Genomic DNA, 121,896 nt, shown 5'->3' on the forward strand with positions numbered 1-121,896 from the left:
ACATGTTACAGCATGGATGAACCTTGAAAATGTTACAGTATGTGATAGAAACCAGCCACAAAGGGTCACTTATCATGTGTTTCCATTTACATGAAATGTCCAGAATAGACAAATCCATATAGATAGAAAGCAGATTAGTGGTTGCTGGGGGCTCGGGTGAGGGGGTGGGGAGTGGCTGCTAATGATTACAGAGTGTCTTTTTGGGGTAATAAAAATGTTCTAAAATTAGTGGTAATAGTTACACAAACTTGTGAATGTACTAAAAATTGCTGAATTTCCTGGAGGATTTTATGGTATGTGAATTATATCTCAATAAAATAAGTAAATAAATACGCTATGGATATGTAAATGATGATGTTGATGAAGACTATTATTAATATTATTATTATTACTGCTCAACTCAGACCCCGGCTTCCATAAAGCCCTTCATCCAATTCTCTGAGCTTCTCCAGACTGAATCTGGATCATGCATTTGTCACCCATACACTGCTGCCTTGTGTGACTTAAGTAATGTTTAATAGTCATTAAATAATAAATGACAAATAATGAATAATGATTATGCCAATAAATATGAGGTTATGACTCGACTTCTCAGCTCCATCAGTAGCTCCTTGACTGCAGGCTTCTCTTGTGTCACTTGCAGAGCATGGGGACACAGTGTTTGTATAAGTAAGGGCACACCTCTCCCCGGCCAGGTTACACCCAGGCGCACATACAGTAGTCCCCCCAATCTGCAGAGGATACATTCCAAGACCTCCAGTGGATGCCTGGAAGCACAGATAGTACCAAACTCTATTCATACTATGCTTTTTCCTATACATACATACCTATGATAAAGTTTAATTTATAAATCAGGCCTGGTAAGAGATTAACAATAACTAATAATAAAATAGAACAATATACTGTAACAATATGCTGATAACCAAGATGGATACTAAATGACTAATGGGCCTGTAGCATTTACAGCGTGGATATGCTGGACAAAGGGACGATTCACGTCCTGGGCAGGAGGGAGTGGGAGGGTGCGAGATTTCATGGCACTTCTCAGAGCGGCACACAACTTAAAACTTACGAATTGTTTATTTCTGGAATTTTCCATTTAAAGTGAAACAGTGGAAAGTGAAATCACGGATAAGGGGGGACTATTGTACTTGATTCAGGACCCCCATGTCCCTGATGAGAACAGTGTGAATTAATGAATGGCAGAAGTGTTACTTGAGGACCAGCAGCAGCACCCACCGCAAAGAGCCCCTCAGGAAGCAGTGTGCGGTCTCAGAGCGTGGTCTTCAGTCCACCTACACGCCAGAGTGCCTGCGGTGCCCATCAGGACTCCTTGATCTTCACGGACTTTGCAATCTTCATAAGTGCTCCAGGCAATTCCCTTGCATCAGATTTGGAAACCCACTAGCAAGAGCATAAATTTGTGAGAGGCAGGGAAGCGGTTTGTTGCCCACGGGATAGCTCTAGGCTCAAAGCGTCCTCACTCAAATTCACTGAAACAATAAAGGGGACTCAGCGACACAATTGAAAGTCCCGAGGGGAGCAGGCTGAGGGGTGGCTTGATTCAGGGCCTTAACAAGACCCTCCCGGACTTGGTTTCTCCATTCTGTCATCCACTGTCTGCCTCATCCCCAGGCCAGAGCTCTCTTCCCCACCCCTATCCCTATCAACTTCCAGGCCTCTCCGATTCTTTGTCCCAGCCTGGGAGGGGACACGGGGGAAGGAGAGAAAGAATTAGTTAGTTTATTCTAGGGTCTCTTTTAGAAGAGCAAGAAAGCTTGTTTCCCAGAAAACATATTTCCTTTGTCATATTGTCCCTTCTTAAACTATGGCCAGGGGGTGGCAATACACTGATTGATTTCAGCCTAAACCACATGCGCCCGGACATACATGCTGCAGGGATGGGAGCATCTTCCCCCAGAGTCTGTGGCTGAGTGGGAGAGGTGAGGATACTGAAATAAAAACTAGGGTGGCTACCAAGAAGACAGCAATGTTGGGGATGCAGGCACAATGCCTGCTATTACACATACTTACGTGAACCTGGGCCTTCTCAAACCCCCAGGACCCAGACTGAATGTCACCTCCTCTGGGAAGTCCTCCCAATCCCTCCCAGAGAGAAAACTCTACCGTGTTTTCAGTCTGGACAAGGAGAAAAAAATCAGTCAAATGATTACACCAGTTGATGTCTAGTTTCTCTCCTAAGTACAGTGAAGAAAAATGAGAGCTCGCCTGTATCTGAGGACCTGACCTGGTGAGGACAGCAGTGAAGGGAGGCTTTCCTGAGCAAGTGGCAGGGCCTCTGCTGTAGCTTTCACCACACGGGCCATCCCGCCCTCTGCCTCAGCTCTCTTCCGTGGGGAAAGGCTGGCCTCCATACCCACAGGTTGTGGTCCAGGGCCTGATTTAACGCTTGTGCAACAAATGTGCGTTGAGTTTAGTTGTCTGTGGTTAGAAGAGCTGGGAAGGAAAGCGGCTGGGTCCCAAAGAAGAGCTTCGCTGTTACGCTAAAAGTGGGCCTGGGGTCCTCCAGGATGCTTTGGGCTGTTTCGGGCGTGTGGGTGGGAGAGTAGAGGCAGAAGAGGGGTCTGCGTTTATTCCAGGGTCAGAAGAAGCGTTGTGGCCTTTACAGTCCAAGCTCCAGGGTGTGTGTACGGGGTGGGGGGGGGGGGGACAGGGGCATGTCTCAGAATGGACGTTGGAGGGACATCCACTCCACTCGGCCAAGGGAGACCTGAGTCACAGCCGCTGTCCCCGGGTCACCCCTTCAGCTTTGCGAGGCTCTTTCTTCTGGGAAATGGCATATAAACCACTTTTCCTGAACAGACTGAACTTGGTGGTGATGGGGTAAAGGGAGGTGTTGAGCGGGGGACGGGGTTCCCAGGAGCGGTTCTGGGGTTTTCTCCTAAGGCAGAGGTGAGGTGGAGGCAGAAGGAGAGATTTGGAGACGGCGTCGAGGCCGCAGCCTGCCGCCTGCCCAGGTGGCAGAGGGGCCGAGACGGGACCGGAGCCAGAGCGGGTGGCGTCCGGCGCCCCTCCCCGCCGCGCGGCCCTCCCACTTCCTCCGAAGGAGCGCGCTGTCAGGGAGCCGGGCGCCCGCGCGCACTGCAGGCTCGAGGCGCCGCGCCGAGGAGGCTGCCGCTCTGGCTCGCCGCCCCCGACGCCGCTCCGCACCGGGCACCCGCCGCCGCGCCGCGCGCCATGGACCTGCCCAGGGGCCTCCTGGTGGCCTGGACGCTCAGCCTGTGGCCAGGTACGTGGCCCTCTTGCTTCCCCTTGCCCTTGGGAGCCCCCGCCCCCCGCCTTGGCCCGCCGGGACCTCGGACCCAGCTGCCAGGAGAGGGACGCGTTGTGCGGCCCAGAGTCGGACCTTGGCTGCTCTTGGGGACGTGGGTTCCCGGGAACTGGCTGCAGTCCAGCGGCTCTGCCAAGTTCAGGAAAAGAGGGAGACGCGCGGAGGCGCCTTGGAGCTGGGACTTCGGTGTGTTTGGGAAAAGTTGAAGAGGTTCGAGTTGAAAAGCGCCGAGGGCGGGTGGCCCCACTGGACAGCCTGGCCACCTCCAAGGGCCACGCCGGGGTTGCCGCACCGCCGGGACGGGGAGAGACGCGCAGAGCGAGCCCCGCTCGGCTGCCCTCCCGCCTGGCGCGGAGAGAGCATCCTGAAGCGTGGAGAGCCAGGCGCAGCGGCCCTAGAAGGCTGGGGCAGACCCCGGAGTCGAAAGCCGCCCGGAGTCCCTCCGGCGGGGGACAGAGGGAACCCCCAGGGCAGTCGGCTCCTTGGCGGTGGCGAGCAGTCCCCGGACCGGCCAAAGGCAGCGGGGTGCAGCTCTGCAGCCCAGGGCCCCCGAAAACGTTACCTGACGCTCGGGGTAGGGACGGGGCATCGCCCCCCAGCCCGCGCTCAATTATGCAATGATTCCGTAATCCGGGGGAAGCCACTGTCGCCGAGACGCGCGCGCCGCCGCCTAATGCACTCCAGGTGCCGGGGCGCGGCGGGGACCTCGGGCTGGCCAGGCACGCGCCCGGGAATGAGAGGGCAGCCCTGGACTCTCCGCACTGGGGCACCTGGACCGGGCTTCCCCACACCCGGCGCCCCGGCCCGACCCTCCACATAGGGGCGGCGGCCAGCAGCGCTGTTCTAAAGGCCCGAGAGCTTTCGGGGACCCTCCTCGGAGCAGCTGAGTGCTCCGGTGGGGACCAGCGGGGGCCACCTAAGGGATTAACCGCCGGGCCTTCTGCGTGGGCTCCAGGCTGGGGCTGGGGCGGGGAGCAGGGGTGAGATGTGGTGGCAGTGGGAGAAGCACCCTTAGTGGAGACCCCGTAGCCTGCGCTCCTCACCCGGGTCCAAAGTACCACGGCAACAAGTGCACCGCGTGTCAGTCTATAAAGGAGCTTCTGAGAGGGTCTGCAGTTGAAAGGGCCTCTGGCTGGTGGGCTTCAGTTCAGATCCTAGAGTCACAGTTTACAACCAACGTTGAGGTATGAAACTGTCGGGGTGAGGGGGTTTGGGGACGGCAGGGGAAGAGCTGCACCAGGCGGGCATACATCTAGAACCCAGCTACAGGAAGAGCCAAAGGCCATTCTAGGTCATTTAGACAGGAGGGGAAACAACTACAGGAACTACCTTTAAATCACAGGAGATCCAGCCAAAGGAAAAGGGAATGCACCCCTGTGTGACTCCAGAGGGGTGGAACCATCCCGTCAGACCCGGAGATGGAGTGGCTGCCTGAGGGGCTAGAGAGAGTCTGGACCTCAGGAAGCTAAGAGCAACGTCTTTGAAATCAGACCCGGCTTCCAGTTCTGGCTCTGCTGCCCACTAGCTGCACAACCTTGGGCAGGTTATGCGATCTCTCCAAGGCGTCTCCTCCTCTGTGGAATGGAGGGAGAAGTTCTGAGTTCATAAAGCTGTCTGGATGATTAAGTGAGGCACCGTAAGAAAAGTCCTTAACACAGAGCTGGGTGCACAGTAGGACTGGAGCAATGATTGTTAATATTGTTGTCACTTAAGCAGAGGTGGGGGGAAGTAGGGGAGTGGGGTGAAGGACAGGGACAGGATTTGTGACTCACAGCTCCCTTTATATGGAGAAAACCATCCCTGAGTTATGTCTGGTCAGTTTGGGTTCTTGAAATATGGGATTCATTAAACATATCAATCAATGTTGGAACAACATCTGTTTGCAAGGAGCTGGGGGTGGGGCTCAAGCACGTGTGCAAACCCGGCCCTGCCTGGAGCTGAGAACAAGGCAAGACTAGGGAAAGCTAAACAGAGGCCCTAGGGAGGGAACAGCACAGAGAAGCTAAGGGCTGCTGTTCAAACAAGAGAAGTGCAGTTCCACTTGGATAACCAAAGGGGGCTTCCTGGAGGAGGAGATATCATTTGAACCGGGCCTTGCAGAAGTGTGTAGAATGAGGACAGAGCTTAAAGTAGGACTGTTCATATGTCAGAGTGTTATTTCCTGAGACTAGTTAAAACTCAGAAAGGCAAATATTTTAAAACCACAAAGGTGACTCCCGTCAGTCTGAACTCTGAAGATTGGAAGGGTCTCAGGGGTCGTTGAGTCTATTCCCTTGGCTCCAGAGCAGGGTTGATGTTGATCTCTCATGTGTGCATCATGTGCATTCAATGTGAGGACTACCAGGAAGTTTTCCTACTGGTGACGGCACAGTTTGGCTGCGCAGGGGACCTGTCACAGGCCAAGCTGGGAGTGAGTCCCCATTGAGGCCATTGTGAGTTCAGAGCCTCCATCTTTCCAGAGCTTCTGCTACAAGCTGGGCAAGATGATGGGGTGGGAAAACTATCAAGAAAGCCAGAAAAAAAGTAGACAAGTCCAAAGTGATAGCTGACATTCAGAGAGAGCAGATCCATGGATCAGGACTTTCCTGTTAAACACATCTGTATAAGGGTTGATGGGGTAATGGCTCTTTAAAAAGCCAGTCTTTACTGAGCACCTGTTATCTGCCATCCCCAGAAAGACACACAAGGAGATCAGACAGCATGGGAGTGAAGGCCCTGGGGTCTCAGCCTGGAATGGGTCTGGGCTCCGCCAGCGAGGACTCTATGCCCTCGGCAAGTTACTAAACTGCTCTGTGCCAGGGCCTGCCCAGTGGCACAGCGGTTAAGTGCACACATTCGGCTTTGGCAGCCCTGGGTTCGTCAGTTCGGATGCTTGATGCGGACATGGTACTGCTCATCAAGCCATGCTGTGGCAGGCGTCCCACATATAAGGTAGAGGAAGATGGGCATGGATGTTAGCTCAGGGCCAATCTTCCTCAGCAAAAAAAAAAAAAAAAACACAACCTGCTCTGTGCCTTAGTTTTCTCACCTGTAAAATGGGGATGATAATAATAGAACCTATAGAGTTACCCAAAGATTAAATGAGCAAATGTCTATAAAGTGCTGGAAAGTTCCAGGCACATATTAAGCACTCAAGGAAGTTATCTTTCTTATCATCACATTATCAGTGCACAAGGTACTGACCATTCAGTAAGGGGTCTAAGGATGCACAGAGATGTAACTTCCAAACTCAAGTCCATGAGAGAAGTCTAGAAGAAGTGCTGGGGCTCTGGAGGCTCAGAGGAGACATAAATGCCAAGGCTCTAAATAAACCTAAACTTTCCTTGCCCCTGCCCCGAAAGGCCTCGCCCAAAGTCTGGATCATAATGGGAACTCAGAGATTTTTTGCTATAGAGGCTGCCTTAAAGTCAATATGGTCTGAGTGTGAGTGTTTTGGGGTGTTGGAGAGGAGAGAAACCAGACGACTCAGCGTGGCACTTGTGTTTCCTGGTGGGTGGGGCTCCTATGCCACAGGAAAACCGTGTGTGGCAGAAGCACGGTTCTAGGCACCACAGATGCACAAAGACTAAGATCCCAGCCCTGCTCTCCAGCTTTGGAAGAGCAGGGAGAGAGACGAAGTTTGTCACCTTGCCTCCCCAACTGCCCATCCTGCTGGGAACTTGTCAGCCAAGTCTCTCAGCTACCATCAGCTGAGGAGCTTCTGGACCCTTCCACACACAGGCCCTGGGGGCCCTAAAGAGATGGGAGTGGAATATCACCTTCTTTCTACTTGTTCACCATGCCGATCTCTACCCAACAGTGGACCCCCGCAGATGGGATGTCTACCTCCTTGCCATTCTCATTGTTCTCAGCCCAACCACGCAGGGCTGTGGGCCCTTGGGGAACTCAGACAGCTGCTCACCTTCGTTTTGCCCTCTGGGAGCCTCTTTCTCTCCCTCCAGGAGAGGGAGCTTCCTCCAGCAGCAGGGAACTTCCCTTTCATGCTCTCCCCTGTCACCTAGGACAAAACTGTGTTCTGAGCTGGTCTGGCTTGGCTCTTGCTGTATAGAAGGGAGTTTGGAGAATTCAAAAAGCCCTCTTTTCTCTCCATAGGCCTGACTTCGGAGATTATTGTCTCACTATAGTTTCAAGATCTTACTTTGTGAGTCAAAGTTGAACATTGTTCTACTGCAATTGCAAAGAGAAAGGATCCATCATAATGCCCCCCGGGCAGCGATGGCCTTTGGCCGACTCAGGGAGCCCAGCTATAAAATAAGCTTTAAACATGCACTAACACAGTTCAAAAATGATCTCTCTGCTATTTTGGTATCTCTGCCTCTACCCCACCACCACCAGACCGTGGGCTCCATCAAGGATTCATAGCCATTTGAAACTATTTTCACCCAAATAATTGGGAGCTCCAAAGACTCCCAGGCACCCTCAGTACTGAGTGCTTGCTTAGAAAGCTACGGTCCAGGTGCGGACCGTCCCCAACCTCCATGATGTAAATCCTAACTGAATTCTTAGTTGAAAGCCCAGAAGTTTGTTACCAGTGAGGGGAAAAGGGGAAGAGAGAGACTGGAGTTGGTCATCTTGTAAACCAAAAATAAATAAGCTCTCCCAAAATTCCATGAATGGTTTGCATACTGTGTACTTATGCTCTGAGTCACAAGGAAATAAAATCCCACCTGGAGGAAAAGGTCAGTGTGGTCAAAACCCCTTGCTGCCTCTGTCCCTCGTTTCATCCTTCACCCTCACGCTTACTGAGCAGCAATAAGCATCATCGCATGCACGGCCTGGAAACCCAGCTGTCCACGTGGGTGGATCCAGGATAAGCCCCTCTGGGCCTCATTGTCCTCGTAAAATGGGGAGAATAACGACCGCACGTGCTGATGTGTGTTAGACGATCTATCAGTGGCTCATTTATATCAAGTGCTTAGAGCAGCGTCTGCCACTCAGTCAGCCCTCCAGTACCAGCAGCAGTATTTACCCTTCCCATCATGGATTATTTGACTGATGTCAGGCACTGTGTCAAGCACTTTCTTACGTCTCGTCTAAGATGTGAGAGATGGCTCGTCTAAGGTCATGCCGATAGAGTAAGAGGCAGAATTGGGATTTGTCTGACCCCAAAGCTGCTGCTCTTAATCCCTGCATGATATCTCTTCGGGAAATGGGCCCAGAGGGCATAGAAAGAGAATAAGATGCCCTTGCTGAAGGAGTTGTCATCAGGGAAAATGAGGTCAGTGCACAAATGGCCATCCTGACAGGGGCACTGGCCCAGGAGCGTCATCGCCCTCCTTCAGACTCAACCAGACAGTGACGCCTCGCTTATGATGCTGGCTCAGTGAGCCGTGGTCCTTACATGGTGCCGCGTAATGTGGGGGCCTCTCTCCCTCACTTGCCTCCCCTGCTCAGGGCCAACAGGAGCTCACCTCCTGTCCCCAAGTGCCCAATACTCTGGGCCACTGTGACTGCCCCAGGGCTTCCTCTCCAGCCCATCCTCAGGGTCCAGGCTGGGCATTCCTCTCCTGCCTTCCCTGCCTCGGCTCCCATTCCCCTAATCAAAACCCGCTCTGAGCTCCAGGCCTAACGAGTTACTTCATGCTGAACAGCACTAATGAGTGATGACAACTTCCTGTGTTCTACCGGAGCAATTCGCATTTTAACTGGGCTGTGCCCTAAGCCAGAGGAGTAAGGGGCTAATGGTGGAACTTCAGGCACCAGGACCACCCAGCAGATGGAATAGTTGAGGCAGGGGGTCCTGCCTGGCATGGTCTAGCCCTTCAGCCCACTACTCCATCAGCAGTCAGAGGCGTCCTGCGCCGACCCTTGTGGACAATGAGCAGCCTCATCCTGTAATGCAGAAGAAGCCAGCCTGTGGCTTGGCTGATGCCGCTCTAAAGCGGGCAGAGGTTTTTCCACGTGGCATGTGGGGTGAGTTAGGCAAGTTGCTACAGTAACGCGCTCTGGGATTCCAAACAGGATGACACAGGGAAGGGGTTCCTGTCTCGGCAGCTGGGGCTGAAGGCTTTCTCGCCCTAGCAGCATCGCCCAGCTGGACCAGACTGCCAGAAATCCTGACCCTGCAGATTTCCAGGGTCTGTTTCTTTGCAGATCAGGAGGACTGGGCCTCAGGAAGAGGAGAGCCCATGGAAAATTCATGAAATAGGCGAGTGAGTACAGCTCCAAACAGTCTGCAAAAAGCACTCCATTGTTCATTCCATCATTCAGGATAGGCCAGGTGAGGCCAGAGGCCCTGCCAAGGGTGGCATGTCCATTAGACAGATGGGGAAATTGAGGCTCTTAAAGGTTGAGTGATTTCCCATGATTTTCCCAAGATCACATGGGAACTCAAGGAGGTCTTCTGGCCAAAGATGAGGTTAGGAACCTAATTTGCTACTCTCATCAGAGGAACTTAAGGAGTAAGCAATGCTTCAGCCAAAGGAATGATGTTCTAATGGTAGATTTTCTACATCTATGTTAGGCAGGTAGGACAAGATCATTGAAATCATTCTCTGTGGACCTCTGGGGGTGTCCCCAATCTCCACCATCCTCCCTTTCAGCCTGGCTCATCCCCATACCCTCAGACCATTGCACCTTCCTCCTCTCAGGAAGAAGGCCACAGAGCATTATCCATCTCCTCTCCTTCTACTGGAATTGCTCTTTCCCTGGAGCTCCCAGCCCCTCATATTCAATGATTGGTGGCAATCATAGAGTGCCATGAATAATTTGCAGACAGAGCTCTTCTCTGAGTTTATCATACACACCACTTACCACACATGCAGGACCACGTGCACATAATCTGCAGGACACAGTGCAAAATGAAAATGCAAGTCTCCTTGTTTAAAAATCATGAAGAATTTCAAGATGGCCACAGCAGAGCATTAAACCAAGTGGGGGCCCTTCTGAGGGTGGGGCCCCAAGCAACCGCACAGGCTGCACAAGCATGAAGGCAGCCTTGTTCACCTGGTTCTCCCCGCTGGTCTGTAATTTGGCAAGGAAGGCACCATGATGCCACTTTACAGATTAAGAAACTGAGTTGCTTGTCCATTTGGCCAACATGTCCTGAGCACCCACGAAACCCCAGGAACCTCCAGGTTCTGGGGATTCCAAATTAGATAAGACACAGGCTCTGCCTCAAGGAACTCGGTGAGAACCGGAGGTGCGGATTACACAGACTACAGGGCTCGTGAACGTGCTGGTCTCCACAGAGGGCAGGGCTGTCCATGGGCCAGTCCTAAAGGCACACAGCCGGGGCTGTGGGATGATTTTTAGGCCATGGAATTCAGAAGACGCTTCTGTCTCCAGTTACAGCCCCAAGACCTCTTTGAGAACCTTTCTGGAGGACCTTCAAACATTTGACACTTGGCTCTGGAGTAGCCACCTTGGTGAGTGCACGAAGCCAAACCTTGCAACGCTGGCCTCCCCGCAGGTATCTGTGCTGCCGTGGTCCCGCCAGGCAAGCACTTCTACAGAAAGCGTCACTCCTCAGGTTCTGTTACCTGCCCATTTCGGCCTCTCCACTTGGTCTATCATGGAATTGCAGACGATCAGCAAATCCATGCCTGGGTGAACAAGAGAACGATGGTGTAAAACAAAACCTCTGCCTAGGCCATACCCCAGAACACATCGTTGCTGCCCACGGTGGAGCCCAGTATTGGAATTTTTTAAGCTCCCCAATAATTCTAATGCACAGCCAGGGCTGAGAGTCACTGTAGTCCTCTAACCCCAATCCCCAATCAAGCAGAAGAGAAAGCACTGTCCAGGGAAGGGAAACGACTTGCTCAGGGTCACACAGCCCCCAGTGGTGAAGCCAAGATCTAACCAGTCCTCCTGAATCTCGATTCTTCCAGCCCGCTTCCCCAGCCTGCAGCTGCACAGGATTCAGAGCCAGGCGGGGCTGGAGAGGCAACTTGGACTCAGAATTTGAGAGGCTGAACGCAAGCCGGAATTTGAGGGTGGGGGGTGGTAGTTGGAAGGTCTTACTCTGCCAGTCTGTGTCCCCACAAAGCCATAAGCTATTGATCCCTGTGTGGTCCCAAGCTGGAGACCTAGGGAAGCCAAAGAGGGACCACAGGGACACTGATTGACTGAGGATCCCAGTCAGAACTGCCCACAGACAGAGGGACCGGCCCAGGGGCTGGGGGAGTAGAGGTGTCCAGCAGGGGTTAGACGAAGCCCATTAGGGTCATTCCGACCCTGCAATCCTGGGCCCCCCCAAAGCTGTCGAGAGTGTTCAGGTGAGGGAAGTGCCTGACTCAGGATGGGGACCTGCAAAGCGAAGCCCAGGCTGGGTGGGGAAGGGATGTTCCATCAGGGAGAGAGAGGAGGCTGCCTGGGAGCGGAAGGGCTCTGGGACCTCCCTGAGGCTCCAGCCCAAACTCAGGTGTCGTTGTCCCTCTTGCCCCCACCCATCCAAACCTCTCTCAATAGCAGCCAAAATGAGGCAAAAACACAAACTGGGTTGTGTAGTGACTCCCCTGCTTGAAACCCTCAGTGACTCTCCATTGCCAGTAGATTGAGTCCAGACTCTTTAATAGCACTAACCAGACCCCGAATGGCTGGTCCCGGCCTGTGCTTGGTTTCACCTCTAGGAGCACCACGTGCACGGGCACCTGCACATCCTACAGCACCCCATGTGACTGAGCATCTCACTTTCTCAAACACTCCAGCTCTCTCTGGCCTTCGTGCATCTTGTTCTCTATATCCCATTCTACCTCCTCCTTTCTCCTGGCTGCCTCCCACTTAGTCTTCAGGTCTCCACTTGGGCACGACTTCTCCCTGAAAGCCTTACCGGACCCCCCCAATCAGACCTCAGAGCCCCACTTGTGTGACCTCAGGATACCCTGCACTTCGCCACCACACAGGGTTACAACTGCCTGAACATCTCGCCCCCTGGACCGAGAGCAGAGACCACATCTTCCGTCAATCTCTGCATCCCCAGCTCTCACACAGTGCCAGACATAGTAGGTGCTCAATTAACATGAGTCAAACGAATGGAAGAACTCTGTCCACGTGGACAGAAAGATATTGAAGGGCAAGATAGTTGTCTTAAATTTATTTGCACCTGCACCCCCAGGAGGTAGTGCGAGCCAGGCCCTGTGCTAGGTGCTCTGGGGATAAAAGATAAGAGATAAGTCCTGTCCTTCCAGGAAGTTATGGTTTAGTAGGAGAGAGACTCTTGGGTAAATAACTATAATATAAGGGAGGAAGTAATAAAGGCTATAAGAGCTCCAGACAAAGGACTCTGGGATTTGACTGCTGAGAAAGAGATGGTTTGCAGGAAGGGGAGAGAGTCTATCTGGGCAAACGGCCAGTGTTTGGTCGACAGGATGCTGGAGTAGGTGCCATGGGAACTGCAAGAACGGAACTGAGGCCATTGAGAGAGGACCAGAGCGCCAACTACGGCATTTGGATCTAGCAGATGGGGAGCCACTGAAGGCTTTTGAGGGAGGGTAGTGGCACATTCTAATCTGTGTTTTAAGAAGCTCCTGGGGGCGAGGTGGATGTGACAGGGCAACAACTGGGAGCCAGAGCAATAGGACGGCTATGCAGCGACCCAGGCGAGAGGACACAAGAGCCTGAGGGAACAGTGGTGAGATGAAAGAGGAGGTGTGAACCGCTGGGAGGCAGAGTGGCACAGGGCCTGGTCACCAGGGAAGGAGAGGGGTCTGGGAGGCCACAGGGCAGCGCCACTGACCTGAGGAGAGAAGACGGGAGGTTCGAGAAGGGTGAAGTTGAGTGGGTTCTGGAGGTGTCGACTTTGCGGGCTCTTGGGCAAGTGGAGGTGGCCCTCAGACAGCTGGAAATGTTGGCTGGGAGCTTGGAATTGAGTCCGACTGGAAATGTTTTGACTAGGAGCCTGTCACATAAACGCCCCTTAGTGGCATGAGGCCTGAGTGAGAGGGAGTGCCCGCGACACAGTGCCTCCGGTCCCTCCATCCCCTTTCCAGGCCCAGAAGCGGTGATTCATGCCCCAAACTTAAAGAGAACCTGGATTCTGATTTTAAAAGCCTTTCAGAGCAGAAAAAACCAAGGAGAGGGCCAGGCCAGACCACAAGCCAAACGTCAGCTGTGGAATGTGCTTGCTGCTGACAGTGAGGCCAGCCAGGGGCAGAGACATTGGCAGGCTCGGCAAGAGGCCCCTCTAAGTGGCCCGAATGTGTCAAAATTGTCGCTGAGATTGTCCCTGCTCCTTTCTCTCTTGTCAGTGTGGATCTGGCTGTGTTTTAGCTCATCTTAGAGCTAGTCCCTGCCCTCATGCCGTGGCCTGTCAGTTCCACTGGTCCCACTCCATCCTTGGTGAGAGAGCTCCGGCTTGCCTTCCATCTGCCCCGCTCTGCTCAGCCCAGAGGACTAGGACCAGGAGGCAGGCAGGGGTCTGGGGGCTGCTGGGGGGGGGGCACCCAGAAAGACTCCTGTGGCTTCTGGCAACAGCCACCTGACTGGGCCCCCTGCGTCTGCCCTGCCCCTTGAGGCTCTTCCACCACCAGCCAGAGGGAGGCTGCTAGAATGTAGGTCAGATCATGTCATGTCCCGCCTCTGCTCCAAGCCCTCCAGGGCTCCCCTTCTGTCTCTGAGGAAGAGCCTTCTGTGATCTGGCTCCCCTGCCTTTCTGACCTCATCCTCTACTCCTCCTCCACTTGCTCCACCCATGCAGTCTCTGGAATGTTCTTCAAACGTACAGGGCGCTGTAGGCTTTGCACTTGCTGTTCCTTCTGCCTGGAATGCTCTTCACCAATGAGACATCTTCCTTCAGGCCGTTACTCCAATATCACCCTCTCACGGAGGCCCTTCCTGGCACCCCTACTTAAATTTCAGCCTCGCCCTGCATGCACTCCCCTACATGAACACCCTTTCCTGCTTTGGTCTCGCGGAGGTGTTTCCCATTATCCAGCATTATTGCCTATTTTATTTATCCGCTTGTTTATTGCCTGTCTCCCCCCAACAGAATGTAATCGTGAGAGCAGGACTCCTGTATGTTGTGCTCACTTAGGTATCCCAGGGTCCAGAGCAGTGGCGGCCAGAGTCGGCGAGTAGTAAACAGTTGTGGAATGAATGAGTGAGCCAGTGAAAATCTCCCCAGTGGGCTGCACCAGCCTGAAATCCCATTAATTAACCCCTGTGGGACGTGCACAGCCTCTCTCCCGTCACCCTTGTTAGGGCGCCACTTCCCTAGGTGGGCATGCGCTCAGTCCTGACACCTCCAAGGCCGTTTGCTATTAGAGGCTTGCTTTCTAGAAGAAGAGGCTGGCGGCAGTGGCAGATGGGCAGGACAAGGAGAGTAGCTGAGGGGGAAGAGGGGCTGTTGAAGGGAGAAGGGTCTTGAAAGGGGCAGATCGATTCAGAGCTGCAGCCCAGGCTGGCCCAGCTGGCCCCATCTCCTCAGCACTGTTTACCATGACCTAGAGAGGACACGGGGAGACTGGGAAAGGCCTTGTTTATGCCCAGTGGAAACCTGGGTATCTAAGGGGACTTCCCAGGAAACAAGGGGGCGGGAGAGCAGGAGATTAAAATGCCTCATTCCCCACAAGAGGGTAGTGATTCAGACATCATCCCTGTACCGCACGACGTGGCCGTGTCATTTAGTACCCAAGAAGGAGCTGGCAGTGCCCAGAGGCGATGGCAGAGGCTGAACGGTGGACCCCAGGTTAAGGCCCAATCCCTGGGAGCCACCAGACCAGAAGCTGCCCTGGTGGCTTAGGAGACAGGATGAAACCCATTGTCCAGGTGGAGAGATTGAGTCTGAGCCCGACGAGGTTCGCATTAGGGGTGTGTTCCACTCACTTGAATACCAGCCCTGACACTTATTAAGTGTGTCACCTTGGGCAAGTCACTTCCTCTCTTTAGAATTGCCATGGAAATTATAATGCCTACTTTGTAGGATTAGTATGAAAAATTAGAAATGATACTGATTAGCAAACAAAATATCCAGCAGGGACGAGGTGTCAGTAAACATTAGGAGTGACAGTAATCCTTGCTCACGTTCGCTGAGGGCTTCTAGGAGTCAGGCTTTGCTCTCAGCACTCATCTCACTCATCCTGTAGGAGGGGTGCTGCTGTCCCCCCACCTTAGACATGAGGACACCAAGGCAGGTGGTTACGTAACTGACCCAGGATCACCAAGGTGGTAAAGGCACAGCCTGGGATTGGAACCCAGGCCAATTCTGAGACGGCAGTTCCCAGCGGTTATGTGACTTGCCCAAGGTCATGCAACTGCGCTAAACAAGAGAGCCGGAGTTCAAATCCAGGTTTGATGGTCCCAAAAGCCCACCTTCTTTCCTGCTTTGCGTCTGCCACCCACATGACTTTGGCCATGTCTGTGTATCACCTTGATGACTTTCACGCAATAATTTTCCTTAAATTGACTTTAAATCAACTCCGTCTTTTTACTTAACCTTGTCCTGAGCAATAAGCACTGTGGAATCTAAGTTTTGATTTGCTTGTCATTTTTTTAATACCCACTAAATAAACACACGAGTAGTCAAGTTTTAATGTTCTCTCTTGTCCCATCTAAACGCTTCTCACCACTCCGCCCTGGGGGACGCCGGGTTATACTGGGCAGCCTCAGGAGGACAGCGCTCCCTAGTCCCCGCTCCCCCAGAGCTGAAGTATGGCAGGGCTAGGTTTGACGGGGGCAGTTTTCATGAGACGGCCCAGATGCCTTTCAGCTGATTTCTCGGTTGCCCGGGCTCTCTCCTTGGGCGTGTGGTCAGAGCCCCCTCCAGGACCACGCCCCTTGGCGTTCACTGGGAGGAGTCTAGAGAATGGCAGATGTCCAGGCAACAGGAGTGGCCACTTTCTCCAGTGCTCAGCCCACCCCAGGGGGAGGCCCAGGAGACCCCTTTCCCGGTGCGTAATACCCCGTCGCTTGTTGTTTCTGCGGTGTTGTTTGGCTTGGCAGCAGCCCCACTCAACTGGTCCCCATGGCTGATGGGGGTGGGCCAGGGAAGAGGGGTCTGGCCAGGGTGCCTCCCTCACGAGGGTAGAGGGAGCTTTTATGTGGAACCAGAGGCCAAAAGCCCCAGATCAAAGCTTTGCTGAGCCTGGGGCTGGCTGGAGGTGGGAAGGTGGGATGGAGAGAGATGTGGTGGGGATGCAAAGAACCACCGGGGAGGGCAGGCCAAATAAGTCTGTTGTCCCCGTGAAAGAGGAAACTCCCGATCCTCTCTCTGATAAATGTCTGTAGGGGATGTAGGTTCAAGCGGAAAGGATATTGCTGCTTTCTCTGGGCCCTTGCAGCTCCAGAAAGGTCTCCTCTCCCAGGAAGCCCTCCTGGACCACTGCCGAAGTGACAGCCCTAGTTCTGTGGGCTTCTCGACCTCATCTTACAGCAGCACCCCCACGCTCCACAAGGCTGCCTTGCCCCTTATGCGGTGGGCACTGTTCGCTTCCTTACCTCTTACTTTCTCCTCCTCTGTGTAGCATCACACCATCCTGCACAACCTCCTACACCCCCCTCCTAGGATTTCAACAGTGCCTCAGGCAATTCACGCCAGCCGGCACTCTCTCTTCAGATCCTGCCTCTGCTCAGCCTGCTGGGCAGTAAAACAACTACAGACTAATGTGCACAGCAGAGTTCACGGCTGATAGAATGTTAGACCTATGCCACCACTTGCTGATTTTTTTAGGAGAGGCTGCCTGAAACCACCATGACTTATCCCAAAGGGACCAATCTGAGCCAACCCTGATGTTACCAATGTGGAAACCCCAGCCTGGGGCTGGATTGCTCCCTCGCTAACTGGACCTTTTAAGCCTGGGGTAATGAAAAAGCCCTGGACTGCGGACGAGGACCTCTGGGTCAAGTTCAGGCTCTAGTACTAAACTTGACTGAGCCGTGGACCCTCTTAAGACTTCCATTCAATCACTGCTAAAATTAATATTTGACTTTCACCTTTCCAAAAGCTTTTTGGAGGCTGTGCTTCTGGGAACATTTCCTGAACCAGAACCTCGACTCTGGTTGTAAAGCCACATGTAACATGAGGAAGAAGAGGGTCTCTATTTTAAAACAACTTCATCTAGAGCCCGGGTGGACCCAATGCATGGTGGGCCCCTCCTCATTCACAGGTCCTGGGCCTCAGGGGCCTCTTGAGAGGACTCAGTAATAAGTATCTGCTTGGGAGGAAACTTGGAACCTGAACATCCCAGACAAGTGGCCACCTTCTGCTTGTATCCTTCCAGTGACAAGGAGCTCACCGCTTCACAAGGCAGGGCTTTATTTCCTAGCAAAAGCAGATGAAATCATGAATCCTTAACTCTTCTACAGACCTGAAAGTGGCAGTAAACATTTCGCATAGTCTTGAAACCATAAGGAACTCCACTCCCCAGTATCCTCCATCCGCACCAAGCCCAGCCAATGGCATCCAGCTGAACTTGGGTTCTGGTGGATCTTTGTTGAGCTCTGTGCAGCCGGAGAACTTTTCAGATCTTTGTGGGCGTGTACACTGCAGGGCGGGCCCTGCAGGCTTGGAAGGGAAGGGCCCCCACAATTCCTTTTTTTAGTTTACATTCAAAGACCAGGGGCAGACAGGCCCAGCAGTTCTCCGGGTTCTCACTGTCCTATTTCCTCTCCTCCAAGGGAAAGCCCTGCCACAAATTGCATATCCTGAGCCTTGTCTTGCTCTTGCTTTACCCCAACACTCCCTGGGCTGGGACTAACCCGGGATGCACAAGGCTTTTGATCCACACACCCATGACAAGCAGGAGACAATCTTAGGATTTGGAAAACCAAAACCAAACTGTCTGAACTCTTTGAGCTGGTTAGTATGTCAGGAAAGGGAGGGACTCAATGTCCAATTCGGCTCCCTTTGAAAGGCCAGTGGCCAGGATCAGAGTGGGCAGGGCTGCCACGTACAGCTTTGCAGGCCGTGCACTGCATAACTCGATCGACTACAATGTAAACAGCACCCCCTGCAGTTGTGTAGTGTAGTGCAGGGACCCGGGAATTGGGGGTAAAGGAAATGGTAACAGTGTACCTAAAGGGGCTTCATTCAATCCTATGTGCGGACCTAGAGAATGAGCATCCAGTCCACTGTGTGCCTTTTACCAATAGGAAGAGGAAGAAACTGACCCAATGTTGTGAACCAGTTAGAAGTCATGCTGGGGTTAGAACCAGGGCTTCTGAAGGCAAACCCAGTGCTCTAACAGCCTTCACTCCGTGAGGCTCTGAGCATCAGGTTCACTTCAACTCCTTGGCAGGTTAGTGTATGATGCTCGTGAATGCCTCTGTGTACTTTTTTCTGTCTTTTTTCACAAATGCATGTTGAGCACCTATTGTGTGCTGGGCATTGTTCTAGATGCTGAGGATAAAGTGGGGAGACAGACAGATATAGTCCCTTCCAGTGTCCTGCTGGTAAATGTTTGGCAACCGGTTCTGACTCTTGGGATGGGGTGGGGAAAGTCCTTACCTGTAGCATTGGCCAATTACTGTGGTGTAAATCCTCCCGCCATGGTCAACGTTAGCCTCCAGTGTGACCTCACTGAAAGGGAAGATGGCACTCATTCGGCTCTTGTGAGCAGGATCCAGCACAGCACTTCCCCGGTGGAACTTAAACCCAATGAGAAAGGAGACAGTGTCCAAGCAAGCAAATAGCTCTTGTAGCCATCTGTAATTATCTTGATTGTAAAGGAAATAAAGAAGATGCTTCGAGGGAGAATAATGGGTTCTCCATAGCACAGTCAGGGAAGATCTCTCCAAGGCCATGACATGGAAACTGGAGGTTGAGAAGGAGCCGGCTGAGCAAAGCTCTTGGAGAAGAGCATTCCAGGCAAAGGGAACAGCACATGCAAAGACGTTGAGGTGGAAAAGGCTTGGTGTGTTTGAGGAGCAGAGAGGAAGGCAGTGTAGCCAGAAGTCGTAAGTGACGAAGATGGTGGCACAGGAACAAGCAGATCCCGCAGGGCCTGGTGGGCCCTGAGGAAGGGTTGAATCTACCGTAAATGCAGTGGGAAGACCCTGGAGGTTGGTAACCCAGAAAATGCCAGCATCTGATTGGCATTTTTGAAAGACTTCTCTGGCTGCTGTGAAGAGCATAGCTTGGAACTGAGCACAGTTAGAATTGAGGGGCCAATTAGACAGCTCTTCAAAAGTCCAGGCACAAAAGCATGAGAATGACTTGGTCTGGGCAGTGTCGGAGGAAACAGAGAAGTGTGTACACATTTGAGGGGACTTGAGGGGTAGAACCTATAGCTTTCGTTGATGGGAAATGAAGGGAAATCCTCAGGAACACTCTCCAAGCTTCTGCCTTGAGCATTGGGGTGGGTGGTAAAGCCAATCCTGAGATGAGGAGCCCTGGAGAAGCCAGTTTGGAGGGGAAGCCCCGGGGCCCCTTTTGGTCCTGTGAAGTGTGAGATGCTGCGAGACCTCCAAGTGAAAGTGCTCTGTGGGCAGCTGGACGTTGATCATGGGGCTCAGAGGGCAGGGCTGGGCTGGGCTGGGCTGTGACCCGGGGTCCTCAGGAGTTTGGGCCTTTTGAGGTGAGCGGAGGAAGGTGGGAGCCCCGGGCCCAGCACACTCAGCAGGTCCTACAGGTGTAAATGTGGGGTCACACCTCGACTCCACTTTTCCATACAGTAGGTGTGTATGTGTGTATTTTAGTTAATCAAGACTTTATTGCACTTTAAATGAACTTACAACTGGGGCTGGCCCCGTGGCCGAGTGGTTAAGTTTGCGCGCTCCGCTGCAGGCGGCCCAGTGTTTCGTTAGTTCGAATCCTGGGCGCGGACATGGCACTGCTCATCAGACCACGCTGAGGCAGCGTCCCACATGCCACAACTAGAAGAACCCACAACGAAGAATACACAACTATGTACCGGGGGGCTTTGGGGAGAAAAAGGAAAAAATAAAATCTTTAAAAAAAAAAAAAAAAAAATGATACAACACAGAGATTCGTAGTATCGATATTGGTGTTTTTATATCCTTCATAGCAGCTCTTGAAAACTTAAGGAAAGTGGTCCATTTTGATCACTTTCCTACCTAGAGAAAAGGATAAATGATGTAAGACAGAAAAATACATTGGGTTTCGTAAACCTGTGAGTCTTACTCCCAAAGGAGGTGATACCTGTGTTCTCGAAGGCGTGAGACGGCTAGCCAAGGCTCGGACCGAAAACAATGTTAATTACAGCAAATTTCAGCTTGCTGTTTCCTGTTTTCGATTTTTAGGCCTGTTTTCCATGAGCTTAACATCTGCTTAACCAACACCTTGGCAAACTTCTGATTTCTTAAAAAAATTAAAAGGGCAGCCCTTGCTCTCGCCAGCAGTTGCTCCTTATCTCCGTCTCCCCCCTCTGGAAGCTTATGCCATGTCCCTATTTCAGCCGGCCTCCCACCTGCTCAGCAGGCATTTGGTCTCCTCCACACACCCCGGTGATGGGGCCCTCCCTGTTCCATAGGCCGCCCAGCCCACTCTGATTGTCTCCGAATTGGAGAATTATTCCTTACACAGGGCTACACATGCTTCCGAGAGTTGAGGGGATGCTGTGTACGTCTCACGTTAGCTGACATTCATTTATCTAGCACAAAGTAAGCCTACTTTGGAAACAGAAGAGTTTTTTGATGAGACAAGGAGACTGAAGCAGGGGAGAGGTAGGCCGGCCAGGGCAGGGGGCTCTGAGGTCTCGGGTACCCAGCGTGTATGAGGGCACGGCAGAGCCCGGCTGGAGAGAGCAGAGGGTGGATTGACAGAGGGCCCTGGCTAAAGGGAAGGCAGCCCCGTGTCCCACCTGCTTGGGTCCTTCTTGGATGAATATCAGGTTAATTTGATAAGCTCTTCCATGCTCATTCATTCATTCGTTCTTTCATGAGTTTGCTCGGTTGACTTTGTGGAGAGCCTGTTGTGTTCCAGACACTGTGCAGGGCGCAGGGGTGAGGAGGGACAGAACCCCTCGGCTCAGTGGAAGTAGCCTCCCTTTGGGCTCCAAAGACCAGGTTAGCATAGGGTCTGCAATGCTTCAACCCAACGAAAGCTTTGCAAACAGAGCTATCCCTGATCCAGCTGGTGATCTTCAGGCGTGAAAAGAGGGTCTTGTCCAGCCCCTCCAAGGAGAGCTCTCGGCTGCCCTGCCTTCCCTCTCAGAGACAGCCTGCCTTGATGGGGCCACACGCAAGGGGTAAAGGATGTGTTGCCTGGGAAGCAGACGGGATGAGACCTCGGCACTAGCAGCTGGGCCATGGGCAGGTCAGTCCTGGAGCCTCCGTTTCCTCTCCTGCTTCATGGGGACAAAAATCGTTAATCACCCGTTAGAATTAAATGAAATACTGTACTGTGGCACCTGGCCTGTCCCTCGCAGTTGGTAGATGCTCCGAGAGTGGCAGCTGAACCCCAGTGGGAGGTTCAGGGTAGGGGTGAAACAAGAGCGCTGCCCAGGCTGGGGTGGAGGGGCTGGATCTCTGCTGCCAACGTGCCCCACCAGCTAGAAGACCTTGGTCAGAGCTGGTGACCTTCCTAAGACTCCGTTTCCCATTAGTGAAGGAGGCCCCAAGCCCACCCTCTGTGTGTGTGTTTGCTTCATGTCTGAGTGCTTCCTGTTTGTAACACGAGGCATCGGGAGCATGCAGGTGCATACACAGGATGCTTCTTGTCCTCTGGACCCTCCAGCCCAGGTAGGAAGGGTGGGTCAGGAGGCAGGACAGTCAGAGAGAGGCGTGGGATGGGATGGAGGCTGGTGGGTAGGTTGGCCGGCGGGCAGGACAGGCACTGGGCCCGCTGACAGGGGTTGCAGAATAGGGGGCAGACAGCAAGAGAAGCATATACTGGAGGAAACCGAGAGCCAAGGCTTGGAGGCGGGAGTGGCAGGGCTCCTTCTGTGTAGACAGTGTGCTGGAGGCTGCCGTGAAGACCTGGTAGGATCGTGAATATGAAAGCTCTTTCCCCGTTAAGCTCTCCTCGACCTCAGAGCTCAAGCAGAACCTAGAACTCAACTCCTGACAACGCCCTGCCCTCCTCCTCATACACATGAGGAAGCTTTCTGTTGTTTTTCACACATTTCACATTCAAGAGGACATAAAGGTACATATTGACCCGGGCTCTTCCTCCTGGGGAAGGTGGACATGTGGCCGCTGGCGTGCTCAGAGCAGCTCGCAGCCAGAAGCACAGCGGGGTGAGCTGGGAACACACTAGTTCCCAGATGAGGTCATTTCCCTGAGAGATGCCTGTAAGAAATGAGCGGTGCGCTCATTCCACGGGGAGGGGTGACGCCTTTCCACGGAAGCCTGCGCACTCATTCCCTCTGCCTCCCCTTCTCTGTCCCGTCTGGGGAGACAGCTGGTCCTTCCGCACCTCCATCCTCCAAACCCTCTCCTTTCTCTGGACTCCATCGGGAGAATCATTCCTGCCCGTTGTTACCTCTCCCCATCCTGTCCTCTCTGGCTAACCGCTGGGCTACCCAAGCACGTGTGCACACGCACACGCACACGCACAGGGTCCCACAGTGAGCCATGTTCTGACCTGCACGAGGCTGGGGAGCCAAGGAGATGAGACTCCACCCGAGACAAAGCTCTGTGTGCTTCTTCAGCAGAGGGGAGGGAAAGGAAGGACAGAGGTTGGCTAGTGATGTTAGTGGCTGGAGGAATACGAAATAGGATGGACTTCGTAGTGTTTTTTCAGAGAAAAAGGCAGTGGGATAATGACCAGTTAGCAGAGAGACATGAAATCACTTTGTAAAGAACTAAGACGCTGATGAGTTGATTAGAGAAGCTGGGAAACGGGGATATTTTGCAAGAGTAAAGAGAAGGGACTTGTCCCTCTCCTGGGGAGACAAAGTTTGGGCTCATTTGCTAAAGCACCAAGGGGGCATCAGGGCCCAGGGTGAGAACTGGCTTGGTATCACCAGACCCCTCCCAGCCGATCACAGCCCCTCTTCTGGCATTCAGGCCCAGCTGAGTGCTGAGCCACGGAGGGTGGGCAGGAGGGTGTTAGAGCCCCCTTTATGAGTGGCTTGAAGCCGAGGGGCACACGTGTTGGCCCCAAGTGCTGGAGAGGAGGGAGGGAATGGCCCCACTCCCTGAAGCCAATCTGATAGGGACTTGCAGGGGCAATGGCCACCTGCCTGGCCTCTTGGGCTGCCCCAATGCCCATCTGCCTCCTCCTCCTCTCTGAAGGGAGATGGATTTGGAAATGAATTCAGAGGAGAAGGGGCACGCAGACTCAGAACATCCCGGCTCTAAAGGATTTTAGGCCACCTGGTCCAGCTTCCTCATTGTCTATAATGGGAGACTGAGGCACAGAGAAGAGAAGCATCTTATTCAAGGTTTGGCCAGTGGCAGAACCCGGGAGAGAACCCAGCCTAGTTCCACTTACCACAGCAGTCCTAACTCTCAGTCGGTGGACATTATATTCTCATGTCCCCTATTCTGAGTCTTAGAACCAGCTGTCCAGAGTCAGGAGTCTATCCTCTGAACTTTGACCTTGGCAGTGGTCCTCCTGCCATTTCTCCCCTCCAAGGGGGTCATCACTGCCATTCCTAGAAGATCTTAGGGAGAGAGGAACCTCTGTCATTCCAAGGCCACATAGTCATATCCTTGAGGAGTCCATGCACACAGCCTGGCGTCCACAATTTTTGAAATGAGAGGGGTCTGAAGAGAATCGTGGTAGCCCCTGCCCACGTGCTTTAAATCTCCTCACTAAGATTTGAGCAGCACAGTCCAGCTCCAGGGCAGGGCTGGGCTTTCTTGGAAAGGTGACCACATTTCCTGGACCCCCACCAAGGCCTCATGCCCTCTGACATCTGGGCGTGCCCAGAAGCTGCAGCCAGGGAAGCAGAGCCCTGGGGCCCGGTCTCCACGGTTCAGGCAAGGGCAAAGGGAGCTGCGCCTGGATGCTGCAGAGCATTAGATGACAATTTTCTTCAATCCTTCCCTTTGGCTTGAGAATGCAAAATAGGATCATTTTTGCCTGGAGAGTTCCCTTCCTAAATGTGTTTGGCTTTGTCCAACATTAAGATGAGCTTGCATTCCTCCACACCGCCTGGCCTCCAATTCTAAATAGTTTGTGGAGACTCAAGACAGATGCTCGCGTGCCGACAACTGGAAACTGGCTGTGTGTTTGCCTAAGAGAACTTCTTGACGTGTGCAGGGCTGGGCCTTGCATGGCAGGGAGCTGAACCCTCTCATTTTACAGATGGGGAAACTGAAGCCCAGAGAGGCGTAGTGACTCTGCATGGACGCATGACCAAGTTAGTGAGGAAGCTGAGATTAGAAGCCAGGTCACCCCGCCCTGGTCCAGCCATCTCTTGGTTTCATTTTGGGCTCTGGTGAGTTGCAAACATGTCTGCTGGCTCACCCACGTGGCTGTAGCCTCTGAAGACCACAAGTCATGTCTTTTCTGACTTGGTGTCCCCACTACCCAGCATGGAACCTGGAGCATCACAGGCCCAAGTAGACTTTTATTGAATTAAAGGACCATCAAGGAGAGTTATACAGAAGGAGTGGTGGTGAGTAGGATGGGCGTGAAGAAAAGCTGGTGACCTCAGACAGAGCCCCACTCCTCTGCTAGCCTTAGTTCTCTCATTTATAACTAGAAGCATCTTAAAGCTGAGCAAGTGGTTCTCAAACTATGTTCCAGGACACCCTGGGGTTCCAAGGAAGTGTGTTAGGACTGCCACTGGGAATGGGGAGCTACTCCTTGTCCCCTACCCCGACCCCTACCTCGACTTCTTGTGTCTGCTTTTCATGTATAGATTTGGTACAAAAAAGGTGGGATTCACTGCAGGAAAAGCAAAGTTTCGAGACTGCTGGACTATTTGATCTCTAAGATCCTTGCTTGCTCTTAAAAATAAAACCCTGTTACGTTACCCTTCCCTGATGCCACGTTTGCTCCACACCACCTTTGGCCCAGTGGTAAACTGCCTTGCCAGCCACACCCCAAACCTGGCATCGCCTTCTTAGATGCCTGTCTGTGAAACAGTGGCCTCGGGGCAGAAGGGAAAGATGGCTGACAGCAGAGCAAGGACCGCCACACGTCTGTTGTCTGTCCAGCCAGGCCTCTAAGGCTCACTTCTGTCCCCCTTTGGAAGGTGTTATTTTGTTTCCCATAGCAGTGGGAGGTCCACTTTACCCTTTCTTTTTGCTCAGGCCAGTCTCAGGGTCTTTTCTGCCACGCCCTCTCCCTATCTGTAATTTGCTTTTCGATGTGAAGATTCTTGGGGCCCAAGTAAAACTGGGAAGAGGGAGATAAAGCAGAGAGTTTGGGTAATATTTCAGCCTCCCTCGCCCCCACCCTGGCTCCCATAGCCAAGGAAAATGAAAGCTCTTGCTTACACAGGTGCGTCTGCAGCCCAGAGCAGAGCCCAAGGATGAGCCAAGGCCTGCGTCCAGGCAGATGGAAGGCTGCTGAGAGCTGTTTGCTCTCGGGGTCCGCAGAGTGGCTTCCTCTCACTATCAGCTCAAATCAGGTGCTTCATGCAGACTTTCAAGGCCCCTAGGACTCTGACTGCATCCTTCTGGCAGGCCTGGTCTCCCGCGGGGTGATCAGGGGTTCACCTGTCAGTTCTCTAACCAGCAGGATCTGAGGGCGCAGCACCCAGGATGGGAGAGTTTTGAAGCGGGGGGGCGGGGGGGGGGGCGGGGAGGAAAAGCCTGGGTGAGACACCACAGTGAGGACTCAAGTGACTGAAGGGGTGGGGGCTGCCGGGGGGAGGAAGGCTCGATGGCGGCAGGCAGCATGGGGCAGGACCAATGAGGCCTCGGAGTGCATCCTTGCCACTTCCTACCTGTGGGACCTTGGCTGGTTATCTGCCTTCTTTGTGCCTCAGTTTCCTCACCTGTTAAATGAGAATAATAATATACTTACTTCAAAAGGCTGTTGTGAGGACTAAATGAATTTAGAACAGTGCTTTCCTATGTACACGTACCCTATAATTTTTATTATTATTATCTAAATGGTAGGGGACTGTCAGTACCTAAGTCAGAGAGCTAGGAGGTAAACTAAGGCAGGAAGAAGCCAACAGGTGCTGGTTCTGAGAACAGGCTCTTAGAAGGTAAGAAATCCATCAGGCAAGTCTGTCTGCACCTTCCTGGCTCAGGGCAAAGATAAAAAGGCATTCCAGGATGTTGCCCTGAATAGTATAGAGCCAGATAAGAAAGCAAGGCAGATGTGGAAACAACTGTCATCCGAAATAGAAAGCAGCAGAAGCTATGAGCAGCCCAGAGGAAGGACCACGGTGTAGCAAAGATGTCATTAGAGCTGCGCCTTGACGTTTGAGAAGGCCCACACTTTGGGCAGCAGAAACAGCATGGACAGAGGTACTGAGGCAGCTCAGAGAACAGGGAATCTTGATTCAGTTCAATTTGACCAAGATGTACTGTGTGCCTTCCATGTACTAGGCACTGCCAAAGGTTAGTTACTGCAGTCAGTCTTGTCAGCCACACTTCAAGGTAGGTATTATTATTTCCATTTTGTAGATGAGTAAACTGAGAGCCAGAAAGGAGAAGTAACTGGCCAGGGTCACCGTTAGTGAATGAATGCTGGAGCCAGGCTTCTAATAAGCCCGCCCTGAACTCACAGGCCAGGCTCTCTCCCCCCAGCGGGCTGTCTCTTCTCCTTCCCTGGCCCCACGGTCACATGAGGAATTCCTGCCTACCACCTTTGGGCCACCTCATCGATTCCTACATGGCGCCCTTCAAGGCCGGGGTCAGGCCTCCAGAAGCTTCCTGACACCCCAGCGCACAGCCATGCCTCCCTTCCCTAACCACCACCACGCTGCTCCCAACACAGCACTTCCACTCCCCGCCGTCTATCCACCGCCCATGCCCCCAGGCTGGTAGGGTCCCTACGCTCCTCTTGCCCTGCTCACACCTCAGCTGGGTTCGGGACCAGCCCCACGCTCAGTGCTGGATCCAGAGTAAACAGACCCCATCTTGCCCTCAGGGAGCGGCTGTCCTGATGGGGAGACAGGAGTAGTCAAATGCTTACAGCTGTCGTGTATAATTACTAACTGTGATGAGAAAAAGAGGCATCATGGTCACCTATTAGTGAGGTAGGAGGGGTGACAATCTCGTTAGCCAGGATCTGCTAGAATCGGGATCAGGGAGCTTCCTAGGGGCGGGGAAGAATGTGACCTTTATGCTGAGATTTGAAGATGAGGAGAAGTTCATCAGAGAGGCTCAGGCAGAGGACACAGCATGTACAAAGGCCCCAAGGCAGGAGGAAGCAAGGTACATCCGGGGAGCAGAAAAGGGCCCTAGTGCCTGGACTGCAGGGAGCCAGAGGAAAACTCGCACAAGATGAGGCTGGGGGGGCTCGGAGGGCCTTGGGGCCGCATGGAGATTTTGGACTTTCTCCCAAGATCCCTGGGAAACTATCTGGCAGCTGGGGGGGATGGGAGGGGGAGAAATGGGAGTTGAGGGGCGGAGGGTGGAGCGGCACAGTGTGGATGCTCAGCAGATGCTCCCTAAGCTAGAGTGAGCACTCCCCAGGGAGCTGTGGAGTTGTGGAGTTGACGGAAGCCCTGGACATGTGGCCTCAGCATTTGGGACTGTGACTGCCCCATCTGGTGGTAGGGCGGGGCCTCCACGGCAGCCTGGAGTGATGTGTTGGAGAACCATGAGCCCCAAGCAATGATCAAGCTCCATGCTATGGCTTTGGTGCCTTGTTGGGACGGACTGAAGCTTTTTTAAAAGACAGATAAGATTCTGAGAAGAGGGCAGCAGCTGATGTAACCTTGGCCCCAGCCCACAGGAGAGCAGCCCGGGAATTGTGGTTTTTCCCCCCCTGTCATCAATATCAAGGACAGATAAGTGGCAAGCTGCCCAACCAGGCTCCCAGTGTCTCTGCAGTCAGCCTGTTGATTCCTGTCAAAAACAACTTTGCTTTGTTTTGTTGGTATTTGGGGTTCATAAATCTCTGAGAGGAGTGTATTCTCCATCCTGAAAGCCACCCGCCATCAGATGAGCCGGCCAGAGATCTCATTGGGAGCCAAGGTCAGCATGTCGGACTTGACATCACTTTTAGAAAATCCATTCTCTGGTTGGTTTGGTTTGCTCAGAAGCAAATGCCGACTGGGGGAAGAAACCAGCACTTTGTAACTTAGTGCCTTGGCCTGAGGGCTTTTGTCCTCTTCCCCGTGGCCAGATGTCACTAATCCTGTGCCAGGGGTGGGGGTGCTGAGGGAGACAGGACTAGTCCTAGACAGAGCCCCAAGGGAGGGAGGGAACCCGGGGCAGCCTGCCTTCTCTCCCATCTGCATCTCTCAGCCGTCCCGAAGACAGAGGCGGCCGGCCCAAGGGCAGGGGGTAAGGGAGACCCCTTCTCTGAAAAAAATATTCCCTCCCTCCATGGGCCCTTCTTCTGAAAGGCTAATCTCCCAGGGGTCACATCCCCCCAGTGCCCCATGCTCTCTGATCCTGGACTTGCTCCAGTCTCCCAGCTGAGTGATTTGGGACAAATTATTTACCCTTTCAGAGGTGCAGTAATATCTGTCTCACAGGGCTGGCGTGAGAGTTAACTATTTAATGTAAAACTAATGGTTAGAGATCTAGAACAGTGCCTGGAATATATCAGTGCTTGGTCAATATGCTTTTCTTCCTCCTTTTCGTCGTCGAGGGAAGACAGCGTCCCAGCCAAATATGAATCTGGTCTCTAACCATTCCATCAAGCAATATCTCTCGACCACTAACTCTGAGCTAGATCTTTATTCGAGGCGCTAAGGATACAGCAGTGAGCACATGGCAGGATCTCGTGGCACTTAGAGAACTTAAGAATATCATAGAATATCAACCACGTAAGAATAAACAGATAAGTATGTAATATATTTGTGAGAAGTGCTCTGAGGAAAAATGGAGAATAAGGGAGATAGAGAGGGACAGGGTGGCCTGGTGATGGCCAAGATGGCACTGAAACAGAGACTCTCATGATCTGAGGGAGTGAGCCATGTGGATAACCAGGGGAAGAGCATTCCAGGCAGAGGGAACAGCCAGGGCAAAGATGCTGAGAGAGAAGGGGCCTGAGACAGCGTGGCTGCAGCAGAGGACAGGAGATGAGGGGCACAGGGGACGGGGTGGGATCACATGGGGCCTTGCAGGTGAGGAGTTTGGCTTTGACGGGGAGGGGGGGTGGGAAACTGATGGAGGGTGTGGAGCTGAGGACTGATGGGATCTGACTCATCTCAGAAGGATCACTCTGGCCACGTTCACTCAAGAGGCCCTGATGGTGGGAGGGCCCTGAAGACACAATTGATGGCCTGGTCTTCACTGGCCCTCACTCCCATGCAGGTCCAGGAGTGGTGGGTAGGTCTGGATTTCCCGACGGCCTTCCTCTTGTTCAGGGCCACCTCCCCTGCACGGGTCAGATGCAGGAAGAGGAGGACCAGGGACCGCTGGGGGGCACCTCCAGGGGGCGCCAGGGAGCCAGAGAAAGTGTTGCCCCACAATCAGGGAATGTGTGTAGCCTGTGCAGGTGTGTGCAGGTGTGTGTCCATGTGTTTTTGTGTGTACACACGCATGCATGCCTGTGTGTACATTTCCATGTGTGTGTGCGTGCATGCATGTTCATGCACACATGTATGACATCAGTGTGTGCGTGTGTGTGTATGTGTGTGTTCATCCCTGAGACAGACTGGAGAGAGGATGTTTCATCTGCAACTCCACTTCTTTGACCCCTCTCTGCCCACCTCCCAGCTCTGCACAGGTGACAGTGGCATCTCTCTGTCTCTCCTCCGTGCCATGCCCTCGCTGGCCAGGGTCCTGTGCTCCTTCATCCCTCTGTGCTCGCCTGACCCTGGCCTCTTCCCCAACCCTAGCTGCTGCTTTCCAGGCTAATGCGTCCGTTTGTGGGCTGGGCTTTGTACATAAGGCACTAACAGATTAATGCGCTCCTCTTCCCCACTCCCACTCAGGGCTATGACACCAAATTCATGTGGCAGATTAGGAATCATGAAGTCAGGACTGGCAGCCAGATGGCCACTTGCTGCCACTGTCCTCTCCTGTACCCAAAGCAGGCACTGCTGATTGATCACACTAGTCTTGCCCACTGAGCCCAGACTTGACCTCAGAATCTTTCTTAACTCAGTGCTCCAGGCAGCACAAATAACCAATTGACATGGGTAGGTGAGATAAAACATATCTAACATCCCTGCTCTAAGGTGTTCCAAAGTTTTACCTCTGGGGGCTCTAATTCTGTGACCCTAATGATAGAACTTTTGTCCCCTGTATCCATCTGCGAAGCAGGAAAGGAAGTGTGGAAGAAACTGCTTGTTCCTGTCCGGTAGGCCTGATTCAGGTAGGGGCCCCGGGCATCACCCCTGAACACTCAGAATGGGGGTCAGTGCCCCGTGGGACGTTCAGGGGTATGAGCCTCAGATTCAGGTCCCTCTCCACAGGCTCCGGGACTTGGCAGGTCAGGTCGCCTCTCTGACCCTCGGCTTTCCCTCCGCTGCTCGCCTCACAGGGCCGTCATGGAGAGCGATTGAAAGCATAAATGGGACCGTTCTTTGACATTTAGAAAGTGCCCTACACATGAAAGAGGCGACCATGGTCTTCTGTCTGTTCTGTTCTGTTCTGCTGATTGCTTTTCACTCATCTGAAGTTCCAGCTCGTGGTAGCATGCCACCCCTTAAATCCCATGGGTCCCAAGTTTGCTGGTCCTGTTCGTAGTGACGTGTGACAAGGCTGGACATGCCTGAAAATGCCTTCTGGAGGGAGGGAGTCACAGAGCAGGCGTCCCAGATCCTAGTTCAGATGCTGCTGCTGACCTGCTGTGTATCCCTGGACTTGCTTCTTAACCTCTCTGGGGCTGAGTCCCCCTCTGCCAAATGTGGATGATACTAGCTCATTCTCCCAGGGTCCTAGGCGGGTAAATGGTGGCGGATGTAAGGAGACCCAGAAACCCAAACTGCATACAGATGTGAATCATTATTTCTTGTGATTTGCCACCGGAATGCCAAAGGGAGAAAGCATGTGGCTTCACACCAAGGCTGTCCACCAGGTGGAATCAGTCCACTGACATGGGAGTTAGCCAAACTGAGGAGACCTTTGGGGCCAGGGCAAAAGGGCTATGGGACTTTCTCTCTGCTTTGCAGCAGCTGCCCCAGCCAAGCAGTGGCCCCTGCTGAAGGCAGGCAGAGCTCGGCCGACTGGTTCAGAAGCAGTGCCGGTGCCGTGGCCACTAGGGCCCCAGGCTTGGAGGGAGGTGGAAAGTCTATTCCCTGACTCTTTAGCAGGCAGAGGTGAGAGAAGAGAGAAGGAGGGGGAGGAGGGAGAGAGGAGAACACAGAAGAGGAGACCAGCAGAAGCTGGAGGAAGGAGTGATGGAGGAGGAAGGGAGCTGTCTTCCCCGAGAGACTGGGAATTCTCTTCCCATTGCGACTGGGTCTCCCTATCAGACTATGGCTCCCCTAGGCAGGAACTTGGCCTCTCCCATCAGACTGTGGGCTCCCCCAAGCAGGGACTATGGCAGCCACATATGGGGGCTCCCCCAGGACAGGGGAACCTATGCCCCCCGCAGCCAAGATCCTCTGAGGCAGGTGACCTGCCAGGGGGCCTGTCACACTGCTGGCGCCTGGACTTCTGCCCACCTGACTCCTCGACTGTCCGCTCCTCCTCTCCCTGCCCCAGGGTTCACGGACACCTTCAACATGGACACCAGGAAGCCTCGAATCATCCCTGGCTCCAGGACGGCCTTCTTCGGCTACACGGTGCAGCAGCACGACATCAGCGGCAAGAAGTGGTGAGTGAGCGCGGCCGCCGCCCCCTGCCCCAGACTCCCCACACTGGCCCCTCCCTCGGCCGCCTGGCTGGCCCTCACCTGTGGATGCCCCCGTTTCCAGTGACTTGACTTCTTGTCCTGGCAGGCCCAAGGCTGCATAGGCTCTGCTCCTGACTATGAAAGCTTGAGCATCCCATTTTGCAGGCCCTCCATCCTCTCACCTGAGAAATGGGAATGAACAAGCCCTCCTTCTCCAGGTTGTGTGACAGCACAGGCAGCAGGCACCCTGGACCAATAGTTCCCCCTCCCATCCCCTTCCAGGGCCTCAGTGTCTCGTCGACTGGGGCAGCGTCTCTGGTCTTGGCTGCTTGCAGAGCTGTTGGGGTGTCTCTGAGGGGACGGACGCGAGCCCACAAGCTAAAACACAGGCAGTGGCGGGGCAAAGGGAAGTGAGAGCCAGACCGAGTGGAGGGAGAGGGCCAGAAGGATCCCAAGGAGCCCTCTGGGGCGGAGGGGATCAAGAGGAGGGACGAATCCACCTCCAATTTTTAAAAGTAACCTTATTAGGTCGTATTTTACAGATGATATAATTCACTCATTTCAAGTGTACAATTCAATGGTTTTTAAAAGTGAATTTACCAAGTTGTGCAGCCATCACTACACATCAGTTCTAGAATATTTTCCTCACCCCAGTGGGATGCCTCGTGCACATTTCCTGGTGACTGCCATTCTCCGCCCTCTGTGGGGTTCTAGCTGACAGGAGGCAAGGCCTGCCCTCCTGAAGTGGAAAGGGTAGGCCTCTGCGGGGCCCTCTTAGGAGCTCTTGCCAAGTCAACGGACCCCAGGAACACCGCGCTGTGTCCTCCGCTGCCCTCTCCCCCATCTGCCTCTGCCCACCCTCCTGATCTCTTCTTCCGCTCCCCTTGCCTGTTTTCTTGTGCCCAACCCTCTAGCCAAATTGCATTATTTCAGTTTTTCCATTCTCCAGACCTGCTTTGCACGTGCTGTACTCTCTCCCCGTGATGTCCTCTCTTACCCTCCCCATTCACCCTACCCCACCATTCGGATCTGGCTAATTCATATACGTATCTTGTGTGTGAAGGAGTATCTTACTAATTATCTTTCTATTGAGCTAGAACTTAGATACAATAAAGTGTAGACATCTTAAGTGTCCAGCTCAGTGACATTTTATGTGTGTGTATGCCTATGTAATCACTTCCCAGAATATGACATAGAACATCCAGCTCCCCAGAAAGCTCCTTTGTGCCCCTCACCCAGTCAGCGCCCCTCCAGGTAACCACTGTTCTGACTCCCGTCGCCATAGATTTGTTTTGCCTGGGTTTGAACTTCATCTCAATGATATCATACAGTAGGTACACATTTGTACCTGACCTGTTTTACTCAACATTATGTCTTTGAGATTTAACATATTGTTGTATGTATCATAGTCCATGCTTTTTCACTGATGTGTAATATTCCACTGTGGCAATATACCACAATTAATTTTTTTATTCTGCTATTGATGGATATTTGGATTCTTTCCATTTTGGGCTATTTCAAATAGAGATGCTATTAACATTTGTATGCGTGTCTTTTGATGGACATAAGTATTCATTTTTATTGAGTATATACTCAGGAGTAGAATTGCTGAGTTAAACAGTAGATATATGTTTAGCTTGAGTAGGATCTGCCGAGCATTTTTTTCCAAAGTGGTTTACCAATTTAAGCTCTTTCTAGTAAGATAAGAGAGTTCCAGTTGCTCCACATCCTTAATAACACTTGGTGTTATCAGTCTTTTTAATTTTAGCCATTCTGGCGATATGTAATGGTATCTCATTATGGGTTTAATTTGCATTTCTGTAATGACTAATGATGTTGAGCAACTTTTTGTAAATTTATTGGACATTTTGGTATCCCATTTGGTCTGATGAGTCTTTTGCCTATTATAAAAATTGTGTTTGTATCTTTTTCTTATTGATTTATAGGACTAAAAATATATTCTGCATACAAATCCTTTGTCAATGAGAAGCATTGCAAAGAACTTCTCCCAGTCTGTGTCTTGCCTTTTCATTCTTCTCATGATGTCTTTTTATGAACAGAAGTTCTTAACTTTAATCAAGTCTAATTTATCTATCTGTTTTATGGTTAGCATTTTTTGTGTGTCCCATTTAAGAAATCTTTGCCTCTCCCAGGATCTTGAAGATATTCTCCTCTGTTTTCTTCTAGAAGTCTCACATTTTTGCTTCCTCATTTAGGCCAATGATTCATATCAAATTAATTTTTGTGTGAGGTGTGAGATAAATCTTTTTTCTTTTTCTGTGTGGATATCCAATTGATCTGGCACCATTTGTTAAAAGACTATTTTCCCCACTGAATTGTAGTGTCATCTTTGTCAAAAATCAGGTGACTATATATTTGTGGGTCTACTTCTAGCCTCTATTCTATTCCATTTGTCTATTTATCTAAGTTTTCACCAGTGAAAAGCTGCCTTGGTTACTGTAGCTTTAAAGTAAGTCTTGAAGTCAGGTGGTGTGAGTTCTCCCTAATTGTTCTTGGACAGATTGTTTTGGCTGTGCAAGGTCCTTTATATTTCCTTATGAATTTTAGAACCAGCTATCAATTTCCCCTAATCACACTTGCTGAAAATTTGATTGGGATTGCATTGAATTTATAGATCAATTTGGAGAGAAATAAAATCTTAATAATACTGAATCTTCCAATCCATGACATGTATATCCCTCCATTTATTTAGTTTTTTTAAAAGTTTTCTCTCAATAGTGCTTTGAAGTTTTTAGTATAAAATTCTTACAGATCTTTTATTACATTAATTCCTAGTATTTGATATTTTATGCTAATTAAAATAGAATGATCTTATTTCATTTTCTAATCTTTTCTGCTAGTGTACAGAAAAATGCAATTGATTTTTGTATATTTACATCATATCCAGCAACTTTGCTAAATTCCTTGACTATTTTTTAATAGTTGTCTTATAGATTCTTTTGACTTTTCTACATATACAAGCAGATGAGCTGAAATAATTACAGTTTTATTTCTTATTTTCCAATCTTCCCAGCTTTTCTTTCTTTTTCTTTCCTGACTGCAGTGGCCAGGAGTTTCAGTACAAGGTTGAATAGAAGTTGTGATATGGAACATGCTTTCCTTTTTTCCCTTATTGGAGAGAAAACTTTCAAAACTTCATAATTAGATAAGATATTAACTGCAGTTTATTCATTTGTTTGTTTGCTAAGGAAGTTTTCTTCTATTCCTAGTTTTCTGAGTTTGTGTGTATGTGTGAATAGATCTTAAATTTTATCAGATACTTTTTATGCAAAGGTTGAGATGTTATACGGTTCTTCTCCTTTATTCTGTTATTATGGTTAATTATACTCATTGATTGATTTTTTTTGAGTATTAAATCAAATTTGCATTCCTGGGATAAACTCCACTTGGTCATCATGTATTCGTATATATATTGGATTCCATTCATTAATATATTCTCAGGAATTTTGTTTGTATGAACATGAGATATATTGTGCAGCTCAACATATCCAATGTATTCTTAATTATAGATATTTGATTTTGCAGTTCCTAAATTTCCATTTGATTCTTTTTTATAGACTCTACTTCCATTAAAATAATCTTTCTCCCATTTTTCCATCTTTTACTCTATTTTTTTTTAAACACACTGATCATAGTTATTTTGAAGTCCTTGTTGGCTACCTTAAATATCTGGGTCATCTTTAGGTCTGCTTTTAGTTACTATTTTATCTTATGGTTACCAGTCACTTTTTCCTGATTCTTTGTCTTTAATTTTTTTTTAATTCTGTGAATGGTACACTGTAGAGAATCTAGATTATGTTACCTCCCTTTAAAGAAGGCTACCTTTTCTCTGACAGGTGATTAAAATGCTGGTGAGACCACCTACATCTTCCCATGGCTTGATTTGGAGCTTGGTTTGCACAGGTGTCATCTAGTTTTGCCCTCATTCCTTGGGTGCAGTCTTTACTCCTAAGGCATGGATTTTCTGGGGTCTCAACTGAAAGCCCACAGTATCCATTAAAGTTTCTCCACTCTGACTGGGCAAGAACCCCAACATCTCCTGGGCACTGAGCGGCCTCTAAAATCTCTGCCCTCAGTGGCTGTTCTGTGATAGATTTTCCAGGGTCTCACTCTGTGCATGTACAGCTTAGGAGTCAGCTGAGGATCTGAAGGAAACTTTCAGCAGGGTTTGGGAGCTCTTTCTCTGTGGCTGTCTCCTTTCTTCATGCCCCCACCAAATTCTAGCCATCTTTGCAGCCCCAGCTCCAATCAGTTTCCTCCACCCAGAAAAACTGCTACTCTCTATTTGGACTCTGTTCCCTATGCTCAGTAAGGAAAGTACCCTCATGGAGAGAGCCAGGTGAACGTCGGGTTGGCACCTGTCCTTCCCTCTTGTCCAGTACTGAGCTCTGCAATGACTGCCATCCAGTGCCTGCACATAGTTGTCATATGTTTTGTCTCACTTGCGCAGTTGTTAACAGCTATAATTGAAAGTCCTCGTTCATATTCTTTTATCAACTTAGATACCATTTCCTCTGAGAAAACATTTATCAAACCGGATAGTAATTGCCTGTTTCATTGTCTTTCTTCCTGAAATCAAGGGTGCAAGCCCTGGCGTTTAGTAGATGCTCAAAAGAACATACTTTGCAAGGCTGAATTAATGATATGAACCTCTCTCAACCAGCCCAGACATAAGATGCACAGCATCCAGATTCTTTACATTGTATGAAGCAATAAAGATTAAATGCAACTGGCTTTTCCAAGATAGAATTTATTTTGACCAATATTTGTTTATTAAGCTTCTGTTAAGAAATTTTACTAGACTGCAAAATATTGGTATGAGTAGATATGGTTTTACTCTCAAATAACTTACAGATCAGTTGAGTAGACAACACTAATATCCTTGAAATAATTAAAAAACAATACAAGACAATGTTAATTATGTTCATCTTTGTAAGGCCACTTTCTCCATGAAGGCTTTCTGGATCCTTCTCCTAGCCTAAAATGGCCTTAGCTTCCCCAAGCCCTCTCTCTGATGGCATGTCTCACATCCTACCTTGTGTTGGAGTGGCTGCGGCCCGTGGCCCCTCTACCTTACTGGACACCAGCTTCGTCTCCCCGTGCCGGAGAGCAGCCGCCACAGTGTCTTGCTCACAGCCGGAGCCTGGAAGGAGTCGTCGCTGTGCCTGGACTCTCTGGGAGGGCTTCAGAGGAGACGGGCATTGGAATGGGGTTTTGGAAGTCGCTCTTAGAGAAGAAGAAAGCTATGATAGAATTAATTCCTGGTGACTTTTGCTGATCTGAGTTCAGCCAGAGGTATCACAGAAGAGAGCTGGTGCTGCAGGCCGGCAGGGTCACACCCGCTGCGGCCGCCTGGCCTGAGCGTGTGTATGGCCACAACTGAGCTGGGAGACAGAGAGGCCTTGGGGCCCCAGGGACGGCACCTCATGCCGAGGGCTGGAGCACACAGGGCCTCTAGGAGTCTCCTTCCTCCCTTGCGTGGACCCCCTGCACAGCCTCCTCGGTCGCTTCCCCTCCCTGCTTCCTCCCCCGGCCCCCAGGTTTCCTGTCCTGTAGGCAGCACTCCAAGAGTTTATTCGGACATAAGACCATGTGGATGTTGATCGTGGGAAAAGCAGTCGAGGCCGGTGTCGTTTGGGGAACGCTGGCCGGCTGTTCCATGCGACTCCAGGGGCACGTGTGGCGTCAGCTCCATGCCAGGAGGCACCTCAGGGGAAGGGCAGGAGCCAGCGTTGGAAGTCCAAGACTCTGCCGCTTGGGAGGCAGCCCTCGGGAGAAGCTCTCTCGGCCTCCTGCACCCCTGTTTGCTCAGGTATAAAGTGGGAATAAACTTGCCCATCTCAGGGTACTAGGCAAGATCAAAGAATACTCAAAACTCGAACGTGTTTTGTAATCTGTCAAGCAGGAAATGGAGGACTGAACTGCCCGCAGCCAGCGGGCAGCCAAACCTAAGGTCAGGTCTACGGAGGCTTGGTGGAGAGTCTCCCTCTGCCCCAGGCTCCTCCTGCCTCCGGAGCGGGGCCCTGGCTTCCGGCCCTCAAGGCAGAGGTGGCACACCTTGTCTGCATCTCCTGGGCCTGCACTGGGGCCAGGGAATCTGTGTTTCAAAGAGCTTCCCAGGAGACTCTAGCAGGGAGGCTGGGGCGTCTAAGGATCACCATCTCCACTGAGGGTAAGGACATGCCGGTGGGAAGCAACATCACTCCCCAGCCCCTGCCCAAAATCCAGGTCCCAACACTGCCCCAGAGGACCCACAGCTGTCTCCCCGTGAGACACCAGCGGGGTCTGGCCCCCACTTACCAGGCTGTGAGCCTCCTTGCACATCAAGGGCACCAGACCCTGATGTAAACGGCCAGAGGACGAGGGCACAGACCCTGTGGGGCTGCCACTGTATTTTCTTAACCCTTCCCCTCTGCCCACTGCACCCCCAACTCAGAACTCCCACTAGGCAGAGCTGGCTGTACCCCAATGTACATCTTGAACAGTTTTCCACATGCTTTGGTTTTAGCAACAATAACAACATTCACAGACACACAAAAAGGAAAAGAGAAAACAAATTCCTCTTGGCCTGAGTGTTCTCTGCCCCTGCTCTTTAAGCCCTTGTGTATTTTCAGAGGAATCTAATCCACATGACTCTCATGCGTATACATTGGAATCGTGAGGTCAGTTGGTTTTTAAGACCCTTTGATGTCCCAGAAGCGCTGGTGGAGGGTTTGCAGAGGGCATCTCCAAGCCTTTGGTCCCCTGGAGCAGGAAGCCTCCTGGTGCTGAGAAAAAAGAGAGCTGGGCCCCCCAAGTTTCCAATTTGTCACTGAAGCTCTTACGCCTGGAAGAGCAGCCTCAGCTCTCGGCCAAGTGGGGCATTTTGCCAGCCACCCTCAAGGGCGCTGGGGAGCAGGAGCCCGACAGCCCCCAGAGCTCCCTGTCCCGGTCCCCCACTCCCCTCCCTACTTCTGTACAAAGCCACCAGTGTTCTCAGTCTCATCAGCCCCACGTGTCCCCTTGTGGGGAGGGGAGGGAGGAGTCCAGCCCCAGCTTCCCGGCACCTGCTCACCTGGCCAGCTGTGCTGCCCTCGGGGGTCGCTACCTGGCGAGCAGAGCTTGGACACAGAGAGGGACAAGGGCAGTGAGAGGGAAGGGCCCTGAGGGCCGAGAGAAAATCCAGAAAGGGAGTCCAGTGGAGAGGGAGACTGAGAAGGAAGTTAGGGGAACCATCCCGGAGCCTCGGTCTCCTAAATGCCGGAGTGTCCTTATGAGAAACAGAAGCTTCTCTTGGGGGAAAGGGAGCATCGTAAACATAACTGTCATCCCTCTCAGCAACGGAAGGACAGACTTGGTGGCTTGGCTCATCCAAAGTCACAAGGAGTCCTAGACAGCCTCCCAACTCTTTGAAGGGTCCTTTCGGATTCTTTTGTAATAACTTAACTCAAGCCTTTGTGCCCAGATGCTGAGGGGTCTGTGTGATTAGATGCCCTACATACGGACTTTGAGGGACTGGGGAGGGGGACCCAGAAACCAGCCAGGCTTGGAAGCAAATCCTCCACTCTAGGCAAAGTGCAGGTCCTGCCAGGAGCCTGTACCTCCTCCCAAAGGCTTGGTGTCATTCGGGGGATGGGCCCCCTCAGCCCCTTAGGGGGACAAAGCTGGAATAGACCTGCCTGACACTGGTAGATAGCCCACCTCTCCCCGAAACCTCTCTGCAGGTGCAGTGTCTTCCGCTGGTGCAGACCCGGGGAACAGGGCTATCTCCTTAGCCTGAGGACAGGGTCACCCCCGCCATGGTCCTCAGTGGACCCCCATTATAGAGGCAGAGGTGGGCTGGGGAGGGACAAGGTGTCTGGGAGCAGGCCCAGGAGGCGTGGATGGACATGAAGTAAACATGGTGGGCTGGCCTTCAGGGCTACGAGACCCCCTGTGGCATCTCCCGCTGCCTGAGAGGGGTCTTAGAAATTATTTACCCCAATCTGCTTATTTTACAGGCAAGGAAACTGAGGCCCAGAAATAGAAAGAAACTACACCAAGGTCACAAGCAAGTCAGTGGGAGAGCCAGGACTGAAACCCAGGTGGCCCAACTCCCAGTCCCATTGCTTTCTACTTCCTGTGATATTTCCACCTGGCACTTAAGTGAAAACTGCCAGCGGGTTAGTTCCCCCGCCATCCAGGTCCCTTGTCTCAAGATAACTAGGTGATAGCTACCTAAACTAAATTCTAATTTGGGTAAGGCATTCATTCTATTACAGTGCCTTTCTGTACTGACCTTCCCAGATAACAAGTTTGTATTTTCACCAGGATATTCCAAGTCTAAACCCAGAGGCCCACTGATGGTGGAATTCGGGGTTGACTGGAGAGGTAATCCATGAGGAATAAATCCATGAAAATTGGCTGTCAAGCGTAGGCCCCGGGGGTGATGCCCTCAGGCCTGGACGTCCCTCCCGTCCCAGCTCCAGGGTTTCCCAGCCTCACATTTGTGGCCCTTTCTGCAGGGTTTAGCAGTGCGTCAGGGTGGGTGCAGACCTGCAGCCTCAGCAGATAAGAGAAGGCACACAGAGTGGCTCCTGACTGCAGGAAAAGTCTAGGCTTCAGAACCACGCAAACCTGGGTTCCCTTCCCTGCTCAGCCGCTTGCCAAGCCTTGGGAACTTGAATCCATCACATCCACTCACTGGACCACAGTTTCTTCCTCTGTAAAATGGGCATGGTGATGCGAACCCCAAAGGGTTCTTGTGAGGAAGAACCAGGAGACAGTGTGTGAAGTGTCTACTGTGAGCAGATGCTGGATAAGTTAGTCCCTACACTGGCCTATCCCCCAAGAAAGGATGTGGTGTTCCGGAGAGGTTTCGAGGAAAAGGACCCCCAGGACCTGCTGTTTGGACAGAATGACAGATTGTGTCCAAGTCTGTCTCTCCTCCTCGGAGGCAGTGCCAGTCGTCAGGCTGGGGCACCCTCAGCATTTGTTGCTGTGGAATCTCTCTGAGGAACACCCTAAGCTCTTTTCCTGGCACAGGCCCCCCGAGCAGGCTCCCGACACCGCAGTGCATAAATGCCCTCTGCTATTTTCTCTTGGAACAAATAAAATCCGGTACTATGACTCATTCTGGTTAAAGGATAAATTGCCACAGAAGCAAAGCCCAGGATAGGATGAAACCACCCGACACATGAGAGAGAGGGAGAAAGAGAGAGAGAAAAACTGTCCTCTGGGGAAATGTTGGCTCAGGGCCCCAGACCAAGCCACCCAGCAGACCCTGGCAGCCAGCACGTGGACAAAAAGAGAGCGAACCGGAGAGGGCTGCAGGAGTGGGAATCCAGACAGGGGTCCTCACAGGCAGGAACTGAGGGCACCTTGAGGCCCTCAAAAACACAACACAGCATTGAGAGCAGCCAAGGAGAGCCTGTCAGCCCCAGAACCCCACGAGAACTCTGGGGAGCGCAAGCATTTGAGACGCAGCCTGCAAAGGGCTCCCAGTGCCCCTGGCATCTCGGGATTTTTTTTCTCTTCTCTCCTTGTTCTCTCACCCCCTCTCCTTTTTTTTTTTTTTTTTTTTTTTAATGTCAAATCAACACAGGAACGTCCCAGAACTTGAAGAGTATGTCAGTGAGGGCCCAGGTAAACTCTGACACACACACAAACCGGTCACCCAGAGACGGAGCTGAGGCCAGTCCTCAGGGCCGTAGAAGGACCCCAGTGCTGAGCTCCGAGAGGCAGGGAGCCAACCATTGCATGCTTTGGGGGTAAGACGCACAATCTTGGTAGTGGAAACATTGAAAGGAAAGTTTCCTGGTTACTAACCTCCAAGAAAGAAAATAGATTTAATTCGAGCAGTTCATGGAAGCCAGAGGGATTTGCCAACTCAGCATCGTCTTTGCTCGCCGCCCCCCAACCCCAGCAGCCTGTGGTCTCTTCCACCCCCTCCCTGGTCTGACGCCAAGGCTGTTGGTTCTGTGACTCCAATGTCCTTCCTAAGCCCAGGGCATGAGAGGGAGGGGGACTTGCTCACAGGAGGTGGAGAGGAAACTAATGCTGAAATTCACTCTCTCTTGAGAATGGCTTTCTATGATTGCATAGGTTTGAATTTTCAAGACTGGTAGTTTTTAATTGCTCCGTGGAACTTTATCTGCATTACCACTAACTGACACTAGGGGGAGCAAGGCTGCCCGGTAACGGCTCCTCGCTCAACCATCTCAGCTTCCCACAGAAGCGTGGATGGCGCTAACTCTAGGCAGCGTGTGCTTCCATTCAGTGAGGCTATAAAACGTGCAAAACAGAACTCTCTGTTGAAAACCACAAAGTGGAATAAACATGTTTTAAGGTTATATACAATTATAAAAACAAATCAATGTGCTATTCCTGCTTTTTCTCCCTGATCTGAACTGTGATCAATCGCTACTTAACCTTACCCTCGTTTTCTCCAGGCTTGGATAGAACACCTCCTTCTAACTTTCCCTAACTCCTTCCTGAAGAATCAAGGGCTCCTGGGGATTTCAGACTCTTTCAAATGGCTTTTCTTCTCTTGACAACTTCTCTTCCTGCACAGCTGCAACACTCAGGCACACGGCCAATGCTAAATACTTGTTATCGACTCGAGACCTGCTTGACAAAGTTTCTCTCATTTTCTGTTAAATTCCGAAATCTTCCCCACTTTCTCTCGAGTTATTTTTTCCTGGTTTAGCTGTCATGAGTCACCCCAAGCCAATAACGCAGAGAGACATGGAGAAAGAGTTGTAGAAAAAGCCAATTAACAGACATGGAAAACGAAATAAGGAAAAGGGGAGAGGAGAGGAGAAATGAAATGAAGAGTAAAGAGCTAAGAGAGAGTGATGAAGGAAAGAGGGCTGTGAGCCCAGGGGCAGGGCTTGCCTTTTATTCATCTTTGCATCTTCCATGCTTGGCACAGGACCACAGAAGGAGGAGAGAATGGCTCTGGAAGTCTGGGTGTGACCGGAGCTAAATCTCAGGGGAACTCAAAGCTGGATGGTCTTGTTATCGAGGGCCTGGGGACCATGGCCCTGTGTGGCAGAGGTCTTGAGATTCCCCGTCCTTTTCTTTCCCCTGCAAAGTTTGGAGGGGCCCCGCTAACGCGAAGTCAGGAGAAAGAGCAAGTGCGTGGTGGACGGCAGCCTGGCCCAACCCCAGGCGGCTCACCCTGTGACACCAGCTCCTCTCTGCGCCGTCCAGTCCCCTCTGCCTCTCCCCGACCACCGAGGGAATGATCTCGCATAACCCAAGGAGGAGGACGTTTCCAAAAATGCAGTGACAGCCTTCACCCTCCAGTGGTTCAAGTGGAGCCGCTGCCTCGGTTTCTTTATGGGTTCTCACAGTAAGAACCATGCTGTGCAAACAGCCATTGCCCACAGTCCGGGAGGGAGAGGAGGGAAGTCAATCTGAGCTCTGAACCGGAGGGAAAGTGCTTCGAAGGATTCTGCATGGCCAGTGATTCCTGATGCAGCCGAGGGCTCCCTGAGGGAAGGCACGGCTGCCTTCTGTGGGCTCTGCTCTCCTGCACCCAGAGGCGGGGAGAGGACCGGGTGGGACACTAAGGCCGAAGAGCTGCGCCTTGGCGGGCTGGGGGACTTAGTTGGGTCACCCAGCTTCTCTGTGTGGCAGCTTCCAGATGGGACTGCTATCTCTCTCCCAGAGTTGTCGCGAGGACTGAGTGAGTTCACGTCAGAGGACGCACCTAGCACACCCCCTGACTCAGCATAACCCCTCCCAGACGTCCATTCACGCTCGCATTAATGCATTTGTTCACACTGAGCACTTTGAAAGTACATGAACTCATGGCCCGGTGCTTGTTAACTGTTTCTCGATTGGGCATCCTGTGCCTGATTCCCACGTGACCTCTCTTCCATTATCTCAAAGCCTGGTGATCACCCGATAATATAATCCAGGGGTTCCCAAAGCTGGCAGAACAGTTAGAAAAAGAATTAAAAAGTGAAAGTTAAATTTAAAAAAGAGTTAAAAATTCAATTAAAGTTAGAAAAAGAGTTAAAGTTAAGTTAGAAAAAGAATTCAGATTCCTTAGCCCAATCCAAGACTTACAAAATCGGAATCTGTAGATCTGGCCATCTGTATTTTTAAACACCCACAGATAAGCCCAGCTGCGTTCTGGAACCACTGACTTTATCCTTTCTCAGAGGTCTGTGAGCTCTCGTGGGTTCGTAGGCTAACTCCTCTCCAGGCTTATGTTGAGAGTGACCCACGATGCCTGAATCTGAAGGGGTGACCGGTGGCAGGAATTGAGAGGCACTGAAAATCGGGTGGGGGGGTAACCTGATCAGGGGGACAGTGTGATGTTTGTCAACCCACATGGACATCTGACGGAAGTCTACACTTCCGGCCACTTTAAATAGCGTTCTCTGGACCAGCGAGGGGAGAAGGGAGGGGATTTGGAATGTCAGGGAGGCGTGGGTGGGGAGGGAGAAGGGAGACGAATGGCCTGAGCCGGGTCAAAGCTGCTCCACCCCAGCTCTGTGAAGGCAGGGACTTGTCTATCCCTCGTGTCGGGTCCATCCCGGGCCCGGCCTTCTCTATGGAAGGTGGGTTAGAATAACACACATGAGCACTAGCGCCATCAGCACTGGGCTGTCCCTCCTCCCTGAGGGCCTCTGGCCCTCTTCACCTGGGTGACACCTGGTCATCCTGTGAAGCTCCATCCAGGAGTCACTTGTTCCAGGAAGCCTCCAAGATGGCCGAGCCAGGGCCCGTCCTCGGTGCCCCTGCCATACCTGCGCACCCCTCTGGTCTTATTGCCTCCACTCCGCAATCGGCGGGCATGGTCTCTCAGCCCCGTCAGACTTGGGTGTGGACTACGCTCCATTCACCTCTCAGTCCACAGGGCCCAGCGCAAAGCGTTCAATAGCTGTTTCTTTGAACCAAACTTGTCCAAGCCTCTCATTTTGCAGATGAGGAAACTGAGGCCCAGAGAGGGTAGGTGGCTCACCCCAGGTCACTTTGCCCATCTGGGAGTGAATCGGAGTTAACCATACATGTGTCAACATGCCCAAGACCAAAAAAGAATACCTGTCCTTTTGCCTCTGGGCCTCTTTTTCCACGTTACCTGAGTCCACGTGGCTCATGGGAAGAGCAGTGGATGCAGTTGGAATAAAGGACCTCCCAGCTGTGCCTCAGCCTCTCTGGGCCTTCTTTCTTCTCCAGTCGAATGGGAATACCTCTCCTCGTCTGTCCCCCCAGCCACAGGAACGATGAAATGAGCCGTTGGGTGTGTGCGCTGCTCACACAGAAAGGATCCTCATCCTAATTATGACCCAAAGGACACGGGCCCACCAGCGCGGAGAGCAGGCATCCCAGGGCCCCTCTCATTCCTGCCAAGTAACTGCTGAGACACCGTCAGACTGGCACAGACCAAGAAAGCAACACTACATCCCCCTGAGAAACATCTGCCCCAACTATTGCTGTGTTTATGTTTCGTTTTCAGAGGAAGCATTGTTATAAAACTGGAGGAAAAAAACCCTCTGAGCAGGACTTGGAAAAACAAGCAAGAGTTTATCAGACATTTTGAAAAGATAATGGGAGATTTGACAAAGTGGACTCAGCCTCTCTGGGGGACACCAGACCACAGCTGCCTTCCTGGGCAGAGCTAGGCCGGGCACCCCGAGGTTGGTGGTCCATCTGCAGACGGGACCCAGGAGAGCTCAGCCCAGCTCTGCTCTCAGCTCTACCCCAAGATGCAGAGTGAAGACTCAGCTCGTCATTGCAAAACCAGCAGCCTCTTCCATCTGTCCATCTGTTTATTCACTCAACAAACAAATACTGAGCCTTCACTGTGTTCAAGGTACTTTGACCAGCACTGAGAGGGAGATTTAAAGATGGACCAGGGTCTCTACTATCTAGAAGCAAATTATCTAAAGGAGAGGAAAAAACGGACAAGAGAGGTACAAACAAAGCATCATGGGAATTGAGAGAGAGCTTTCAGCTGAGAGATCAAGGAGGGCTTCCTGGAGGAAGAAGCACTGAAGCGTGGATGGAATGGGCCAGTGTGAGTTCAGGATGAGGGGGCTGCACGCACAGAGGCAGGAAGGAGAGTGCCAGGTGTGGTGAGGAAAAGACAAGTGGCCTGTGAGCCTGGCTTCGGGATGTGGGAAGGAGAGGGGCATTGAGCTAAATGGCACAAGCTGGCCATTCACAGTCAGTGGGTCAGCTTCTCATTTCCCTTCAAATGGGTTGAAAATGTCCTTTGTGGTCACCTTCCCTCACTCTTTCCTCTTCTCGTCTGAGTACTTCTGCAACTTAGGAAAAAACGCTTTCTAGATGTAAGCTGAGGAGGACCCAGAAGTTTCCAGGAACAAAGCAGAAAGCCAAGCCTGTGAAATCAACATCTGAGCTGATGCTTGTCAGCAGGCTCCGTGCCCGAGATGGCAGGGGCGGGCCCCAGGGCCAGCCTGCACAGGAACACACGGGCTCTGTCCCCACTGCCTGCATGGCTCCACACAGCTCCTTGTGCATGGCGGCTTTTTCATTCATTTGTGTGGTCACGTGCAGCGTAACGACATGTCGGTCAACAACAGCCTGCGTATAGGATGGTGGTCCCATAGGTTAGCACCATATGACCTAGGTGTGTCAGAGGCTCTGTCGTCTAGGTTTGTGTAAGTCACTCTGTGATGTTCGCATGACAAAATCACTTAACAATGCATTTCTCAAAAGATCCTTGTTGTTAAGTGATGCAAATACAGTATTGATAAAAGGCTTGTGCAGTGGGAAAAAATTTTTTAAATTACCTAAACATCTATCAATAGGAAAAAATATGAAACAACTTAAATATCCATCAAGAGGAGAATGGTTAAAAAGACAAGTATAACACTGTGCAACCGTGTAAAGAATGAAGCAGAGCCATCTTACCTGTCTCTACCAGGCCCGCCCCAACGCCTGAGGGGCCTGGGTCTGGAAAGTAAATGGAGGCTCTGGCCCACGGCCCCCCATCTTTTCTTCCCACCTACAGTTATCTCTTGGTAATTGACGGGCCTTGCATGTGTGGACACCCCAGCCTGTCCATCTGAGCTCTGTCCACAATGCCCAGCAAGCAGCCCCCTCGGCTAGCCCCATCGGTGGTGTGAGCCACCATCAGCAAGACAGAGCCAGGGAAGAGGCCTGTCCTGGGCTGTTTGGGCAGGAGATTCTGGTACCCCAGGTACATAGAGGAGGCTGCAGGCTCTAGGTGGCCTGTCCCCCGCACCCCTAGGACTCCTCTCCCCATAGGAGGGGGCCCAGCCAGAGAAGAGTCAGAACAAAACCCACAGCGGGGGCCCCAGTGACCAGGTCTAAGTGTGGCATTGATATATACTGACACAGAAGGGTGTTCAAATATAAAATAATTAGGTGAGAAAAGCACGCTACAGACCCTTGTATGTAGAATGACTCCGTTTTTTAAATTCCCTACGTAAATGCCTAGCCGATCGTCTGCAGCCCCGCTGCTGGTGGCAGTTGCCTGTGGAGGGCCGGGCTGAGCAGGGGAGGGAGAGGCCTTGCACATTTACTTTGCACAGTTTTGCTCTATGAGCATCATACAACAAGCGTGTGTTACCTTTATAATCTAAACGAGTTTTCAATAATACTTTTTAAATAAGTGAGTACTTTTTTGAACCAGTTAAAGTAGGTATTTCTTATGTTGTCTTGTGACCAAAAGAAACAAAACACATTTTGTAAAGACCCCAATCTAGGACCATCCCTGGACAGCCAAGGAGGCTGCTGTGGTCATGACCCCCACGGGGAGGGAAAATTCCCGGGACTCACATGCTTTGTCCCTCGTCCAGAGGGCCTCAGAGCCACTTCCTCAGCAGATCCTTCACACAAGGGCTCCCAATCCTGCCTGTGCAGCTGGGGGCTTCTAAAAATAGATCCCCAGGCCCTGGGCCCAACTGACTGAACCAGAACCGCCAGGCGCCGGGAACCTGCACTTGTAACTCCCCAGGTGTTCTCATCACCACCAAGGTCCAGGTGTCGCCGCCCTCGAAGTCCTGGGTGGTAAGTAGCCCCGGTACGTGCAGCCCCATGTGGTGGATGGGGACACTGCGGCCCAGGGCAGCTAACAGCCCCGTCTCAGGCCAGGGTGCGCAGTCTCTTGGTTCCTCTGCTGGAGCTTCTTCTCCTCCCGCAGCTGAGGTCACAGGTGTTGGGAGACCAACCCGGGCTGGCAGTCAGTGGTCCCCATTTGCAGGCTCCCAGATTCCAGGGGTCCCACTAAGGCGTGTGATTAGCTAATTCATTCGACAACCGTATTTTAGGGACCTATTCAGTGCAGACACTGCTCTGGGTGCTGGGGTATCTAGAGCTGCCCACCTGGCCCACAGGGTCCTAGCTCCTCGGCAGCTCAAATTCTACTGGGAGAAAAGGATGATTAAAAGGTAGATAAAGAAGACAGCATCAGAGAGTGCAAAGGGCCACGAGGAGGATAAGGCAGGGTGGTGAGGCATGGAGGGACACGTGGTCAGGAAAGGCCTCTTTGGGAGGTGACTTTGGAGCTGAGCCCTAAACGATGACCTGGCTGTGCACAGTGTTCACAGCAGCGCTGGTAAAAGTGAGGACAGGCTGGGGAGCAGCAGGGAGCTAATGCAGAGCCTTGGGGTGAAGCGGCTGACCTCACTGGCATGGATTTGGCCCTTTGAGCCCAGAGAGGATTGCGGGTCCCTGAGCCTCTGCTTCCCCCACGTCAGCAGTTCTCACACTGGACGGTGGTGCTTCTCAAAGGGGAGTGCGCATCAGCATTCCCTGGGGGCCTGTAACACCAGGATGCCAGGCCCCTCTTCCAGCTCTCATCTGTCGGTAGGGCCCAAGATGTTGCATTTCTAATAAGCTCCCGGGGGAGGCTGACACTACTGGGCTGGAACCACCTTGAGACCCTCTGCGGTGCTGCAGTGGGCTGTTGGCTTCCTGTTTCCTCTATGAGGCTAGAGGCCCCCTGAAGGCAGAGAGATGCCGCGTTCACATCGTGCCCCCCGTGCTGGGTGCATTAGTAAGAACTCAATAACTGCTTATGATTCAATGAGTGAATGACGGTGTGGATCATCAGCAACATGAAATAATATATGTAAAGCCCTTAGAACTTAACAAGCACCACGTAAATGTGATAGTCAGGGTTCTCCAGAGAAACAGAACCAATAGAATGTGTGTGTACATATATATGGAGAGAGAGAGGATTGATTGATTGATTGATTATAAGGAGTTGGCTCATGTGATCCTGGAGGCTGGCAAGTCCCAAAATATACAGGTTGAGTCAGCAATTCGGAGACCCTGGAGAGCTGACGGTGTAGTTCCAGTCTGAAGGTCAACAGGCTGGAGACCTGGGAAGAGCCGACGTTTCAGTTTGAGTCCAAAGGTAAGAAAAAGCCAGTGTCTCGGTCTGCAGGCACTCAGTTAGGAAGGATGCTCTCTTATTCTGCGGAGGGTCAGCCTTTCTCTTCTATTCAGGCCTTCAGCTGATTGGATGAGGCCCACCCACACTGGGGAGGACAATCTGCTTTACTCAGTCTACCGATTTAAGTGTTCATCTCATCCCAAAACACCCTCACAGACACACCCCAAATAATGTTTGACCAAATGGGCACCACATGGCTCAGTCTAGTTGACATATAAAATTACCCATCACAGTATGCATGTTTGTTAAAATACACATGAAGGATTCCCATCTCCGATGGGAGTTTTATGGAGGCAGGGAGAGTAAGGGATGTACAGCAGAGGGGTCCTCATTTTTCGGGCCCCCAGGAGTCCAGGCCTGCCAGGCATGTGAGTCACAGGGAACCACAAGCTCCTCCAACCACCCCACAGAAGACCTGCAGGTGCCGTCTCCCTCGGGCAGGCCACCTCCAGCGGGTGCAGCCCTGTTACTTCACAAAGGGCACGATTTGCTTGCCGCAAGACAAAAGCCGATCGTCAAGAGGCAAGATGATGGTGGAGAAAGGGCATTTTATTACAGCTTGCTAGCAAGAGGGAAGATGGCTGACTAATGTCCAAAGGACCATCTTAAGTCGGGCACAGAGTCTTGAAGCAGTTATATAGGCCAGTGGGTTACAGGGGAGGGGTTAGGAATGTTGACCCTCTGGTGTTACAGACTGGGAGTTGCCACACCAGATCTTTCAGTTGTCATTGGTGATGGCTGTCAGCATAGACTTTCTGTTTGGGGGGTCATCACATTCCTAAGGAACTCAAAAGAACAAAGGTATCGTTTTAGCGCAGCTGGGTGGTATATGCACAAGCAGGGGTCAAAAAATCTACAGAACAGGTGGATCTCCTGGAGGGTGCAAATCCAGCTGGGTTAGTTAGTCAGAGGTCATGCAAAGTTACAACATGGTCTCTTTTCTACAATATGGCTTCCCTTATGTCAACCCTGTGTTGAGCCACTTTCAGCCCCAGGGCCCTCCCCCACAGCATTCAGGTTTGCTGCGATCAGCACTTCCCCAGCCCCATCTTGAACACATTAGCCACCGCGCTCACGCCGGCTGGAGGAGATTCCATTTTCCATGGAGAGAGAGGGAGAGAAAAAACCTCGCTAAAGGAATACTCTCTCCTTTGTTCCCTTGAGTTCTCTGCTCCTCCAGGGGAACCCCACCGCCCCCACCCCTCGATGCCCTTATCTGATTTCAGGAAAGGACCATGAAGCCAGGAAATAATGGAACTGGGGCCTCGAATGGGTTTGAGTGGAGGGGCGCACTGGGGGAGAGGAGCAGAAGAAGAAGGGAATGGGCTGAGAGAGGAGGGGGCAAGAGGCCCCTGGGGGACAGGCCCAGCTGGCTAGGGGAGGGCAGCATCCTCCCCATGCTGGGCACTGCCCAGCCCCTAGAGCTGGGCTTTCTGAACTTCCTGGTCCTTCATAGTGGTGGAAAGAGCACTGGACTTGGAGTCCTAGCTCTGAAACAGACCAATGTCTCTTTCCAGGCTTGTCACATCTGCCTTCTGAGCCTCAGATGCTCACTGCCCTTCCAGCTCAAAGCTGTCCTGGTAATCAAAATCAAGTGCGATTCAACTGCGTCAAAAGTTATTCACTAAAATAAAAAGAATAATCAGTGGTAACTGGATTTCCTGGGATGTGAAGTCCAGGTCTTGCAGAGAGGGGCAAAGAGGTTGGCCAGGGAGGGCATTAAACCCACAGGTTGCCTTTCCTAGGCAGTCAGTGCTGGCCTCTGGGCTCAGGGCTTCCTCCAGGGGCAGGCCCATCAGTTGCAGCTTTCCTCCTTCCTTCCCCCAGCATCTGATGGCCTTTTTGTGCCCATGGCCTCTGCTCGTCCCATCTGCTAGGGAGTTAAGCTGCTCAGACCTGCCTCCCTAGACACAGACAGTAGAAGGCCAGGCTGGGCCTAGATCCTCAAGCCCCTACTTCCAGGCTTTCCACCCTCCCTGGCTTGTGGGGAGCACTGCCCTGGGATTCAGAATACCATGCACCAGCCCAGCTCTGCCACCGTCTGCTCTGAGACCTCAGACACAGAACTTCCCTGCTCCGAGCCTCCAATGCCTCACTGGTATGTGATGAGCTTGGCCCAATGTTTCCCCCCAGCCCTGATGGTCTGCGAGGCCAGTTACCAGGTAACCAGAAGCATCTAGAGTGCAGGGCTCCCTGTCCAAGTGGCTGCTATAAGTGGGATGCACACAGATCAAAAGGATTTCTGTTTCCACAAGCCTGGGCCAGGGGACAGTTTTACACACTTAGTTAAACAACCAAAGAGAAATAACACATGTTGTCAGCAAGTCTGCCCACTACTCACGCAGTAGGTGTTTGCCCTTGATGGAGCCTGAGCTGGGGGACATGAATCTGAATGCGAGCATTGATCCTGGATGCCGTGTTCTTCTGATAGCATAGGAATATATGGAATTTCTATGGCTAATTTTAACTATTTGCTCTATTTGCTTTTTTTTCTTGCCTTACATATTTTAGTTAGGATGTTTTAAATACCTGGAAACTCAACTCAAACAGACTTATACAGTAAAAAGTAGTTATTGCTTATATATTTGGAAAGTCCAGCAGCACTTCAGGCTTCGGATCTAGTTTGATCCAGGGCTTCACCATGTTATCAGTACTTTAACTCCTTCTCTTGATGCTTCTCTCCATCCTCCCTCTCTCAATGTATCAGCTCAAACTCCTTATCATCACAAGGTGGCTGCCAGCAGTTCAAGGCCTTGCATCTACACACTATGGCATCCAGAGAAAAGGGAGCACTTTGGTCTCTGAGTCCCAAGAAGTCCTGAGATTCATGCTGATTGGGGTGACTTAAGTCATTTGCCTGCCCTAAGTCAATCACTGCAGCCAGGGGATCAAACTGGCCTGGCCTGAGGTATGTGCTTGGTCCTTAGAACCAGGAATGCAGCCAGAGTCCCTGGATCCTCAAACAGAAGTGAACACTGTGGAGAAGAGGGCAGTGGAAACCAGGAGGCAAGCAACATGGACTTTTCACGGAAGCTGGGTCACTGCGTTGAGCCGCCAGGCGTGGATAAGATGCCATTTCTCAGCAGCCCCTCTCCAGGCGCTGAAATGGGGGCTCCCTTAGGCCCAAGGCAAAGCCAGAGGCTCCTGAAGCTGCTGCTGCTATAGACTGTCAGACAGAAGGTCCCACCGGTCCACGGGTGGCTTCAAGACCAGCCTGCGCGGGTACAGCAGGGCAGACGAGGATGTCTGGGCTCTCAAGAAATGACAGCCCGAAAACGCTGGCCATAGCAGGTGGCAGGGATTCCCTGCTGGTTTATGCGGGCAAGCCCGGGGTGATCATCGAGGGCTTCCTGGAGAAGGTGGGAATTCCTACTGGATCTTAAAGGGATGGCCTCCAGAGTGGGGTGTGTGCACCACAGGGGATGTGCGAGACAGTATACTGGAGGACAGAAATAAAATGATTCAAGTTCTATTTAGGGTTATATTTTATCTGAAAAAACAGGATTACTGATATTTAATGTACAGATTGACAGTTGTACACTAGTATAATGTACACATATTGGGAGGACGTGTTACCCTTTTTTCTGATAGCAGAGTACAATTTAAAAGGATCAGAGACTAAAATTGCCTTGAAGGATGGACCAAGGATAAGCAGAAGTCAGGATGAGTCCCGTAGGAATCTCGATGGAGAGGGTGTGAGGTAGGGAGCGAGGGGCCCCTTCTCTCAGCCTGGGTCCCGCTGGGAGCCAAGGGCCCAGCGCCCAAGGGGGCCATGTCCTGCCTTCCACAGGTGACCATCTCCATGGCGAGCCCCCACCCTTGGCAAGGCCCTGCTTAGAGGGGTCCTACAGGGCTGCGGCTGAAGCATGCTGTCAACGCTCCCATCCACCGCAGCCCTGCGCCCCACGCCTTGCGGGAAGGATGCTAGTGCCCGCAGCCAGTGAGTCACGACACGCGGCCCATGGAAAGGGCCCGATGCTCGCTCGCCACGACCTTTGGGGTTTGCCGTGCCGTCTGGGGCCCACGCCAGAGGGGATAGGGTGTCTAGCCCCTGCGAGGCACAACAGGCCCTGAGGATGCAGATGGCTATATAAGGCTGAGGCTGCAGGAGGTGGCAGGGGCTGCCAGACCCCAGGAGCAATTTGGCTGGTCTCCGTGGTGATGCAAACATTTTCCCTGCACTCCACAGCGGGACTGAATCATCTCCTCAAAACCTCAAGCCCGACAGGCACACGTAATGCCGAGACTCGAGGACGGCAGACAGAGCTAACCCAGGCACCCACTTCATGATGAAGAAATTTGGGGCCACACAGAGAAAGCTGTCCCAGGAGAACTAGTGCCAGCCCGGCCACAGACGAACTGTGGGGCCTGGGTCAGCTCCCCTCTCAGGGCCTCAGCTTCTGCATCTGTAATAGGGAAACAGTAAGCCATGACCCCCGAGTGAAGGGCCAAAGACGCCCCGAGAAATCCAGTCCGGGAGAATGGAGAGGGGCCACAGCGGGCAGCCCTGGTTCTTTGAAAAGGACAAAGCCTAGGCTTGTAGCAAATTTGGGGTCACAATGACTTGGTAGATTTACTGGCAGAGAGTCACATGCTGGCCATTGCCAGAACATGACTTCTAGGAAGCCACCAGTCTTCGTACATAGCTTATCTAGATACAGCCCCTTCGGTTTCTCGATGCCTTTTGACATCTGTGACTTCTCACAGTGACCCTGGGAGGTAAGCAGTGCAGAAATCGTTAACCCCATTTCACAGCCAAGAAAACAAAGATCTGGGAAGTTCAGTGACCTCAAGGCCACACAGCCAGCTGGTAACAGAACTGGGATGAAGACCTGACCCCTAGATTCTCAGCCCAAAGATCTCACCCTGTGTTGGGGGCCCCACCACGTCGCCATCAAGAACTCAGAATTCCTCTCTGTAAAATGGGCAGAGTTGTGAGGAGTCCATCTTGTCAGGCTGCTGGGGTGTTTTCTGGAAGACATATGAGGAGAGCTTGTCTGGAAGATGGTCATGGTTCTCCTAATCTAGAACCTGCTGTGCCTGATTCTCCCAGAAACACCCTGGCAAGTGTTCCTCAAAGGCACTCTTTCCGGAAAGCACCCACATTGGGCAGTGGTGTCCTGGAGGGAGCATCTTTCTGGAAGACTCGCTCACATATCAGGGTGACCTTGAAAACCAGCGCAGCCAGAAAAGCAAGGTTGGAGTGCAAACCTCATTTCCTGACCTCTCTCTCTCTCTCTCTCTCTCTCTCTCTCTCTATCTCTCTCTCGGTTTTTGTTTTTTGTTTTTGGGGGTTTTTTTGCTGGAAAGAATGGAGCAGCCTTGACTACACAATCACTCGCAGAATTAAGTAGCCAAAAATCACATCGTCTAGACAAATAGAATTTATGGGTCCAATTAATTCCTGCTGGTCAAAAATAGACATGCTTAATAAGTGGATATATTTAGAATCTGTCATTATCTGGTTCTCGGGGGAGAAACTGCAGCTCTTATTTCACAGACTTAATTTCAAACAGAGCTCTGTTAACTCCCACTTCAGACCTCCCTCTCTTTCCTGACAGCACCGAGCGGGGGCAGGGGGGAATTTGACCACAAGAAGCCACTGACGTCCTGCGTAGCCTGAACCTCCAGGCCCATCCCCTCTCAACCATCCTTTGTGTGTGTGTGTGTGTGTGTGTGTGAGGAAGAGTGGCCCTGAGCAAACATCCATTGCCGATCTTCCTCTTTTTATTTGAGGAAGATTGTCGCTGAGCTAACATCTGTGCCAGTCTTCCTCTATTTTTTTATGTGGGATGCCACCACAGTATGTCTTGACCAGTGGCGTTAGGTCCACGCCTAGGATCTGAACCAGTGAACCCCAGGCCACCAAAGCCAAGCAAGCGAACTTAACCACTCGGCCATGGGCCGGCCCCAGCCCTCTCAACCATCTTAAATCGGAAAAACAATGATTGCTTCTTCTTTGGGCTGCACTGCCAGGGCTGGGAGGCTGCTCGGCGAGCAGGACTCCAGAAAGTTCTCCTCGCTCCCAATGTCTCACTCGTGCCTGTGCCCCAAGTGCCACTGCCACCTATTCTCTGCCCCTCAGGGCCTGGGATCCCTCAGGGCTGAGTGAGCTGTGGCACCCCCTGCCCTTACAGCACAGCTGTCCGTGGAGGGTTCCGTTCTCCAGTCACGAGGGCCTGAACAGAGGCAGCTGCAGCTGAGAGCAACTGGCGCCCGGAGCCTCGAGGGTTCCAGAGACGCCAGAGGTGGGCAGCACTGACTGGCAGGTGGGCACCAGAGGGACACATCACCCACTTTCAGGGTGTCACTTATCATCAGCACTGGGTTCCGGCTCCCTCCCCAGGCCGCTCTGGGCTGCTCTTGATGGTGCTGCCCTCTGGTGGGCTGGAGATGGGGCATGGAGGGTGCTTAGGAGCACTAGGGAGAGGGCCTGGGCCGGCCAGTCTGAGATGGGATTCTCCCTGGCTTCAAGGGAGGTGAGTCCCCAGCCCTTGCCGCCAGGGCCACGGGCTCTGCATCCCAGGCACTGCCAGGGCATTGCTGGGTCAAGAAGGAGTGGCCCTCATTTCTCTCTATGCATGCGTGTCAGCAAGATGTGTTAGTTTCCTGTGGCTGCATAGCAAATTACTGCAACATACGTAGATGGCTTACAGAAACAGAAATTTATTCCCTCAGGCTCTGGAGGCCGGATGTCCACAATCAGGGCATCAGCAGGGGCTGAGCTCCTTCTAAAGGATCTGGGAGAGAATCCTTCCTGGCCTCGCCTGCTTCCTGTGGCCCCAGGCATTCTTTGGCTTGTGGCCGCATCCCTCCCAGCTCTGGCTCCGTCTTCACATAGCTTTCTCTTTTCTCTTGGTCTCTCCTTTGTGTGTTTCTTGTAAGGACACTTGTCTTGGATTTAGGGCCCACCTGGGCAGTCCAGGATGATCTCATCTCAAGATCCTTCATCACAACTGCAAAATCCCTTTTTCCCAATAAGGTCACAAAGGCCTAGGCTCAGGGCAGAAGCCCCGGCTGGGCAGCTGCCCCTGGCCGCTCTTTAGCCCTGCTGGCTGCCTTGCCCACCCTGAGCAAAGACTTAGTGGCTCAGGGGACAACCCCAACCCTGAGCAACATGCCCACATCTGGGTCACCAGCTGAAAGGCTGTCATATATGCTGAGGAATGAGGCCACCTGCAGGCAGTGACAGATGGCCAAAACTCTGGCTCCAAAATCCTCCTTTCTCTGCGTGAATGACCACCATTGCCACTCTCCCTCCAGGGACAAACTCATAGTCCCTCATTAAGACCAGCTCGAGCCTCACGTCCTCCATGTTGTCTGCCCTGCCCTCTTCTCCCGGGGACTGCCTCCACCCCACTGGCTGCAGGGCACCGTGGTCTTCGTCTCCGTATCGCCACATTCTGGCAACGGCCTGCATAGACCACAGGCCCTGTGACTTTACGCGGAAAGCCGAGCATCTCCCCCAGAGAGAGAAAAGCCCCTCCTCCAGGATTCCCTCCCACCCTCCCCACCCCGTCTTCCCCTCAACACTGCCCTCCAGGTTCCAGTATTTGCCAGGAGAGTACCTCCCTCAGCATCTTTACTTGTCTTCTCTTCCTTCCCAGGCTGGTCGTGGGCGCTCCATTGGAAACCAACGGCCACCAGAAGACAGGGGACGTGTACAAGTGTCCGGTGACCCAGGGCAACTGCACCAAGCTCAACCTGGGTAACTTGGGCTGCCAGCCTCTCCACGATGAGGCCACCATTGTCCAGGGTGGGGCAGGCTCTAAAGCACATCCACGCCCGCAGTCACGCTGGCTCCTCACAGCTGTCCAGTGAGGTGACCCAGCTGGTATCGCTGCCCCATTTCACAGATGAGAAAACTGAGGTCAGAGAGAGAAAGCGACTTGCCCATAGTCACACAGCTTGTCAGGGGCCGGCTAGGATTCAAACCCAGGCCTCCAGTGTCCCAGGCCACTGCTTTCTGACCTATCCACTGCCCCTCAACTCAAGGTTTCCTCTCCCAGCAGGAGAAAAACACTGTCTGTCTTCTTTCTGATTTTGAAATAACAACAATAGCGAAAATTCATCCATTTCATATAATGTGCACCGTGTGCCAGGTGCTGGTTTTTTAGGTATTTTGACTCATTTAATCCTCGCAACAACCATATGAGATTCAAGCACTTAACAAAGGAGGGAATGCCAGCCTGCGGAGGTGAGGGGACCTGCCGGGGTGGCCCAGCTCATAAGCAGCGAGGGGGGGATGCCAGTGCAGGCAATCCACAACCGCCCTTAACCACCACACACGCTGCCTTTCTGAAACCGGGGCTTCGTTCCTCTCTGGAGAGCCTTCAGGCCCAGGGGAGATGCCGTGAGCTGCCTCATGCCCTCCAAGCCCTCGTAAAACCTGTGTGTGTGTGCACACGCATGCATCCACGAACACACACACACTTGCGGCTGGGCCATCGCCTTGATTTCAGAAGAAGGAGAAGTTCCATTTGGGCTGAGAAGCCACACTCCCAGGCCTTGCCCTGGAGGACTGGCCGCCCCTCCCCCAGGAGGGGAACCTCTGCCCTAGAGCAGCAGCGTGGGGCTCCCTGGGGAGGTGGGGACGGGAAGCGGGGGCCTGGTGGGGGACATGGCAGAGCTTCAAGAGATAAGACGGATGAAAAGGCCCACATCAAAGAGAATGCCCGAGGACTCAGATACCCGGGCCAGCTGTCCCGTCACGTGGTCCGGGATGCTCCCACTGTCCACAGCTGCGTCAGTGCCATGGATGGGAAGTTCAGACCCCAGCTGGGGCCCAGACTCCAGTGAGGAAACAGTCTAGGGGAGGCGGGAGCCTGGCCGGCGGCTCAAGAATCCCAGTCATCCCCACCCTGAGAATGCAGGCTTCTGAAACAGGCCAAGCTGTGTTCTCCTTCCAGCTGTACAGTTTCCTCATAGTGTGTCCATGGGGAGCTCACATCCCCTCTCTGAACCTCGGTTTGCTCATATGTAAAGAGAGGAGGTCAACTCAAGGACCTCAGGATCCATTCCAGGTCAAATATGTCCCCCAACCTGTGCTGAGCACCCAGTCTATGTCAAGCACTGTGCTAGTTACTGGGGATACAGCAGGGCTGTCTCCACGGGCTCTGCTGGGAGGGGACGGTAAGCAAGTAGACAAATTAGAAAGCAGGGATAAATGCTGTGCCATCAACCGGAGTGCTGTGATAAGAGGAGCTGAGCAGGGGTGGGGTTTCTACCTTAGCAAGGGGGTCAGGGAAGGCCTGTCTGAGCAGGTAACACTTGAGCGAAGGTTTGACAGTGAGAAGGAGTCAGGTGGGGCATTCTAAGCAGTGGGTGAGCAAGTGCAAAGGCCCTGAGGTGGGAATGAGCTTGCTCTGAGGATGGAAAGACGGGCCATGTGGCTGGGGCAGAGGGAGTGAGGCGGGTGGTGGGAGAGGTGGGCTCTGGGCTCAGGGCCTGGGCCCCTGAGAGAAGCTCCTGCTCCAGGTGGGGACACAGAGGAACTGGTCATTTCATTTCCTCTGTTGCTCTGGTTTCCAGTGTGGTCCCGATTTCCCTCCGCCCTGCCATGAAGCTGGCAGACCCTGGGAAACTGCCCTGAACCGGGCAGATACGGGAGGCCGCAGGCAGCAAAGGGAGACAGAGGAGTGCTGGGCAGGAAGCCCCTGTTTTTGGGCAGTGGCGCGGCAGGAAGCCTCTCCGTCATTTTACCCCAGGGTGGGAAGCTCGAGGCCGGGAAACCTGAGTCCCAGGTTTTCCAGGCTCTGAGTCACACTGAGTCAAGGATGTTCTTTCCTCTCTCCCCAGGGAAGGCTAAGTGGGTGTCAGTCATTCACACCTCAGTGTGGGAGAGTCCACCGCGGGCACTGTCTTCCCAGCACCTGGATGAAGGCAGGGTTCCACTGAGGGCAGAGGCTGCGGGAAGGGGTGTGATCTGGAAGGCAGGCCTGTGTGCAGACAGGCTTGTGCCCCTGGACCCTCACAGAGACCTGCTGAGAAAGGTGTTAGTGTTCCGGCTCTCAGAGGGGCAGACTGAACCCAGGAGAGGTTAGCGACCGACTGCCCCAATGCAGGAAGCCAGTACGCCGCGGAGCCGGACTCGAACCTGAGTATGTCTGACTCTGTCTGACTCCGTCTGACTCCAACGCAGGGGTCTTCCCTACCATGCCCTCTGCTTCCGGGCCCGCACAGTTTCAGTGAGGACTTAGGTCACTGAGACAAGGCAGAAGGAGAGAGGCAGGGTGAGGAGCGGGATGTGCCCCCTACATCAGTGGGGGGCAGCATTCTCCAAGCCGCCGAGGGGTGGGTGCCTAGTCAGGGCTCGGAGCTTCCTCTCCAGATTCCTCACTACCATCCCACTGCCGCCACAGGCCTGCCGTCAGACGGGAGAACTCAGGTGGATGTCAGACGGCCTGGGTTCCAGTCCCCCTCTGTCATTTGCCACTCACTGGTCTAGTAGGAGTCCCTGCCTCTCTCTGCCCCTCAATTTTCTCATCTGTAAAATGGAAATGGTGACTCCTGGGCCTCCCAGGACCCAGAGGGGATCCTGGGAGGACACGTGGGGATGGTACTTTTTAAATGATAAGGCACCATAAAAACACCAGGGTTATTACTTTTTTTTCTCTCTGCCTTTTGTGGACAGACAAGACAGAAGCAATCCCAGTCACTTGCAGCACAGCCGCGAGGGGCTGGGTCTCATAAAGGAGACTCACTCCCAACTGAGGGAACCAAAGGGACAAGCAGCAAACACAGCTGCCCCCGTCCAGCCACGTCCAGTCAGGAGCCTGGAGTCCTGGTCTCTGCGGAGGCCTGTGACCCGAAGGGCAGGCCAGCTCTTCACGCTTCCCATCGCCCACCAAGCAAAATGCAGACCTTTCTTGGTCCAGGCTTCCCAGGTCTTTAGAGATCCCGCCCCTCCCCCAAGCAGAGATGTCTAGGTCCTCACACGGCAGGTCAGGACTCGCTCTTGGCTCAATCTAATGCCCAACTCGCTTCCCCTAATCTCTGCCCCACCACGTGGCCGTACACGTGCGCGCGCACACACACTCATACACACCCACACACATCTGGGGAATTCAAGCTCCCTTCCTTCCCTTCAGTGGCCTGGCAGAAGGATCTCATAAAACCTTCGCCATGTAACTTTGTTCCATAATTCTAACCTGCCAGACCCTCTCCCTAGACCGTGTTGCTATGATCCTGCCCCTCAGTACCTCTCCTGGCAGCCAACCACAGAATGACATTCTTGGGCAAGACCTTGAAGTCCCAGGAGGTTCTCATTAAGTTGGCTATTCGTTACTTGTGAGAGAGAATCAGCTGTCATGCATCAGTTTGTCAGATGAGCAGAGAGGCGGGCCCTGAGAGAGGAGGACACGGGGCTGGCAAGTGCTGATGACAGGTTGGCTTGAAGGAAAATGTGGAGGGGACACTGCACAGAGAAGCCAGCCTAGGTGGGGGGCCCTGGTACGTGGGGGGTGGGACTCAAGGGGAATGCTGGCGTCCAGTCAGATGACTGAAGGAGGGAAAGCTCCAGACTAGGGGATGGAAGGCTCTGTTATGTGTGTACTGTGTGACTCTGGGCAAGTTGCTTGGCCTTTCTGAGACTTGGTTTCCTCATTTCACAAGGAGTTGTGAGGGAGTAACGAGACCGTGTCTGGGCAAAGGCTTCATAAACTGTGAAGGGCTGCACTAAGGCACGGGTGAGGGAGGGGCCCAGAGGGCTGGGAGAATCAGGAGGACTCTGCCTGGCACCCGCCCTGCCACAGGCCCTTCTGGTAGCCGGCGGCAGCAGGCTCTGGGCCGAGGGCAGTCCGGAGGGGCTGTAGGCTGAGCTTGTCCCTCCCACCCCAGGAAGGGTTACCCTGTCCAACGTGTCCGAGCGGAAGGACAACATGCGCCTCGGCCTGAGCCTGGCCACCAACCCCAAGGACAACAGCTTCTTGGTAAGAGCCACCCCCCACCCTGTCTGAGCCTCAGCCCTTCCTGCCCCACGCACCCTCCGCTTGAGGCTGGGAGAGGCACAGGGTGACGGAGCATGTCCCTACACACACCCCCACCCTCCACCCTCCACGCTGCCTGTCCACACACGCTCCAGGCAGCAGCTCCTCCACCAGCTTCCTGTCTGTGCCCTTCTGCCTGCTGTGCCCTAAATTTTTGAGGGGAGACAGTCCAGACAGGAAGAAAGATTGAGCCGTTTGATACGAATACCTCCAGGGTGAGGGGGGCAGACAGCATGAAAGGACCAGGAATAAATAAAGATAGCCGACAATTCGATGGGAGGCCTCTCCCTTCCTTTAGGGAGACAAATTTCTAAAGCAGAGGCCGAACCGCTGCTCCAGGTTTGATCAAAGAAAAAAGACACACCACACCCCCTGAAGAGACTTTGAAAGGAAGCCATAAATGAGTGAACACAGGTTTGCGACAATCGAGGAAAGAGTAGGGTAACGGGTCACCCGGACTGCGCAGGATTAGATGGAAGGTGTCCCAGAGGAGGTCTCTGTTTTGTTTTTAAAGAAGAGACAGGTCTTAGCAATAAAGAAAGAGGAGGGAGTATTTGGGCTGAGGTGGGAGAGACATTCATTCATTTAGACAACAATTTTTGGGAGCACTCACAATGTACTGTGCCCAGTGCCGGGCACCAGGGAGTCAGGAGTCAGAGCTCCTCCCCCAGGAGCTGACATCCTGATTAGGGGAGTAACAGTAAGCGAGTGAGTGATGTCAACAGGACATCAGGACAGAAGGGCAGCAGGGGCCGAGCAGGAGCTCTCTGAACCCCGCCCAGGCTTTGCGCACAGCAGGCGAGTGAGTGCTGGTGACAGTCGGCGTGATGGATCTGCAGGGCCTGCTCCTCCCTGCCATGTGGGAGTGGCCCCCCATGAGTTTGGGGGATTCTAGGGGTTCAAAACAGGATCCTTCTGGAGCTGATAGCTCCTAGAAACAGCTGCGAGAGAGGATTTCAGAGAAAAATTACCCCAGAAAGCCCACTAAAATGCACCACTTGTTTTAAGATGGGAGGGCTGTGTTACTCTTGGCTCTTGTCCGTCAGTCCATTTCTGTCTACAGACGAGACATCTAGGATGTGAAGCGCCAGACACCCTGGCAATGAGATGACTCGGATGCTCTGGGACTTGAGCAGAATGTAGTGGCTCTGCCAGGGAAAGTCCTGAGGTGCCTCGATGTGTGGTCAGCCCATAGCCGTCCATCCTCCCCAACCAAGGCAAACAGGATCCCTGGCCCTGTGCACACACATGCCTGTCAGGAGCCTGTTGCTACACCCCCTTCCCTCTGAGGCTCCTTGTTGCGTTCCTACTAATTTGATTTCACCCACTTTACAAAGTGGGATGAAGGCCCAAGAGGGATGGTGTGACATACCCTCTGGGGTCTATCTGGGTAGTTTAAGTCCCTGGTTTATAAATAGCAACTTTTTTTAAACTCATTTGCCCATCCGTTTATTCATTCACTCATCAATCCATCCCCCAATAAATTATCCTTCCCTCTATTCATCCATCCATCCCTTAATTCATGCACCCATTCATCAATATATCGATCCACACCCTCATCCTCCCATCTAATCATCCATCCTTCCATCCATCCCTTCCTACCTCCATTCATCATCCATCCAGCCACCCATCCATCCATCCATAATCTTTCTATCCACCCATCCACCGATCCACCCATCATCCATCCATCTACCCATCCACCCAACCATCCATTATCCATCATTCACCTTTCCATTCTTTATTCTCCCTCTACTTCCAAAAATAATTTACTGCAGCTTCAACAAAGGACACAGATAAAATAAAATCTTTAAAATCTGAGTATAAAAAAAGACAGCTAATTAAAGAAAGGTATTGGCAATAGAATAATTATTCTTCCAAACCAAAGAAAATTACAACACAAAATTTAGTCCTGAGTTTCCTGGCAGCAGGACAAAAATGGAGACATGGAGCTGGGCTTTCATTTTTAATAACCCTGACTCTGAGAGGAACTCTTCACTCAGTCTTTAAATGAGGAGTTGATATCAATGTTTTTGGTAGCAGAGAAAGAGCAGAGGTGTTCTTTTTTCTTTCTCTAACAAGAGCCATGGCATGTTGTTGGGACCCAGTCCTAGAAATATCCCAGTAAGGACCTTCAGTGACCTGTTCAGACAGAGGGGCTATTCTAGTTACCTTGAAAGGTCCACTCCCCTGGATGAAAAGGCTTTCCCAGATCCTGTGTGGGGGGTGGGGTGGGCAGACTGAGTGAAGGAGAGTCACAACCCTAGAAGATAGGATAGAAAATGGCACCCTTGAAAATACAACAAAGGACTCTAAGATTAGTTTTTCCCCATTCCACCTGAAACCAAGGGAACTGGTACACCTTGTAGCAAAAGGGAATTCAGTTAGACTCAAAGAAGACCCTCTAAACCCTGGGTGTTTGTCTTGGGTCTTGGAGGTTGGGTCTGGACTGAAGGCTGTTGGGCCTGGACGCACCCTGAGGCCCCCCACTGACTGGGGGTCTGACTGCGCTTCCTTTACAGGCCTGCAGCCCCCTCTGGTCTCACGAGTGTGGGAGCTCCTACTACACCACAGGGATGTGTTCACGAGTCAACTCCAACTTCAGGTTCTCTAAGACGGTGGCCCCAGCTCTCCAAAGTAAGTGGCTTCTAATCTGCAGACTCAGGCTGAGCGGCCAGCAGTCTGTGGGAGGCTCGGGGCTCTGATCCCCGCTGTCCTGCAGCTACAAAGCAGCACTTAGACTCTCACCCCGCCCTGCTCCGGCTCTCTGGGTAACCTGGGACCACTCGCTTCACGTCTCGGGGCCTCTGTGGCCCACCCTCCCACACGGAGTGATGGTGGGGGAGAAATGAGCTGAGGTTAGGAAGACAATCCTGGCAGACAGCGAGGCTCACTGCAAACACACCTGAGTGGGGAAGAACTTGCTGGGCCACCATGTATATCAGGCAAGCTGTGCACTGCACAGGGGACGTCGTTCGATTAGACTATGGTGTGAATGGTGCCCCCTAATGTTATGCCTTGCTGTTGTCTGTGGATAGGGGGCCAGTGAGAACAGAAATATCCCTGGTAATAGACCCATCAAACCCATGTTCCTGGACATCAGGAAGCTCTACCCAGCTTGCCAGGAACTTCACGGAACGCAAAACCTCCCACACACTCCCCACCTGCCAAGAAAATCTGGGGAAATGATGCTGAAACCTTGCCTCCCTCGAGCCCAGGCTGCTTGGCTCCGAGCCTCACTATTTCCTCTGGGCTGAATACCATCACCCAAGCAGCTGCTGCCCGTTTGATTGAGGGTGAGAGGATTAGCACTCCAGCTAGCCCGCACCTCCCTCCAAACAGCAGGGCCCAGTCCGAGATGGAAAGATGGTACCTGAGTTGGGGGAGGAAGCATCAGTCCAGCAGGGGCTCGAAAGTGGTCCTCTTATTGCAATGAGGAGGTGTGGAGTTTATTCACACAAAATGGCAGAGAGAAGGACAGTGCTGGGGCTCAGGAAGAGGCTCAAGGTGAGTCGCCCCACGCCCAGGGCTGCTCTTTCCTCTGGGCCAGGGTGTGACCCTCCCAGCCACCCAGAACCGCCTGTGGGGGAGGCTTCCTCCCCTGACTGACCAGCAGCAGTGCCCAGGAGCTTACTGGACACAGATTCCAGGGCACTCCCCGTGGAGGTTCTAATGCAACAGGTCTGGGATATGCCCCGGGGTGTCTGTGTGTGTGTGTGTGTGTGTGTGTGTTTCAGTGGGGTGTTCACCCATGTTTAGGAACCACAGACCTAAAGCAAAATTCTTCCCGACATGTCTTAAAAAGAAAACTTTGAAGTTGTAAGGAAGAAATCAGCAATAATAAGTGCATTCCAGTAATAAAACTGTCTTAAAAATAAAAGAAACCTGGTCCCTACCACTAGATTGGAAATTCCTCCCAATCAAGAAGTTTCTGTCTCGGTCACCCCACGTGGCGCTCCGGCATGTGGCAGGTGCTCCCTCCTCAAGTGTGGAGCTGAACCACACTGGAACAGGACAAAGCTATCAGGCACGGTCAGCCCGGACATGTCAGGGTGTCACATGCTGCACAGAGCATGCAGCTGGGATAAGACTATCTATGCAACTTCTGTGAAAGCAGAGGTGACTCTGAGCATCGAATCACCCAAACACTTCTAAATGCTGCCCCAGACGCAAGGCCTGCGACGGGCACCTGGGTTCAAAGCCACCCCCCTTCCTCTCTCTAGTGAGCACGGGCTGCAGCGTCTGCACCTTCCCGATGCAGGACTTCCTGGAACAGATCACACACAACAGGCTCCGGCCTTATTGCTGCAAAGTAGATTTTCTAGCAGTGCGAAAATCTCTAGTAAACATAAGCAGATGCCCAAACTTTCAATATAATGTAATATAATATAAATCATAGCATATTTCAAAGTAACCCCAACTGTTCACAAACAGAAATAAATTACTTAGATTTTAAAAGAAGTTTCTTACATTTCTTATAGTACCGATGTTTCATTAGTTTTCTCTGAAAAAATGTCTCTGAAAAATTGATTTTTATTATGCGTTTTAATTACATATTAATGTTATAAGAATATAGAGAAAGCCTTATGTTCAGAGCAGAAATAAAAGCATGAGAGCTCGACCTGAGTCTGTCATTGCCGCATTGACAAAGTGGTTTGCTTAAAAAAGTAAAAATAGGATCAGCTAAGATTTCTGGAGCACTGGCTTGGTGCTCCGCCCTGTGGAAGCATCACCCCATTGATTCCTCCTGACAGCCCTCTGCTATCATTATGCCTGTTCTAGAGAAGAGAAAACTGGGGCTGAGAGGTCCAGTGACTTGCCCAAGGTCAAAGCCAGGAGTCAAACATCATGACTCCAGGCTCCATATTCCTAGCCGTTACACCATACTGCCCCCTTAAAAAGTGAAACCCCTCCATTTGGGCTGAAAGTCGTTAAGTCCAGCCTGCCCGTTTCAGTAAAACAAATTATAAAGAGATGCCAATGTGAGCAGTGTTGGCTGCCTCAGAGACACTGACCAGCTGCCCGTGGTCAGTCCGTGATGAGAGCCGAGCGGGTCAGGCTTCATCTCAGCTTTGTTTGCATGGCCAGCACAGAGAGGTGGAGCAGAGCCAGGAATTCTTGGGCTCGTCATTCACATTGCCCAAATAAATGTCCAGCCCAAGGATGGCTCCCCAGCCCAGGGAAGTACACACATGTAATTATATACATACAACAGAGTCCTTCTATTGTCCTTTGGACAATGAACCGGAGAATCAGAGACTTGCAGACACTGGGCCCTGGGGTAGCTGTGACCATGTCCCCACTTCCCAGGGTGCCAGACCTACATGGACATCGTCATTGTTCTGGATGGTTCCAACAGCATCTACCCCTGGGTAGAGGTTCAGCACTTCCTCATCAACATCCTGAAAAAGTTTTACATCGGCCCTGGGCAGATCCAGGTGAGCATCTCTGGGACTCTTTCCTCCTCCAAGCATGGCCCCCCGAACCCATGGTAGATACTGCCCTGGGATGTGGGGGAGCATCTTTGCATGCACTAAGAAGGTGTAGGTGGAAGGGCCAGCACCAGGGCTCTGTAGCCCAGGACACTCATCTCTGCTGGGCACATGGAGGGACAATTTGGGGGATGCCTCACCTCGAGGGTCAAACATTGTCTTCTGGAATAGATGCTACCTATTAAGAGAAAGTTTGACCAACTAGAGAGTGAGAAGGAAGGCAGGAAAGATTGAGTAGGTGCTAGAATCCTGCTGAGCGGGGCACAGGGGAGAATTAGACACACTGATCTTGGAGAGGAGACTGGGAGAGGGTCGTAGCCGCCAGCACATATTTGAAACGCTGCCTGGCTGGAGAGCAGGTAGATTTATTCCCTGTTGTTTTGGCAGGCCAAATGAGGACCAATGATTAGAAGTTACAAGGTGGCAGATTTTAAGTCAATCTAAGCAGTTATTTTGTAACAATCAGGGCTGGTAAAAAGGGAGTGGGCTTTCCTGAAGCGGTGGACCTCCCCAACCTTGGAAGACCACCTTTTAAGGTATTGTGGGTGAAAGTCCAGCATTACAAAGGCACCAAATAACCTCTGCGGGCCCATCCAACAGTCGCATTTTGTCATTCTAGTTCTGCTGTAGGTCTTTAAGGTTTTTTGTTTCTTTCAAGGCTATTAATATTGTCTATATTTTATCAGCCTTGGGGATAAAAGAACCTCTTCTCTTCCAAGTTTTAAGGAACCTCAGTTCCAGAGTTTGGTGAACAATGTCATGCCCCTCCCCCAAGCCATTCCTAATATTTTAGACTTCAATTCTATGCTCAGCTTTTGTCTTTTTAAGTAACAAACATAATCTCTTGGGCCTTTCTTTAAATCACAGTCTCCTGTCTTGATAAGTGCCTCCCACGCGTCTCACCAAGCCGTCCGTTGTTCCCAGAGCTTTCAGAACCTGCTGCCCTCAGCCTAGCTGCTCTCCCTCGGGAGGTCCTGAGCCCTCCTCGCTCCTGAACTGTCCCAGACAGTGATGCCTCAGGGAGCCTGGCCACCGCAGGTCTCAGTGTCGGGGGTCGAGATGTTCTGTCGCCTTCTCCTCTAACTTGCAGGTTGGAGTTGTTCAGTACGGAGAAGACGTGGTACATGAATTTCACCTCAATGACTACAGGTCCGTAAAAGATGTAGTGGAAGCGGCCAGTCACATTGAGCAGAGAGGAGGAACAGAGACCCGCACAGCATTCGGCATCGAATTTGCTCGGTAAAGAAAAAATTAAATTTTCTAAATCTGATACCGTTCTAGATATATATTGCCGTGTAACAAACCCCCACCAAATTTAGTACCTTGAGACAATAATTTACTAATGCCTGAAAGTTCTGGGAATTGGTTGGGCTCAGCTGGTCAGTTCTCTCTTGGGTTCTCTCATGTGGCTGAAATCTGGTGTCGGCTGGGGCTGTTGTCATCTGAGGATCTGACTGGACTGGACATCCAAAATGACACACTCATGTGCCCAGCAGTTGATGCTGGTTGTTGACTGACAGCTCAGCTGGGGCTGACCACACATGGCCATGTGGCTTGGTTTTCTCACGTCATGGCAGCTGGACTCTGAGAGCGAGCTTTCCAAGGGACCCACGCGGGAACTCTAAGACTGCCTATGACCTAGCCCCAAAAGTCCCCGAAAAAACTTCTACCATATTGTATTGATCGAACAAGTCACTATGGCCAGCCCAGATTCAAGGGGAAGAGAATCTGATTCTGCCTCTAGATGGAGGAACGGCAATGTCACATTGCGGAAGAGCATTTGGGATGGGAGATATCATTACAGCCAACTTCGGAAAATACATCCTGCCACAGAGACCCTATAAAAAGTGTAGGTTCTTTGATGGCAGAATCTTCCTGTGGAGAGTTGTCATCAATGAAGTGTGAAGAACACAGTTAAATCTAATCTCTGAGATCATAGAGTAATGAGGCTGGTTCCTTAAAAGTCACCCCAGAACTCACTCATGATGACAGTGAATGCTGTCTCTAGTCGTTGTCCACACAGACAGCTACGTGCTTATTCCAGTAATGTGGCCACTGCTCAGAATGCTGTGTTCATCCCCTCTGAAATCAGTGAGTGATTTTATTTTTTTATTTTTTCTCCCCAAAGCCCCAGTGCATGGTTGTATATCCTAGTTGTAAGTTATTCTAGCTCTCCTATGTGGGACGCCTCCGCAGCATGGCTTGATGAGTGGTGTGTAGGTCTGCACCCAGGATCTGAACCAGTGAACCCCGGGCCACCAAAGCAGAGCATGCAAACTTAACCACTCTGCCACGGGGCCAGCCCCTCAGTGAGCACTTTTTTGCTGAGGCCTGAACTCCTGTGATGGCTACATCCAGGGCATTTAGATTTTAGATGTATAAATTTTACGCCTGTGAATGTGAGTTCCGCCGTGTTCATTGAGACCGCAGTCCCATTACCTTATAATCCCACCTCACACGGGGTTAGTCAATGTGTTTAACAGGATTCCACAGTGTAAGAGCGATTTAGTAGTAACATGACTTTATGTGGTGAAAAGATTGTTTTTTCCCATCTCACAGCTCTTTCTAAGTTACTGCTCCACTAACCTATTCTGGTTGCTGATAAAACCTCCTCATGCCTTTTTCCTAAATGAGCCTTCCTCCTTCATTGGGATGAGCCCCTGAGCCCCCAGAGCCCCCTGGCAGGCCCTCGTGAAATGGCTGGGCAACAGCGGGAAGCCGGTGCCCACTGAGCTATCACTTCCTCAGTGGGGAGCCAACTGACTCAGCAGGGCTCGTTCCGCAGCCCACCCACCCCAGGTCAGTTACAAGTGTGTGACTCCCCAGGCAGTGTGAACATCCGGGCCTCACAGGCACCACTGGGGTGTGCATCTGCACCTCAAGTGAAGTTGAAACCTCTCTTCCCGGCCTGCCACGCTTGGGTCCCAAATTACAACCGGTGCCCTTTAAGGTGAAAGCTTTTCTCCCCTCACTAAGCTATTCGTAATGCTTTTTTTTCTGTGCACCTACTAAAGTAACAAAGATCCAGGCCATGGATTTGACGGGTTACAAAGACAGTAACCTGTGCCCCCACCCCATAGGGGAGCTCTGATAAGCATCAGCCTAATTCAGTAAGGACGAGAGAGAGAAGGCTCCAAGGGAGGGGCTGGGGAGGACTGCCAAGACAGGGTGGCATTTGACCTGTCCTGCGAAGACCCCAGGAGTCCAGCAGGGAGAGGCAGAGAGAAGACATTCACAGAAGACCTTCTGCCCTGGTAAGGGCCAAGGAAGGGGGACGTCGAGGGACATTTACATTCATGCTCTGGCCGTGGCCTGGGGTTCGTGTTGGGGTTAGTGAGCCAGGCAACTGCAAAGATGGCTTGGATCCAGACTATGAGGCTGATAATGTTGTAGCTAAGACAAGCGTGAGTGGCCACTGAAGGTTCTTGGGGATGAGAGTGTTATCACGAGATGTGCACATGAAGCCATGTATGGCTTGGGGGGTTGGGGGGTGCAGGGACAATGGTGTGATTCATCTTAGTTTACTCAACACTTTTTATTGAGCACCTACTACGTGCCTCACACATGAACAAAACAGATAAATGTCCTGCCCTCAAGGGCTGACAACCTAGAGGGTGAGGCAGACAATAAACAAATAAACAACATAGATGCTAGAAGGAGATAAAAAAACTATGGCGGGAGCCAGCCCGGTGGCGTAGTGGTTAAGTTCACGCATTCCACTTCAGTGGCCCAGGGTTTTCAGGTTTGGATCCTTGGCATGGTTCTACACACCACTCATCAAACCATGCTGAGGTGGTGTTCCACATGCAAAATAGAGGGAGATTGGCACAGATGTTAGCTCAGGGCAACTCCTCCTCAGCAAAAAAAAAAAAAAAAAAAAAAGCTATGGGGTAAAAATTGAGCATAGTAAAGGCACTCAAGTGGATTGAAGAGGACAGGTATTTCCTCAGTATTAGAGTGGTCAGGGAAGTTTGCACCGAGAGCTTGCGTTTGAGTGGAGTGTTGAAGGAGGTGAGGAATTTGGCCAAGCAGGTCCTGCCTTCCAGGGAGGGGCACAGCTCATATGAAGGCCCTAAGACAGGAGCGTGCCTGGTGGTTCCAGGATCAGTGAGGAATCCGGAGAAGTTTGGTGTGCGTGGAGGGGAGTGAGCAGGAGGAGGGGCGCAGAGGGATAACGGGGCCACGTCACAAAGGGTCTGGTGGGCCATTGTCAGGACCCGAGAGAAATGGGAGCCAGTGCAGGTTTTGAGCAGCAAGAAGCCATGATGTGACCTAACTTCTCACAAGATCACTCTGGCTTCCACGTTCACAGAAGCTGCTGTGAGTTTAACGCTCTCACTGCTCTCAAGGAACTTACAATCTGTTTACGTAGGAACACATCCAAGTCTTTCACGCAATACGAAATCAGACTTCAAATCTAATGATTCATGCCAGTGTTTACCCCGCTGCAGATTCGTGCAGATATTCACACTATTCCACTATTTGGAAATATGATCCTGAAATTTTTCCTGGCTCCATATATAATAAAACCTATTTTTTCTCTGCCATATTTTTTGCATGGAGTTTTGTTCCTTGGCCCTCCAATGAGGTCATGGAAGCATCTGGAATCTCCTCTGAGGGACTAGCTGAGTTCTCCCTCCACAGGTCCGGCTTCAGCCCAAAATCTGCTCTAGTCGTGTCAAGTGTGCCTTTGCCCTGCTTCAACCCACAGTTCGTACTGAAAGTAGAGAGTTTTTTAAAGTCAACATATCCGATATAGCACAGAACTGCTGAGAGAGTGGCAGCTGGTCTGTTTCTCCTAGGTGGTAGCTCGAAGATGCCCTGAACTAGCATATTCCAAGTTTTGTGAATTCCTCAACATCTAAGTCATGCCCATGAGCTCATCAGCTGAGACACCTTGGTTCCCCACGCCTTGGGGCCCGGAAACGGGCTTTAACTTGGCACTGGAGAGTTAGATCTGTGGGTCAGACCCGGGAGAAATCGCTGCAGGGTTTAAGGGTAACATTTATTTTTAGATCCTTATGAGAAATTCTACCTGCTGGGCCAGACTCTTGGGCCATATCATGTCTGTCCTTCTTAGAACCTCACAGTCTAAGGGAGTGTTGGCCGCAGAGGCACCAAGAGCCAAGGATGGCTCGAGAGCAGTTTTGCACGCTTCATAGGTTGCCAGCTGCACGAGCCTCTCCACAGCGTCAAGGGCCAGCGTGCCAGCCTCTGGTCCCCTGGCTGGATTGTACAACAGGCAGGCCAAGCCCCTGCTCTGGGCACTGGAAACAAAAAGCAAGAAAGAGGAATATTTGTCACAGAATTTGATATTTAATAGTTCCCAAAATAAAACGAAAGCAGTCCTCGTGGGAAAAATCAGAACTTTGTCAGGCTTCACCCCCTGCGTTTTATGGATTAGTGTGGTTTGAATTACTCTGGCACATCAACTTTTCAGTACTTGGGGAAGTGGTTCCCAACTCTGATGTTCGTTAGAACTTTTGAAAAATACTGATGCCCCGGCCACACCCCTGAGATTCTGATTTCGTGAGTCCAGGTGGGGCCTGGACATCATTTTTTTTTTAACTCCCCAAGAGATTCTCCTGTGCAGCTGGGTGTTTGAACTGATGACTTAGGTCTTCTAAAGATCTCCATCTGACCCTGAACCCTCCCCGCTCTACCCTGTCCCCTCCACTTGCCCCAAACAGCAAGGAGAGGACCCTAGAGGGGCTTTTTAAAGTCACTGTTTAAAGACAAACAGACATAAGACCCATCTGAGCAGCTGGCGAATGAGAGTCTGCACATCTCCACGCAGCTGCTGCTTTGGTTTGAGGTCTCTGCTCCTGTTGGGTTCCCCGGGGGACTCGACCCTGGCTTCTGTGGCTGCCCCTCCGGAGAAGCGCCGGGGGCTGCCCCACAGCCATCTCCTGCTTGTGATCCTTCCCTTGTGCTCGGGTTCCAGCTCAGAGGCTTTCCAGAAGGGCGGAAGGAAAGGGGCCAAGAAGGTAATGATTGTCATCACAGATGGGGAGTCCCACGACAGCCCGGACCTGGAGAAGGTGATCCAGCAAAGTGAGAGGGACAACGTGACCAGATACGCTGTGGCCGTGAGTCCGCCCGTCCTGCCCCCTGCTTCTGCCCAAGGGCTGCCGGCTGCCTTCTAGAGGCTTTGCCATCAAACCCCTGGGGTTTCTGGGGAATGAGCAACTACCCAGGCCCTCAAAGGGGCCTCTCCTTTTTTCATCCTCTGCTAAAGAGCAAGTCAAACATCTTCTTTCTGCACTACCCGGGCCTATCCACAACAGTTGTGGGGTTTTTTTGTCTCCATTGCCAGGGAGGTTCTGCAACCTCAGAAAACTAGAAAACACCCCCACGCGCCTCCCACCTCCAGAACCTCATCTCAGAACAGGGCCTGTGTCTGGCCCTTACAAGAGACTTTTTCAAAATGCAAATGGCACTTTGGCTTATGCTCATGACTACCAGAGTAGTGGCTCCAGCTGGCCCTGGGTCCCCAGGGTCAGGGGTCATGGGCGTGCATGGAGGTCTGTGCCATGTCCTGGTTTGTCGCCCCTGCCCCCTGTTCCCTGGCAGGTCCTGGGCTACTACAACCGCAGGGGGATCAATCCAGAAACTTTCCTAAATGAAATCAAATACATCGCCAGTGACCCAGATGACAAGCACTTCTTCAACGTCACCGACGAGGCGGCCCTGAAGGACATTGTCGATGCCCTGGGGGACCGGATCTTCAGCTTGGAAGGTGCGTGATCCATCCCGAGAGAGGTCCATGCTCCTGGGCTCCCATCAGATGAAGCCCAGGGAGCGAAATCCAGCCCCACAGAGGGGACTGGGTTCACAGGGTCCTCCCTCACCATCAGTGCCGACCCCTGCGTGTCACCGTGCTGGCCGCCAGCCTGCGCACTTTCTGAACAGCCCCAGAAGGTGGTTTTGCTGATAGTCTCCTCTTTACCATTGAGAAAACTGAAGCCGAAGGGGCTGAGTGCCTTGCCTAAGCTCCCACAGCTTGGGAAGGAGCTGGGGTTTGAATGAGGGCTGCCAGATTTAGCAAATATAAAATACAATGTTTGTGGCAAACTTATACTAAAAAATTATTTGTTGTTTGTCTGACATTCACATTTACTGAGCGTCCTGTGTTTTATCTGGCAGCTCTAGTTTGCACCCGGCTGAGCCTGACTCCTTAGCCAGAAACACTTGACCCCTCAGCCCCACTGCCTCCCATCCAGAAGCACCTTCTGCAGGGCCCCGTCGGGTGGCCCCTCTCCTTGCGGTTTAATCTCCAGCTCTGAGCTGCACACACCTCACTGGCATCACGTGTTGCTCTAGCGGGCCCTTCCCCTCCTGGGCTTTGCCACGTGGGAGGACTGTGGAAAGAGACAGAGGCGGTGTCCAAAGCCTGAGCAGTCTGCAGCACATCAGAATGACAAGCTACAGACACAGAAAAAGAGACAAAAACACCCTCATAAACCAGGCTAAAGGAATAGAAAGTATGAACCTGAGTTTTGACACTCACAGTAGAACTTAAATATCCAAATCACTGTATTTCTCCTCAAAACAGTCGCCTTGGGTGACGAGAACCTTGGTTCCAGTGATGTGCTCCGAGAGGCCCTCTGTGGGGGGGCCTTCAGCACACGTGGGATTTCTCGTGCAAATCGGTGGTGGTGACAAGTCCCCCTCCTGAGGGCCAGTTTGATGTTTGAGACCCTCCAGAGGCATCTGGAACCAGATCTGGTGAAGAATAGGAATGAACAAAGTGGGAAGTTCCAGTTCTTGCCAAAAATGTAGACTACTTCTTTCCACGCACCTTTCCTGGTCTTTCCCCTATTTGACAGTCTTATTGTACAGGATACCCGCCCTGTAACAGAAGCTGTCCCCAGCCCTTTTCAGCCATGAGCGGCCTACTAATGATAAACCCGCACGGCCACCTGGCTCCTCCTGGTGTAGGGCACCAGCCACGAGGGCAGACGAGGCTGGACCCAGACTTGGGCCCCTGTCACCTCCCTGAAGGGGCCCCTGGGACACAGGTGCTGGGATTGAGCTGCAGCGTGTCTGGCGCTCAGCAGTCAGGCGCGGAGCTGACATCCTTCTGTCCCTCTGTTTTAGGCACCAACAAGAACGAAACCTCCTTCGGGCTGGAGATGTCGCAGACCGGCTTTTCCTCGCACGTGGTAGAGGTACGCGGGTGGAGAGCTGCCTCCCACGTGCTCACTCTTGCCAGCCTCTGCCTTGTCATCCCGCCTTACCGGGCCCTCTCCTCCCCCTTCTCTCTTGCTTGAGGTCTCTCTGCCTCCCATCTTCTATGGCTGGAGGAGGGAAGTCAAGGCCTTCAACTTATAATAAGTTGTCTCGGGCGCTTTTGAGCAGAGCATGGGCTACAGATAATAAGCCCACATACCCCCCTGGCGACCTCTCTGTGCAGGGTGCTGATGGAGCGTTTCCCCCCAGGGGCCCTTTCAGGCACAGAGCCTGAGGCAAACCAATTGCACGCACTCCACTAGCACCCATGCGTGCCTGGGGCAGCCTGTGTGTGCAGGGGGGCGGCGTGTTGTCGACGTTAGGAGGGTGTCCAGATGTTGCAGATGTGCTCCGGCAGATGGCCCTCCTGGGCTTCCTCCCTGTGCGGACTCGGCTTCACATTGCAGAGGGCCAAGGTGGCACATGGCGTCACAGCAGCATGTTGTGTCTGGGGCTCTGCGGCATGGGCCCAGAGCCTCAGGCTGCCACTCACCCTGCACTTCACCTGGTTCTGATTCACAAGATGGGACTGAATGCTCACAGGACCGCAGGAGGGGCAGAGCCTTATAAACTGTTTGGGAGGGAAAGCCCTGCCGGGAATCCCACGTGGGGAAAGCCCATCTGTGCCGGTGTCAGCACATGCCCCGTGGGCATGCTTTAGATAGACAGGTGTCCTAGGTGTCCTAGGTGTTCTGCCTGGGCTGGCACTGTGGGGGAGTACTTCTGCCTCCTAATTTTCCAGAAAAGGCCTTTTAGACCATCCTACTTATACATCACCTTCATTATCCCACTGAATTCTCCAAGCTGCCCTGTGAGGTGGTTAGGGCAGGATTCCTTGTTCCCAGTTTCCAGATAAAGAAACTGAGTCAGGGAAAGGTTGAGTGATCTGCAGAAGTGACATTTGTGAGAGAAATATTAGTCTCCTGCTGTCCCCTACACATTAAACAGCTGCTCCATGAGAGAGTGTGGAATGTAAGGGGTCTGAGTCAGAAATCCCCAACTGGCAGGGAGGGGAGACAGGCACGACATGCAGCAGGCAGATGGACGGAAACGTGACTCATGCTCAGCTTTTCCTCGGCTGCATCTGGACCATCTCATGCCCACTTGAATGCAGCGAGATAGAAATGTAACTGCCCTACAATAGTAACAGTCGTGTCACACGCGCAGAGCACTTTAAATTTTTCCAGGAGATTCCTGCCCCTTATTTCGTGCTCAGCCCTGCAAGGTTGGCAGGCGGTAATCGTTGTCCTGTTTTAGGTGGTCAGACCAGCAAATGTTTTCAGTGCCTTCTCTGTGCTGGATCCCAGGAGAGGCAGGAGGCCTGCCCTCAAGGAGCTCGCAGTCTGAGGGTAAGGAGCCGGGCACGAGGAGAGACGAGGGCATCCATTCACACGACATAAGGAAGAAAGTCATGCACTGGCCCCATCTCCTGACTCTGGGGTCAGGGCTGATTAGAAAATGCAACAGGAAACTCAATTTAATTAAATCCAACAAGCAATTGTCAAATGCAACCAAGGTTATTCCAGACCAATGTGACCAGAAATTATTCTTGCCACCAGGAGTCAATTTGCAGACAATCTGGCACAGTGGTCCTCAGCTTTGGGGGTAGGATGAAAGAAATGGTAGACTTCTCGTAGGTAAGAAGAGGGTATAACTTCAGGAGGCCCCCCCCATCCATGGAGCCCCTGGGAAGACCCCGTGCTCAGTGGGGGAACCACATGCACACATCTAATGCTAATCAAAGTAGCGTGTGCTTAGGGTCCTAGAGAAGGCAAGGCCCAGCCTAGGGGAGGGGGCAGGCAGGGGAGGGGCTGGCACTTAGGCAGGCCCCTGAGGACAAGGATTTCTGCAGCCACGGGTGGCAGCAGGCAGGACAACAGAAGAAGTGGTGTGCACAACACTGGGGGAAATCTGAGCACACATGGGGGGCCAGCGCTGATGTTGGGGACAGTGAGAGAGAATGAATGTCCCAATCTCTCCTTCGTTCATCCCACAATCATTTTTTGAGCATCTCCTTGTGTGTCAGGCTCTGTACTGGGCACTAGGGATATATAAATAGATAGAGATCAAGGTTTCCGCTGACAGCAGCTCATGGTCTAGTTAGGGAGAAAGACTCTTAAATGATAAGCTCACTCTCCTGCTTCTAACACTGTGATGTGTGTGTGCCCAGGAATCGGGGAACCTGAGGGCACGGGGAGGTCAAGATAAGCTGCAGGGATTCAGGGAAATTTGAGCTGAACTCTGAAAATGGCCCAAGCAGCTCAGTGTGTTGAGCAAGATGAATCCGTGCAGGATCAACAGGTGCCTCAACTGTGAGGGGAGACCGGGAGCTGAGAGCCCCTGCTTGTTATTTAGGTCAAGGTCATGCTCTGCCCTATGCAGTGCCTTCCAATATGCCCAGCTCTTTTTCATTTGCCTAATTAGAGAGACCCACGTGCCCCTCCCTATCCTGCAGATACAGACCCCAGTTCTTCTAACACCCCCAAGTCTTGTTTTCAAGTGAAAGGCATCTGGAAGTTTTCATCTGATAGGATTTTTAAAGAGATGATGATGTTTGAATCCGAGACTCTTTAATACTTAAGAAAACAAAAACAAAAAACTTTCCAAATCCAAAGGAATGGGGCAATGATGGTGGGCTGTCTGGCGCTGGGACGGGCCATCGGGTTGCTATTTTAGAGCACGGAAGGTTTTCAACGCCAGCCACTGATGCCATCATAATTGGCCACAGCCATCCTGTCCCTGGGAGTCCAGCTCCACGGCCCTTAGGGTCAGTCAGACCTCTCTGGGGGTTGGGGCCCATGGGTCCAGCCTTTCAGCTTTGCCAGAGCAGGTCCTGAGCCCAGTGAGTCCATCTCCTGGGGGACTCCACAGGAGGCTCCACAGACGGCCTCAGGCCGCTGCTTCCTGCAAATATGCTGCAGGAGCCATCAGGAGCCCTGGGCCTGTTGAGTTATGTCAGAAGGAAAGGTCTCTGGTCCTAGGGGAGGGACCCAGTAGAATGTTCTCAAATGGCAGAGGAAAGACCCAGCGGCTCATCACCTGGTCTGCTGCCATCTCTCTAGCAAGGAAACGAGCCTTTCAGTTAGGGAGGATAAAAGCAACAAGAGGAAGGAGGGACCAGAGCCCAGGGTAGTGGAGGAGACCCCAAGACATCACCTAGCTACTCAAAGAGCCCAAAGCCTCAGGCCACAGGAAGTGCATCTCAGGCTGATGACCAAAGATCTGAGCCATTGGGGAACCCAGGGAGCTGAAGCCACCCCAGGGAACTCTAGTCTTGACTTGCAAAAAAGGGAAAGAACATTCTGGGAATTACCATCAGGAAGACCAGCTATTTGATCCCTGGTCAAATTCTAGAATGGATTTTTAAGCCAATGGTTCCATTAGCATTTGGAAATGGATGCAAAGGTCACTAATAGCTGGAGTGGCTTCTACGAGTGCTGGCTGCCTGCTGAGGTGCTAAACTCCCTGTTGGCTGGGTAATCAAGAAGAAGCTGCGTGAATCTGCCAGAAAGCTTGCAGAAGGAACCCATACCTTCCAAAGGGGGTAGACGCTAAGAGTCTATAATCCCCATGGGCCACGAGCGGAAGGTGTGGAAGAAGGAAGAGGACTATAAATAATTGATGCTTGATGCCCGCTGGTGCCGGATGGAGCTGCTGGGGAGCTCCTCCTATGGGACTGCTCGGCACAGGAATTCTCCTGGACCTCCTACACTGCCGTCCATAAATCTCCCCAACACCAAAAGTTCATAGAAGGAAGCAGTTTTATTAGGGTGAATCTCGTCTATATAAAATCCTTGGTGACTCACCCAAGATGGGAAATCATTTTTCCTTTAACCTGCGCATGATGATCTGGCGGGACCAGCCCTCAGCTGCATTTGAAACAGGCCAAGGTAGGGAAGCCCCCTATTTCCAGCCCAGCTGCGTGCCCTACCCCTGCCTGTCAGCCCGTGCCCTTCCCGCAGGCCCACTGGGGTTGTGGACTGCATAGCTAAGGTTATCAGCTGTTATCTAAGGTTCCCAGCTGTTGAAGGCTTAAAGCTGTAATCTTTCCTAAGAGTTTTGCATTTGAACTACTTTTGCATATTTGATTCAATCAAAAATGAAAGAAACTAATCCATAATGGAGAAATAAGGAGCTGCTACCTAGAGGCTGTAAGCCCCTCTGAGCCCCCATAGTGGACTCAGGCAGTCAGGGCTGTCCACGGCCCCACCCCATGGGGCCAGGACGTGCTAGCCAGGGACTTCTGGCATGCTGTTCTGATTGTCTGCAAGTTGATGCCCGGTGGCAGGATTCATTTCTGTTTCATTGGGGTCCTCCCAAGCCCAAGGCCATGTCCTCCCGCTGTATCCTCGTGCCCAGTGCCGCACTCCTGGGCCTCATTCCCAGGACCTCTGAGGAGAGACACCCAAGCCTCTGATCTGGAATGAGCAGTCAAGTCCAGTGTGCCCCATGCCCCCTAGGCCCCCTCCACGCCACCCAGCCACCAGCTTCCAGCAGTGCGCAAGGGGAGGGTCTCCTCTCCACGGAAAGGTTGAGGGCCCGTTTCCGGTCTTTCCTGCCCAAGCACGTCTACACCTCACGGCTCTCATCCCTTCTTAGGCTCCACTTTGAGCTTATTGAAAACAAGTCTTCTAATGACAGAATGGAGCAACTAGTTAAAGCATACTCCACCCTCTTCATGATGTGTTTGCCTTAGAAGGGACTCTTGGGGACAGGGTCTTGCCCCGCTACGGTCTCTCTGAAGATGGACATGCAACACTAGGGAGCCATGGGGGAGCCTAGGGGTGGAGACGGACTCAGTGCCGTCTCCGTGGTCTCCGTGCGCGCCAGCACGCAGGACCACCAGCGGCCACCTCCACCTGCCTCCACACTCCGGCCTCCCCAATGCCAAGAGCAATTGCTGGCATCTGGTATTCTAATGCCATTACAGCTGGGCAAGGGGAAAGCACTGCCTGGCTGTGTGGCCTCAGACAAATCATTTCACCTCTCTGAACCTCAGTCTTTGAGCAGATGTCTGGAAAATATTTCTGGAATTGAATCTTGAGGCTTGGAACTGGAAGTGTTCATTTTGAGACTTACTACAAACCAAGTAAAGTTTTTTTAAAATCCTTTCCTAATTCCACTCTGCACCCACCCCGCCCCTCAGTTGGTCAGCCCGTCCACTGGGTCCCCAGAATAGAGTGTCCTGTCCTCCATCAGAGCACTTCTCACGGGCTGCCGCATTGACTCATCTGGAGCTCTCGCTCTTCTTTGATGCCCGCCTCCCCGGAAGTGCTTTATGGATGAATTAATGAATGAGAGAAGCTACTGTGTACCCAGTCCTTATTGGCTGCCAAGCAGCACGCTAAGAATTAAAAAGGCTAATTCTCACGACACAACTATTTACATCTGAAGAACCTCTCAGTGAGAGGGAGAGAAACTTGCCCAAGGTCACACAGCTGGAAGCTCTGGAGGTGGGACTGGAACTCAGGAATGCCTGAGTCCAGATTCCTGCTCTGACCGGCAGGCCAGGGCCTCTCACGCTCAGCCCTAGTGACACTCCGGGCTGGAGGATTCTTCGCTGGGGGGCTGTCCTGTGCGCTGCAGGTGTTCAGCAGCATCCCTGAGTTCTACCCGCCAGGTGGCACAGCAACCTCAACACCAGCCCCAGCTGTGACAACCAGAACTGTTTCGAGGCATTGCCAAATATGGCCCGGGGGGCTGAAGCGCCCCCCGTTGAGAACCATGGCCCTAGACTCTGCTGCTTCCCGTGCCGGGGACACAGACTGGTGGGAACACAGAGTTCGGGGGGGTGTGGCCACAAGCCCAGGGAGCATTCGGCTGTGCTGGAAAGGCAAGACTGCTCCAGAAGCCAGGTCAGAGGGCAGCTGGGACCTTAGCTGGCAGGATCTGATGGTGGGCACAACACTGGTGAGGACGGGTACAGGTCGTCCTCCGGGAAGGCAGGGACTTCGCTTTGGACCTTCTGAGGACAGCCAAGTCTGCATCCTCATTTCTGCACAGAGCACTAGGAAAGTCAGCTTGCACAAGGGTCCGTCTGTGTGAGGCCACCCAGGCACACCCTGGTAATATCCAGCAGGAGCCTGGGGGGCCCCGTAGGAAAGGGGGCATAAGTCAGGGAGCCAGGACAAGGTCTGGAGTGGTGCATGCGGCTCTTCCCCGGAATGCCCTGCTGCTTGTCTCCAGCTGGCCTGCATGCCTGGCTCCTTCTGTCCAGGCTTTGGCCCTTTTTATGGCCCTGCCCCTTCCAGATTTTCTCCAAACTCAAAACGTCTGGCTCCCCAAGAAGGGAAAAGCCGGCTAGTGCCCTCAGTGAGCCCACTCCTCGCAGTGCACCCCATCCTCAGTGGGGCTCTCCCTGGCCCCCACAGGCCCCTCTCAGGAAAGGGCCTCCCACTAGAAGCCCAAGCCTGCAGCCGCTGGCAGGACACAGTGGCATAAGGTGAGACCCACGAGTGATCACCTGCCCACTGTGCCTAATCCAGAAGCCCGAGTGGAATTCGCAAGCCCCACATCCGGTGAGTCAGCCTCGGTGCCCCCTCCGCTAGATCCCAGGCACCTGGCCTGGGCCAGCTCTTCTCAGTACCTCACAGAGGCTTCCGGTCATCTGCAAGCCAACAATTCATCTTCAAAGGCCTCTCTGTGAAGCAAGGAAGCCTGGTCTGCAGTTGCAAACTTGAACTTAGCAGGCAGAGAGAGGGAGGAAATGAAGAGAGAGAGAGGAAAGCCCAAATGTCGCACTCCTAGAGCGGGGCTCAGATGGAAAATCTGTAGCAGAATCCGGGAGCTTCTGGGCAGAAGATGGATATTTTCCCTTCTCCTCAACCCATCTCCCTGATCAAAGTCCCAGCCCTGCCTCTGACTTGCTGTGTGACCTTGAGCAGGTCCCCTTCCCTCTCTGAACCTCGGATTCTCATTTGTCAAGCGCAGATAATGAACATCTGTCCTACTGGTCTCACACAAATGGGTGACTGGATGAGAAAGTCTGCCAAGAATGGAGGACACCCCAAGTGCGAGGAATGTTGGCGGTGACTGTGTGGGCAGAGTCTTTGAGGCCCTGGCTCCGATCCCGGCCCAGGTGCATTGTCAGGCTCTCCAGGCTGAGGCGCGCACCCAGTGGGAGGGAGAAAGCTGATTAGAAAGTGCGGCATTAGACACAACCAAGCACATCAGACTCTCCCAAGACCAGCTCATTGATAGTCATAAAGACACAGTCTGAACAGTCAGTTCTGCCTCTAGCACATCAGAATTTTAACCCTTTGATATAGATCAAGGGGCTGGCCCCGTGGCCGAGTGGTTAAGTTCGCGCGCTCCGCTGCAGGCGGCCCAGTGTTTCATTGGTTCGAATCCTGGGCACGGACATGGCACTGCTCATTGAGCCACGCTGAGGCAGCGTCCCACATGCCACAACTAGAAGGACCCACAACGAAGAATATACAGCTATGTACCGGGGGGCTTTGGGGAGAAAAAGGAAAAATAAAATAAAATCTTTTAAAAAAAAAAGAATTTTAACCCTTTGATAAGCTCAGCTTTACTCTTTAAATTGACACCTTGGAAGTGAGCAAAGGAGGCTTAGGTTCAGGTCCATAATCTCGCCCTCCGCCGCCATGAGTGACACTAGCGCCCGGGGCCCTGCCTCTGCGTTTAGGGACGGCTCTGAGGGTCCTGAGGCCACAGTCACGCTCTCTCCTGGCACCGTGGTTTTGGGGGTGAGGGGAGATTGAGTGCCTTGGGCCCCACATGGCAGGGGAATCTCAGATCCCACCAACCAGCCATGCTTAGGGATGCTCAGTGGGAGAGAGGGGACTTCACCAGCCCATGCTTTAACAGTCTGCCCCAGCCCAGCCCGGAGCCCCCACGGTAACCCAGGAAGGCGGCCCTCCCTGCTCTCACCACCCTCCTCGGCCCGGCATCGTCCCTGGTCACTCCTCTTCCTCTTCTAGGTGCTTACTGTTTGTCCGCCTGTGCCCACTAGTTATGTGAATTGTCTGGGGGTGTGGAGGGGGACAAGGTGCAGGTACAGCCCAGAGAGTGAGTGACCCGGTCCTTGGGAAATGGCCCTGGAGTCAGTAACATGGAGACTTCCCCTCAGAGAGCCAGAGCTTCCGGTCTTCCTGCCCAAGCATTGCAGCAGCCGCTTACCCTGCAACTAAAGACAAGCCCCTGTCCTCTGGGGGTTGGCTGTCATGGATGTGGCCCTGGCTTATCTGTCCAGCCTCATCTTGAGCCACTTTGCCCCCTCTTACTCAATGCTCCAGCCCCATCAAACAGCTTTCAGTCCCTTGAAACCAAAGGCTCTAAATTCTGTCCAGCCTCAGGGCCTTTGCACAAGCTGTCTCCTGACAGAGAGAGAGAGAGAAATTTGCCCAAAGTCACACCAGCTCTTCTACTTTCTGACCCTACCCAGCTTTCAGGTGTCTGAGTAAGCTTTTCTTGACCCTTATCTTACTCAAAAAGGCCTTTCCTGACCCTCATCTCAATCTAAATTAAACCTTACTATGGTTTTCCCTCATCACATTTATCAGTTTGCAACTGTTATGTTTATTTGCATATCTATTGAGTATTTTTGAGCTCCACGAGGTCAGGGATGATATTCTCAGCACCAAGCAAGTGTCTGGCACAACGTAGGCATTCACTGAATTTTTACTGAAGAAATGAAGATGTAGGATTTACACACAGAGAAGCAACTCAGACACTGCTGGGGAATGTGGAAGGAGGGCAGGGACACAGCTCAAGAGAGTCTCAGAAGGGAGGTATAGTGACAAGAGATTTCCTAGAGGGGTTTTGAAGCCCAAAGAGGAATGGAGGTTTGGTCCTGGATTTGGAGTTTGTTTCTAGAACATTTCTTTTTTCCTAAGGTCCTATCCTTGGGATCAGCTTAACCCATTTTGTGCTAAAGATGGGATGGGGCAAGAAGGTCCTCGGCTCATTCAAAAGCCGAGAATCCTGGCTGGAAGTTAGGCTGCTAAATAATGAGCCCAGGAGAAGGTGCCCGCGGTGGCTGGCAGATACTTCACGGTACAGCCTTCCCGGTGAGGGGCGCCCGGGAACTCTAGCTGACATGTGTCCCCTCCCCAATGACAGGACGGGATTCTGCTGGGAGCTGTTGGCGCCTATGACTGGAACGGAGCTGTGCTAAAGGAGACCAGTACCGGGAAGGTCATTCCTCTGCGCGAGTCGTACCTGAAGGAGTTCCCCGAGGAGCTCAAGAACCACGGAGCCTATCTGGGTAAGAGCCAGAGCCGAGGGCCCTGATGGGCAGGGGGTGGGGAGGGGCCCCGGGGGCCCCAGAGCCCACCCACACACGAGGCGAGGGGCCTGGCTGTGCATCTTCTGTGCCGATTCAAGCCTGGGGCAGGGGCCGCTGCCTCTTCAGCCTGCCATCCACCACGCCCAGCACCACAGCTCTGGAACCGGAACGGGCTCTCGGTAAATAGGTAAATAAATGACAAGCAGCACACCTGTACCTCCAACATGTTTCGGTCGATGCTTCTAAGACGCTGGGCAAGCTATTGGCGTGTCTTTAAAGCTTTCTGCCCTGACTAGGGTTTCAGCGCTCTGAACCTACCTCCCAAGGCAAAATGCAGGTCGAGGGGAAACCCACACTCGTGCTTATGCCTTACTATTCACCATCAAAGCCAAAGTCACTGCCCATTAGCACTCTGGAAGCGGACATTCTCCAAAGAGGAGCACCAATCACTGACGTCCCAGCACTGAGCCCTTAACCCGCTGACCCCAGTGCCCTCCAGCTCCAGAAAGCAGGGCCCCAGCCGTCCACACCAAGGCCCACCCACCACAGCTGGGTCCTTTCGGAAAGGGCTGAGCCGGAGCCAAGGGCAGCAGGGAGTGAACGTCCAGGGCTCCCACTGGCTCTGGATCTTTCTGAATTTCAGAACCACGTCTACCGTCTGTGAAGTCACTCGTCATTAATGCCTCCTCGGACCCCAGTCCGCTGTGGCCTGGGCCATCCAGAGTGGGCAGTATCTGTCCGCACGTCCATCCTCTCCCTAGTGCTCCCTCCCATCCCCGCTTTGCCCCTCAGCTACTCTCACGGCCTGTGATGCTACCCACACTGTGGTTACTCCATTTTCCATCCCCAACCCTGGGACCCTCAGCTAACAACAGGGCAGGATGCCAGAATCTGGACTGTGCCAGAAAATCTAGAGGATCTAGAAGCTTCTAGATCCCTAGAAGTTCCTCAACAGTACCTGGCCCTAGGGCCTGGGTTCCACTGAATTCTGTTGATATTAGACCGGGCCTGCGTACAGAGCACCTGTGGTCGATGCTGTCAGAGTGCAGTGGAAACCAGGACACAGCCCCCGCCCTCAAGCTGCTTCCCAGCTAGTTAGAGAGAAAGAAAAATCAGTACACAAGTGAGGTCAGAGCCCAAATAAATACAAAGGAGGGAGAGAGTGGATGCCTTGCCTTGGCAAATGCTCAAACACTAGGAAAGATGTCAGAAGAACAAAGGCTTGCACCCTTTACTTCAAATCAGTCGTGGTATCTCGTGCTCCTCATAGTGCCGAAAGTGAGGACACCAAGTGCGGGCGTACGACGCAGGTCTCACGAAGCATTAAATGACAGGCAGATAAATAACATCAGGGCCCAGGGCCCCAAGCGAGTGGGAGGCATGCTGTGGGTGGTTGTGGCGCCTCAGCCTGGCACACTCTGGCACCCGTGGTGCAGGAGCTGGGCCTACACCAGCTCTCCAAAGCAGGAAAAGATTTGAATAAGCCACAAAGGTCCAAGCAAAAGAGGGCGGGGCGGGAAGTGCTAGGCGAGTTCAGGACCCAGGAGGCAGACGGTGTGGCTGGAGCGGAGGAGAGCAGGGGGGACAGGAAGGGGAAGGCGGGGGAGGGCCGGCTGCAGCAGGAGGCCTCGAAAGCCAGGTTAGGAGGGTTGAGCATTTTCTTGTTGGCAGTAGGGAGATAGTGAGGGTATCTGAGGGAGGGGGCAGCAGGATGAACGCCACCTCCCTTCCCCAGCCCAGCAGAGCCGTCCTCCTCCTCCCAGAAGACGCTGGTGGGGTAGAGCCAGGCTGAAGGACCCTCAGGAGGCCCGGCTGTCTTCCCTTAACCACAGACAGTGCCTTGGGTGGGGGTCCTGAGGGAGTGCCTTCTCTCCTCCTCCTCTCTCTGGGGCTCATCCAGTGAGGGCAGTGTCTGGGATCTCTGGAAGAGTCCCCCCTACGTGCCCCGAGGGAAAGGAATGGTTTAGGGGAAGGAGGCTGGGAGGCCAGGCTCTCCGCCTCCACGATGAGGAAGCTGTGTGGACTTCTGGCCACGGGACCTCTTGGCAGGACTTCGGGGAGGCTGGTCCAGCTTTTGCTGGACCAAGAGCCACATGGGAACTGAACCCACAACCAACAGACTATGGGAAGCAGGAAGTTCTCAGTGCTGCTGGGAGCTTTGAGAGTCAGCCCACACAGGCCCCCAGGACGTTAGGCCCTCAGCCCCCACCACCACTACGGTCCCTCCTTCCGGGGAAGCCCGAAAGTCCAGGGTCAGTGGAGAACACTGTCAGTAGCACCATTCAGGGCTCAGCTCAGAAGAATTCTTTGTTCCACACCTCAAGGCTTATCCCACCCTCCCCTCATGTGTTTATGGTTGTGCTAAGTACACGGCCACGTTAGCCACCTACATGTGATATCCTGACCTTACTGACCTTTCAAGCCCCACTTCCCAGAATTCACCTCCAAGAGTCAAAAATGATGTATCTGGAACTCAAGTAGCCCAGCCTACTGCACCCATGCTTCTGGCCACCAAATTGGCCAGATGCTCGTCCACGCATCCTGCAGCTACTCTGGAAGCAACCAGTGGGACCCGAGTTACTGTGTTCCCCACACACACGCACACAGGCACCCATGCACAGACATGCATGCATGGTGGAAGGAGACATCTATTCCCCAGAAACAACTGAGGAACTGCCAACAAGGCCGGACACCCATCTAAAAGCTGGGATCCAGTATCCAAGATCATCTGGCAGAAAGTGGGAGTCTCAGCTTTGCACATCTGCCGGGCCCCCCTTTCAGGAGAATCGCCCGAAGGTGCTGCATATGCACAGCTCCAGATTCACCGTGATCAGGCCAAGCCAGCCAAGAACACGGACGGGTGGCCTTTCCAGAAGGAGCCCGTGGGCATCCATTTCTGCCTCTTTTGCATGGTGTATGCGTGGACTGAGCGGAGCCCAGGAGCTCCCTCCTTTGAGTCTGCAAAGCTGTGGGGCTGCAAGAATTCCTGAGCCTCCGCGGGGATGCGTAGAGTGGAGCAGTTCCTTCCACCTGCACAGCCAACGCTAGTTTTCATGAACCACTTAGCAGGAGTTTGTGGGAATGAAGAGGGCGCTGGTTGGTCCTGAGAGAGACAGTTCCTGGGGATCAAAACAAAGGTTGAGTGAAGTGTGGCTAGGGCTCGCCCTGCTCCCTGCTCCCTGTACTCCACCGTCATGTGAAGGAGGGGATGTGTACGTTCCCGGTCAGCAGTGACTTTTAGTGGTCCCACTGGCTTCTTTCATTCCCTCCGGCAGCGGGTGGGGTGCAGTGAGCTCCACGTCCTCCACAGGCCTCTCCTGAGCCCTCCTCTCCCAGGCCTCCTCAGCTGTGCCTGGGAATCACGGCTCTGCATTTTCCAATAAGCTCGGCCTGCTCTGAACACACTCCCTGTACCGGCCCAGCCTTGGGCTCAGCTGAGCCATGTGCCAGTCCCTCTCAAGGCCTGCTGAGGACTCGAGGCCAGAGACCAGCCTGTTTCCTCCTGTGGCAGGGTACACAGTCACGTCGGTCGTGTCCTCCAGGCAGGGGCGGGTGTACGTGGCCGGAGCCCCACGGTTCAACCACACGGGCAAAGCCATCTTGTTCACCATGCACAACAATCGGAGTCTCACCATCCACCAGGCCCTGCGGGGTGAACAGGTAAGGGAGGCGGGGGCCGGGGGTGGGGGCTGAGGAAGCAGGACAGAGAGGGGAAGGCTGGGCCAGAGGGTTCTCTGAAGCTCGTCTCTTCCCTCTTAGTAGGGCTGTCCCCAGACCACAAACATCCTTCCTGGTTGCGGGGCACATGCCTCCTTCACACCAGCCTTGGAGCTGGACTGTCCTGTTCCCAGAAAGCCAGGCCCTGGTCCCAGCTACAGCAAGGAGAACCTGGGAGAATGTGCTGCCTGCGTTTCATGGACCTCTTGCCTCTGCCGCATTTGCCCGGCTCTGCCCGTCACCGCCAGCTTCTCTCTGGGTCAGGGCTAGAGTTAAGAGCTGGAGGGAGCACCTGGGCTCTGGCTGCCCAGCCTGGGCTGCCAGGGCCCCCAGGCCTCCTGAAGGGGCAATCATGTTCCTCAAGCCACCCTCTTGCTGCTGGAAGTGGGAGGAGCTGTGCATCCACCCACAGTGAGGCCCCCTGGGTTCGCCAAGACGCCAGCTTCTTTCCTTCTCCTGAAGTGGTACCAGTGCAGATCCGTACAGCTGCTGATGCCGCTGCCCCGCCCGGGATGTGGTGGGCAACCAGACTCTGTTGCTAAGAGTCTCGTGTTGGAGGGTCATGAATGGAGACTGGAAAACTGTGATAAGTCACTGGTGGTGAAAAGATGGAAAAACAGGGTTCTGATCCAAGTCATTTCAATAGCCCAGGAAAACTGGAGTCCCGAGAAGCAGCGTAGCTTTTCCAAGGTTATATGGTGGATGCATGGCTGGGTCAAGCTCAGAATCCAGGACTCTTGGTGGTGCTGTCTGCATTATGCTACCTCCTGGCAAGCCCCAGCAACCCCCAAACCAGGCCTCGGCACCCCCTGCCTGGCAGCATCCAGCATCCATGGCACCCTGGGCCTGAGCAGGGCCCTGTGCAGGCCCGTACTGTCCTTCCCAGCTTGCCCTCACTTCTCCAGAGCCTGGGAACAGCCCTGTCTCCTGCCTCTTCTGCTGCCCTTGGCCTGTCACCATGAGGATGGGCTCCTCACTAGGTCTAACCTAAACCCCTCTAGCTGCAGGAAGCCATCATTGCACCGTTCCTCGTCCTGTCTCAAAGGCACCGGTGGACCCGGGTGCTGCTCTGTCCCCCAGCCTCCATCCTGCCCACCCACACTCCACCCGGCAGGCTCTTCCAGGAATCCAAGGCTAGACCTTGAGAGCTGGAGGGAATTTGCTGATGAATTTATCGCATTTTTACTGCCCAGTTCCGCCTCCAACATCTGAATGAGAAACCACAGTGCTGCAGGCAGCTAAATTAAGTGGATTCCAAATCGCTGTGACACACATAGCTGAGGCCACAGATTTACACAAACATCCCCTCCCTCTTCCCTTATTTGCTCTGTCTGCCTCTTAATTACTTTATGTAGGCACCTCTCTTCCCTCCCCGACCCTGTGCTTGTGATTTCCTCTTTCTCTCTTCTGTATTTTTATCTTTCTCCTCAGTTAAAAGCTTTTAATGCTTGAGGATAGATCTCTTCTGGAAGCGTCCTCAGCCAAGGGCTGCCTGGGTGGGTGGATCACGGGCTCGGGTGTCGGGACCCGAGTTCCAACCCAGCTTGGGTGTGACTAGCCTTCTGACCTTGGGCCAGTGGCTCAAGTTCTCTGAGCTTCAGCTCCTTGCCTGTGAAGTGAGGGCGGTGATCTCTCGGGAGGTGGCCCTGGGGCTGTAAAGGAATCCCACCAGGCCTGGTGGCCGGAAAGGCTCCTCCCCGTTCCTAAGGGGCCCACTGGTCCAATGCACATTTGTTGAGTCCCTCCTGTGTGCCAGGCACACACCCAGGCCCGGAGAGAACACAACACGCACAGTGCCCACTCTCATGAGGCACCCCATGGAGGAAGCAGGTGCTGGTGGGAAGAGTACACAGCTTGGGAGGCATCAGGAGGGACACCCCCTGCAGGGAGTGGCGTGGGGAAGGGCAGGTGGACATTATCTGGGGGTGGGGAGCGGTGCAGACCAGAGTACTTGCAGAGGGAAGCCTGGAACCCAGCCAGGGCCTGGGGCCTGTGGAGGAGAAACATCACTGGGATGTCAGAAGCGGGGGTGTGAGACAGAACGTGGGAGCCAGAGATGAGGGAGGGACGGAGGCCAGTCCAGCAGGGTCATAATGAAGAGTGTGGACTTTTTCCAGAAGGCAAGGGAGCAGCATGGTCAGCTGCTAGAGGTCACTCTGGCTGCCCATAGGGGTGGCTTGGAGGGGCTGGCCTGGAGGCAGGGGCCCCTTTGGAAGGAGCCCCCCCCCCCGAGGAATAAGCTGCAGAGAGGAAAGTAGGTGGATTCAGGACATGTCTGGTATACACCAGGCAGGACTTGCTGGGAGGCCTCAGGTGGGCAAGGTGGAGGCCTGGGCCAGAGGAGCCTCAGGTTTCTGACTGAGTGAGTGGATGGTGCCCAAGGTGGGAGAGGAACACAGTGAATGCTCGAATACTGAAAAGAAATCCTAGGTCACCGTCCCAGGTGCCAATCCCACAGGGATTTGGAACATTCAAAATTGAAACGAGCTAAACATCCACCAATAGAAGAAACACATTTGGCACATGCATAAAATGGAATATTATAGAATCACCAATGATCGTTTTGTAAAAAATATATATAACGCGTCATGGAGAAAATGTTCATGATCCATTGTTTTATTAAAAAATCAGTAAATAAGCTATATGTATAGTATTATCCCAGATTGTGAAAACAAAACTACACACACACAACAAGCCCCACACCCTAGAGAAAACAGATGAAGAAAATACTCTAAAACATTCGTGGCAGCTATGGTCGGATGTTAGACTATGGGTGACATACTTCTTTATACATTTTTATGCTTGTTTTTTGCCATTATAATGTATCACAAACAGAACAAATAAAATTAAGTAATGGAAAGAAAGACGTGTGTGGGCAGGATGGATAACAGAAGGGATGAGTTAGAATAAACTGAAAACAGGTGAGTCCACTCTGTTGGTGGGGGTGAGAAGGAAGCCACCCTTCTCATTTGTTCACGAAAATTCTGAGTCAGAGGCTGCCCTCAGTTTCCCTCCATCCCTGGGAGTGAGGCGAGGGCTCCCAGCAGCGCGGCCCACTCCCCTCTCCCCATCCCCGTGCCGCAGATAGGCTCTTACTACGGGAGCGAGATCACCTCCGTGGATATCGATGGCAACGGCATGACAGACGTCCTGCTGGTCGGCGCGCCCATGTACTTCAGCGAGGGCCGAGAGCGGGGCAGGGTGTACGTCTACAACCTGAGACAGGTACGGGTGCGTGGCGCTGGGCGCCCTTGCTGGGGCACCTGACCCGGCCTCCACCCGGTATTCACGAGGGAAGCTGGGTCACGAGAGGGGTCAGCGCCCACTGACCTGCTGAGCCAGGCCAGGAAGAAGAAGAACCTCCTGTGTGGCTGGGCTTATGTAACAGAGAGGGGAGGCTGGGGAAAATGGGGTGGAAAGAGGACACTACAGGCCAGAGGGGATGGTGACCCTGAGGGCCCTTGCCAAGTCCCCCCAGCCTGTTCCCGCCCCTGGTGTTGCAGAACCGGTTTGTTTATAACGGAACGTTGAAGGATTCCCAGAGTTACCAGAATGCCCGATTCGGGTCCTCCATCGCCTCGGTTCAGGACCTCAATCAGGATTCCTACAACGACGTGGTGGTGGGAGCCCCTCTGGAGGACAACCACAGGGGAGCCATCTACATCTTCCACGGCTTCCGAGGCAGCATCCTAAAGACGCCGAAGCAGGTAACGCTCCCCCTGGAAAATGGATGGAGCTAGGACTGGACGTCCTAACAGCTCATGCTCAGCCCTGCGGTCCAGGATTTTCTTCTGCTCCTCATACAGGAAAGGATTCCAGTGTGTCCTAGCTCTACGTGCCTCAGGTCGAAATTGTGAAACGGGTGCATTTGTCTTCAGGATCTTCCCATCACCCCTTTGAGCAACCTCTCCTTGCTTAACTCTATCTCCCCAACAACAACAAAACCCCAGGGACCCAAATCTCACTGCCCCTCCATATGTGTTCGTGCAGTTGCCTGCAAATGGAGAACTCCTGCTTGGGCTTGCTCTCCTCTGGAAATGCTTCATGCTGGAAACCTTGCTCACCCCAAAAGTGACCCAGGTCCCATCCCCTCAGGGTCATCGTTTTTGCGTCCATATTTTCGTAGTAAAACAGTCTAATATACCATGGATAGCGATGCCGATGGGTTACCTGCAGGTCATCTGCATTTACACCTAATGGGCAACTCTCCTAAGACACAAGATCTTAATCCAAAAGGATGACTTAGTGGTAAGAATTTCAGGTGCCCTAACAGACCAGGAGAGGCCATAGCTTTGGGCTAGGGAAGTTCCCTGAAGGTTCTGATAGGCTCTCTCCAGCTTTTCCTTTTTCACTCTCTGCAGAGAATCACTGCCTCAGAGCTGGCTCCGGGCCTCCAGTATTTTGGCTGCAGCGTCCATGGGCAATTGGACCTCAATGAGGACGGGCTTGTCGACCTGGCGGTGGGCGCCCTTGGCAATGCTGTGATTTTGTGGTTGGTTCCCCCTTTTCTTGACTCTTGGGCTCTCCTGAGGGTCATGACGGTTACAGGGTTTAAGAGATATGTATCAGGATCTTTGTCCCTTGTCTTTCATCACTGTCGGCCAAACTCACCCTGTTCTGATCCCATCTCCTTTTTATGGAATTGCTGTATGATTTTTGAAGTTCAAATCCCTCTTCTCAATGGAGTTCTAGGATTTTAGAGCAATTTAATGTCAAAAAGCCCTTCTTAGAATTTGTCCTAAAAGTTCCGGGTACTTGGGCATATCTTCCACTTGAGCTTTTCAAGCTCCTTCCAGGGTCAGGCTGAGGGGATTGTTATCAGCTGGGAGGATCTCCCTTGTCCCCTAGCGTGAAAGAAAGTTAATGTAACAGAGATTTCCGTCCTCCAAAGCCTTTCTGACTTCTTGTTTCCTTTCTCAGGACCTTATTTCTGCACCACCCCACAGATGTTTGCCATATATCTGCATCCAGGGTCTCTCTCTGGCAATAGTCTACAGCTTAAAAAAACAAAGCTTTCTAAAAGTCCATGCATTTTACCCTATCATGTCTTAGCTACATTTTGAGCCAAAAAAATTTTTAATTTGTGTTTTTTTCATATATGTTGATGAGATTTTTCATTATAAGTAAGATAACTTAAAGAAAATTTGGAAAATAAAGAAACAAGTTGCCCAGAGTTTCATCACCTTAACATTAAAACATTTTGGCATATTTCCTCCCAACCTTTTTCCGCCCACATAAAATTTTATATAAACACCATCACATTTTTCATACAACTCAAAGAAGGCATTAAACAGAGATATCGTGCGGCTCCCTGGGGAGATAAAGAAGGAGAGGGTAGGCTCTTGGTTCTCAAGAACACTAGAATCCAAGAGGGAACCGTCTTAGTCCAGGGTCCCGAGAAAACAGAGTCTGAGGCTGAAGCTTAGGCATCAGTGCTCTGGGCACCAGCTTCAACCCCAGAAGAAGAAGTGAAGGCCGAAGGAGGCTGGAGAGGGAGGGAGAGCAGATCCGAGCGGAGGCTTGCTGAACCAGCCGCGGTCCCACAGTCAGTGCAGCTCCTTGCTCACAGTATCTCCAGAAAGGCAGACACTGCCTCTGCTGTTGCAGCAGCCCGTCGTAGGGGTGGGAGGGGCAGCAGTGTATCCGCAGGCTTCTCATGCCCCCCGTTTGCCATGGCCAAAGCTTCAGCTGCCCCACACCTCCAGGTGGTGTCTCCTGCCCCTCTGGCTGCCCTGAGGAAGGTCTCTGCAGGGCCGCCCAGCCACTGCAGGGTGCGCTGGCCTCTCTGAAGCTCTGCACTGTGCGGGGCTCTTAGGTCTTTGGTGCTGGTGGCAGCAGCAACAGCAGGTTGGGTGGTAAAGGTATTCGCTGTGTTGGTTCCAGCAAGGAAGCAAGATTGGTGACCAAGATCCAGGGTGGGGAGTAGACATCGCCTAGTGGGTCCTTAGGGTGACACATAAACTAAGTCCTTTACAGGAAAGAAGATACATACACAGGAGAGCACGCACACACACACCAAGAGAATCAGTCTCGCAGAAAGGATTGGGCCAACCTCTAGCTTTTGAGGCCTAAACCTCTGTGCTACCTGAGTGGTGATGAAATTGTGGGCTGGAGCCTTCTGGGGAGATTTTCTGGTCCAGCCCCATGGATCTGAAACGTGACTGCCCATTAGGATTACCTCTCATTGCCCCGGCTTTATCCAGACCACTTAAAGCAGAATTTCTGGGGCAGGGGCCCAGGCAGCAGTAATTTTTACAGACTCCCCAGGCGTTCCTATTGAGCAGACAAGTTTGAGAACCAGTGATGCAAGCTATTATGTTTACACAGCACTCTGCACCGTCAAAGGGCCTTCTCACTCACTGCTTTGATCCTCACAATCCACATCAGAGAGATCAGGTGACCTGCCCAAGGTCCCATGAGGACCGACAAAGCCAAGACTCAAATGCACCCTTTTCCCTCCACAGCTCAGAGGAGGCGCCATCCATCCCCCTGATACTAAGGAAAGTTAATGATCATGCTAATACTCTGAAGCACCTAAAACACACTACACTTGTTTCATCTCATAAATGCATGGTTTGGAGAGGCAATGTGTCTCCTTCCCTAGTTATGTTTGACTTCCACCAACAGAAGAGTAAATTTGCATTTCTTTGGCTGCCTGGACCAGGAAGTCTGGGTGGACGGGTAGGCAGTCTCCCGGACAGTGAGTGGTTCGCTGTGTTGGCTGCACATTAGAATCACCTGGGCAGCTGGAACACCTTGCTCTTCAAAGTGTGGTCCACAGACCAGCAGCATCAGCATCACCCAAGAGCTAGAAATGCAGAATCTGTGCCAACCTGTTGGATCAGGATCTGCATTTTAACAGATCCCCAGGAGATGTGCAACCGTATTAAAATCGGAGAAGCACTGCTCTAAGACATGTGGACGCCGGTTCTGACTTACTTGGACTTGGAATGCAACTTGAGCATCAGGATTTTTTTGAAGCTGTTCAGATTATTCTAATGTACATCCAGGCTTGGGAACCACTGCTCTAAAAGTGATGAGGAGGCAAAAGGAAGTCAGTATGGTCTGCAGCAAGTGAGGCCCCTGGGAAAGTGATGAAGGGCTCCTTTGAGGGGCGATGAGGTTGCTGAGCCCACCCCTCAGCACCTCTGCCCTTTTTCACCCAATCCTTTGACATCTGGAGCCCTTCTTTGCTCCCCCCCTCCCCCACCCCCCAGTGGTGGTCTTGCAGATGCCATTCCCATCTGGCTCTCCACCTTTCCCCCTGAGGCACAGCAGGGCAGCCTGTGGCCCACCCCACCCCAGCTACTCACCCTTCTTCTCCAGGTCCCGCCCCGTGGTTCAGATCAACGCCAGCCTCCACTTTGAGCCGTCCAAGATCAACATCTTCCACAGGGATTGCAAACGCAACGGCAGAGACGCCACCTGCCTGGCCGCCTTCCTCTGCTTCACACCTGTCTTCCTGGCGCCCAATTTCCAAATGGCAACAGTTGGTAAACCAGGCCCCTCCCCACTCTCCCAGCTCGGTCTTCCTGGTGGATTTTGTGATTGCTCTGTTTCAAAACCTGGGCTTTGGCTGAAATGGTTTTAAGTGCCAGGTCACACCGAGAGCCACCTTTGATGACTGCTAGATGCCCATTCGATGCTCTAATTCCTCTGCCCTAAAGGGCCAGGGAGGGGATGTCATGCCAGGGCGAGGAGGGCAGTGAGCAGCAGTGACGAGCAAGGGAGAGGCCAGCAAAGAAGGAAATAGTCAGATACAGAGTTTGGGTCAGAACAGGAGACAGGATGCTGTGGAGCAAACTGGGGTGAGGAAGCCATGAAGTCAGCCTGAATGCAGAGGAAGAGTCAGCGCCAAGCCAGGGAGTGGGAACCCAGGCCGATGAAGACCCCAGTAGCAGTGGTCACTTCTCAGAGTGGGCGTGAGTCTTTGGCAGGGCAGTTTCTTTCTGAGGGCCCATCATTTCCAGCCAAGGCTGGGGTCAGACATCTGCTCACAGCAGCCCTGGGCCCAGGCAGCCCCCGGAAGTGAGAGCTGCAGGCTCCCGTCTGGGCTGGGCCGTGCAGGAAATGGGGACTGCGGAGAGCTTCTCAGCCAAGGAGCAGGACCCACCAGACGAAGAAGGAATGGTCTCCCAGGGGAAGATGAGAGCAAAGGCAGGCCTGGGTGGCTGTGCTCTTCTTCCAACTTCTATCTGTGAAAGGAGAAAGATGCAAGAACTGGCGCACCCAGAGGGCTAGCTAGGGTACAGGAGAACGGACTGAGCCTTTCCTGGATTAAGCAAGAGAAGGGGAGGAGGCTGCAGGCCTTAAGCCCTAGAACAGAGTGTGAGGTTTGAGGAGCTGGTGGGAAGGGCCTGGCTAGGCCTCCCTAGTGTGATGGGAACTGTCACCTGTCCAGGCTCTGACCCAGACCTGACGGGACCCCAGAGCTGAGGGCGAGACCTGGGAAGGGCAAGGGAGAGGTGGAGAGGTGTATTCATCCGGGAGGAGTTCAAACAGGGGCACTGCCCTGACCCCTCGTCCTATCTCCTCTCCTCATCTACCGGGTTCACCTTCCCCTCCATTTCTTCCTCTTTCTCTCTCCCTTTGCTGTCGGCCCATCTTGCTGTCTCCTCCTTCTGCCTCCCTCTTCTCTGCGGTTCCCTCCTTTTCCCCTTTCTCAGTCCATCCCTCACTTTCTGCATGGGAGTTTCCCACCCACACTGGGCCTCATGACGGCAGGGGAGCAGCTCTTCCCTGGACAGCCTGGAGGGCTTCCTGAAGGAGGCTGCTTTTCGAGAGGCTATTTTAAAAGAGAGGCAAACTGTCTCGGGTAGAAATGTGGCTCCACCTTATTGGTCTTGCCCTCTGCCTCTTGCAGGCATCAGGTACAATGCCACCATGGACGAGAGGCGGTACACGCCGCGGGCCCACCTGGATGAGGGCGGGGACCGATACACCAACAGGGCTGTCCTGCTCCTCTCCGGCCAGGAACACTGTGATCGGATCAACTTCCATGTGCTGGTGAGCCTGACGCCCAGCAGTGCCACCAGCAGAGCCGGAGCTCCTACAGGAAGGGGACACAGAGCTGGAGGAGGGAGAGGCAGAGGACTCAGCTGGTGCCAGGCTGGTTCTGAGCCCCCAGCAGACCTCAGACGGCCCAGCCAGGGGGCAGTGTCCTGGACCTCAGCCACCCCGTACTCATGCCCCAGAGAAAAGGCCACTGGGACACACTAGCTACCACCTCATCGTACCCTCCTCCAAGATCCCTTCTTCATCAGCTCTCAGATGCCCGCCATTTCTTTAGCCCGGGCTGAAATCTGAGGAGGGCTTGGCGGGATCTAGCAGAGACAGGGGTCAGCCAGCGGAGGCCATGGCTCGAAAGGCAGTTCCCAGGCACTGGCTAACAATGAAGACCAGGGAGGGGGAGCCAGTAGTGTAGACAAGCTGGGAGGAGGGACAGAGAGAGGCCAGCCTGACAGAGAGGGGGACCCAGGGCGTGCCCCATGTTACAGATAAGGAAGTGCAAGAGAAATCTGTCTCCTCCAGAAGCTTCAAATACCCAGGCCACAGCTCCAGCCTCAGAGACACAAGCAGGGGGCACTCAGAGCCCGCCTGACCCCAGGAGTTCAAGGGCCAAAGGTCAGAAAAGCAAGCAGATAGGAGAAGTCCTCGTGTCTGTTAATACACTGTCCCCTCTGACGTGTTTGTGCAGTGGTTCTCAAAGTGCGGTTCTCCAGACCACAGCATCCCCATCACCAGGGGACTTGGTAGAAATGCACGTTCGCAGGCCCCTTCCCAGAAGCCCTGAGTCAGAAACTGCGGTTGGGGCTCAGCCTGTTAACAGGCCCCCCGGGATTCAGATGCAAGCTCAAGTTTGAGAGCCACTGCCTTAATGCAAAGGAGCCGCTCGTGTCAGGATGTGGGGTGCAGGGGGGAGAGCCTAGGGCAGCTCTAAGCATCCCCTTCTTTCCCATCTATACGTGGGACCAACCTGCATCGCCCCCGTTCTGTTCACTCGTTTGTTCATTCACTGATTTAACACATTTGTGAAGCCCTGTCACAGGGCTGCGACTGTGCCAAGAGGCTTCTGAGGGAGAAAGACTGACACATAATCGGATTCAATGCCAGTGAGAAGTTGTAGTAACAGGTCCAGACAGGTTGTGGGGATGGGGCACTGCCTGGCTTCCTGGAGGCCGAGGTGCTGGGTGACGGGTGCCTGGCATTGAGGATGACCCGCAGATTAGTGAAACATGCAGGCAGCTGGGCTGGCAAATGCCGAGCCCAGGGCCCCTCTCCACAAGGCACAGTCTTCAGCCACGGACCCCACTGGGAATCTCCATCCGCCCAGGGCAGCTGCTCTATTCCCAACCGATCCTGAGGGCCAACAGGGCAGCTGCCCTCCTGACTTAGGGAAGGGGAAGTTCTCTCTCAGTGGTCCTGGCCCAGAGATGGATGCTCCTCCACCCTCACCCCTGTCCTCATCTTCTCGCTACACAGGACACCGCTGACTACGTGAAGCCAGTGACCTTCTCAGTCGAGTATTCCCTGGAGGACCCCGACCACGGCCCCATGCTGGACGACGGCTGGCCCACTACCCTCAGAGTCTCGGTACATCCCAGTGCACAACTCCGGCCCATGCCCCGCCCCCACCCCACCCCAGCCCAGACCCAGAGTGTGACAGGTACCAAGGAGTTCTGCCCCCAGCACGCCTTCCCACCTCCTGCCCGGCAAACCCACACGGGGCTCCTTCGCTCCTCCCTTGTGACCTGTGCTGAACAGTTTCTCCAGGGGAAGGCCCAGGCCTTCTGTTCAAGCTTCCCCGTAGCCCCAGCATGGGGTGAGCACTGAGTGGGCCCTGGAGAATCACAGGACCAGAAGGACCCTTAGCTCTCCATCGCCCACCTCCCTCATTTACAGATGAGGGCACTGGAGGCTGGAGAGAGTGACTCGACCACTCACAGCCTGGTCTGCGGTTTGTTGAATGACTGACTAACAGACAGTCCTCCCAGCCCACTCCTAAGTGTTCCAAAAATAAGTAATTTTGGCCTCAGCCTTGGCTCTGGCCCTACCCCTCAACTATATTTTCTAATCTCTGACTGTAGGGACATCAGAGTTTTCTGGTGTCTAATATTCAGGTGCTCCCGTACCTGCAGCTCCACCTAAAGTGCGCTCAAAGGTAACGTCAGGCAGTTATCAGTTCTGCCTGAGCTGTGCTAGGAGAGCAGGCAAAGTGTGTCAAATGAAATATCTAATAACTGAACCCTGAGCATTTAGGAAATAACTTTAAAATATACCACAATGCCCTTAAGACCATGACCTGTGAGGTCCAGTCTCTGAGAATTATATAGAATCCAGCCTGAAAATAATTTCAAAATTATTCACATTCTTATTTGTATTTCCCCAACATAAAAGGGCTGTATAGTCAACAGCAAGGCTTCTGAAAGTCCCCTGTCTGCTCTCATGCACCTCCAGCATCCCCCGGCCCAGACCTCCCACACTCCACCGCCCCACCCTCCACCTTCACACCTCCCCTCTCCTCCTGATCATGCAACACAGATGCCTAGGAGAGGCTGTCTTAAAATGCAGGTCAAGAGACAGCTGCACACCCACTGGGCAATGGGCAAGCTGAGGGGCGGGCTGGATTGAAACGTGTCTGATATCAGAGCACATGGATCTGAGCGAGGGCTAGGGAGCTCACCTTTGGGAAAAGTTAATGAATCTAAGACATGCATGGCCTCTGTGACACCCGCTTCCCCTCGCCTGGGTTTGGACTGTGTTCCTGGTACGGACAGCTGTGCGCCTCAGCTCTAGACTTGAATATACCCAACTGCCTGCTGAGCATTTCGCCCTGGATGGGCCACAGATGCTTCAAACTCAAGGTGCCCCAAAACGGAACTCCTCCACTCAACCCCTCCATGGATGAGTAAACGGTGTGGCTGTCCTTCCAGACACTGAAAAGGAAACTCTGCCAGCATTCTGGGCCCTTTTTCTCCCTTAACCCTGACGAACTCCAGGTCCTATGGGTCCCACCTCTAAGGTCCCTGACCTGTTTTCTCCTCTCCACACCCACTACCACACTGACACCATCATCATCACTTACATGGACATTGCAGCAGCCTTCTTAATGGTCTCCCTGCCTCTGGTCTTGACCCTTCCAGTCTATCCACTCACAGCAGCTTTCAATATACGAGTCTGGCAGGACATTTCCCTGCCAAAAGTAGACGATGATTCCTATCAGTTGCAAGGCATGACCCCAAGGCCCTGTAAGAACTAGCCCCTGCCCATCCCTCCATCTCCTCCACCGCTTACTACAGCAACACTAAACTACCTGTCATTTCCCAAACTCACCACACTGCTTCATGCCTCAGGACCTTTGCACAAGCTTGTCCTTCCTCCCTGGCTTCCCACTCCTCATGGTCCATCTAGCTAACTTGGTCATCCTTCAGAACTCTCACCTACTGTCACTTTCCTGAAGCCTTCTCTGACCATCTACAGGCCAAAATAACTGTTACCTCCCTTCTGCCTCTTCTATTCCTCATACAGATTTCTTTTTTTTTTTTTTCACGTTTCACATTGCAATTATTTATTCACATGCCAGTCTTCCCCATGAGCTGGGAGCAGAAGCTGTGTCTTCCTCATCCCACATCCCCAGTACCAACCACCTTGCCCACTCCCACAGTCAATGATCAGTACGTGTTGGCTGGAACCGCTCTGCTGGGTGAGTGCGGTGTTCTGTGCTATCAGCTCAGTTAAGAACTGAACGGGACACAGGAAGAGTTGAGTTTTGAGCCATGTTTTAAAGAAAGGAGTAACTATGTGAAAGAAGAGGACAAGCAGTGTGGCGTCTGTGAAGAGGGCAAAGAGAAAACCCGTGTCTAGTGCAGTAGAGAGCAGAACTGGTGTGCTGGGGCGTGAGGGGTGGCACAAGGAGGGTGCTGGAGGCTGTGTGTCCCTATCCAGCCGCCCACCGCTGGCTCTCCCTGGTCCAGGTGCCCTTCTGGAACGGCTGCAATGAGGACGAGCACTGTGTCCCCGACCTCCTGCTGGATGCCCGCAGTGACCTGCCCACAGCCATGTGAGTCAGCTCCTCCGCGCCCCAACTATGAGACCTTTCCCTTCCCTGCTGGTGCATCTGGGGCCCCAGGGCCTGGATGATTTTCTGCACATCCTTCACGCAGACAGCGTGGGTGCAGCACTGCACGTGGAGGCAGGGTCTAGCCCAAGCTCTGCCTCCAGCTCCTGTGTGAACTCAGACAAGTCCCTTCCCCGTCCTGGGCCTCAGTTACCTCCTCCGTAAAATGAATAGTGTAATCCTCAAGCTCCTCAAACTTTGTTTAGAGAAGAGAATCTTTTCTTTAGCACCCAGACTACAAAACAGATAAAAGGTGGAGACCAGAGATGCAGAATTCTGGGTGCTCATCCCCCAACCTCTAGACTAGGTGATCTCTAGGGTCCATCGACTGAGTGCTTGGGCTCGATGCTAAGGAGACTAGCAGAGGATGAGCAGTGTGTCCCCAATCCCCTGGAAGAAACAAACTAGGATGCAAAGAAAAATAATGAACAATATCCTATTTTAAATTTATGTAATATATTTTCAAGTAATTTATGCTCAACTTTTATCCAACCATGAGATGATTTAGATAGAAGACATATGTACCATGACACATACAATAAATAGAAGTAGCACATTCAAACCTTATAGAAGGATGAAGAAGAAAATATTCTAAGCTAATAATCAGGATTGTCTCTACATTTAGCTCTGAGCTTCCTGGCAGCCAAAGCCGAAAGGGAAACATGCTGAATAGAGAGGTGATCCATGAGTCATGAGGTCTACGCTGCATTCCCATTCCATCTGAGTAATCCCTGGTGGTCTCTTTCCCACAGGGAGTACTGTCAGAGGGTGTTGAGGAAGCCCGCCCAGGACTGCTCCGCATACACACTGTCCTTCGACACCACGGTTTTCATCATAGAGAACACGCGCCGACGGGTGGCGGTGGAGGCCACGCTGGAGAACAAGGGCGAGAATGCCTATAGCACAGTCCTAAATATTTCACAGTCAGCAAACCTGCAGTTTGCCAGCTTGATCCAGAAGGTAAGACCTCGACCCTGCCAGTCCTGCCTGAGGTGAAGGGCAGAGGCAGGAAAGGGGGGTCCAGGCGGGGGGCCTGCATATCAGAATCACCTGGGAGCTTAAAGATACCTATGTCCACACTTCTCTGGAGAGTCTAATAGGTCTGGGGCAGGGCTGGATCTGTGTGCTTTTCAAGCTGCCCAGGTGATGTCAGTGGGCAGCCAGGGCTGACAACCACGGGGGAGGGGAGTCTGAGCCCTTCAGAATGTGGGGAGGAATGTCCGTCAGCCTGTGTCCTTGGCCCTATATAGGGGCATGCTCACGTGCACACACACCCCCCGCCACGTGCATGCACACCAGCACATACACACCCTCTGCCTACAGTTCATCCTCCAGGCTTTCTCGAAAGGGTCCTTCTAACAAGAATCAGGACAGGTTGCTCCCACTTTCAAACTTCCAATCATTGCTAGCTGCTTTCACAACAAATTCCCAGCTCCTTAGTGTGGCATTCAAGGCCTTCCAGCTTCCCCACCCTCCACCTGCCCCTTCTCCCACCCCCACCCTCATTCCTACCAGCTGCCGCTGTTCCCCAGCACAGCTGCTCCTCCACACCGAGGCCCTGCCCACCACAGTCCCCTGCCTGGAACTCCCTCCCTCCGCTGTTCTTTCTTGGTGACCACTTACAGTGTCCGGGCACTGTGCTCAGCTCTTGCATGCATTATCCCTCACAACGACCCTGCGAGGTGGTGGTAATACTGGGGATGGTGGTGGTGATATCCCCATTTTACAGAGAAGGGAACTGAGGCACAGAGAGGGGCTGTGTGGAGCATAGAGCTGGTAAGTGGCAGAGCGGGATTCTGCCCAGCAGCTGGCTCCTGAGCCTGCACTTCCTGACAGAGCATCGTCCTCTTGTCATGCTCTCTTGGATACCCTCTTGAAGCCCCAACAGGCCACACAGGGCCCGGCAGCCCCACACAGCCCTCTGGCACAGCCCTGTGCATGCTCCGAGGAAGTCCGCAGAGTCTGAGGGCTGCCCTGTGGCACTGAACTCCGGGGGGCAAGTGCTGTCTTAGCCAAGTCTGTCCCGGGCTCGGGCCAGGGCTGGGCACGTACAAGTCCCTCAAGACATGTTTATTGAATAAACCCAGGACATCGCTGTCCTGTGTGGTGCTGGGGGGTCCCAGGTCCCCTCAGACACAGACTCCGTCCTCACAGATCTGAGTGTCAATGTGGAGCCCAGGGTGCAGGCCGGGACAGATGTCGGCCCTTCTGTCCTCACCTCCACCGCAGAACCACCCCCAGCACCCGCTGCCCCAGTGCAGAACGGGCCCTCCCCAGCCATAGGCGCACGCACACACACGAGCACTTCCCTTAGCCAGGCGGGGAAGCTGACTGGAGGGAGGCCACCCCAGGAAAGTCAGGGGAGACCTGGTCTCTGTGTCCTCCCTCCCTCCCCCTCCGGGGGCTCTCAGTGTCCTCAAACAGACCTCAAGGTGCCGCCTGAATGAAGGCCTGTGCGTGGCCACACTTAGTCCCTCTGGCAGGCCCGGGGCTGGGCCCCAACACCGCTCCTGCTCCACGGCCCGGAGGGAAGATGAGGGGCCCATGTGATGGTCTTTCAAAGTCCTCTCCTGCTGATAGATTTTCTGTCTGGATTCGGGGTATTTAGGGAAACTGAGCCCCAAACCTGCCTCCACCTCTTCCCGCTTCACTGGCCGTTACAATCCTGTGCCTGTTCATAACCCTAGCGGGGAGGAATCACGGAGTTTTGTTTCTGTGGCACAGAAGGGCTTTGGGAGCTGAGCGGAGGCAAAGAGAAGTGGGGAGCACCTTCTGTACAGTGCCGGGTCCACACACGGCAGGTGGCGTGTAGGCCTAGCCTGCAGCCCGGCTCCTTCACAGATGCCACCCATGCATTCAAGCCCGGGAGCCGCTCACAGCTGCAGTCAGCGCTCCCGACCCATCTCCCGCGCCCTACCACCCGGCCAAGGGGAGCTCTAGTGGAGGACACATCCTCCCAGCAACAGACAAACGAGTCAGTCTGACCACACACAGGCAAAACCATACAAACCTCCAGATACAGCGGAGGAAAGGCACATGCTCTGTATACATGCCACTGGGTGCATGCACACACATGCACCGACATGCAGGCCCACACGCACAGAGTCTACACAGATGTGCCTTTACATCCACATGCAAATGCATACCAGAGATACACACAGGCATGCGCCCAGGCGGTGCCCAAGGCAGGTACAAATAATCATTATAATGATTTGTTGTTAGTGCCATTGATTCTATTCCGACTCCTAGCGACCCCGTGTACAGCAGAGCAGAGCCCTGCCCAGTCTTTCTGCGCTGTATCAGAGAGTGCTCCGCTGCTATTCACAGGGTTTGCAGGGCCAGTTTTTTCAGAAGCAGGTGGCCAGGTCCTTCTTCCTAGTCTGTCTTAGTCTGGAAGCTCCACTGAAACCTGTCCACCATGGGCGACCCTGCTGGCATGTGAAATACAGGTGGCATAGCTTTCAGCAACATAACACCACACAGCCACCACAGTGTGACAGCTGACAGACAGGCAGTGTGGTCCTCTGGCCTGGAAACAAACCCAGGCAGCGATGGCAAGGGCGCCAAGTCTTAACCACTGGACCCCCAGGGCTGGCTGTCATAATGATAGCTGCCATATTGCATGATGACACTATTCTGGGCCTTGAACCAGGCACTGCGTTTACATGCACTGTATCATTTAGTCCTCATAACATACGAGGCAGGTACTATCGTCCCCATTTAACAGAGGAGCAAAGTGAGACCCATGCAAATGAGTTCAGGGCCAACCAGCGTCAGCCAGAGCACCGCGTGAGAGTCCCTTCCTGCTGGACCTGAGCTGAGGGGACACCTGTGCTAGCCCAGTGGGGCCCCAGCTCAGACAGGCTAGGGAAGCCTGGTGGCATTTCCCCCTAGACGCTGCCACCTCTTTCTGAATAGCCACCAGCCAGAGAGTGACCTGCTGTTGAGAGCCCTGAACCAAACAGTGGTGGGAGGGCTTGAAAGGGGCGGAGCCATGGAAAAAGAAAAGAGAGAAAGCGCTGCGGGGAAAGCCTGTGGCAGCAGAGGCTCCGGGGGAGCTCCTGGGAGGCACAGACACAGCCCCGCCCTGGGGGAGGTGGAATAGAGTCTCAGAAAGACCCCCATGGCCCCGCCAGGAGGTCAGCCCACAACCTGCCCACCATTATTCTGGGTTACAAAGTCATGCAAGACCCTGAAGCCTCATTTCATGGCTCAAAAGGATCCTTTCCAATCCCTCTGGCAAAAGACGTGCCTCAATCAAAGGGCCAGAAGGAGGCAGGACAGCCAGACTGCAGAGCCTTCAGAGCCCAGCCCGGCCGCTCTCCAGCGGGCTGAGCTCCTCACTGCAGCCTCTGGGCCTCAGTGTCGCACCTGTAAGCGGGATGATAAGTCTGCGTCCCGGCGCGATACAGGGGGAATGACAAAGCACACACATGAGCACCTGCCACTTTCCAACGCGGCCGCGATGAGTGCGTCCACAGGCTACACTGTGCCCACCACGCTTCCGCCCCAGAACCAAGCCACACCCCAGCCTCCAGGGCTCCGTGGTCCCAGACCCACTGGCCTGGGCTGCAGCTTCCACCCGGACTTGGGGGGAGGCGGTCCTAGGCCTGGTCTCAGGCCCCTCCTGACTGCTGTCTGTGGCATCCCCACCCGCCCCCAGGACGACTCGGACGGCAGCATCGAGTGCGTGAATGAGGAGAGGAGACTCCACAAGAAAGTCTGCAATGTCAGCTACCCCTTCTTCCGGGCCAAGGCCAAGGTTGAGGCTGGGGGCTGTTCCGGGGTGGGACCAGGGAGGGTACTGGGAGGCACCAGGGAGGCAAGAGAAATGGAAGCAAGCAGAGGGCATGACTGGGAAGGACAGAGAGACCTGACAGCGGCTTTTAAGAATATTAGATTTTCCTCCCATGAACGACATTCAAATGACCTAATGAGCCAGCCCGCCCAAGAGAGGCCCCTTCACCTCTGGGGGGTCCTGTCACTCCCCCCACCCCTTTCCCATCACCTCTTGGCCAATCCCACTGTCATTTATCCTAACAAGTTTTTAAATGTCTGAGCTCTGCCATCATGCCGTGCATGGGGAGAGACGGGGAGAAAAGCAAACATTTCTTGGGCACTGCCATGTGCTCGGAAGTGCACATGAAGGGAGTGTGGTGTGTGTGACGGGAGAAGCTCATTAGCAGGGAAAGGAAGGTAGACCCCACATTGTGGGGCGTGTGCCCATCACCCTGGGGCAGTGGGCAGCCACTGGAGGTTCTGGAGCAAGAGAAGACCTGACTGAGGCCCAGCTGCTTGTAAAGTGGGAATCAGATAGAGGGGAGTTTGAGGCGGAAGCCAGCTGGGGAGCAGCGTCTGCAAGGCTGGGGAAGAGGAGGAGCCGGGGGCAGGGGATTATGGCTCCTTGTCAAAGACCCTCCTCAGCAGGATACAGGTCAAGACTGTTGTTTTCAGGGTGAGGCACTGACAAACCCAGGAGCTCTAGAGTGAAGATCCAGGGAGCAGCACGAGCTTGCCCACCCCACCCCGGCCACTCCCTGGGAGAATGGGGCCCTGAGGCCTCCTTGGGGAACTCCATGAGGGCCAGACCTGGGAAGAGCCCAGGGGTCTGAGCAAAGCCCCAGTAACACCCCGAGGTCTGGCAGAAGCTGCGAAAAGGGTCAGATGTCACAGGGCCACAGTCAGGGGACCCAGGCCCCACTCCCGGGCAAAGGCCCAGGGAAGTTTCAGGACCCATCAGAGTGGCGGGAGGGCCGCTGGACAAGGAAGCAGGTCCCAGGGGCAGCCTCAGCCCCACCCCCACATGCAAGAACAAGGGGTGGATGGGGTGGTCTTCTGGCCCCCACATCCTGTGGGGCACGGTGATGGCCATCTCCCCTCCTGCCATCGTCTCCCACCCCGAAAACCCTGCAGAAAGAGTCTGAAGTTGGACTTGCTGTCCTCTTCTAGTTGCCTTAGTTAAAAACAAAAAGGAAGAGGCGGGAGGAGCGCTGGCCGCACAGCCAAGAAACCCCACCAGGGGAGCTGTTGTCTTTGGCTGCGTCCCCAAGGCAGCCCCCCACTCAGCTCACGTTACTCCGGCACCTGGTCCTCCCTTCCTCCAGCCCACTCCCAGCCAGCAGGGCCACCGAGCGAGCAGGCAGGGGCAGGAGGCTGGGCCAGGGCTGGTTGGGGCAACGCCCAGACATGCAGTTCGCCACCACCCCTGCTGCAGTGACCTCTTCCTTGCAGGTGGCCTTCCGTCTAGATTTCGAGTTCAGCAAATCCATCTTCCTGCACCACCTGGAGATCCAGCTCACAGCCGGCAGGTCAGGGCCTCGCCCGCCCCCCCCCCCCCCCCCGGCTGGATGCTCCTGGGCCTGTTCTGCTGCTAGCAGCTGCCCCTCCCTCACTGAGTCCCCCACCACGCCCTGTCCCTCACTGCCCTGACCAACCCCGCAGCGTGGGCAGCCTGCTGCCAACTGTGCTGCCTCAGCGTCCATTCTTGGGCTGCCTGGATGTAAATAATACCCCTACCTTTATACGGCATTTTATATAGCAGTTACTTAGAAACCCTGCAGTTAGAAATCACTGTACATACTATATCTCAGTCAGTCCTCACAGAAGCCCCTTAAGAAGGCAAAGCAGGGGTCCAGCCCAGTGATGTAGTGGTTAAGTTCATGCATTCCGCTCTGGCGGCCTAGGGTTCATGGGTTCAGATCCCGGGCATGGACCTACACACCACTCATCAAGCCATGCTATGGTGGCATCCTACATATAAAGTGGAGGAACATTGGCACAGATGTTAGCTCAGGGCCAATCTTCCTCACCAAAAAAAAAAAGGCAAAGCAGGGGTTATTTCTCACCCTACCTCCCAAGTTACAGGTAAGAAAAACAAGGCTCAGAGTTGAGTGAGTTTCCCAACAACACACAGCCTTACTCTATGTGGGTCTGTCTGTGTGTCTCCCAGGCCCCCCTGAGGTGGCTCACGATCTGTTGACACCGTGAATCACCGTGTGTCAGCAGTGAACACATTGGAGGCAGGGAGGATTCTGGCTGCTCTGGAGCCTTAGAAACCCTCCTGAGAACTCCACACTGAGAAGGAAATACTGCAAGCAAACCCAACACCGACATTCCAGCCCACACACACACACGCACACACACGCATGCACACACACACATGCGCATGCAAGCCAGCGGTCATGGGAGCACTAGGGATCCACAGCCCAGCACAGCTCACCTCCCGGCTGTAGGTACACAAGCTGTGCACTCTGGGCGACCTCTCCCTCCACGTGAGAGCAGGATCATAGGATGTGTCAGGCCCTCAGGCCACCCTCACGCAGCTCCCTGCCCTCAGAACACAGCCCGTTCTCACGGGAAGATGAGTGCCCTTGCAGAGTAGTGCCATGCACCCCTAGGCTGTTTGTGGGTGTTTGTGAATTAGACACGTACAGGAGGGGGACACTGGTCTCCCTTTTCTAACTAAACACCTATCCTGGTGTCAGGCTTCCAAAGGAAATAAAACTTACTGTAGGTAACGAGCAGAAATCATATGTTTTTATGTCCAAAATTATTCGCTCTGGTTGTTCACTGTGCTCAGATGTAAAGGGCAGTGTATTTGACGAAACTTCCTGCAAAGTCTCTGAGTTTCGCTCTCTGGCCTTTCCAAGGCAGCAAAGCGCCCTCAGCGCCACCCCGGCCATCCCCGGGGGCGGATGGAGGACAGACAAGCCACGCTGCTGTGGAGCCCTCCTTGTCCGCCTCCCAAGGCAGAGCAGCCAGCCTTTACCCTTCGCACCCACAGCCCGGGATTTCCCAGTCCACAGACAGGAGGCTCAGTGAGGAGGGCACTGTCCTCCCAACTGCCATTCGGTCTTTCCCTGCCCCACACCAGCCCAGACGTGCTGTGCCTAGAAGGCGACAGGAAAGCTACTGTCACCAGTCCCCCGCCTCCCGGCCCCTCCCCTCCTAGGAGATGCCTCTGGTTCCCTCCCAGGCTGGCCCGGTGCTCGCTCCTCAGCCCTAGAAGAGCCAGGCTGCTCCTTCTCAGTCTGACTCGGGTCCCTCCTGCTGCAGTGAGCCTGCCCGTGAGCTGGCTGACCTGGGTAGAGGGAGGGCCGCTCCTGCCTGACCGCACCGCCTGGCTCTCCTTGCAGTGACAGTGACGAGGAGGAGAGCACCAAGGAGGACAACACGGCACTCCTGCGCTTCCACCTCAAGTACGAGGCTGACATCCTCTTCACCAGGTAGGCAGGGGCCCTGGGACCCCCAGGGAGGGGAGGCACCGGGGAGCGAGGCCTAAGATGGGGCACCCCTGGGGTCCTCAGAGGGTCGGAGGTCCCGGGGGCCAGGCCCAGGGCTGAGGGACCATGAGATGGAGCCAAGTGTGTCCCTGAGGGGTAAGAGAGTGCAACCCCCTCATCCACAGAGGGGAGGCGGTGTCAGAATAGAGGAAGGAGGAGACACCGCCCTGGCCCCCAGGGATCTCCCAGCTGGGGTGGAGGGGGAGGGCTGGGGCAGGGGGCCGCATCCAGCCAGGTGCGGGCATGGGGGCTGGGGGCATGGTCTGTAGAGAATTTTAAAATGGTAATAAAAGCTACTACGAGGCCATCTGCTTTTCATTCCCACCCTGGACCAGCAATTCTGAACAGTGCAGTGAGAAAATGCTCCTCCCACAGGGCACACTGCTCCCACCATCCACCCCCTTGGTGTGCCCCGGGCCACGGGCTCTCCTCTGAGAGCTCCCAGGGGGAGCTCACCCCTAGCCACTGCTAGAGGCTGGAACGTGCACAAAGAGGCCATGCCCTGGGCAGAGAGGCCAGGGCAGGGGGCAAATAACTGGCTCTTCTGGCTCATGCCCATCCCCAACACGAGGCAGACACAGACGACCCATCTCAGCCATTGATTTCTGCTGAGCCTCAGAATCCTTCCCAACACAGCACTTCCAATGGACACAAGAGGTCTAGGGGGAGGCAGGCACGTGCCCACACCCCTGTCGTTCATTCACCCTCCAGCCAGCACTGACTGAGCTCACAGCGGCCCTGTCCTCTGTCCCTGCAGGAGCAGCAGCCTGAGCCACTACGAGGTCAAGCCCAATAGCTCGCTGGAGAGATATGATGGCATTGGGCCTCCCTTCTCCTGTGTTTTCAAGGTAAGGCTGGAGGGAGCCGGGTGGAGAGTGGAGGACTGGAGTTGAGGATCCCCTATCTGGGGGGAGAGGAATTTGGACTCATTGCTAGTGCCTGGGGCTCAGCCTCAACCCTGCCGTCCACTCACTGTGTGACTTTAGGCAAGCCACATCCCTTCTCTGGGCCTCTCAGGCCTCATCTGGAAAATTACAGGGCTGGACTAGGAGGATGTATCAGTGAAGACTAGGTGTGGCTGAATATAATTTTTAAAATATAAAAAAAAGTGGTATAAACACACCAGGGTTTATTCTCTCCCATATAAGAAGGCAGGAGTTGCTGGCTTCACAGTCATCCAGGACTGGGTCTCCTTCTATTTGTCCCACCATCCTCCATCCTCAGTACGCCATTATCAGCCTCTCGAGTTCACCTCATAGTCCAAAATGGCTGCAGCTACAGCCATCATGTTCTCATTCCGGGCAGCAAGAAGGAAGAGGGGAAGAGCATGCCGCTTCCCATTAAGGAAGATCTGCTGGGCGGTGCTGGCGCTTACGTCGCCTCTCGTTGTCCAGCACGCTGTGATCCAGCTGTGAGGCAGGCTAGGCACTGCGGCTTTCTGTCTTGGTTCCTGTCACTAAAGTAGGAGGGAGAAGGAGAACTGGGAGGCGCGTTGGCAGTCTCTGCCACAGCGGGCCCTGCGATCTCGCCCACCTCTGAAGCACTGTGTGAGAGCTGGGGGCAAGTGACAGCTGGGAACTGCAGTCAGACTCATTGACACCTGGATGGCTGTCCCAGAATGGTTTAGCAAGCTGCCCAAGGCCACACAGCTCACACGTGGCGGCAGCCCTGGGTTATATTCCTAGCCTTTCTGAATTCAAAGCCCTGCTCGTAATCACTGCTGCTCTGACACCGAATGTGTCACAGCTGGAATGTGAACTATCACATACTATTTATATCCTTCATTAATTAATGATCCTCTCATAATAAATTAATTGGTGCCATCTCCATCCCCGGCCTCTGCCCAGGGTGGCCACCAGCACCAGGCTACAAAGTTCCCACAGCCAAGAGAGGCTGGAAACGGAAGTGACCCTTGCTCTCCGGCCTCACGCCACCGCTGACTTGTCCTCAGCCTGCGGGAGCCCGCCCGCTTCAGCGCCATCGCGCACGTCCATCTGCGCAGCCCCCAGGCCGGGCTTTGGCAGAGCTGTAGAGCTTCTACAGAGAAAACGCCAGGGGGCTTGAAGGGGCCTGTTTCCCAGGCCCAGCTGCGGGGATCGCGGCCCCCGGGGGCTGGCTGGTCCCTGTGGGCCTCGTCCTCCACCCCCAGCTGCTGCTGTGTGCCCTGACGCCTCCCCTCTCCGGGCACAGATCCAGAACTTGGGCTTGTTCCCCATCCACGGGGTGATGATGAAGATCACCGTTCCCATCGCCACCAGGGGCGGCAACCGCCTGCTGATGCTGGGGGACTTCCTCACTGACCAGGTACCGAGGCCTTGGGTGCTGGCTTAGGGGAGGGGACCAGAAAGAGTGTCCCCAAGTCCTCAGACCTCAGTGCCTTCTCCCAGGACCAGGGCCAGCTGGGCCTCCTCTGGGAAGAGGTGAAAAGAACATCCCTAGGGTGCTGAGTCTGCCAACGCTGGTTGTGAGGCTGGTCGTGTGTGTCCCTCATGTAGGTGAACACGTCCTGTAACATCCAGGGGAACAGCACAGAGTACCGGCGAGCCCCGACAGAGGAAGACTTGAGTCGTGCCCCACAGCTGGTGAGTGGCCCGCACGCCAAGAGCCGTGGGGGAGGGGGAAGAGGAGTGCCGGCTGAGCCCCGGGGCCCTTTCTCTCCTTATCCAATAGCTTGTCACTAAGAGCTCGCTGAGCACCTGCGTGTGCCCAGCCTCAAACCAAGAGGAAGCAGAATGAGGAAAAGATACTTCTTGCCTTTAGTGAGCTCACCAGCTCGGAGGTGACACAAGAGTGAGTGCTGAAGAAGCCAGAGAACAAGCTGGGATCCGTGTCAAAAGAGTGACAGCAGGAGCAGACAACCTGGGGCATAAAAGGACAGGGACAGTGGACTTGCCCTTGAGCCTAAAAGGGCCACAGGATAAGCAGAGGGAAGGGGAAGGAGCTGGACGGCGCAGCACCATGGGAGCCCCGAACACACAGGGCTTGTCCTGGAGACACTGACCACGTCCCCAAGACACCTGCCCGTCTCCGGGTTTATGTTCTCCGAGTGACCCTGTCCCCAGATACCAACTTCTGAGCATGCTTCCACGATCCCTTACCCAGACGAAACTTTTAGCTGTTTTAGTCTTATTTCCCCAAACCAGGGCCTCGCACCAAGCATGCTTTGAGTGCAGTGCACTCTACTGAGGACTCGGGTGGGGAAGAGGTGGCTGCAAGAGAGGGACACAAATAACTGTCACCTAATACATTCTAATTCTTTGCCTGCTGCTTTGTTTGGGGTTTCTATTAAGATGGTATCATGTGAAATAATAATAGCTTTAGCTTTACCATTCAGTCCTTATAAGTTGTTTTTCTCCTCTCACTGCTCCGGCTAGGACCCCCACGTAATGGGAAATAGAAGTGATGACAGTCTGGTCTTGATGATTTGAAAGGAACTGTTTTTAATTTTTCATTCTTAAATATGATACTTGCCAAAAGTTTTTTATAAACACCCTTTATTCAGATTCAGGAAGTTCCCTGGGAGTTTTTAATCATAAACAGAAGTTGAATTCCCTAAAATGCTTTTTCTGCATCTGTTGCAATAATCATAACTTTTTCCTATAATCTGTTTGTGTGGTGATGACATTTATAGGTTCCCTAATGTTGAACCAGAGTTCTGTTCCTGGAATATACCCAATTATGCACAACTTCAAATGGAGCCTCAGAAATGCCATCCTTACTTTGTCCTCCCGCCATCCCCTGGCAGCCCCAACCCCTGTACCCCACAGCCCCTCCCCTCCTCGTCCCCTGTCCTCTGCCCCTGCTCCCCTAGGAGCAAACCCCACTTGGCCAAGCAGTGCCCCGAGCCCTCTCTCTGGCGGCCCAGGGCTCTGCTCACACTCTCAGGTCATGGCTAGGCTAGCTGCCTCCCCTGCTCCCCCAGAGCCCGGCTGCTCAGCCCCAGACCCACCTTCTCTTTCAGAATCACAGCAACTCTGACATAGTCTCCATCAACTGCGACGTGAGGCTGGCCCCCAACCAGGAAATCAATTTCCGTCTGCTGGGGAACCTGTGGTTGAGGTCCCTAAAGGCAGTAAGTAAAGCACCTGGGCGAGGCTGGAAGGAAGAAGTGGGAGGAGGGGGTGCCGGGAGCCTCCCACCTGGGGAGGGCCAGCTTCGATGAGGCCTCTGCTTCTACAGCTCAAGTACAGGCTGACGAGGATTGCAGTCAATGCCGGCTTGCAGAGGCAGTTCCACAGTCCTTTCATCTTCCGCGAGGAGGACCCTAGTCGCCAGGTGAGCCCCGGGGCCCTGCAGACGTGGGCTGGGCCAGGCCGGCTCAGGAAGGGGTTGCCCTTGCCCGGAGTTCCCTGCACCCTCTGCCCGTGTCTGCTCCTGCAGCGGAGCAATGGGCAGAGCTGCCAGAGGTAGGGCAGCAGCAGAGCGGGACAAATCAAGACACATAGGCCATAAGGGGCAAAAGCAGGGAGAAAGCTGGAAGAAGGTATTCGCCCCCGGCCTCGGGACACCCGGCTCTGCACCACAGCAGCCCAGTGGAGGCAGAGAAAGGCGGGGAGCCTGTGTATTTTGCACTAGAGGAAACTGAAACTGAAGCCCAGGCCAGCTTGCCTCAGGGTGGCCCGTGGGCAGCTGGCAGCCTAGAAGGACCATCCCATCCCCTCCTTCCCATCCATTCGCACCTCAAATCTAATTATATGCACGTGACGTGTGCTCTAGAAGTCTGGCGTGAACTGAATCTGTGAAGACCAATGGTATGAGATGTCTTAGTCCTGGGACTCTTTCTGAACTGGGTAAAACCAGACTGTTGCAGGCCAGACAGGATTGAATCAGGGTCCAGGAGAGGGGTGAGGCTCTGTGGACTGCTCTCCTGGGAAAAGAGAACTTGAGTCTTGAAGAAAAGCCCAGTCCTCTTTCCACAGGCAGAGGGGCATGGGACACTGCTGCCCTCCACTGGCCACATCCCTGAACCGCAGCGGGGCTCCAGGGGGTTTTCCGGTGTCAGAGGCGGGGTTAAGCCCCAGCCCCACCCAGGAGGCGCTGGAGAGCAAAATAGGCATGGTCAGGAAGCCAGACCTTAATAAAACACACCAATGCCCATCACCAGCAGGGTCGGGGTATGCAGGCAGAGGGGTAGCAGGTACGGAGCCCAGAAGCAGCACTGGGGGACCCACCTAAGGAGCAGTTTTATTTGCTCATTCATTCAGCCTTTGTCAAGTGCTCCTCCTATGACTCAGGCCCCCCAGGGGTACAGAGATGAATCAGGCAGACCAGGGGACGAGGACAATAAAGCATGGGTGCAATCTGGGGGTGAGCACAGGGGTTGGTCAGAGTGAGGGATGTCAGTCCACCTGAACTGAATATTAAGAGAGATGCTGGAATTTTCCAGGCAACCAAGGGAGAAGAGGTGTGGTACAGGCACCCCCCCCCAACACAAATTACCCCTCTCTCCACACTAGGTTGTGTGTTTTAAGTGAATTTTCTTTCTCCTCCCACTCCCACCTCTCCCCAAACAGTCCCTCTTAGGCTCTCTGGATGCCTCACTTCTCTTTCAGAATCCAGCTACCCAAAGGTAGGCCCTGCCAGCTTGGCTCTGCACTCGGTGCCAGAGTGGGAAGGCCAAGCAAGGTCCCAGCCTTCAGGGAGGAAAGAGAACATATAAGGGACCTGCCACTTTTTGAGCCCTAATTTTGTGCCGGGCACTGTAACAGACCCTGCATGGGCTATCTTGCTGCCTACTCACAGTACTGTGAGGGATGTGGAAACTGAGGCTGTGTGAGAGAAGGCAGAAGGGGCAGAGTGACTTGCCTCAAGTTGAGCAGTGAGTCGGTGGCCAAGCCAGGGCTCTACCCTGCTGTTGCAGGGGCTCATTCAGTCATTCAGCATGCAGACTGAGCTCCTCCTCTGTCCCAGGACTGCTCCAGGCCCTGAGGACAGAGCAGTGGACACGACAGATAGAGCCCCTGCTCTCCTAGAGCTGACATTCTAGGCAGGATGACAGCAATGAACATAAAAATACACAATGTCAAGAGTTGATAAGTTCTGCCCAGAAAAACACAGGTGCATAAGGATGGCGACTGCTCTTTTATACCGGGAGATCGGAAAAGCCTCCCCAGTAAAGCCATGCTCAGATGGAGAGCATGCGGACTATTGTTTTTCTAATGTAACAAGACCCTGCTTAATGAAATCAAAGTTGGTGGTACAGGCGAGGGCTGTGGGGGCTCAAAGGAAGGGGGTGCTAGGGCTGCAGTGGGGGGCGGGGTGCTGGTGAGCAGTGATCGCACCTCTCGCCTGACTAGGGACTCACTCTGTCCCCCTCGAAGCCTCTCATCCGTCCCAGGGGGACAGCAGAGCAGGAGGGCTGGCCCCATTTTACAGTTGGGGAAACTGAGTTCCATACAGGGGTGTCGCATGGGGTCTGTGGGAAAGCCTTGCAGGCAGAGGGAAGAGCAATGCCAAGGGCGTGGATTTGGTGTGTTGGAGGCCAGGTGGCTGGAGCGCTGGACTAGGCAGCAAGGGAGAGAGCAGGAGATGAGGTCAGCGTGGTCCACAGGGCCAGAGCGTAGGGCCTTGCAGGCCGGGGCAAGGACTCTCTTCTTCACACCGAGTGAGATGTGAAGACATGGGGGCTCTGAACAGACTGCTGGGGGCGAGGCAGAAGCAGGGAGCAGTTAGGCGACTATCGCAATCTCCAGACGGTGCTGGAGTGCGCGTGGGTGTGCAAGTAAGTCAGTGACAAATACAAGGTTTCTGACCCGAACAACAGCAAGAAAGGACGATGCTGCCCTTTGCTTTGATGGGAGAGACACTGAAGGAACAGGTCTGATGGTGAGTAGTGGGATCAAGAGTTTGTTCCGGTACCTGGTAAAGACGGCAGGCGGGCCAAGCAGAAGGTCGGATACGAGTCTGGAGTTCAGTGGAGAGTTCAGGCAGAAGGAAGATACACGGAGTGGTCAGCACGTGGGTGGTTAAAGCCCTAGACAGCGTGGGTTCACCCAGGGCTGCAAGGGGCTTTCACGGCCCCGGAGGCTTTTCCCTCAGGGCCCCTTCCTCCATCAAAAAATTTTAATTATTATTTTATGACTATGTTCATATAAAGACAAATAGGATCCAGACAAGATTATATTTGTTTTTTTCTTCTAATTTTAAAAGAAATTAGGACATTTTCATGGGCCCCTAAAAGCGCTATGGGCCCTGGGTGCTGTGCCCACTGTGCCTACTGGGTCGGCGGCCCTGAGCTCACCAGGGAGTGACTGCAGATAACGAAGAGGTCCAAGGACGGAACCAGGGGACACACCAACGGTTAGAAGTTTGGGAGATGGTGAGGAGGCAGCAAAGACAAGAAAGAGCCCACGTGGTAGGAGGAGGATCCAGGGAGAGCAGACCAGAGCGGCCTGAGGCCAAAGGCAGAAAGTGTCTCAAAGAGGAGGTGGGACCCTCTGGGTCACTTAACTCCGGTGTCCACTGTGCCGAACCTGGAGCTCTGAGACCCCTGTGGGCTGGCTGCCACCCATCCCTGCAGCATCTCCCAGAGGGAGGGCAGGCAGCTCTCCCATTAAGTTCTAGCTCTATCCTGCCCTCCAGCCCTGCCCCCCCCCCCCAGAACAGCAGTGCTGTTGACCTCGCCCCACCTCTCCCCCTGCAGATCACGTTTGAGATCTCCAAGCAAGAAGACTCGCAGATCCCCATCTGGATCATTGTCGGCAGCACACTGGGGGGCCTCCTGCTGCTGGCCCTGCTGGTCCTGGCGCTATGGAAGGTGAGGGCACCCTGGGATGGGGGTGGGGGGGACATCCTGGATTGTTGCCCAAGCCTGGGGCTCCAGCCTCTAGACTCTATGGCCAGTCCCCACATTCTCCTCCCCATGGGAGAGGGTACCCACCCAGCCTCTTCCCCAGAACCTGCCTGCTGCCCTCACCACGGCAGGCAGATTGGCTAGGGCCACCAGAGGGCACTCAACCTATGGCTCCAACCCTCTTGTGAGTCCCTTTGAGAACCTGAGGAAAGCTAGGGTTCCTCTTATCAGAAAAAAAGTACAGACAACCACAAAATTTCTCCAGCAAAGTCAGTCTGTTAACAAACCCCCTAGAGCCCTTCTCTGTCTCAGCCTCCTCCTGTTACAGATACAGTGAGGGAGGCCCAGAGAGGAATGTTGACTGGGGCAGGGTCACACAGCATGACTTCCTGTCTCCTGCCCCGGGGCTCCATCCACCCCATTCCAGGGTCCCCTCACCAACTCAAATGGCCACTGTGAGGCCCACAGGGTAGTTGGGAGATGGGGTGGGCGGTTCTCAGCAGGAGCTGGGGTATTCCGGGGAGCCTTCGGCAGGAAAGAGCCTGAGGAGGCTTAGTGGAGGACGAGCAGGGAGGGAGACAGGCCTTGTCCACCCCACCCACCCCTGAGGCTTCTGCCTTTGCCTCCCCACAGCTCGGCTTTTTTAAAAGTGCCAAGCGTAGGAGGGAGCCCAGCCTGGACTCCACCCCCAAAGTGCTGGAGTGAGGCTCCTGAGGAGGCTGCGAGTCGATGGGGGCCAAGACACCCATCCAGGTGGTGTACAGGCCCAGGCCGGTGGCCCCACCGAGCTGGGGCGGAGAGGACGCCAGCTCGCTTTGCACTTGACCTCATCTCCTGAGAGAGGAACCTGCTCCCTCTGGAACTCACGCCAGTTTTAAGAGGGACTGCCCTACCGGAGACCAAGACACCTCCAATACAGATCCCTAGGGACTTAAAGGGACGCCCCCTTCCCTCCCCAAGGCACAACCCACAGCCTCCCCCAGGCTCTATGGGGACATTAGCTGCCCCACCACTAAGGTGCTAGGAATTCCTAATCATTCCCATCCACAGAAGAAATCTAGAGAGGAGACTGCAAACTGCAAACCCACTCTGCACACTCCAGGCCTCTAGATCCAAAAGGACCCAACGGGACAGCAGATCGAATTCTGTACTGTCCTTCCACCCCCTCACTGCCAATGGCTCCCGAGTCATGCCCTCCTTCCCCAGAACAGAAGATAGGTCCCCGGAGCTTCCCATGAATGAGCCCAAGCCCAACGGCTTAGTGGTGACAGCTGCTGGCCAGGGATGAAGAGAGACTCTGGGACCTGGGACCTGGAGACTATGACTGACGAGCAACGGGGACCCAGGATACGGGGCACCCTCCCGGAGATGGAAGCCGATGGACTCTCCACCCCCTTGCGTTCCCACGGACGGGCACTCACACTCCCCAGGCCCTGCCCCTCCCCTCGGCTGCCGCCCCTCCGGCACTTCTGTTCTTAGGTACCTCGCGGAGGCCTGTGGATGACGCAATCCCTGGGGCTGCGCATTCCCTCCTCATCTTCCCGCTCAGCCGGCCTGCCCAACGCGCTGGCCTGGCTGCAGGCGGGGCAGCAGGGGTAGGGGTGGGGAGCCTTCCCTCCCTGCGTCCCCCACCTCCCTACACACACACAGCCTCCGCCCACCCGCGCACAGAAGGGCTCCGCCGGCACTGCTGAGGGGTCCTCTCTGGAACGCACTGAATAAAGCCGGTGCAGGAACCCCCAAGCCTGTGCAACCTAGGTGGCAAACATCTGATCCCCCGGCCTATGGGACAAGTGGTACCACAATGACGGAGGCCCGAGGACAAGAGGCACACCTGGTGCCCAGCCGAGTAATTTATGCCTTAACCTTGTTTTGAGGTAGAAATGAAAGGGGAACACATCAAAGGCATCTGTCCCCCTGTTACATAGAACGACCTTTACTGTCGTAAATATTTTTAAGAAGTTTTTTTTAAATACAGTGTTTAAAAACAACCAAGGCGCCGACATCCCAATCTGTGGGGACAGCATTCCTAACGAGCACTCTTTCCCTAAAGGAGAGGAGGTGGGTGTCAGGCTCTCTGTGTCCTTCCTAGCATCTCTAAAGGGTGGGAAGGGGCTTGTCCACCATCTTCTCCCTACAACATCCCCTCCAAGTGGCCGCCTGGCCTTGGATGGATGTCCCCAGTGAGGCAGCACTCCCTCCCTCCCAACGCCACTCATTCCCTCTTTGGCCAGTTTGGATGGTTGAAACCCACATGTCACTGTAGCTTCTACCCCTTAGTTCCAGGTCCTTCCTCTCAGGCCTCCCAGACTTCTCCAGGCGAGCATTTCAGTGCTGATCTTCCCACAGCCTGACTGCAAGTTTCTTCACTTTGACACACAGGCTGCTCTTAAACTAGATTGTCTCCACTCTATTCTTGTGCCACTGGAATCCCAGGAAGCCAGAAGCAGAACCTTAGAAATTATTTGATCTTGTTGCCCTATAGATGAGGACACTCAGAATCAGAGAAGTTAAGAGATAGCCCTAGGTTCCACAGCAAAATCAAGACTAATCCCAGGACTGCTCTCTCTCAAGCCAGACCTTCCTTCTAGCCCAGGCTCAGAAGAGCTTAGTGAAAGAGCAGAAGAATTGATACAAAGTAACTCTTTACAGGAATATTTTTGCTCAAATGGTGAAACCAAATCAGAAGGAAACGTGTGAAAATCCTACTTCGAGCCACTGCCTTCATGAACGGAGTAAGCCGGCTGATGGAGAACCACGGAGCCCACACTCAAAAGTGCGCCGTTTGGCTTCACACCGAGTCCTCTGTCGAACGCCATCAACCCTGAGAGAATGCCTCTATGTGAGATCTTACTTTTAGAGATTGGCATTCACATTTTTTAAAACTGACATGTGCAACCACACTGCAGGCCAAACAAAATGTGTCTGCAGGTCAGATGCAGCACAGAGGTCGCCAAATTGCACCTCTGGACTCGGAGGCAGCCTTTACCCCGGCACTCCACAGCCCCTCCGTGCCCTCCCCCAGCCCTGTACCAAGAACAACTAACTGGTCAAAAGGTGGGGGAGATGGGAGTCTTGTATCCTCGAGGCCTTCAGCCCTTGCATTGTGTCTCTCTTTCTCTTACCAATCCTCTCTTTCTGAATTTATTTGCTCTGGGGTGTAACTGTCCGAGACTGGCCTTAAGAGTGCCTGGTGGGGCAAGCAGAGAAGATGCATTCTATAGAGGGTAAAGCCTCATGCTAGAGCAATGTTTGCCAGGCCTGGCTGCACACTAGAATCACCTGGGAGCTTTAAAAGACACCTATGCAAGGGCCCCACCTCAGGGATTCAGATTTAATTGGTTGGAAGGGGGCTAGGACATCCTTTTTGTTTCGGAGTTCCCCTGGTGACTGTAATGTGACAGGTGAGGTCAACAGGGAGGTGAATGGATATAGGCCAGAAAACCAACAAGGGGTGAACATGCATAGGGAGCTTCTGTGAGGAGTAATGGAAGTGTGCTGTTGTTCAAGTTCACTCAGCTCCGGCCTGGAGTCTGGAAGACTCTGTCCTTCCAGCGAGTATCCAGAGTAAGATTTGCTGCAGGAGATCTCACCCAGCTTCACCCTCCAAGGGGGCCCTTGGAGGAGTTGGGCACCTTGCTGTTGTCTAGGAAGGGAGATGAGCAGCAGTCTCTGAAACAGTTTTGTCATTTAATGGCAAGCGGCCCAAAATGCAACCTCAAATCAACATTAAAACTCACATTGTGGTTTACAGATGGATGTCATTAAAAATGTTCTCTCTGAGAGTTAAGAACAATTATTTATGATGGAGCTAAGGACTGAACTCAAGAATGTTAATATGAAGTGTAATCAACTTAAAAATGGTTCGGTTTTTTAAAAGCATTATTGGCCCATCCTAGACACTGCTCTAAATGTGCTGCTTTGACTTCCAGTTGGTCCCATGATGCTTAAGCAAGTCTGCAGCCAACAGGTGCACAAGGTCTGACTCTTGTAACCAAATTACCAACAGAAGGTGGTTTTAGAATTTGGTCCATGGATTGTCAATGTTTCTTAAGTTCTAGGCTCACTGTCTAGTAGAGGAGAAAGATCTCCAACGACGAGTTGTGAAATGAGATGTGCAAGATGTCCTGTGTGGATTCCAACACGGTGAGACCCCATATGGGATGGGGCCAGGCCCTCAGAGAAGATACCAAAGCCAAAGGGCAGACATGGGGTAGATTCGAGAGACCTCAGGCCCTTGTGTACAGGATTCTGCGGGAAGTGGACATCAATTATGGTGTCCCTCAGTTCCAGACAGCTGAGAGCTGGAAAGGAGAAATCCATGCAAGAGTGCCACTTCTTTCTGGCTTTACGTGGTGTGGGCATGCAAGCTTGGAAGCTGAATTCTGCCTCTTAAAGGACATTAGCTATCCAGAGATGAGCTTCTCCAAGTGGGGTCCCAGAGCTGGTTCCATCAGAACCATAGACTAAGTTCCATCCCAGGCCTCACAGATCTGACTTCTATGAGGTAATTCTAATCACATTAAACTAATAGAACCAGCAAGCTAGAGTTATAATCTTCTGTTATTCTCTAAACTTCAAAGTCAGGTTCTTAAACAGTGCAGCCTTTCTGAGCTGTCCTTGGGCCTATCTTGGTGGCAGCAGTCATCAGCAAAAACCCCCAAAGGGTGTTCTTCCAGTGCAAACAGTGGGGTTTCT

The 121,896-nt window shown here is 53.2% G+C and overlaps 1 protein-coding gene across 2 annotated transcripts; it reads left to right on the top strand.

Moving 5' to 3' along the window:
* The first annotated feature begins 2,724 nt into the window (after positions 1-2,724).
* ITGA11 (integrin subunit alpha 11) lies at positions 2,725-120,983 on the top strand. 2 transcript variants are annotated; one of them, XM_070622645.1, is made up of 30 exons: positions 2,725-3,250; positions 31,817-31,928; positions 56,940-57,040; positions 61,171-61,262; positions 63,839-63,953; positions 66,627-66,754; positions 67,899-68,047; positions 72,753-72,897; positions 73,382-73,547; positions 74,909-74,979; positions 84,125-84,269; positions 87,802-87,950; positions 91,092-91,232; positions 91,511-91,714; positions 92,369-92,499; positions 95,334-95,500; positions 96,871-97,013; positions 98,490-98,600; positions 100,982-101,067; positions 101,877-102,084; positions 105,788-105,886; positions 107,356-107,432; positions 109,260-109,349; positions 110,164-110,254; positions 111,597-111,710; positions 111,902-111,988; positions 113,368-113,478; positions 113,586-113,681; positions 117,049-117,162; positions 119,851-120,983. In XM_070622645.1, exons 1-30 carry the CDS (start codon positions 3,199-3,201, stop codon positions 119,896-119,898), a joined length of 3,543 nt encoding a protein of 1,180 aa, XP_070478746.1. In that variant the 5' UTR covers positions 2,725-3,198; the 3' UTR covers positions 119,899-120,983. The 2 variants fall into 2 exon arrangements, with proteins under 2 accessions (XP_070478746.1, XP_008524309.2); XM_008526087.2 differs by having other exon boundaries at positions 2,780-3,250; positions 117,832-120,983.
* The last annotated feature ends 913 nt before the right edge of the window (positions 120,984-121,896 follow it).

The sequence above is a fragment of the Equus przewalskii genome, chromosome 1 (assembly GCF_037783145.1).
Source record: "Equus przewalskii isolate Varuska chromosome 1, EquPr2, whole genome shotgun sequence".
Taxonomy (NCBI): Eukaryota; Metazoa; Chordata; class Mammalia; order Perissodactyla; family Equidae; genus Equus; species Equus przewalskii.

Excerpts from the sequence above, each read along its gene's own strand:
- ITGA11 (XM_008526087.2), top strand. The coding sequence starts at position 3,199 with ATGGACCTGCCCAGGGGCCTCCTGGTGGCCTGGACGCTCAGCCTGTGG. Across the intron at positions 61,263-63,838 it reads CCAAGGACAACAGCTTCTTG|GCCTGCAGCCCCCTCTGGTC; the intron begins GTAAGAGCCACC and ends CTTCCTTTACAG. Across the intron at positions 92,500-95,333 it reads GGCAATGCTGTGATTTTGTG|GTCCCGCCCCGTGGTTCAGA; the intron begins GTTGGTTCCCCC and ends CTTCTTCTCCAG.